At 33.6% G+C, this 125,512-nt stretch overlaps 8 protein-coding genes and 1 long non-coding RNA gene across 18 annotated transcripts in view; 5 read left to right on the top strand and 4 right to left on the bottom strand.

Moving 5' to 3' along the window:
* Positions 1-10,282: 10,282 nt before the first annotated feature.
* Positions 10,283-14,781, bottom strand: LOC119635457. The gene is made up of 3 exons (XM_038030269.1): positions 14,768-14,781; positions 10,477-10,810; positions 10,283-10,412 (listed from the first exon to the last, which is right to left on the bottom strand). The coding sequence occupies exons 1-3, from the start codon at positions 14,779-14,781 to the stop codon at positions 10,404-10,406; spliced, it is 357 nt and encodes a 118-aa protein (XP_037886197.1). The 3' UTR covers positions 10,283-10,403.
* A 1,030-nt stretch (positions 14,782-15,811) lies between these two features.
* LOC119635392 (glyoxylate reductase/hydroxypyruvate reductase-like) lies at positions 15,812-17,769 on the top strand. The gene is made up of 4 exons (XM_038030200.1): positions 15,812-16,433; positions 16,505-16,842; positions 16,918-17,043; positions 17,194-17,769. Exons 1-4 carry the CDS (start codon positions 15,910-15,912, stop codon positions 17,310-17,312), a joined length of 1,107 nt encoding a protein of 368 aa, XP_037886128.1. The 5' UTR covers positions 15,812-15,909; the 3' UTR covers positions 17,313-17,769.
* Positions 17,770-21,608: 3,839 nt separating this feature from the next.
* Positions 21,609-24,832, bottom strand: LOC119635395 (intraflagellar transport protein 80 homolog). The gene is made up of 8 exons (XM_038030202.1): positions 24,609-24,832; positions 24,262-24,539; positions 24,015-24,193; positions 23,705-23,932; positions 23,267-23,646; positions 23,020-23,189; positions 22,558-22,954; positions 21,609-22,498 (listed from the first exon to the last, which is right to left on the bottom strand). The coding sequence occupies exons 1-8, from the start codon at positions 24,800-24,802 to the stop codon at positions 21,919-21,921; spliced, it is 2,406 nt and encodes an 801-aa protein (XP_037886130.1). The 5' UTR covers positions 24,803-24,832; the 3' UTR covers positions 21,609-21,918.
* An 8,106-nt stretch (positions 24,833-32,938) lies between these two features.
* Positions 32,939-59,523, top strand: LOC119635256. Its single transcript, XM_038029945.1, has 3 exons — positions 32,939-33,390; positions 46,555-46,740; positions 59,294-59,523. Exons 1-3 carry the CDS (start codon positions 33,327-33,329, stop codon positions 59,500-59,502), a joined length of 459 nt encoding a protein of 152 aa, XP_037885873.1. The 5' UTR covers positions 32,939-33,326; the 3' UTR covers positions 59,503-59,523.
* Positions 59,524-70,316: 10,793 nt separating this feature from the next.
* On the top strand, positions 70,317-83,918 carry LOC119635486. The gene is made up of 3 exons (XM_038030304.1): positions 70,317-70,678; positions 80,152-80,352; positions 81,810-83,918. The coding sequence occupies exons 1-3, from the start codon at positions 70,612-70,614 to the stop codon at positions 82,022-82,024; spliced, it is 483 nt and encodes a 160-aa protein (XP_037886232.1). The 5' UTR covers positions 70,317-70,611; the 3' UTR covers positions 82,025-83,918.
* LOC119635487 lies at positions 82,182-86,163 on the bottom strand. 2 transcript variants are annotated; one of them, XR_005247056.1, is made up of 2 exons: positions 85,999-86,163; positions 82,182-85,939 (listed from the first exon to the last, which is right to left on the bottom strand). It is a non-coding gene; the product is annotated as an uncharacterized LOC119635487 (long non-coding RNA). The 2 variants fall into 2 exon arrangements; XR_005247057.1 differs by having other exon boundaries at positions 82,182-85,926.
* Positions 86,164-91,811: 5,648 nt separating this feature from the next.
* On the top strand, positions 91,812-95,268 carry LOC119635521. 2 transcript variants are annotated; one of them, XR_005247066.1, is made up of 4 exons: positions 91,812-91,982; positions 92,080-92,256; positions 93,921-94,208; positions 94,878-95,268. XR_005247066.1 is itself a non-coding variant. In XM_038030349.1 (3 exons), the coding sequence occupies exons 1-3, from the start codon at positions 91,925-91,927 to the stop codon at positions 94,127-94,129; spliced, it is 444 nt and encodes a 147-aa protein (XP_037886277.1). In that variant the 5' UTR covers positions 91,812-91,924; the 3' UTR covers positions 94,130-94,487. The 2 variants fall into 2 exon arrangements, 1 of the variants encoding a protein (XP_037886277.1); XM_038030349.1 differs by lacking the exon at positions 94,878-95,268 and having other exon boundaries at positions 93,921-94,487.
* Positions 95,269-96,176: 908 nt separating this feature from the next.
* LOC119635494 lies at positions 96,177-97,831 on the top strand (the record flags this gene model as incomplete). Its single annotated transcript, XM_038030316.1, has 3 exons — positions 96,177-96,261; positions 96,353-96,526; positions 97,653-97,831. Coding segments are annotated over exons 1-3 (435 nt in total), but the record flags the coding sequence as incomplete, so codon positions are not given.
* Positions 97,832-105,792: 7,961 nt separating this feature from the next.
* Positions 105,793-125,512, bottom strand: part of LOC119635299 (GTPase-activating protein skywalker) — a 69,237-nt gene continuing 49,517 nt past the window's right edge. For 2 of the 8 annotated variants that reach the window (XM_038030051.1, XM_038030050.1), the window contains 10 exons: positions 124,547-124,749; positions 124,246-124,450; positions 113,916-114,040; positions 113,514-113,842; positions 112,444-112,615; positions 110,356-110,388; positions 106,749-106,796; positions 106,568-106,678; positions 106,281-106,501; positions 105,793-106,221 (listed from right to left, as the gene is read on the bottom strand). In XM_038030051.1, coding sequence (XP_037885979.1) covers positions 106,080-106,221; positions 106,281-106,501; positions 106,568-106,678; positions 106,749-106,796; positions 110,356-110,388; positions 112,444-112,615; positions 113,514-113,842; positions 113,916-114,040; positions 124,246-124,450; positions 124,547-124,749 — 1,589 coding nt within the window. In that variant the 3' untranslated portion in view covers positions 105,793-106,079. Of the gene's footprint in view, positions 106,222-106,280; positions 106,502-106,567; positions 106,679-106,748; positions 106,797-109,699; positions 109,790-110,355; positions 110,389-110,755; positions 110,765-112,443; positions 112,616-113,513; positions 113,843-113,915; positions 114,041-124,245; positions 124,451-124,546; positions 124,750-125,512 lie in introns of all 8 variants that reach the window. The other 6 variants (XM_038030048.1, XM_038030047.1, XM_038030053.1 and 3 more) reach the window with 4 other exon arrangements.

The following is a 125,512-nucleotide window of genomic DNA, read 5'->3' as shown; positions in this document are numbered from 1 at the left end:
TTGCTGTTGCTATTGCTGTTATTGTTGGAGTTTATATAAATGCATTGCACTGCCCCAATGATACATACATACATACTCACATACACATATGTGTGTGTGTGTGTTGGTTTCAATTTTTCTCTTTTGTTGGCATTTTCGTGTTTACTTTGGTTAGCTCCCTACATTGTGTATTGCGCTTAGAGCAGATATTCAACGTTAACCGCAATAATAGAAAACGTTCGTTCATTGCTTACTGCACGCCTGGTATTAAATATCTCATGGAGGGACCTGCTTAATTTGCGATTTGTGTTGTTTTTGTGTTTCGTATTTTTTATTTTTTTTTTTTTATTCGTTTACGTTTTCACTAGCTCCGAGTGGAGGGAGATAACAATTTTAGGGGAATCTTTATAGAGACTTTGTGTTTACTATTTGTTTGTTTGCTGTAGAAAAACAATTTCACATTTGCTTGTAGGGGAATATTATTTATTAAAAGTGTTTCTCTATACATATATATATATATATATATATTTATATAGCTCATGTATATATATATGCATATATACATGATGTATTACGATATGTGCGGTGTGTATAAAAAGCGAGGCGAGTAAAGTAAAATGTTTTCTCCTCTTCCTTTCTTTCGTTTATTGTAGTAATATTCATGTACTACTGGAAGGAGAAATATTGTCTGGTTGTGATAATTGCATTTTAATTTCAACAGGAAATTACGAAAAAAGTTCTGATTTTCATTTCCATAAAATTGATGTAAAGTCCATAAACGAGCAGGAGACCACCTTTGAATGCATATTACATTAACATTAAAAAATAAAATCTTTAAAAACAAAATAATTATTAATGATGCCAGAAAACGTTTTCGTTTAAGGATTAAATGATTCATGTCGCTTCTAAAATGCAGAAATACGCAATAAATATATGTCATCACACGTATATATATATACATACATAAATATTAAAAATCCAAAGAATTTAAGTGACTTGCGAACATTGCGGGACTGACGCCGGGCATGAGAATGGTGAAAGTCTTGCATCTACATTCTTCGGACTTCTTCCGATATTCAGGCTTCTTCCGCACTGCTAAACTTGTTATTCATCTTTGATTTGTCGGAAGCGAAAGAAGTACCAAAATGCTAAGGCTTAACTCCTAGGAACTCGATTTTTTTTAAGCTGAAACTCATTGCAGCCCAGTCCTTCCACTATCATATACCACTACCTGCGTAAAACTTTTGCCGAATTAAATAAATTATTTATAAACATCTTTTTCACTTGTATTTTATTGCAAGTTATCCTTTGTAATACCTATCTGCTGTCTATACTGACACTAAGGAAGAACATTTTCCATTGCCTATAAAACACCAGCAAGTGATCGTGAGTTAACGCCATGAGCCATGTGACGGCAAAAACCGCTTTAATTGTCTAAACATAAGACAGAAAATGTTTGGCTGCGATCCACTTTGTTCGTTTAGAATGGCAGATCGAATTCGAACTCCGATGTGATACATCCATAGCTGCCACGTATAGCAGGTGCGGTTCTAATCTTCAGTTTAGTAACAGTTTGTTGCAAACACAACTCCAATTGGTTGGCAAACTTGCAATTTGCTTCAAGATAAGTTTTAATGAGAAGGCTTTTGTAATGATTTTTAGTTTTCCTTTGAAAGTAAAACTAATTTTTTCTTGTATATTAAGTTAAGAAGGTAACTATTCGATCGACTATTAACGTTACAGAAACGTATACTACTGGCTCTAGAGAGTAACAGCTCAACATCCTGAGTCAGTTAACCCGTATCTACCTTTCTCTCCATCTGTCATTTGCTTGCCATTCATATGTGGTACAAATCTTTCAATCAGGGTTAAAGAAGATAATGACCAGCTCATAAAAAGTCGACAGTCTTTCAGCGTTCGATACATTTGAACAAATTGAGTTGCACTTGAACTCTTGAAGTAAGTTTTACTTTAAGTTAACCGAGCCGATTATAAGATCCTAATGACATTCGTCCCACCGAATATAGTAAGAATGATTTAACCATTCTACTAATGACTGAAATTTCTAAAGTTTTTGGCACACAATCCTTTGAACCATAACTTACTTTTGGGGATGAGTTTTTTAGAGTTTAGCTTTGCTTTTACTTCGACGACAACCAGACTTATCTGGAAACTTGATCCCAACGCGCGATGGTCCGTAGCTCTTCTGTCGAAATACGAGAAAGTGTTTCTGGTGTTCCACAAAGTCCTCTTTTTGGGATCCGGCTTCTCTAGTATTTCCATAAATGCTTGAGTTACATTTTGCCGTAACTCCTACATACATGTACGCGCTAATGATGCAAAAATCTACCTCGCGCGGGTACGCGAACTGTTCACTTTAGTGAAACAACGAAGACTTAGATCGCTTTAAGCCTTGATGCACTGTTAATAATTTCAAATTCAATACAAATAATCTCAAGCCTATCGTTATATCATCCACTCCATTCAAGATTTCATTTTTCCATCATGCATTAAAACAATGAACGAGAAAATGAAGTTTGCTAATGCGGTCTCCAATGTCAGTTTCAAATTTAACTCTTGTCTAAACGCTGATGATCGCGTTAATTTTATGACAAAGCGTATGTGTTCAAAATATTTTGAGGAAATTGTGGCTCACCACATCGCACGGTTCAACTCCAGCCAAATTGAGATTAATTAAATGTCTAGTTGTGTGTCACTCATATCGCTTGGCGCCAATGCATAAATGATAAACTGCACTAACAACAATAAATTGCCGATCGTTGCCAATAAGCCTGCCAGGTACGTTTTCGACAAGCGAACATATGATACAACATCACAATTTAGACTTTGACGTACTTTAATATTAGAAATTAAAATTTGATAAGTTCATCTGCACTCATATGCCAAGATATTTATATAAGAAAATTGAGTTTATGAGATCCATGTGGACGATGAATTTAGTCCTTCCTTACCACAAGTACTTATCCTACCATCAATCTATCATCATCAGTCTTGTGTAATACTGTAAAGTTACGAAGCTCGTTGCCGTTCGATACGAAGCCAATTATCAGCTCAACTAGATTGAAAGCAACAATTAAGGCTTTTTAGAATATGTAAATAAAACTTAATTATTGCGTTTTCACTTTGCATTCATTGTGTTACATATATATATATAAATTACTTTTACCTGCTTATGCTATTGTTAACTAGTTTTGCAAGAAGAGAAACGATAGCCTTGCCTTGTTGGCAGAACAATTTTATTTATAATTAATAATAAGTATTAACAATAAGTCTTTCTTAGCTATAGAACCTTTCAATACCCTACACCATACGAGGTGCAAGAGTATCTTAAGTTTGTGCGCATGTGCTCAAGACCCAGAAGGACTTGCGGTTAACCCACCTCTTATTATAACGATTATTTTCTGAATCGATCTAAGCTGTCCGTCTGTCCATCTTGTTTTTTCTATTTAACCTTCAGGTCGCAATTTGCTAAATATTTTGATGAAATTCGGTACATTAAAGTGCCCAAGGACGAACGCTATTGAAAATGGTTCGGAGCGGACAACTCTTTCGACCACTTCCCGCATAATGCATTATTTAAAAACTCGTTATATGAATAACGGGTATTAAGCAAAATAGTGTTAGTATGGTGTTAAATGCTGAATCGCTATACGTTTTTATTTGTTATTTTTGTTTTGGTTCTTTCTAATCATGTCAACGGACAACAATACTGTCTATGGCATATTTTTTCACCCACTTTTCAACCACTTTTTCGAGCACTTCCAGTATAATGTTTTATTTTGAAAATTCGATGATGTCTCCTGGAATGTTTTTACACATTACTTAATGAAATATTAAAAATCGTTTGAAAATCCAACTTTTGAAAACGTTATTGTGAAAAAATTGCTACTTGATAGCAATCGAAATATTTACAAAATGTATATTAGTGTGGATTAGTTTCCTCTTCAAGTCTGTTTAATATGTTCCTTGTTTTCACTTTTAATGTGACTCGAAACACTCTTGCTGCTTTCTCTTGGCGAAAGTGTTGCCTTAACATCGATCGTCGATCAATCGTAGAAATCACAAAAGTAAGTGAGCCTCCTTGTGAGTCCGCCCATCTGTAACTAATGTCAAAATACCGATTCGATGAAAAAAAGAAGAAAAAAGTTTTTTCCAGCTTTTCTTTGGTCCTCACATATCTTTCGTTAGGATTAAGATATTTTAAGTTAGCATAAGTAGCAGTAAGCAGAGACCGGCTGATGACGCGAATGTGGCTTTTCAGCTGAAACCAATGTTATCAACTGCTATCAGCCAAGATTGGCAATATTTAACTTTTCTGGAAACAACAAGAGAGTCGATTTCCTATTTCAGAGATCTCTTTCTTTCAGCGACATCTTAATTCCAGTAAATTCATCGGGTCCAAAATAAAACATAAATCAGTGTCTATGCGAAACTTGAAAGCAGAGCCAAGTACGAGCTAAGTGGTAATATGCCGAAAATCATGATATCATTATTGTTCAGCTCGATGACTTTCGATCCCACATGAAATTCGACACTAACGTGTTAGTAGTACTGAAATAGGACGTACGACACTTCCCGCTGTATGTCTTAGGCATCAGCTCTTCTGAGTAACAACAACAGAATTATTATCTTCTCGCGCAGATCTTCCATAACCAAAAAAATAGCCTTCAAATGATCTAACCTAAGGACTTGGCCTTCTGTTAAGGGATTCAAAGAATGTATAGACTTTGGCAAATAATTTGAGTTGTACGACTCGTGCCTTTGTTTTTAATAAACGATAAATTTTAATATTAATGATATAATGGTAATGGAATATTATTATTATTAAACTGGATCGCTCGATACATAATTATTTCTCGCACACTACGAAGAAATTTATTAACAACAATAATCGATTAAAAGCGATTAATTTTTCGAATTATAAACCAAATTATATACTAATCGTTGAACTGGATACGAAGGATAGAGAGGGGAATAATTCGGTATCTTATTTGACATTCGACGATGATAAGTTATAGCGATTTAAGGAGACAAGCAGGCGTACAAAATACCGGACGAGTAGAAAAATGACCATAAACACAAATGACTTAATGACATAAGATAAAGAGGAGACAAAAAGGTGGACAGTACAGTGCGACGACAAGAGAGTAGAGACGACAGAAATTGTTACGAGTCAAAAGAGTTATGGAAAATAGAGTGGAGAGGTACGGAGAAGGATATGTGATATTATTTCCGGCTATTTTAAGTGGAATGACGAAATTTCTGTATTCCACTTTGCTCGCTGGTGGGTATGAGAACATATTATATAATGAGTGAGGTTTTTGTTTATGTGTAGGTTCGGCCAACGTTTTGTTACATTGATGAAAGAAAAAGCAACCGATGGAAGCCATTTTTAAATTTTGCTTACAGACTTACGAGGATAACAGCATCACAGTGTGTAGTAAGTAAGTAAGAATTGCTGAGGACGAGCAAAAATCGTATATATATTTTTTTTCTTCTTCTGTATAAGTACAAGTAAGTACACATCATAGTTGTAATGAGGCATAAGGTTAGAGAACAAACCGCACAAAGCGGGGAGAAGAAGAGGAAATTTGATATGCGAACGAGTGAGATTAAATGTTTGCGTATTGCAACCATTTTTAAACTGTTGGAAAAAGTTACGAAGCTCTCAGGATATAAGGCACTGTGTTGGAAATATAAAATCAAAATGTTAACATTTAGGGGAATTTTTCTTCTTAAATGAAATACAATTTAGGTAAACTTTTAAGAGAACTAATCTTTTCTGCTGAAAAGCATTTAACTTTTAATTAACATCACACCCAGCATCGGTTGATGTAAAAGTCATCATACATCGCATGATGATAAATACCAGTATAACAGCGTTTGAAAGTTGAACACAATATATACTAACTTTCTCTAGTAAGCAAAGCACATACAGCACAAGCGTTTATTTACAAAGCCTATGACTTAAAAACAAGCAAAAAACAAAAAAAAACCAAAAAAGAAGGCAAAGACAAATAGTACAACAAAAAATAACTTTATATGTTTCCTAAGCGTTGCATGCAATGGCTTAACAAAAGTTAAAACTGAAAATCATCGGTTATCGGTTAGAGAAGTAGAAGAGAAAAAAAAAAGTAGCAACGATGAGACGAGGGGAGTATGAAAGTGTCAAGTGTGCATTTAGGCGATTTCAAATACTGAGCACTTGTTCGCCTCAACAAACAAAAGAAAACGGTCGTGCTGATCTTAGGTCAGGGATTTCTGTTACGGATTACATGCACTGTACGGGCATGCATATACCGAAAAAGGAGCGATAACAAGTGACTATGCGGTCTCCTCTTTAAGTCAGAGGAGAGGCAATGTTCATTTTTGTTGTATATTTTGTATATTTTTTGAAGTGAAGTTAGATGGATTTGTAACAGTACAAAAGTCAAGTGTTGCCAACACTTTCTTTATGTCTAACAAATTTTCGTTTTCTTTTTTCTTTCTTCACTTTGACACTTGTTTGCCTTTCGGTGCCATATTGTGTATAAGCATTTGGTGTTTTTCGTTTTCATTTTGCTTCAATTTCATGATTTATTTATTTTAGAGTTGATTGGTTTGGCACGCTCGTGACGACATACAACGCCGGAATGTTTACAGTCAATGACCATAAGACATAATAAAATGTGTTGTACTTTGTTTAACGCCACGCCACCACTGACTGACACCACCGGCTGCTTGCGCTGGCCCTTTCTAATTGTTAATGATATGGAAAAAATAACGTAATAATTACCAACGATTGCCTTAACGACGATTGACATGTGTCTGAATTACGTCAGTCAAAATGACGCATCGTGTTTTGTTAATAGGAGTTCATAAATTTTAGTTCGTTTTCTTGTTCTTCTGCCGTTGTAAAATTTTCTCTTTCGCTTCTTCTTGTTGTTGTTGCCATTGTAAAAATCCTCATTTTACTTTCCCCCATATTACTTAATGTAGTCACCATATCATCCATACATACGTAGGCGCATATGCACACACTTCTACCACGTACTTATATAAAGAATTGCACACATATTTATTTTATATTCAATGCTATTTATGTTCTTTTATTTTCCACAACTTCATGCATTTACAGGCATATTACACAAAAATGGTCGTGTTTGTCGGTCGCTGCTTCCATTTGTGTAAGTGTTGGTGATGGTGTTGTTAGCGCGTATTGTGTGGTTTTTAACATGTACATATGTATGCTCTCTGTGAAAATCGTTTTTATTTTACTTAGCAGTGACAGCACCAACACTTACCGCTTGCTGCTGCAGCTGATACCAGTCTTCCATAAAACGACTATATTTCCTGTTAGTTACCAAACTGTTGATAATTTGTATGAAAATTTTTCAACTTCAAGCCCACATTGTAACAAATTTTCCCTTTTTCCCAATGACTATGACGTTGATTACTCTTTACCATAACGAAATTTTACTGTTGCCTTGATTGTCTTTCTATATCACTTTCCTGTCAAACAGTAAAACATACACATCCAATGTGTCGTTATGCACGTATTTTCGGATATGAATTTTCATGCCGTTGCGTTGAACTCGATGCTTAAATCATATGAAGTTTGACTCTTAGGATGAGTGATAGCAAATAAAATTTATAAAAGCTCTAGTGGGCTTATGATAAAAATGTTTATTTATTTATTTTTTTATCAATATATATTTTTTGTTTGAATTAATTTCTATAAACTTATATAAGAGATGCTGTACTCTTCTTTTGGGGAGATGGTTCAGATTTCCTAGAAAATTTACAACTACGAGATGTCTGCTACCTCTTCTCTCTTCTGGTGCGTTTTCTGACATAGGGTTAAGCGATATATATTATTATTTTGCTCACAAAGACATAATAAAAATTGATTATTGCAATTTTTGATGTTGTGTGCACATATATATTGATGCAGTTATTGTGGTATATATTGAAGGAAGGGAAAGGAAAGAATGAAAGTATTAGAAAAACCTAAATTCGTTGCCTATACTCGTTGTATCCATCAGATTTACATCCATCCATCGTCTCGATAATCTGAATATTTGTTTGTTCAGCTGTCATCCGCCGCTGCTGTGTCGAAAGCTGAGACAAAAAGAGAAATTCGACATATATTCGCAGATGATGATTGCAGATCACTATTTAAAATTTGCGTGATTCTCTCGCAGTAGGCCATCAAATTCATCTGCGTGTTCAAATCGTGTATTGACCTATAAGTTGATAAAAATATTCATAGCAGTCAAATCGAATAATTCTGAGTCCCCAAAATTAAGAAAATAATTGCAATACATATTGGTCCGGTATGAGGCGTTTGAAGAATTCTTTTCAAACCTTTTTGTTTTTCTTTTTAAATCTTCTTCAATGAAGCTTATCGTAAAAAAGAAAAGTGTAGGCGTAGCAACAGCTGCTTTCAAATAACTTTGATTACTGCTTAGCTGGACTTAGACCAAATACCAATTCGATTGCAAATGCTGTTCCCCTATTAAAAACGTTACGAACCAGACACAGACACCTCCGCCTCATATAGCGAAAACGGCGAAAAACTCGGTGTGGGAATCTCGTAAACAAAGGCAATCGAAAGGGTTTAAATTACAAAACTTAACCAAGAACTAAAGTAATTGTTACAAATAAATGCGTGTTTAGAGCTTTAGCCCATAGCTCAGTCAGTAACGCAGTCAGTAATGAGTTTTATATAAAAAGTGTTTCAATCGATCCCACGACTTGATCACAATTTAAAAGACATCGTGTAATACTCACTAATTAATGTTGGGTTGACTTAAGCAAGCTTCAATTCAAAGCATGTGCAACTTGGGCACTTATTCAAATAAATTGATTAGATTGCCTAGCATTTCGCTAACTGCAAAGTGATAGTAATACTTGCAACCCATTTTTGTATATGAAAAAGAATTTACTGAGATGATGCCTTATCGTAGTTCTCATCACAACATTTGCACACCCGCTTATAGCTGCGATTTATAAGTAAAGCTGCAAGGAAAAGGAAAACAATTTTTATGGCAACATAATCTTTTTATACCTTACGCAACTTCTAGTAAAGTTGTATTAAGATGATACGGATATGTCATGAAGGACTAGAAATAGATCTAACTTTTCAGGACGGTTTTCAGAATTTAAGAATGTTTATCAAGCACTACAATAGGGCTCCTAGTGGCATTAAACCATTTCTACGAAACATAACATCTTTTGAATCTTTTTCTTATCTGCCCAACTCCTTGCGATCTTTTTTTAAAGACAAATATTTTTCTTAATTTTTAATGTAGAAATTTGCTCTTATTTTATTATTTATGATATTATTATAAAATAACAGCATTGAACTTTTAATTCCATTATTTTGATTGTAAGATTTTGCGTATCAGGTTGTATCGTGAATGTATCGTTTTCTACTTAAACAAGCTTTTACTTACATGTAAAAACTTAATTATCTTATTACAATATAAGTATGTAAACTATGTAAACTTATGGATTTAAATATTTAAATATTTTTCTTTATATAAATTCTTTCTTCTTCTATAAAACTTTGCCTGCACAAAATCCATACGCTCAAACCTGTTTTTATGCGCTCTTATTTTATGCGTTTATGCGGTCCTCATTCACCGCATAAAAAAAAAAAACATTTTAATTGTGTTGTGAAAATTAGTTTTTATAGCCTCACGCAGACCTGTTTTGTGCGGTGAATAGGGACGACATAAACGCGGCCTTTGTTTGTGCGTTTCACCGCACAAAACCAGGTTTGAGTATAATGTCAATAATGATCAAATCTTTGGCAACATAATTAAAATTGCCAATCCCTCACCTCTTTGCGGTAGCCGGCAGCCCTAGATGCTTTAGTCTTGGAATTTATTTCTCTTACTAAATTAATAATAATAATAATAATCCGCCTGAGTAGCCGAAGGCGAGGAATCTCGACTAGCAATTGATGATCAAATCGAGTTTCGCGAAAGCCATGGACAAGTGTTGCGTGCTAATGCAGAATTGAAACAAAAAATTACGGAAAATGCCCGAAATGAAATAAGTATTGGAGTGAAACTGTTTATGAATAAAAATTCCAAAGAGTGTGTTAAGCATGCGGCAAATGCTCTGATGTCCATATTAAATGTCGATTATGTAGATAATGTGGTGTTGGCATATCATCCAAACCAATATCATACAAAAATTTCGCCTGGTACACCAGATGTCACAGCAGCGACTTTGCAACACCAAAGCGAACTTAAATGGAGCCAAAGCGCTTTGCGGTCAATTTTTAATTAGCTACAGCGTATGTTGCAATGATAACGCAACAACGAATCCCTATTCCCTCGATTTCGCGCCGTTCCATGTCCTGCCGTTCTGTATATGAGCTACGATGATGACTATCGGAATCTGTCGATCTGTTAGTCTATCTACATACAACGGTGATGTCTCATGAGCTGTTCTCTTCTCGCCACTTTCGTCCATTTGCCTTACCGTGTTCTGCTGTCTGTCAAATCGTTCCGGTGTGCAACGATCACCGCTAGAATCATCCAATAATATAACATCGGATTCATTATCTTTAGAAATTCTATTTAAATTATGTTTACTATTTGCAGTGGTGGTATGTTCGTTACGCTTGCTGTATTTGTTGCTTACACTACTTTCAGTACATTTCACAGGTAGAGTATGTTCCATTTCACGCTGCGAACGACTGTCATCACCTTCAGTATCAGACATGTAAGCACCTAATCGAGCTTGAAGAAGAGCTTTCTGTTTCATTAATTCCTCCAAGTTGAGATCATCCTCTATAATAGCTATATCAGCCGGCCTGAAAACATTCGGCTTTTAAATCATCAACTGTCATAAATATGTGGATGATCTTTCTATTTCCCATCCGACCGGCAACGGGCGTCAATTTAGAATTCTACGCTCATCAAGAATACAAACACTATAGAAAATATAATAAGACAAGATGCGAAAAGAAAGCAAATATGAAAATCAAATCTTGAGTGATATATTGAACGTAATGTAAACTACATTAATAATTCGCGCACTTACATATAAAGCTTTAAAAAATGCTTATCAGAATTTAATTCGAATTTAACTAAACTGGATTATGACCACAAGTTAACGAATACAAATCAAAAAGCTCTCTATTAATTCTCTGGTCGTACAACGAATTCTCTGGTCGTACAACAAGCTTTTCTGGTCGTACAACGAATTCTCTGGTCGTACAACAAACTTTTCTGGTCGTACAACGAACCCTTCCTATGTAAGGGTTCCTATGGAAAATCGTTAGATGAATACTTTAACTTGATTTAAACTGAAATATGCCCACAATTCCCACAATTATTCATTTCAATAATACCGTTTACCAGGTAATTCAAAATAGCAATCTATCCTCATTGAGCGCGAAACGCTTGATGGACATCTCACTTTTGAAGCTCCCAAAAATACAATCTACAGTCACATACGATGGTTTTCGAATTAATTTATATATCAGTTGCTTTAGGAAATGATGCAAAAATACTTTTAGAAAAACCATTGTATTCGGTTTTTCGTAGCGCTCGACGCGAATTTTTCCCGAAAGACAGGAGTTTTATTACAAATATTTCCTATACTTGTCTTAGCTAAAATTGTAGATTAATCCTTGCTACAGAACTTGCTATAGAGCTTATTGTATAGAGCCGATAAGTACGGTGAAGTCGTTGTGTATGCTTTGGTCGATAGAGACATTGGCTTATTTCTCTTATTCGTACCACTTATTGCTCGCTATTAAAGAATATTCGAGGCAGACATTGTAACGGTAAAGTTACTATAAAGAACAGTTTTTTTGTGTTAATATATCGACATATTTTAGAGAACCAGTCTTATACCCTAATAATGTGTTATATGCTCAAGTATTCGTCGCGTATATTTGCTGGCTTTAAGATGCTGAAATTCATTGTTTCACTTTCAATCTAGCTCACTATATTATATTCATTAGCAGAGGATGTGGGGTACAGTCATTTTGTCAAAAGGTTCGCAACGCCCAGAAGGAAGCGTCAGATTCTCCACAACATATATATATATATTCGGGATCAACATCAAATTCTAAATTGATTTAAGCATGTTCGTCTGTCCGTGCGTGTGCTTGCTGTAAACATTCTACTGCCCGCAAAAATAAAGTCATCGGCTTCAAATTTAGCAGAGTCATTGGAAGTTCTTGCACGCAGGTTGGTATTGAAAATGAACCAAGTCGGGCGAAAGAGACGCCCACCGCACCACGTAAACTGAGAACATCTCTGTTCTTCAAAAGGAATAAAAAGTTGATTTTTTGCTCATTAATATAGTAGACAAGTGTACCAAATATTCTTGTGCGCATATTCTATGGGCGATGCTGTAGCACCTGCACAAAAATTGAAAAAATTGACCACGTCTATTTCACAACTGTCCAAACTGTCGCGTCATTGTAAGCCCAAAGTTAAATTAACTTTTGAATGTTAAAAATAGAGCAAATTAAAAAATATTTAAAATTCATAAAAAATACAGTAAATTCATTATATTAAATTTAAATATGCAATAAATTATTCATTCAAAAATTGCGGCACTTCTTGGGCAGCACCTTTCAGAATTTCTTTCAATTCCCCAGCAATTTTATAAAAAACATTTTATATCGTTACTTGCCATTAGTCTGTCTCTCTTCTCGAATTTTATATTAAGCACACTGAAAATAATTAATTAATTAATTATTACAAATCTTGCGATATAAACTTTTCACCGAGTGGTGATGCGGTGGACTCACCCTATGCTATAGTGTACCAAAACAATTTATGTTTTCAATACTCTTAAAAGGCGCAGAAACGAGATTCAAAAACCCCATAAAGGAATGCAATGGAAACATGTCGCTCTGTGCGTCTGCGCATCTGTCAGTCTGCGCAACAGTGTTATATATGTGGTAAACATTCCGCGGTTGCAACGTATGCACGCCAAGGGCACGCCTACAACACGCACACGTCTTTGCGACAGAAACTTTTATGTTGAAAACAGAAAAAATCAATCGCACCCAAGCCGTATGCCTATAGAGGATGAAAATTTAGTGCTTTTACTTTTTTTGCCTTTTTTATGATAAAGGTGATGGGTATAAAAGAATCGGTCACGATCGAATATAATTTTCTTACTTGTTTTTTCTCGAGTAGTTAGTTGTCTAACTAGAATGAAAGCTAACCCGCGCAATCGCTACATTGTGTCCGATTTATATTTAATAAAGCTACGCCAGCAACCAGAACGTTGCCATTATCACGCTACGTAAAGAAGAACAAGCAACATAGAATATTTCATCCATACGTTCGCGAAAAAAGCCTCCACAGAATGTTTGTAGTTAAATAAACATTTGTGAGCTTAATGCTCGCTTCGCATACTTTCGTATACTGGGAAAGCATATGACCAATCAGACCATTCATTAAGTTGTGGCAAGTTAAATGAAATGAGCAGAATAGCAAAGCACTCAACACACGCATCGGTTTCGCATTATTTTCAAATGTAAAGGAAGCGATTACTTTTAACGTAAATCTCGTTTCAAAATCAAACCAACTAACTTACTATCTATGGGTTATTATCAAATTTTCAAGTTGAAATTTTCAAGTTTGCTTTCAAGAAACTTAAAAGAGAAAGAAATCTTTTGAGAAGGAAGGTGTTAGCTACATACAGTGCACAGTTAAAGAATCTTTTGGGAAATCTCCAACTGGTATTTTTATTAGGCTCTCATATCATTCAAGTAGAAGACTTTCAAAAAATTCAAGTCAACTGCAGTGAAATGCATTTGCGAGGACGGAAACAATACTTTGTGCGGACTTAAAAATAAGAGGAAGAAAAAAAGCAAAAAAACAATTGCTAAAAATAACAAAATAAAAATAAATTCTCACATTTTTAACTCTGTGTTTTGTATGAAAGTAGGAAATGACAGAAGTCTTATGCAGTCACAAAAAGTAAAACCTTTTGTTTTGTTTTGTTTTCTCAACAGCAGGTTTCTTAGTGAAATGGGAAATGACTTAGGAAGTAATGTTTCATAATTACCAGAGGTGCAAATTGAATTTTGCTTAAATTGTACATTTCACCTAAAACAACATATGAAATTTAAAAATTGCATCTTAAGCAAACCATACTAGTGGCAAACGTTGGCTTTGCAGCTTAAAACTTTTCCGCGACTAATTTAACTAACATTATTAAAAAAATTTTCTCAAAAAACTTTATCTACTCTACGTTTAAAGAATAATAGGACTATCATACGGAAAAAACAAATTGTTCTTTGAGGCTTCCCAGGAAGTCACACGTACATGGGTATCGTTATGAAAATGGAAGAATCTTTCGAGCAAGCAATTCGTTATCTATTGAAAACGTGGCAAGAGGAACAAGGAACGTCGGCTAATAACAGTGCGGAGGTTAGGGTAATAAGATATTTATTGAAACTCCGTTAAACGGGAGAAGTGACGTCTGCTAATAGCAGGATGACAAGTCATCTATTGAAAACGTGTCAAGAGGAACAAGAAACAAGGAACGCCGACTAATAACAGCACGGAGGGCAAGGTAATAAGACGTTTATTGCAACCTTGCTAAACGGAACAAATAACGTTTGCTGAAAACAGCGCACAGGACATTTCAGTTTTGAACTGCGAACATTCTCTGACATAGTTCTGCTATATAGGACCGAATTTTTTAAACTAAAACTCACGGTATTATGATTTTTGGCATATCGCGCTCGGTTTTCGTCGCAATTGCATCGATTATTATTGACAGCACTGCTTACATTGCTGTATTCATTTCGTTTTATTTTATTTCCATCGGGACAAACTATACTACAGCACGTCCAGCTAACCATCCAAATAGGACCGACATAGATATTCAGCTTTATCGTCCATTTTTTTGCGTTCGCGTGCTACCCGTCTGCATGGCATTTAACATTTGGAGAACCATAACGCATTCATTGCTTAGAACTCGTAAGGAATTTACTATTCTACTATTTTATATTCTATTCTAATACTTAACTACTGTTGGCTGAAATTTCAACAGATATATACACCGCCCAGGTCGACTAATAATTCAATAAGTTTTCCTTGGCTTCAAAAGCCTAATAAACTCTGTATAGCGGGTACAAGAAATAATAATTTATTAGCCGTCTGAGTGACCGAAAGCAAAGAATCTCGACAACGAACGAACTCAATGGTCGTGTATTCAAATCTCAAGTGCGGTAGCCGACAGCCCTAGATGCTAATGCTTTAAGACTTTAGTCTTGGAATTTATTTCTCTTACTAAATTAATAATAATAATAATAATAATAATAATATCTGTGTTCGCTCAGTTATAAAGACCTTCGGGACTGACTATCGCTGCATCTATTTTTAGACTTCATTTAGTTTAGATTACTTATAAGCGATTTTACGCTGATACTACTGTAATTATTTTTACTTAATTGCACAAAAAACCTTAGTGCTCACTGTGCTTTAGAGAAGTAAGTAAGTAAGTAAGTAAGAGTACAGCCGTCAGATTTGAAGAGATAACTGCAATTTAAGTCAAAGGCGGCTGATAATGTTGCCTGCAAAACAGCGAATGCTTTCAGTAAACTGTCAACCTCTCGTATTAGCAGAAGTTCGTGCGTGGTTTTCGTATCGGGGGCAAGCGTTGATTTACTTTAAGAGCTTTTTTAGAGAGTAAGTATTTCTGAGAGTAAGACAGATAAAGAGTTCTATGAAATCCCATGTGAAGAAAAATAAAGCAAAATCTGTGTTTTTTTTTTTTAATACCACAAATGTGTTACAATTTAAATAGACCATCGTTTAAAGAACTATTAAACAGTTCTTGTAAAGACACAGAACTTACAAAACTTATTGATTCTGCGGCAATAGTTTTTCGCGAAATTTGGTTTAAAAAGTTGTCTTTGTTTCGCGAAACATGTGTAATCTCAAGTTTTATTTTTTCATTTTTTGTGTTATTCTAAATTTTTATCACAATGGGGCTGCACGTTCGGGACGAAGAGATAAAATGGCCGATATCGAGCAACAAAGCAAAGAAAGGCAAGAAGAACCGAAACAGTCTTATAAAGTCTTAGTTACTCATCCCGAGGTGCCGAAAGAGGCTTTAGATCTTTTGAGCCAGGTAACTGAGGTAATTGTATGCGAAAGTTTGCCGCCAAATCGTACTGAGATCTTGGAAAAAGCTAAAGGCGTACATGCATTCCTATGGGGTTCTCATGAACCTTTAAATGATCAAGTGTTAAAGGCTGCAGGGCCACAATTGAAAGCAATCACTACTATGTCGGCTGGTATTGATTATGTGGATGTGGAACTCTTGAAAAGTCACAAAATTCCTTTGGGTCATACCCCGATAGTACTAAGTGCGGCAGTGGCCGATTTAGCTATGGGTCTTATGCTAGCGGCCGCCAGACGTTTGCAAGAAGGACGCCGCAAGATCGAAACGTGAGTGTAAATTTGCTTCTTTTTTGTTTTTTGTTAATATCAACGAAGGCTAAAGAAACTTCACTTGTTAGGTCTACGTGGGAGAACTATCATATCAATTGGATGTGGGGTCAGGATATACGTAATGCGACCGTGGGTTTCTACGGTTTCGGCAATATCGGGCAAACAATAGCTCAACGTTTACAAGGTTTCGATATTGCTGGCATATTGTATACCACGCGTCATGCTATAGGCGAGGATAAGGAAAAGCAATTCAACGCTAAGAAAGTTCCTTTCACAGAATTAGTAGAGAAAAGCGATATTATATTTATAGCAGCCCCTTTAACGCCCGAGACTCAAGGAGCTTTCAACTCTACCGCCTTCCAGCAAATGAAACCGACGGCAGTATTAGTTAACATTGCCCGAGGGCGTAAGTTCGCTTTTGCGGTTTAATTTTTAAAAAAATCAAATGAAATTTAATTAACTTTTTCTTCTTACTCTTCAGCCATTGTTAACCAAAAGGATTTGTATACAGCTTTAAAGACTCAACAGATATTTGCTGCTGGAATCGATGTTGTGGATTCTGAACCTTTACCTGCCGATGATCCTTTACTCACACTACCCAACATTGGTAAGTAAATCTTTCAATCTTTGCTTTTATCAAGCATTTGTGGTTGACTTTGAAGTTATGGAAATTTTTCTTTTTTTTGTTTTTTTTTTTAAATTATTATTCAAGTAAATGAAATCAAGTTTCTTTCCTTTTTCTTTTATAACATAAAAGTCATTACGCCGCATATTGGTTCAGCTACCAAACGTACGCGCACCGACATGGCCATTGTTGCTGCTCACAACATTTTAAGGGGTCTGGCGGGTGAACCTATGTTCTCGCCAGCTTATTAAAAAGAAAAAAAATATATATTTTTTTTTCAATACAATTATAAGGGGAGATATACATTCATATATATATATATATATATGTAATGAGCTACTTCACAGGAATATAAAAAAAATACAATTGAATTAATGCAGCAAAAATACCGGTTTTCTAAACATTACATCAAACAATCGTTTTTACTAAAGCAATTTACTTGGCTTGAAGAATTTATGATAAATTAGTTGAAATATTGTAATAAAAAACGTGGTTTTCATTGCAAGTTAAACGATTACTAGAGCAGCTTACAATGCTAAAACAAATCAATCATGTCATGGCAAGACACGACAATTTAGATTGACTTGTAACTAAAATAAAAAATTTCTATTCTTCTAAGAGACTGTTATCGAAGTGAAGTAAATGAACTGCAAACAAAAAAAAAAAAAGTATGCAATAAATGTAAATTTTGAACTTTTGAACTAAATGTTTTCGCGTTGATGAAATTGCACCATTGCGCCCGTTGTACATCTTAATAAATATTATCACAACTTCGTCTTCATATTAATAAATTATGGTAAATATAAAGAAACTACCAAATTTGTCCTGCTGCGATTAAATTAAATAGAGACAGGTTTCCATTTCAAAAGAGAGTCGATTTTTATCACCGCCATTACATTGGAATGTTGGAATTAAAAAAAAAAAAAAAAACTCATCCCGCTTGATATACGAGTTTATTACATGAAAACATCAATACAATCAATACTTTACCTCGTGCTGAAAAGACCTAGAAAACTAATGGAATACACGTTGTGAAGATAGAAAAATGTTTGATGTCATATTTTCTCAACTTTTTATTTAGAAATTCATATTTCATTATACTCTTCATCACTTGTGGCACAAGGGTATATTAATTCCGTGCAAATGTATGTAAAATCCTGAAGAAATTGGAATAGATAGTGATTTTATAATACCGATTCTGAGCTCATTTGTCCGTATGTTTAACTATTTTTCTTGTGCAGGCCGGAGATACTTTGATGAAATTTGATGCGTTAATAAGTTTCGTCTTAAGAACGAAACTGTTATTGAAAGTGATTCAGATCGGATCAGTTCCTATATTATGAAAAGTTATCACGCGAACTGGTGTAGGGTATTTAATGGCGAGCTTTGGCTCAAGATTGTGTTTTTACTTTTCGTGTACATGTAAAAGCACAAAGTGCTTTGAATTCTTCCATCTCAGTAAATTTGCATTTACGTGTAAAGACACGTAACTGTTGCATTTGCTGTTAACAAATTGCACCAATAAATAACAATAATATAATACACAATAATAAAATATAATACCTGCATTTGAGGGTTAAAAATTAAGTTAGAAGCAATCGTTCATTGTGAAGTTTGACAATACCTTGCAGAACAATATCTGATATCGTTTCCTGGAAATAGGTCTGAAAATCGGATATTCGATTTTAATTGCATCAGTCAAGCACAATTAATGTACGGAAAAAATAGAAAAAATTATAAATAATTATACTTAAAAAGGTTACATTCCCCTAGCGATGACTCTTACTTCAAGTCACTGTATAAAAATTTTGAAAACAAGTTTCTCTATATATATTTTTGAATAAAACGAAATATTTTATGTTTACTCTAAACATGCTTGCTAGAGGATTAAAGAAGCAAGGAATCAATAGGTAGGACCTTAGGCTGTAACATCTCCGCAAGTATTCATATGGCGCAGGTGGTCCTTTCGGAGGGCTTCGGGAAAAAATCGGAAATTTCAAGGAAAGAATTCTTTTCGCATAATGCATTGTGTTCCCATATTTTAAAAGGGTCTAGGTATCTGTTAAGGGAAAAACTTGACGACTTGCTTACAGCAATGTTACTTCTTAAGAGAATAAGAAAAAGAATATTTTTCTAAAAAATTTAGAGCAGCCTTTGCCCTATACTCAGCGTATTTGTTTCGTAGTTTCATTATTGCATTCATCTGATAAAAGTGATATATAAAGTCTATACAACTTGTTTTTGCCCAGTAAACTATGGTGAACATTGCCGAAAGCATAAGCTTATTGCGAAGCCTGCTCTGGGCTTGCAATTAGTTTTATGGCAAAAAATTGTATTACTCCTTGATAATTTTTCCACTATCAACTAAGATTATTATTCGGTCTTTACCTCGGTATTTTGCTTACTGTAACCATAACATCCCAATAATCTAAATTAGCTGCATCTGGAAATGTTTGCTAGAAAAATGAAAAAAACTTCATACGAAACTTATAGATGAGTATTATTGCTCTGCTTCCTCTTCTTCTTCTCCTTCCTCTTGAATATTCAGCGAGTGAATTGGCGCGTTGTAAGAAAAAGGCTCAATATGAGCACAAAGCTCTTTGCCTGGGACCTTAATATGTGTCCAGCTCGTTGTTTTTTTTTGTTTTTTATTTATAAACTAACTTTATTGCCGAGCAGACTGCTTTTGCGCTAACACAGTTTTCACTGTCTAAGCCGCATTTTAACGAATTCATATGCCAACTTCAGCCTGTCTATCATAATCCGCAAAAGGTTTACCCATAAATAATCCTTAATACTTACTTCGCAAAGAGATGAAAGAAACCGCCATTACAATTCCTAGAACGTTTGTGCAAGTATACAATTATATTGCGAGTTTGTGATGCTGTTGTATTATATATTGAAATAGTGCTAATGGCTCATGGCATCCTATTATGAAATAATAAGACCTATTATAAAATGCCTTGAATCAAAAAATAGGTTAAACAAAGCCGCAGACTTGTATATTTATTTGACTTTTTATTTGTTTTCGCCATGAACCTTCTTTCTCTACTTTGCTTATTTTAATGACTTTAACGGTATTTAGCAGCATCCTTATCATAAAATTGCAAATTAAAATATTAAAATGTTTTTTAGGAATGTTGTTTTAAAGAGACTTAATCAAGTTTTTTTTTCATTTTATTTTCTTATAAGGAAATATTTTATCGGAACTATTTTGCGAAGAAAAAAAAAAAAATTTTAAAAATTATAAGCTAAATATATATTAATTCCCAGAAAATATTCTCAGACTCTTTTGCGTTATAGAAAATTATTTGAAATTTCTTATATTAGTTTTAATATGTGATAAATTTTTTTTTGTTTTTAGTTTCTCTAAGAAACATTCCTAGATGAGTTATTATATAATTTTATAATTAATTATTTATTTTCCACTCATATTATTATACCAGCCTATGATACAATGCTTATTTTAGCTTAAAAATCCTCTTTGGAACAAATAGAAACAAAAATTATTGTTTTTACTTTTTTTACAAATTAATTGTTGAAAAGAGTTCCTGGCCCATGCGGCAGTGGGTGGCACAGGTGAGGTCCAGATTAATTATATCCTACCCGAAAATGCTTCAACATTTCTAGCCGAGACTGGAGCTCTGCCTTAAGCCACAATGCTTGCTTGAAAAGCCTTAGACAGCAGATGATATGTCAATCATAAAAGTAAATCGAATTTCCCTTAAATTCCGCACGGAACACTTTTAGCAAACTAATGAATGCCATTGCTGCTTAGTGACATCAAATTAAAGTTTTTTTGGATGCCGAGTCCCAAGCAAGCAGACTTACCAGCCCGATGCATGGAATACGAAGTCTACTACTCCAATTTGCAATTGCAGTCGTATTCGGAGTATCTGTACCTGGAGAAGTTAACATCACTAAAATGTTTATCTCCATTAGAAACACTAGACCAATCATGTAGTCTATCATTTTTAAAAAGCAAGATGGAGATGTTATTCATTCGATCTCTATATATATATCAAAATGGTGATAATAATAATAAATTACTTGAAAAGCAAGAAAAGGAAGTGTATACAAGTGATGAGTAGTTCGTGATTGTTCATAAGGTTTTGAAAAAATTGACTTTTTACCGCGATGAAAGGCTTCATTGAGTTGCAAAAGTAGATAGAATATATTTTCAAAATTACATGATGTTGAAGTTATACGAAATTTGATTAGATATATTTTGTAAAGTTACTTAGAGAATGAATGATTATCTATAACATGAATGCTGTAATGTTCAAAAACCAAGATAGATGAAATTTTTCAATTAATTATTTTTACTATTTTGAGCTTACATGGAGTAAAAGTCTTTAAAATTTGAATGCTCTAGCAATTACGTCATTTTCGCTCTCGCAATGAAAATGAAATCTGTAACATTTACGACCGGGAATGTTAATAAAACACTTGCAATAACATTCTTAGTGTTGAAAAACTTCTGTCAATAAAAGCTTTTAATTTTAACAGTAAGCGTAAAGCTCTTTTTCGTCGAAAGCTAATCACAAGCTGTTAATATTAAAATGAAGGCATTGCCAAATGAAAATAAATTTAAATTTTATAATTTATTGTTATAACATTATGAAGAAGTATAAATTAGCGAAGTTATGTTAGATCAATTCAAGAACATAATCGAGTCTTTTAATATATAATGAGTGAGATCAGAAAGGCCACTTTCACTCTGCTCACTCTCTGCTCCTTTTGTTGCGCTCACTTGGTTCTTTAATATTGAACAAAAAATTATTATTTAACTACCATGAAGATTTATAAAGTTTATTGAGCACCGAAGAACTATATGCTCACTCTTCTATTCACAGTTCATATCGTTTCGATTTCATTTGTCATTAAATTTAAAAACTGTTTGTCCCATTCGTCCCTGCTTAAAGCTTTTAAATATTTATTCCTTTGATCGAGAACTGTGTGCAGAAGTGTCGTATCATATTTCTGCGATATTTCCAATGCTTTGCGCCAATTATGCATACGCAAGCAAAGAGAGACTGCTTCACGGTATTTTCCGTTATGGATTAATATTGTCTCGGCTTCAAGCAGACGCCCCAGCATTAGAGAATTCTCAGCCATGTAGTCAGGGCTAGAGGGATCCAAAGTCTTAATGTATTGTAAATATGTGACTTTGTCAACTTGCAGAGCTGCTGCATAAGCTTCTTCGCTGATCTGCAATTGATTCTTTCGTGTGGCTGTAGCAGCCAAAGTGCCCCACAGATAGGCATTCTGAGCTGAGCGACAAATACGTAAAGCCTGTTGCCACTGACCTTCCATTAAACATCGATGTAAAATTTCGCAATATATATTGACATTAACGGCAAGCAGAGCTCCCGAACATCTAAAAGTTACTACGGCGTCTTCAAAAGACTCAATAGTAATATGTTTACCAAACTCTCTAAATATAAATGATTTTGTTTACAAAAGTTTACAAAACTCATAAGAACAATGACTTACGTAGTGTCTATAGTCACAGTAGTCAATGCTATTATGGTGGGATCAGCAGAACCCTCTCCTGGACAATACCAGACACTATAACAAGCATCATGAACACCTACCAATATATTTGATTCACTGGCCCATTTTACTGTCGTAACTTGGGTGCCAATTTTATAAATTTCTCCATTAATGTTATCATTAGCTGATCCCATGAGAGCAGAGCGTTCATTACTACTATTCAGATTACGTGTCTCAGTTATGTATAGTTCGCGATTATTGTCAATCAATACAACGAACTGATCATCAACGCTGCCAGCCCGGCAAGCAGCAATTTCGGATATTGGTGTTTTAGCTTTTAAGGTAAAGGGCTCATATTGTCTCGTTGCTCCAGGTATAAGATCAAAAATATGCAAAGCTTTTGAAAATTGAAAATGCACTAAGATTTTTAAACAATTATTTACATTGAATTTTCTTTACTACCTTTATTGTCGGCATTGTCACGTACCACTAATGTATCTAAACCCAAACTCAAATTACGCCAGTTCAGCGTCGATATTTGAGCCTGAGAGCCCGGATAACGGGGATTTACATGCAAACGTCCAGTGTAAGTATAAATCCAAATGGAAGTTGAATCCAAGACCATAAAAAATCTACCAAAACACCCAACAGTGCAAGAAAGTGAACAAGAAGAAAAAAAGAAAAAAATAAAAAAAATTTTGAAACCTACTTTTTACCCACTTCTATAGCCCGAGTATCGGTACGACCATCCACGATTATCGGAGTATTTATATACTTTTCATTATAAATGTGGATTTGATTCGAAGTCGCTACAATCAAATGACCGTAACCTAAAGCAAAATTTATGATCCGTTCGCTGAAGTCCAAGACATCGCTACTGCCATTAGTGATGTCTTCCAAGAGTAACGCTTTGCGGCCTGCAGTAGTGGCTTTTAAATTACGCACAATCAGCTGCTTTTGAACTATATGACCTACAATTAGCTGACCATTTGAGGTACCACAACATACTTGAGTACCATCAGCAGACCAAGAGAGTGAAAGAAATGAACCCACAATAGGTTGATTAAAACGATTTGTGCTATAGGACCACTTAAAAAGAGTAAAAGAAAGCTTCTTCAGATGTAAAATTAAAATTAGATTAGCTTACACCCGCGTTTGAACAAAGCTTTAGCATATTGAAAGATCCGACAAGCAGGAGATCCTTTTCAGGATTAAAAGCAATCGAAGTGATGGCATTCTCTTCTATCGAACTCGTAAATAGATTAGATCCCTGCGTATCCCAGATTTTAAAGCGAAAATCCTCACCACCGGAAGCTATTATTGGCGATTGAGCTGACCAGCTCAATGACAAAATCATGCCTTCATGAGCGCGCCACTGCCAGGTAGACAATAGGAAAATAGGACAATAGGACACACAAAAAACAGAGAAGAAAGAAATTATTTACTGTATTACTTACTTTTAAGAGTTTGCTATTGGCTGCTAAAGGTTTTATAGAAATGTGCAGGCATTGACTAAACGCAATCGAGTTTGAATTGGGTGACCAACAAGCGCATCGTATAGGTTCATCATTTTGGACTACTGTGGAACGTAACATTCCTGAACGTGACCAAATTTTAATAATGCCATCTTCCCCAGCTGCAACGATAACAAATAATTAGACTTTAATTTTTTGAATAGTAGAGTTATGCATTCAAATCTATTACCTGTTAGCAAGCCTGCTCCGTCGGGACTCCAGCGACCTGTACTTATAGCCGCTGCATGAGCCGTTATGCTTCTTTCCACTCGACCACTCTTATTCAATATGACAAAACGTCCATCATTACTGCAAATAAGCAAAGTATCGCTACCCTTGCCACCACCGCTACCCCGTCCGCCTAACAACAGCCAATGCAAATCAGTGGGTATGAAATCGTCTGGCAGTTTGGCCACCTCCACCGACTCGCGAGTTTGACAGCTCCATTTATATATTTGATGATCATCACTATACGAATTTAATATGGACTATGTATGCTACATTTTAATTTACTTTGTCGAGCAGTTCGTCACTTACCTTACAAAATATATTTCATCGTTACTACTCCAATCCACACAACTTAAAGGTAAATTTTGCCATAGCTTTTCATTATCGTTTTTTTGCGGTTTATCAAGAGGTTTTTCTTTGCTTGCACTCGACGTGGGAGTGAAAGCAAATTCACGATTTTCATAAGTGCTCGATTTCTTACAAATATGAGTTTTCAACTTCATTGCAATTGATTTTTTTAAATATTTTATTTAATGTTAACATCGCCATGCAGGATTTTTTAGTAACTTTTTTCGAAATATGTTTTGAATTTTGCCGTTGCCATAGTATTCCGTTAGCTGTTGGTAGGAGCAACTTAGTAGTTTGTTGTTTAGTAACACGCACACACTGTTGCTTTTTTAGCAAAACATTTCATTTATTTCTTACTTCCTATAAGAAAATATAAAAACATAACAAGTACCTCTCCCTCTCTCTGTCTCTTTCTTTCCAATTAACAAAATCAGTGGAACGAAGATAAGTTGTCGGATATTTCGGATATTGCGATAAAAACTAGAAGATAAACAGAGATTTTGCTGTAAAGAAACCTGCCCCGTACGTTTCTTTTATCTTCCTTTAGAAATGGAAAAAAAACTTTACAAGAAAAACTTTTACCGCGACTTGCCAGCTCGTATAAAGAGTTTCTTCAAAGTAAGTTGTTTATCGAAACTAGCATATAGGTCGTCTATATACGCTTAAACACGTTTTCATGAAACGCGATTTTCATTCACTTCATTACACCCTACACCTTTTATGGTACAGGGTTTGGTATTATGTTTGCGCGGGCATTAATAAATCGCAGAAGTGTATAAGACAGACCCACCACCGACCCATTCATTACACCAATCGATTGAGAATCATTTTCTAAATCAATCTAAGCCTGTCAGTCCGTGTGATGTCTGTCTATGTAGATTTATGTTCGAACCACACAGGTCGTAATTTGTGAGATAATTTGGTGAAATTTGGTACAGTGATCGAACGACGGGCGGTATTGGAGATGGTTTGGATCGGACCATTTTTTCGACAACTCATTACTCGCAACTCATTCACAACAACAATTTCATTTGTTTTCGCTCTCACAATGGAGAATACACTTCATTCGACGAGCCTTTGCCAGTAAGCGTCCTCTTTCATGAAACTTCGGTGAGGATTAATTGTTACACGTATTGCTCATCCCGGAGAACACGCAGACTATATGTATTTCTCATTGGCACTGAAAACGGAATTACTTCTATCAAGTCGATATGTCTGTTAGAAGTTTTACCTATTCTTAGTTTATCTGTCCGTTGCTGTTACAAGACAAAATTCTTTTGAACAGAAAAAATCTAAATTTTTTCTTAATAGCCCCTCCTTCTTCTTATTGCGACGTCAAAGCTATGCACTTTTCTAATTAGAGCATCAATAGGAAAATAGGTTAAATCAGCTGATCCGCACTTACCGCACGTACAGGCTTGTGCAAATAAGGTAAGTACCACGAAAATGTTGCTAAATCCTATGAATATATGCTTTGAAGTCAACACGATATTCAGCAGGTACGTTGTGATGTATTTAGTGAAGAGTCTTTCTACCCTACAAACATAATACAAAAAATTTAGCACAAACATCTGCATGAAAATGTGTTTTCAGATGCTAGTGATGTACTAAGTGTAAACAATATTAGCGACATAGTATACTTATAAAGCGTATCAAGCGAAAAGAATTCTTCTCTTCACCAAATATCACATTTCTACATACATTTTGAAGCGTTTGTCTTAATCCATAGGCAATTGAAGAGTATGTACTGCCGTATATGTTGTTTCCATTTCTATTTCAATTTTTTGTAGTAACAAAATCCCATAATCAACCGATGTATAGATAGAAAGATGCTTGCTAAACCAATTGATATTAAGGGTCTTTATGGGTTTGAGCCTCATCTAAAGTTAAAAGTGATATGAATACGGTACTTATATAATCCCGATGAGATAATAGGTTTTATTTATGCCGTCGTTTTAAATTTTTGTGGGCGTTCCTCTTTAAAATTTAAAATTTATTCTAAATTTTCTTTCGCTTGGTGTATTTTTGTTTATTTTTTTTTTTTTAATGAAAATTGATCGGCTGCATTAATCGAAAAATATATTTAATAACAAGCTTTGACAAATTCTTTTTTAATCTTGCGAAAGGCAACAACAGATGAAGTTAGAAGAATGTGGAGACAGAACGGAGAATATTTTATACGATTTATGCATATATGATATGATCTTTAATGCTTATCTATGGGTCTTCCGTAGGAACTTAAAAACGTAACATAGGTCTATCTGCTGGCGGCAAGCACAAAAATATAGAAGTAGGTAAATATTTCTTTCATTATGAGTTCACGAGTCTTGAGTTTCATAAAAAATATTTCTTTAACGTAGTTTTCCTATTTTTCGTACATAACAGTTATCGAAAAATGAAGGTATATTAACCTTGTCATGGCAAGTGTAATATTCGGAAAGGATAACCAAAAGTCTATATATGTTTTTTAGCCATGTGAGTTGAACGGAAATGAATAGGCCGTTGTTTAACCTTTCGTTTAATCTTGTGTAATCCATCTGCCTGCTTTTGGTAACATCTTGAAATTTCAAGATTTAAAATGCAAAGTTAAAACATCCAGCAACTAGTTTTGATTAATTTGCAGTTAAACAACTGCGAAACTTCGTAATATGGAGAATTTCTTTGGGATTATGTCTCACCGAACTTTGTTCCCAAAAAATTAATTGATTGTTTTCCTATATGTGATATATGGCTCGGTCTTGTTGAGACCATATTTCGGTTACAGTTCAACTTGCTTCAAGTTTCTCATGCGTCAAGTCGCAGACAGTAGTAATTCCGCAGAGCGCAGACACGCGGTGCGTGTTGGGATAACTATAATAACGCATGCAAAGTTGGCGCGAAATAAATTGATTTGTTAGAAAAAGTTTGCAAACATGTTCAATCAACGTCAAGTGATATATTTTGGCAAAGAAATTAAAAAAAAAAAAAATTGGAAAATTATATTCGGCTGTACCCGAATTTTTTATTGCCGTTCTCTTAATAGCAAAGAGGACTCGAGTTTTTTCTATGTTTGCACATTTATTTCACTGCACAAGTTAAAAATATATTTTTCTTAGCAATTTTTGCTCGAGTGGTAACGAATTCAACTTCAGAAGAACTGAAAATTCTAGTAAGTGGGATGGCGAGGTAGTTCCGCCAATTCGATTTAATCTATCCGTTCTGAAAATGTGGAAGCTGTTGGGAAAATGTAGAAATGCTTATCAGGTTGTAAGCAAGTTTCCACAAGAAACTTCTGTGCTTGCTGAATCAAGGTAAGTAGAAAGCATTTTAGATTTTAGCCTGAGTAATAACCTAACTATCCGTAGATTGAGGGATTACTGCGTTACTACTTCGACATCCATCTCTGGGAATGGCTTATTTTACTAAAAGTTACTTCTAGCTACAATAACAAAACAGATCCACTACCTACATTAGGAACCAGAATTTGATTGGGCGATATACCTATAGGTTGAGATGCAGACATCTTGAAAATGCTAAATCGGCTTAAGAAAGTCGAAATTAGGTTTCAATCAACATATGTAAAGAGAACTTTTAATGTTTTCGCGTAAGGTATCAAGTGCAAGTTTTCGTGCAAGTGTTGCTCTCCGAGGGTAAGACGGTTTGACATAATAAATTCCATCTTTCGGTGGATGAATACACGAAAAATGCTGCAATTTTAAAAGAAAAGTATGTCAACAAGATGCCGTACGAAAAAACCGCTATGGGTTCCATGTTCTAGAATTATTTTTATTGTAAAAATCGTGCAGATTACCCCAAAAATACTTAATTTGGCGACAAAGCGACAACAACAAATAAAATGCTCTGAATATTTCCAAGATTGGAATGCGGTTTTCTTTATTCTTATTTTTTTCAATTATTTTAATATCCTACGTAACTTGTGATACACAAATATATTAAGTTTGACGCCCAGAAAGACCATGAGATAGGCCCACTTTTTATTACACCGATCAATACAGAGTTACTTTCTGAATCGATCTAAGCTTGTCTGTCCGCCTGTCCATCGGCCCATCATGTATTATCGTTATCCTATTTTGGTTGCAAGTTATCAGATGCTTTGGTACATCGAAGTATTGTGTCCCAAGGGCAAGCACTATTGAAAATGGTTCGAATAGGTACACTTTTTCGACCACTTCCCTCATAATGGCTTATTTTAAAAAAGTTGTTATATGACCAAATATATTAAGCGAATAGGTGTAGGGTATTTAATGGTATGCCACGGCCTACTACAATGTTTTTTCTTGTTTTTTGCTTGTAAATTTTACACAAATTACTTAAATCTATTTGTCGTAAATTCTTCAAAAAGCATTCACGATGCTTTTCTGCTTTTCTACACCCCCACATATGCATATTTCAAGAAATAAATTTTTTGCTTACCAAGTGTACATGTACAATAAATTTGCTCAGTAAAAAGAAAGCATTAAAATTGTCTTTAAAGAAAAGTGAAAAGAAATGTCTTATTTTACGAATAAAGTAAAAATAGAATTTTTTTATTTTTTTTTTTGAGGAAAATCTACAACAAAATAGAAAAAAATACTTTGAATCTATTTTCCTTCAAGTAAGATTGTTTTTATGAAGAAAAGCATATAAACTAATCTATCGCTGAAAAGATACATATGTGCAAAAAAATGAAAAAAAAAAAAAAATGAACAAGACAAAAACAAAATAACATGACAACAACAACATAAAATGCAATAACAGCAAAGATTGCACTAAATAGCAAGTTCAGTGTTCCCTATACATACCATATGAGGACATGATGACGTTTCACTACTGCAGTGAAATAAAATTATACCTCCAGGAGCAATGTTTCTTAAATTGGGCGAACACTTACGCAGACTTATGCTATATTTATGAGAACATATATAGGGTTGACTAGAAAAGATTTCGGAAAGGAATTTAAAAATGTTAAAGTTGATGTTTGCGAAAGAAACAAATATCTATACTTTAGCAATCAATTGCGAGACAAAAATTGAAATCCAAATCTCTTCTTTTTTTTTTTTTGCCCATCTAGTAGTAGTGAATGGGTGAACCTTTATTCTCATAATTTCAGTTTTCCTTTAATTTGTATAAGCGAAATTCCTTTTCTGCTAATCCATCATCATTGCGGCGCGAGTAAACTGAATTTCATTTAACAATTTATTCCTCGAAGAGAAGATTTTTTCATCATCACATCAAGTTAGCCGTGGATTGATTTCAATAAGGAAGATGTTTACAAAGTAGCAAAGCTGTATTCTACGACTTCGAGTGCGAATACATAAATGAAGATTTGCAATTTTTCGTCAGCTAAAGATATGCGAGAAGATTCCGCACAACTGACGTTAACACACTGTTAGTTAGCGAAAACTTTTAGTAAAAATTTTTAGTTAACTGCAGACGCGTGTCACTCATGATTCATGGCCCTGATGCTGGCAAATCTTTCTCTTCAAAAATCTTCACAATGAGATCTTCTACATTTTGGTGAACACACAATTTATTCCGATTGCGAATGCTTTTAAAGTTTTTACTATAAATTGCTTCCATTTTTAGAATGAATCCCGAACGAACAATGAACACATATCGGTGAAGTTTCGATTTTCTATTTTCAACTTTTTTAGAATTTCACAACAATGATGTGCGAAAGGAAAGATAAGTTTGCCTGATAAACATAACGGTTGTTAGTAGAAGAACACAGCGGAGAACATTCGTTCACGCATACATAGAAATATTTATGTTGTAAATTACACTTTGAGCAATATTCAAGTAAAGTCGCACATAAATATTTTACAAAAACTTGGATGTTTTTTTTTCTGATTATTACAACTGCAATAGCTGGCGTGGCAGAGCATCATCTTCCATCGATGATGAGTGCACAACACAAATCGGATCTTTATGAAATTTTTTCACGAATATTGCAATCAACTTGAATTTAAAATTTTTACTAAATATTTGCTTAAATTTAAAAACCCCTCACAATTCACTCAATGCAAAGTTTTTTAGGATCTCTGCTCAAATCTCAATTTTGGAATTATTCTCTATTATAGCTTTTACGCAATTGGTTTAATATTTTCATTTGTTGGCTATTGTCGGCGTTCTTGCCCGGCATGTAAATATGAAATTGGATAGAAAATACACATTTATTGTCTGAAAATGTTAAAAAAATATTTGATTCGACTCATTGCCCATCAATAGATATACATTTTCCCAACCTGTCTCATTGTATCTGGAATTCGGGTTTTAAAAGTCTTCCCCTTTCGGCGCCATCCATCCATCGCATAGCTTTTGTTACATCTTGGTATGAACCAAAGTCCTGGTTAATAGGTACGCAACTCGGTGATCCAAATAGTTGATAGTTGATAATCGAGCCGAAAGTTCTCGAAGCTTATAAGTAAGTTAGCTGCATGGCCTGGCAATTCCCAGTAGACGGTGCCCCGAGCCGGTCTGTTGCAATGAATGCACAGGCGAATGATGTGCGGAAAAAAGTGCCCTCATGTTGGTTTTGTTGACGCTCTTAACTGCTTTTTGAATAACGAACGGTTTGTTTCCTTTTATTTATTTATTTATTTCATTCATCTCCAGCCAAAATAACCCGTTCAGCCATATTAAGCGAAGCTCTTAAGGCTAAAAGCACTTTAAACAACACAATTAGAGAGAAAAGCATTGAAGCACAGCTAAAATTATCAGCTTTTAAGTGTTAAAAGCCAAAGACAAGTTTTTGTTTAGAATGTTTTTAGGCTTAAAGTATCAGCAAAGCGAACTTAAGAGTTAAAAAACCAGGACTTTTTTATATATCAAAGAGAATATCTATCAGAAAAGCAAGCAGCAAAGGTAAAGTAACCAGTGTAAAATATTAGAGGAGGCATTAAAGTATTAAAGGCTATGTGGTAATCACCACCATGTGTTTATATACTTACTATAGTTAAGGTCTTGTCTACTGCACTGATATTCGAGAACCCGCGGCTTGGCAGTCGCAAATTCACCTACTGAACTATGCGGCATCAGATTGATTGGTGTTTAGTAGCGGAGATAAGCAAACCACATCCTACTGATTCCACTAAACGCAGAGTACCGTCTTTTAATAGAGGTGTATGATAGGCGTAGATGTATCCGAGAATTTTTGTCTTTGGCATTTGCAAAAGAAATCGACTTTTTATACCCAGTAACGGGACCATACAAACCCGTCTTATCCTTGCATCGTTGGGGCAAAGAAAAAACTGCCATCAGCGAATATTCTTCCATTGGCACAAAGCCCGACTTTTTTTGTTTTCGTCCTGTATGTGTTGGTATTACGATTGCTTATTGTTGTAAGATGTCCTGGCTACGAAAAAAAAAAAAACAGCTCCAAACATGTACGTCCTTTACACGAGGCGTTAAGCGCTTCTATGGCCAAATTTCGGTTTCACTTCTACATGCCTCATAAATATCAAATTTCGTAGCTCTATTGCAATTTTTGTGATCACGATTGCATTAATAAGGCGAAATGGGGTTTTACTGAGCATTTTCGGTTCATAATGAAAATACAGAGCTCATCAAATTTGCGGAATCTGCTCAGCAAAATGAAGGCATCGCTATGCACTCGTGGTTGGGCGTCAAAAGAGTATACATAGATCTTGACCTGTTACTTGACCTGCTCGGGATCTTGTTCCCTATAGGCATAAGACATTCAATTTTTGTTTCCAAGTGTTGCAAATGCAATGACAAAGTTACTGTCACGCCTTTCTTTGGATGTTGTATATAACGATTATTTGTAATTTTTTTTGAGAAATATTTATTCGTGTACTGATTTATTGTTAGTTTGCTTTTTATTGTTTGGTTTCATTCCTAGAATCGTTGTAATTTTTCATTAGCATAAATAGCCTCTAAAGATTCAAACTTCAACTCGAAAATAATAAACGCAATAAAAAAGTTTTACAATATATACTCACTTATGGATATGCTGTTGTGTGGGTGAATTAACCCCTCATGTGTGTTCATATGTGCATGGATGCATGCATGCATGTAGTAGTAGTAGTTTTACGATCATTTTTCTCTAAACAACACTTTATACTCCATTGTGTGTGTTTAGCTTTAAGCTTGCGGTGACTTAAACTAAACTATCATTGCTTTTTGTGTGTAAGTATTTAAATTCTCTTCGTTATACATAGAAACCAACAACAAAGCCAACTGCACAAGCATACATCGTGCGGATAAATCGTTTATATGGCGTGTCGTTTATGCTTCAAATCATACGTTCCTGCACATATTCACATATCATTGCACTTATGTTATAACGTCGCTTTTCATTTAGTTCATTTTCAGATGCCAAACAAACAAGTGATATCGCGAACTCACTCGTAAATGCTACGAAAAAAAATATTTTTTAAATAAAAATAAAAGATAATAATAACCGAGGGGGAAAAAAAAGCGAAAAAAAAATATTATAGCATTCGGGCTAATAAAAGAAAAGAAATTTGGCGGGCTTGAAATCAGATAAAGCAAAATCGTGTGACAAGAAAGTAAATTGAGAATAAATTTATTTAATTTTTTTTGATTTTTCCAATTGAAAAAACGTGACGTGTATTAAAATCTGTTTTAAAATACAAAAAAAAAAAAACAAATTAAATAAAAGCGCATACGACAATCACGAAGAGGAAAAAAAATTCGGTTAAAAAAAAAAACAAAAACATGTCAAATTCTTGTTTTATATACGCCTTTCTCTTACTAACCGCTTTATGCCTGACGACAACAGGTTAGTGTGTGAAATGCGTTTCTCATTCATGGCCCAGCCAATATGAGAGATGTGTTCTAGTTTCTAATTGCAGGTATTCGTGCATAATGCAAAAAGGGTTTCACGAGTGCGAATCTAAACATTAAGCTTGAATTTCATTCCTACGCTTATCAACTTACCCTTTAAACAAACAAACAGGACATTAAGTGTTAATTGTTTTTTTTTTTTTTCTTTTTTGACAATGTGTGTTCTTAAATACATTTTCTATTTTTTTTTTTTTTTTTTTCAAGTTTTAATAAATTTAATTAAATTGCGGCTTACATTAAAGCAATTTAATTACTTTTTTCGCACATAAATTGCCTAAGTAATGGTCGAGTATATAAGCGAAGAAAAAAAATAATAAATAAATTCATTTGCATTTAAAAATCATTAAATATAACTTTTAATTATATGTTAAAGTGTTTTAATTGGCTAAAAAAGAAGTAAAGTTTTGTAATCGTTGTTTATTTATATATAGACCGACAGATTTGGATAACGTTTAAAAAAATCACTACACTGTCTCTCTTATTACGCATAAATTATTTATGACAATTATTTTCAGAATTAAATTATGGCTTAATGAATAAATTATAACTTAAAGTGTATAAAATTAATAATAAATGCCGAAATACATCAAATTCTCTTATTCTCTAGCTAAACGAAAAAATTGATGTCTTTCAAGTCGTCAACCTTAAGTGTGTGTGAAAAGATGATGTGCAAATAATATTTTGAATGCAGGGCATGGGAAGGGATCCCAACTTCACTAATTATATATTGTAAAATATGTCTTGTAATCATGACAAAAATTTTACCATTGACTTGAGATTTAAAATTACACATCTTTTCGCATCTAAACCACAATTGAAGGAAGAGATAAAGGTCGTCTTGTCAGAGCGTATGCAATACCCCGGAGAAAGCTTCAGCGAACTATAAAATCAAATTTTAATATGTTTTAAGCATGTCTGTCCATCCGTCTGCTGTTTTGTGTAAGGCTTGGGGAAAATACTGTTCTGAGCATAAAAATGAAGCTATCGGTCTCTATTTTGGCAGAAACATTGACAGCAATATTGCATCACATGATGGGGCAAATCGAGCAAAGACACGCCTACCATCCAAGATAGACTAAGAAAATCTTTGTTTTCGTTGCTTGTATTGCTTGTTACTCATATACTACAATCAACGCACAATAGGCATTTCCATGCATATTCTAAAAAAGTGAGAAATATCCCTCGATCCAATAGGAAATTTAGTTTTCTCTTCTTTTTTTTGGTGATAAGCATAAAAAATTCTGCCGTAGGATATTACTATCTTCTAACTTCTTGTATGAAATATTATTTTGGAAGCAAAACCATAAATTTGCAAAGCCCCAACCGAGACTGCTTTGTACACCCAGCAAGGAAAAGCGCTGCAAGTGCAAGCATTAATTAATCATTATTCATTATATCATATCTGCCTTTAAGAAAGAACACTTACTTACTCTCCGCACTTGCATATTTTAAGCAAAATTAAGTAAATTTCAAATTCATGGTGTTATGTGCCTCTATACATAGCAACTCGGCATAAAATTAACAAACACATATTTTCAGTGAACGAAGATTAGGCAAAAGTTTTACGGGAGACATGAATACTAGAAGACAAAGATCATAAAAAGAAATTTCAAAAGTAATTACAAACAAGACTAAATTTTTCCCTTGCGGCAGAATTTTGAACCCAATCAAGCCTACACCAAGATTGGCAATAAAATCCACTCAGTGATTCCAGTGTTAAAATCCCACTTTTTACACTTGTTTTCTATATTTTAGTAGATTTTAAATAATCCGCGCTTATTATGACTAATAGTTTGCATCATTTTGAGCTGCTTCTACAGACGGTCATGTAACTTTCCTGCTCAATGAATATATGTCGATTCCCAAAAGTTTTTTTGTGTCTGTGAGGAAAATTTTAAAATGCTGCTGGTCAGCCACAAACTGTAAAATGTGAAAAATGCATGTCAAGAACTTGGAATCTATTGCGGACAATACAAATTTATAATTAGGTACAAAACATTGTAAAGCTCGGCCTATTCTAGCGCAGACGCAATTAATGAAAAGCACGCACTGTTTATTTACTTGGGGATTATGGTGGATATGGTTTTCTTCTCTGTTATCCTTTAAAAACACGTAGCACAGGTCAATAACATCTTAAATACATTTATATATGTAAGACTTATACATTGTGTTATGTCTATCTTTTGGTTGTACTGCATATAACTCTTTGGCTTTCTTGTGAATAAGTTTTCATCGCGCTATTAACGTATGAAGATAATAAATTTTTTATTCTATTTGTAACACGTGAAAAACCCCTTTCGAAGATTCACTATGTACGTATGTATGTATTGTATTCACATGTTCGGGTTCAGTTTGGGTTTCGCTTTCGTAACGCGAGTTCTATCAAAAATTTTCGAATATCTCATGCAATCAAGGCAATTATGTCGTTAAAATTGCATAGACTTCGACTTTTCAAAGACACTACACTACGGTCAGTTCTATTTACAAGTATAACGGAAGGTATTCAAGAATAATTTCGCTTCACTTCGTTTATTCGAATGCGCGCGTGCACTCATTATTCTTAGAAAATATTATAATGCCCGCAGTATTTGTTCTTTTTACATAAAATATTCTCCTGAGACAGTCGGCACATGTTTTGACTTCATATATATATATATATATATATGTGACTGGTACGTGTAATAAGAATACATTTGTATGCGTTGTCTCAATATAATGAATAGCTGTTTACCGCTAGTATTAACTTACTTGGTCTTTGCTTTTCTTAAACTAATTACATACCAGTAAGAGACATACATGTACGTGCATAAACGCTTATACATGTGTGTATGTGTATTTATGTAGCCGAAACAAATTAGGCCAATTTTAATACGTAGAGTTGAATGACCGGAGTAAAGTGTTGAAACCCATCTCTGTGCCGCTTGTTATAATTGACATAGAGTTTATTTTCATTTTTTTTTCGCAAAAAAAAAAAAAAGCAAGGAAAGGGAAAACAAGTCATTTACTTATAATTTGTTTAGAGCTCTCAAAATGTTGATTATTTTTTTAAAACTATTTTTTATTTATTATGTTTTTCCTATGTTTTCGCTTATGGCGGGCAATAGAGATACGGCACATAAATAAATTATGGCAAAAAAAGAAAAATAAAAAAAAAAAAAAACAATGTTATTGCTTTCCATGGTGGTATCCACTGTAGCACGGCATGATGATGGTGCTTAGTTGAGCTGATTGGTTTAAGGTGTAATGCATGTGCAGCTTGAATTATGAGAAAATATATTTTATTTTATCTTTACATTGTGTGTATTTATTTTTAACTCTGACGTAACTCTGTAAATATGAAAAACAAATTAAATTATTTTAAAGTATTCATACGTCTTATTAAAGGGAAAGTTTTAGCTGATATAATGAGGTTAAAAAAAATCGGGCGTATACGACACAATATTAATTATAATATTCATTTCTCGACCTTAATATTCTCTTTGTTAGTGCATTCCGCTTCAATGTATATATTGAGACTGCTGAAACCAAAGCGAAGCGCGGTCGCTTTCATCATTTTATAAATCGATGGTCTTTGTGTCGTGTAAGATGCTTTGCACCTCCTTGGGGGAAACCCCTTACCGAGATACCCAACGGTTGGATGAGTATTGTCGTATGGTCGTTGGTGTATAGAATCTGCTAGAGCCGATTTATTTTATCTATGGAATTGTGAGTGAAATACTGCAGGTCTCTTGCTATCTTACAAAGGCAGTCGTTTATCAACTTGCTTTTTCTGAGGGACATCTATTTTTGGCATTTCCTTTCTCATAAATCTGTTCAATGAAATTGTCGACTCGTCAGCTTTTCTAAGGTCGGATTTTTCTACCAGAATATCTAGAAACTTTAAATAGCTAAGACTTAGCCATTGCAGCTATGAATTGCTTAACCCATCCAAGGTTTGTTTACTTTGTTATCTTATTGTAATCTTTATTCCATGCATTTCGTGAGTTGTACTCGGCATTCTACTTCTCTCTTGGTTTACTTATCCATTCTGATCCATCGTTGCGCTTAAACTAAGCTTTACAAATTTTCTCATTATCTACATTTCCTTACTCAACTTTTAATGTATGTAGACATGTGTCTTTTACTTTTCATTTCTTTTTATCTAATTTTTGTTCATAATGCCGTAAGCAAGTCTACAATTTTGCAATTATTGCTTAATTAAGTCGAATGTCTCAGTGTATTTAATCTTTATAAACGTGAACATGAAATCAGACTCGATTGAAGTGTTAGGTAAAGAAGTTCTTTTGAAGCTCCACTAGACCAAGCATTTAACATTTTGTTACCGTTTATTTGCGCTTTCCCTTTGTTTTATTTAACATGACTCAGGGGATGGTATCTACTACATGTGCAACACGGTGATGGTTAAAAATAAGTTAGGAAGGAATAAGAGGTACAGAGGTGGCCGCAACTTAATGGATCGACAAGTGTTATGCCTTTACTCACTGAAGCTACGATCAAAGTGGGCGCTGCCGTACTTAAAGGTTTGAATCCTGCAGTACAACAATAGGATTGCATTGAAGTCGCCTGAGTGTAGACTATTAACCTTTGTAATCATCAAATTTCCCTGATGTATCAGAGTGTATCAGAGCACCTACTCTGAGCATATTTAGTGTTTCGGAGTTATTTCACATTTGATAAATTAAAGCAGTTATGTACCAATTTTTATTAAAAATTTTTAGCTTTCGAGATATAAAATTATTTTATGATCATAAATGGCAGTTGCAAGTTTGCCCACCGTGAGGGTATTTGTCGCATTAGATTACTTGCACACGGTACACGTTAAAAACTTTGGCATTCTTTATGATATTAATTATAAAATACCTTTGAGGAAAGGAACATGAAGACGTAGATAATATATTCAAAATTCCTTCTAAAATCTCCTATTTGTGCAAAAGATGCAATATGCCGAGACCGCATCAAAAACTAGTCGCCAAAATAAGAAATATATAATAATATTATAATATAATATTTATATTTACACACACGAAAAGAGAATCTATTACATTTATGTCGTGAATAAATAATAACGGAAAGCATAAATAATAATATAAGATTAACAAGCGAACAAATAAAATGAAAATTTAAAAGGAAAAGTAAAAAAGAAAAATAATAAAAAAAAAAAAAAAAAAAAAAATCAATTAGGAAATAGAAAATTAAATATAGTAGTGCACTATACTCTCGAAAGGAGCATTACGCAGCCATCAAGTAACTAGTCAGTTAACAGATGTAGGCAAAGTATTCAATAAGTTGTATGTGTAAGGGTCAAACAATACTCCCCATCGGGATTGTGGAAAGGAATTTGTAATGCATTAAATCGCGTTAGTTAGAAGGAGACTTTGCTCTTGGCAAGCGTTGACCATTTTATGTTCTACGACATTACGAGAAATTACGCCATCCGTCATTTTGATAGATTTGATAAATTGAACCTAAGGAGGTTGATATTTGTGGACCTTAAACGTTGCTTTTTAATGATACACTGTCTCCTTTTTTTTGTATTTTGCCCATTTTTGCCCATTTTGATGCAAACGGGATCTTTTGTCACTCATCACACTCAACACTAGTTGATTGATTAAGAATATGATTCCGCAAATCGTGAGCGACTTGGTTACAGACATGGCCACAAAGTAGGCGAAACTGGAACAGCCTTTCATATTTTCGTCTACAAGTTTTTATAACGCGAGTATAGTTTTGAAAGACTGCTATCAAATATTCGCCAGAAAGATGTACATGTTAGGTGTACAAAGAGTTCCGATCAGCTTACTAATATATCCACAATTAACGGCCGAGTTTCAATTTATTTACCATTTATTCTAATGCACATTGCATCCGATTTTATCATTAATTGTGGACTGGTTACTGGCCGTTTTGGATTGAACATGAGAACGATCCTAATGAACACCTGGGGTCAGATTATCATTGTTTTTTGAGATTATCTTAGCTTCTTTTGCATTGTGGGCGAGTCTGCGAACAAATTACGGCTATTTTGTAGGCTTATATTCTTAATCGATCAAGAAGTATTTGTGCCAAATTACAACTTCTTATCTTTGTTTCTGCGACTGTGACGATTCACAACATTTACCCCTCAAATTCACTGCTTCCCATAAATCTAATGTTGATATAAATAATGGAACGTTACGTACACATATATATTAGCTGTAAATATGATGTAGATAATAGTAAGCGACCTAGTTTAGGGTAAAGATTTTCTGTTTTTTTGTTTGAGGGGATGTCCCCTATACATGTGAAAATCTTGATGATTAAAAACAAGTGAGGAAAGAGGATTTTCTTTAATACATATAAAGGTTTTTAATAGAATTTTTTAATACGCAAAAATTATTTAGAAAACAGATCTTCTCATCGATCGATTTGCAAACACTTACTAGAAGACTAAGATGTTCATATATTCGCTTTAACGAGCACAGCTTTTTTCGTTTGCTAGTTTATAATATCACAATAATTTATAATATTAGAGAACACTATTAAAATATACTTTGTATTGCACATTTTCTGAGTAATGAAATAATCTCTGAAACTATTTAGCGTGTGAACGCAAACACACCCGTTCGCTTAAAGAATATGCGAAAAAAATGCGGTAGTCGGACAAAGCCGATTATTGAATATCCCGCAATATTGAAGTTCAATTAAATTTAGAAATTTTTTATTACACAAATTCGTATTTTTCAAAGAAATAAAACCCTTGTAGGGCGAGGATCTGCCTTTCTTGAGACATATTCTTCACCTATTTTCGACACAATTCCTAAGCAATATTTTTAATGTTTTATTGGCTTCCTATTGCTACTACTACCAACTATTTTGCCTCATTATCATTTATAAATTATTTGATCACATAAAGAGTTAATTTTCATAAAGGCTCTTATTTGAAGGGGGACTTACATCAAACAAAATTTAGTAAAATTCTTTTTTCTATTTTTTAATCATCAACTACGAAAAGTTAGAATTTCCTTTCCAACTCGACATTAAGTTAGCGAACACTTTGAATTCCGTAGATGACTCCTTGAGAAATTTCAAAAGAAAATGACGCCAGTTTTCTTAAACACTAGAATTTCTCTTCTTTCTGGCAGTAAACAATTACCATTGGTAGTCATGGAGTAGGGTGATTATTTCAGTCGCCTTCTAGTCAAATTATACTTATTCTTATATTAGTGACTCTTCCGTATTTGTAACTTACGCGTTACCACGCAGGATCAGCCGAGTAAGCATAAATCGCGACTACCAAGTCAGTGTTCGTGGGTTAAAGACTCAGTGCGATAGAGTTTACTTTGATCGTATTTATAGAAATGCCCAATCGATTGGGTGCAGAACCGCTAGGCTGCCGCAGTTTTCCCTCATCTCTTTGTCTTTCCTCATTGCTTTCCGACCGTCACCGTATTACACGGACAAGAGACATCCCTTGAGCAAAAGGAAAAGTAATTGGTCTATGTCTTTACGGCTAGAAATTAACAGTTAAAAATAAACAATATGTGTGTTTACGACAGGCCAACGTAATTCAAATTTAGCGCCATTCTAGATCTGCATTCGCTTGGCTGCTCTACCTTGCTGTTAAACCTTTGGTATTATATTTTACTCGGTATTTGTTCACTTGCTTTTGTAAATATATTGGTAGAGAAAGGTCCTGCCCTAAAAAATGGGACCTGTCCATCCAGGTCTTCGAATTCCAAATACAAGTGCAATTTTTCAGGAATTGTTCCAAAGAATTATTAAAAATGGCACCATTTTTTTATATATAAACCATATCAAATTAAAGCTTTATGTGGGCATTAACCTTCAAACTGGTTTGCTCGTGGTCCGATTGCAAAAGCATCTGTCTTGGCCCTGATATTGTTAAGTGTGCAACAAATTTCCATCAAAATATCTCGAACGGATGTTAAGAGTGAGCACAAAATTACAGAGGGATTAGGCAGACGGACGGAGGGACAGATTTAACTCCGTTCAGGAAAAGTTTCTGCGTTCGTACATCTAAAGTACTTTTGGGTGGAGGTAGATATCCCCTTAAGCTCGATTTTTTTTCTTTAATGTTATCCTCCACTTAGAAGCACCCTGATGTTAGGAAAGAAGTAAAGAGAGAAGAACAGATAGGGAGATAGCTAAGGCTGATATGTATTTACCACAAGTTGTGTAGGGTATGAAAATATTATCCCACGTAATTTTTGTTTAATATTTAAATTACTGCTTAACGGGTGCTATGAGTATCCAAAGCATTAAGGAATTTTCTTAGTTATTGGTTTAGAAAATGAAAAGGCAATAAAGCAGCTTAAGTTAATTGTTTATTAGAAAGAGTAAACAAAATAAAATGCATTTTCTTTTTTTCGTTCTGCATTAACATACACACAACAGCACAACATTTAATTATTTAAATATTGAATGTAATCTTTACACGATAATTGAAACTCCATAAACGCCATAGCTGTCAAATCATTACAATAACGAACCGTTATGCATGCCCGCTACATAAACGAACTGATATCCATTAACGTCTACCATGTACACGATCGTGTATGTATTATGATTACGCGTATTTTAGGCAGCTTTTAATTCTTAAGAAAAAAAAATTAAAAATTTACAAAAAAAAGCAAGAAAAAGATAAATAAAAATATTGACAATAAAGATATGTTTCGCTCAATAGCAGTCTTTTATCTGAAAGCAATAACAAAAAAAAAAAAAAAAAAAAAAAAAAAGCATCCAGTTGCTGTTATGCGTTTATGTACAAAACTAGTTCTGCATCGGTAAGTGCGTGCGTGCGTGCGTGCGTTTGCGCCTGCAACCAAATCAAAAATCACTAGATTTAATAGCAACACCGCCATATAACAACCTCCATGCCACAAAGCCAATCACAAAGTCTCGTTTGGAAGTTTTTAAAATGTTGTCGCTGTTGTTAATATTGTTGTCGTTGTTGTTGTTGTTGTTGTTGTTATTGCTATTATTATTATTATTATTATTATTATTGAATGCGATTTCGAATGCGAATGAACGCATAAATCTGTTGTTTACCAGTTGCAAGAGAGCAACGAGACATTTGGTTAATATGCGTAGCAATTTATTTTGCTTTTCGGTGATACTTGAATATTTTTGTTGTTGTTGTTTTTTTTTTTTTTTTCTTTTTTTTTGCTCAAATATATAAACAATTGCTTTTAGTATTATTTTTGTATTGTTCTTATTGTTTGCTTCTCCTTTCAGTTGTCATTGTTCAACGTGTGTATTTTAAATACGCGTCAATTGTGTTTCATTTTTTTTTTTTTTACACTCGGACAATTTGCCTAATCATGGCCCTGCTAACCTCGTGTCTGCACGTTCACATTCTGTGCGTCTATGTATCTGCTTTAAGACGTGTTTAATGTTTGGAAAAGTTGTTTATATGTAAATGGGTTTTTTTTTTTTTTTTGTTCGCATTGTGCTCGAGTTCTTTCAAATGCTATTTGTTCGAGCAAGATCATTATCTAGCCATTGAGACGTAATTTATTGTAAATGCTTTCATATGAGTAACAATTTGTGTGTGTTTGGCTGTGTGTGTGTGTGTGTGTTTGTGTTCGTTTATATATATATATGAACGTTTATTTGCAATTGTCTCAATGTCAAATTTTGTGCGTCTGTTTGCTAAGTAGATTCTCTCCCATTTCCATTATGCTTTCTCATGCAATTAAAGCATAATTTATTTAACTTGATTATAGAAAATTTTAATCTATTTTCTATTTCAAAATTTCCATAGATAAAGGAAAAAATTGCTTTCAAAATTTCTATAAATAACGACAAAATTGCTTTTATCTCAATAATCTTGATTAAGGTTCAATTGTTCAAAAATTACTAACAAAGACACAAATAACATTCAATAATGTCGTAGGATAATATAAAGACGTGGGATGACTGCCGACGAATCTACATGATTTTTAAAAAGTACCAAACATCGGATAACTTCATAACATTGTTATATTGACGCTTTATGCGGATTTCAGATTTTCCCATCCATCCATTGTTGTTTTACGCCATTTGATGGTTCTTGGAATGCTTACAAAGACATATTCCTCCTACTACAATTAACTATGGGCCCAAGCAAATAGCCACGGCCAATAGGAAGCTGCTCTTAAGATTGATGGGAAAATTTCTCTGTGGCTTTTACTATACATGGTTTATAAAAGAACTTCTTGTTAGATGCCACATTTTTTTTTTTGAATTATCATTATAACCAATCACTTAGGAAATGATTCCTGTACCTGTAATGTGGTAACAGTCAGTAATAAATGAGGAAAGAGAAAGAGATAGGCAGATGATCACAGGCAACTGGATATTTGCCCAATCAGTAAATTGTCTCTATCGACTAAGTTCTTATGCATCAAAATTTGAATCCGCGAATCCTGTTTTGCTACTCACTCTTCTTACTTACTCGGCTGGTCTTGCGAAGATGACCTACGACCGCGTCAAAGCAAAAAACGTGCAGATGCGCGTAGAGATAACTAGATCCAACTTAAGCTATTTACACAGGCAGACAGCCAGACAAAGAAAAAAACATGGCCACCAAATTTAATAAAAGAGAAAATGATAAAGCAGAAGAAGAAGTGCAATGACGGAATATTAATAACAAAAAGCTTTCGTGCAGGGCGAAATCCATTCCATGACACAACTCAAGAAAAGTTTTATTTTGGCAAACCCTCGGATGGATTTTGTATGTGTTCTGAAAATTTAGTAAATCCAGTATGGACACCAGTGCTAGATTAGCATAAATTCCGAAGAAATGTCAAAGAAGTTACGCGATTATTCGAGTATACGAGTTCGAATAATTATTTTGTACAAGAAGAAGTCTTTCGCTCACACATATTCTACACACATTCTGCTTAGGGTATATAAGACTTTCTTTTAATTGCTGAATGAATGCCTTATAGAAATAATAATATTTCTAATTGTTTTTCGTTTATCGCATTCATCGCGAAACTTTAATATATTCTCTGTCCTATTCGACATGTTTAGCATTCCATTTTCTCTAATGCTTTAATAGCGAAGAAGAAGCCTCTGCCCACCGTTTATAGATATCGTTTACTGATTGATACTCGTGTTCACATAAATTACAATTTATAGCCTTAAAGGCAGTCATGTTCAAATTGGTCGCGTAATAACCCACACATGCAAATACATGAGTAAATAGAATATGGGCAGTAACAGCAATAAGTATTCATTGCTGATGTTTGTAGTGGAAAACTATACCTTAAGCAATATTCAAAAGTATGAAGAATGTGTTTATTAAACAAATTGAATACTTTTTTTTTTTTTTTGCCTCTTTGTCTAAATTAAACTAAGCAACAACAAACACGCGAAAAACAATGAAATCACACTTAATAACCGACTGAATAATATATGAAAAAATATGCAATAGATGCAATGAAATAAGTCCGAGAACTCTATTCGAATCTTAGACACCCTTAGATACTTAAACTTGAAAAACTCCTTTTTCAATAGGTCGCTAAAAGACGATTTTATTCTTGACCGATATAGACTAAACATTGCTTGTGTCAACAGGCCGACCGTGTACGGTTTTATTCCGGACTAAGTTAGACAGGAGCGTTTCACCTAATTTTATAGGGATATCTTCTGTAAGGAATAGGAAGGCAAGAAAAATATTTGGTTCCTGTGTGTATGCATGGGCTTTTTGCCAAGGGAGCTAGGAGGCAGAAATCTTCAAAGATACTATTAGTCCGTCTCTTTCATGGCGCCTATGTACTATATCTATCCCCCCACACACACACTGACTTCTTCTACCATTCACCCCCACGGGACAACCGCTATGTATTTCATTGCGGTATCTTGTTATTATTAGTTCGCTTCTTTTGGTGGGGCGCTGTCTTTCTATGGGCCTCAGTCCACAGAGAACCTTCGTTATAAAACATCTACAATGCTCCAAACCTCGACACTGCCAATTATGTTAACAAGTAGGTCACTCGGCCTACTTCGAGACTGTCCTCCCTCGAACCTGGTGCAGCGAATTGTTGTGCGTTCCGCATCGTCCTCTACATACAGCTCGGCCATATCGATGAGTTGTTCTGTAAGAATCTGGCGGTTACTGCGGGAAGCAACCAGAGCCGTTGGGATAATAATTTTTTGATGTTTTCTTTCAATTCACTTCTTTCAATCATATATATTTGGGATAAAGTCGAACATCCGCTTGCTTTTTGTCGCGTGCTTTCAGTTTTTAGCATTTTCAAGGGTGTTTGCAAGCGTATGCCCATTCCCACATGCTGAAAGGCTTTACACTCAACAGATAGATAGACATATTTAAGAATTTCAGATCGAGATTCTTCTTAGCCTATATCCGCCCAGCTTGCATAGACACATAAAGTTCCCGTACTCTATATACCCATTCTAGTCCAGTCTTTGAGGACACACAATCTTAGAGAAATGTGTAGTATGCATTATTTTTTTTTTTTTTATTTCATTGTGCTTATCAGGTCAATTAATGGTATCATGAAGCATTCAGAGGATTTTTGGTAAATAGTTGAGAAATATTTTTTTTCGTTTACATTATTCCATTTTTTATGATGGATTGCTTCCCAAGCTTCAAGTTTCTTGATTTATGATCCTGAAATATATGTCTGTCTGTAGTACATTTAATATGACGAAAATATTTTACCTCGATTTACTTAGTGACGAGTGGAAAAATCAGAGCAACAATCGTGACTTTTGAATTAAAACGAATTTTTAATATTCATTAAGAGCAAAGCTTAGTGAAAATATTCGTTATATATATATATATATATAATTATATGATAATTATATGGAAATTATAAAAAAATTAAAAAAAAAAATTGAAAATAGTAACAAAAGAAAAGATGAGTAATGAGCAATGGAACAAAGCTTTAACTTTATATAATATAATGAACGAAATAGCCTTTGGTTTTTTTTTTTTAATTTTTCAATGACACGCCCATTAAATGATCTTTAATTAATCAAAAAACGTTGCAGTCTTGAATATTATTGTTGCTCAACGTTATTCAATTCAATTGAAATTAATTTTCATTTTATTAATTTTCATTTCATTTATTCATTTCCGTATGTGTAGCTCAAGAAATTCTAAGATGCTGGCGTTGTTCGACTGACGTCTCCAATGGTGAATTTTGTAACGATCCTTTCAATCCGAATTCGATATCAGATCAACAGCGCTATTGGAGTTATGTTAATTGCACTTATTCAGCGGGCGTGAAATCCGTGAATGCGCGACCAGTGTGTAAAAAATTAGTACAAGAAGGTAAGTGCAAGTTAATGTTTGTAATAAAGAAATATTTGAAGGCACATATGTAAAATCTCCCTATATACCGCTATTATCGTTATTGTTTCAAAGTTTTGTAATCAAAAAATCGAATCACATCGTAGGTTAATTATCTGGCAATATAATTGTTATGGGTGCGGCAGACTCGCCCTGAAATTAATTATTTGTCAGCATACACATGTAGATATATATGTGAAGACTTCAATGTACTTGCAAAAAGTTTTTGCTTAATAATTATTGCGAATTTGAATAAATTTTTCATATAACTACTTTGATGTCCTCAAATTATTGTTTAGAGAACTTTCGTAAAAAGCGTGTTATCAGCTTTGCCTGAGAGGGCATGACATTGACATAAATTTATCTTCTCACTTCCAAAATTCGAAAATGTGTGTGTATAGGAAACCCGGCATCAGTTTTAAATCTAAAATGTATAGGAAACATTGATGCTTTTGTAAAAATATTGACTGAGACAAATTCTTGCTAACATATTTGATGATGAAATTATGTACCAGCGAGTAAACCCACTACAGTGGACTGCGGTCCGTTATTAAATATCTTAAGCCACTTTGCTATCAAAATTAGGCAGTAATCGGGCAGTGGTCGCCAAAGTTGTCCGAACCAAACTATTTTCAACACCGTTCGTCGTTAGAAGAAAACACGTCATTGCACCAAATTTCATCGAAATAACTCAAAAATTGTTACATGTAGGTTGAACAAAAGGCATACAGACGGACGCACAAGTCGATTTAGAAAATGATTCCGAACCGATACGTATAGTGAACAATGGACCTATCTAATGTTTTTCTGGGTTTAGGGTATAAAAATGCGCTTAGATTGCATAATTGTCCACTTTCTTCAGCTGAACGCGGTCCATAGTACTTCATAAGCCTGATGGCGTTGCGATTATAATTCTTACGCCTACCTTGTTGAAACTTATAAGTCGGGGTTTCCTAAGTTTGTTCTCTCGATGAACATAAGAATATTCTTATTTTACATTCATAGTGTGTACGATTAACAGTCTGAGCCGATGGCCGGAGATTTGCATAAAAAGGTTTAATTATTTTTCGCTCAGTCTAGAAAAATAAATTCCCATGAGCAGTAGTCATGGAAAGGAGTTATTGTCTTCATGTACGTATGCAATAGTCTTAAGTATTCTTGTTGTCTGACATTATTCTTTTTATGCGCTTATCACGATTTGAAAGCATTTGAATATCCATGCAACAATATTTTTTCTTAAAAATCATCGATTTTATCATGCAGTTACGTCAGATACCCTAAAGTTTCATCTCAAGTGATTATGTCGACAAACCATGAAATCTTAACCGTAGGAGAATCGTGAGCTTAGTTCTTCGCAAAGCTGACGGACTTAACGCCATCGGACATGTTGAGCGCAAAAGATCTCACTTCAAGATGGACAAACCAATTAATTAATTTATTACAGTTAATCTACCGAAGGACGAAGTCAACATGTAATACATATGCAGACGTGTGCGGCCTAACAAGTTACTTGCAAAGCGCGGTTTCGATGCAGCACAGTACAAAATTGGCAAAGATTATAGCTTGGTTGCAATGCAATTCAATTTCAAAGGATCGACTGTGTTGTTCTCAATTGATCTTTGCTTTTATTTTTATTTCATCGTCAGTAAGATGAGCTTCAACAGGCTTAGATACAATATTTATATAGATTGGACTGATTTGCATTATTTCAAGGTGCCTTGTAATACGGTCTTATTACAACACGGTGTCCATTTTTGTGATTTACGTTACGTCTGAGTTTAAATTGTCTTATTCAATATTAAACCTCAGTTTAAATAAAAATTTAAAAAAGTTTCATATAACACGGTCTTGATACAATGCAGTACAAATTAACCGTACTATGCGGGGGATGCCTGTATGTGAAGTGTATGTTATCTAAGCTTTTCTTACATAAAATAAAAACCCGCTGCTTAGATAACTAATTGTTGATATTTCTTGAATATATTAATAATGAAATATATATATGTATATATATATAAATTTTAAATAATTCAAAAAAAAAATAAATAAATCGTTGTTTTTATCAATTAAACCTATTTGCACCAATTTTCCATAAATGGATGAAATGACAGCAACAAGCCGTGCGTCGATGCGTGCAATTAATGATTATGAGCGCAAACCTAAATTTGTTTCTCTCAAATTCTTGGTTAATTAAATTAAAATTGTTTTTTGTCGAAGTAGAAGTTGATTTAAATTTTTATTTACAAACGTATACTATATGCTGGACACGTTTATCGATAACCATGTAAAAAAAATATGAACATAAATTTACGAAAATCGTAAATAAAATAACAATAAAAAAAAAGCCAAAACCATAATAAGCTGTAAAAACGCGATAAAAAAAAATTTGGAATCCAAATGTATCTACACCACCATCAGCATTAGAAAAAAAATCCAAATGAAAAATTACATTCGCTTTGAAGCGAATTTTGGATACCTATACTATAAGAAGCGATTATATTGAAGTGATTATCATACAAAAACATTTTGTGAATAAAATCGAAGCGTGGAGTTCAACTTTTTCCATAAAACGACTCTAGATCCATTGTAAAGTTTTGTTATACGGATGCTTGCCTGAGTAGTCAGATAGCGAAGAACCCCAACTACCACGGTGGTGTTCGCGCGATCAAATCTCATGTACAATGGAGGTTTCTTTGGTCGTAGTTAGTTTCCTGTCAATACCTGTTAGGTAGACACCCACTATTCTTCCTACACTTACTAGTTCTTGCCATTTCCTCTCTTTCTTCTGCCAGCCACCGTGTTAGGGTAATAGGGGGTCCCCTGAGAGGTTAGTCATATTAAAGAAAGGAAAAAGAATAAAATAATGATAGGTCTACTGGAAAGCTCTGTTCGCTTTTAGAATACAAGAAAATTTAACTTGTCGAATGTGGTCTGAAAAGATATATTCAGTCAAGTCTTTTCGCAATCTTCCATGTTACCCAAAAGGGATTTTATTGTAACTTGATCAAAGATGATCGCCTGGAACGTGCCTTCATTTCAATAAAAGACAGTTGAGATCATATACGGTTAGCATTTTAGTGTACAGTGCAATGATAATAAAGCCCGAATGTTTATTTGATAACATGTTACTCAATAAGTTCGTAGGATAATGTAAACAGTGTGTGCCGGCTCTATTGACAGATCCTTATTACTTTTAGGTAAAAATGCCTTAGAATTCACATAACATTATTTATAAAGAATCTATAATTGGTGCTGAAAAGTCTTTTACAGAACCAAGAAATGATGATCAAAACTTTTAAGGATTTTGTCCGTTTTTTTGCTTCATGCATAGGCATACAGATGGAGAGATAGACGCAAAAGCCCACAGATAAAAGTAATATAATAGTTATACGATACCAACACAAAGGCAAATTTAGTATACCGCTATAGTTTTGTGATGCGCAACAAAAAAAAACAGTAAAAAAGAGAGAATAGTTGCTTTATCTAGTTATGACCATAAATTGTAACCGGCATAAACCAAAATGACATAAAATTATGGTTATGCTCGCCAGCAGTTGCAGGTTTGCTGTTAAGGCTACCGCGTACGCGTACGTACGCACTTTTCTGTCTATGCATTGACGAGCAACAATAAAACTAGTATTTTAGTTTTTTTTTCATATCGTATCGTAATCATATCTCTGCTAAAATCCACAATATAAAGATTATTCACTCATTCTTTGATTCATTCATTGCGTCTATATATATATATATATATATGTATATATAATTGCCGGCCATAACTATGCTTTGCGCTCCTGCTTAACACACGTACAATATGACTGACAAGCAGACGAAGAAATACACGCAGAGAGACGACATAAGCAGACTTAATCAATCTACTCAATACTAGTTGTGTTGATTATTATTAAGTGTAAGCATTCAAGCTAAACAATTTATAGTTACGTTGAGTTTGCCTGAATGCATGTGTGCGTGTGTGTGCGTGTGTGTGTGTGTATGTGTGTATGTTTGCTATTATAATAATGTTGCTTTAACTTCAACAGCACAATAAGTAGCAACAATCTTAACAACCTGCTTGGCATCTATTTCTGAAAAAAAAACTAATTAATTTAACAGTTAAGTTTGCTAAAACTAAATGAAAATCTAAAAAAAAAAAAAAAAGCAAAAAATTAGCAAAAAAAAAAAGCAATGCAATGCAACATGAATGTCTGACTGCCTTTCGTCAAAAATGTCACGAGAAAAACTTTTTTTAATGTTTTTATTAGAAAAAAATTTAAGACCGTAGAATTGCAACAACTTAATTAATTCCTTTTTGCTCTACAATTCGTTTTAATTAATAATTTAAGAAAATAAATAAAAAAAAAATAAAAAAATATTAACGAAATAGAAAAATATTTTCCCAATTGGTTCCACTGCTGTTGCTACAGTCGAATGGCAGCTTTTAATAAAATATGTCGCTTACAATTTGTTGCTTTAATTGTAATTGTTGCAATTATTCAGTTTTCAGTTTGCAATTTTTTTTTGCTCTTTTTTATTTTTTTTTTATTTCTCTTCTATTTTCCTATTCGTTATTCGTCAAGACAATTTATCTTACGCTTATCACTTGGGAAAATAATGTGAGGTAATCTTAAAGATACCGAGCCCTTAGGAAGTCAATAGTTATACAATTTGTGTTTTTTTTTTTTTATTTTTATATGACCAATCATTCAGGGAATGTCCGCTCTACATGTGACGATCATATTCAGAGAGATTGGGGCGCAGTCTAGTATGTGTGTTATATACTTGGCTACGCGGCAGCTCAATTGATTTCTTATCATTATTTGAATAGCTAAGCCTATCTTTATATTCTTAGTGTCAATATTTCCTGGACCTTATATTACTTATTTGATATGAGAAGGCTTGGTATAAGAATTGTCCACACTTTCGTTATGTTTGGAGGTAACGCAGCCCTATAATGATCAATATATTCCGACTTGATGCAGACATGTCCGTTCAACCATCCGCCCGTTTTCACCTTCTGATTGGACTGACCACGCTCGCAAAAATTGGGAGGAAAAGTTAATATTTAGTAATTACGTTTCTAGTTAATCTGCCTGAGATCATGGTCATAGTCGTCCTGCCGCGTAAATATCAACTCAAAGCAGATATTGGCTTCGAGTTATAACACATTTTATATAGGCCCAACTCAGTTTGACTGCGTTACCTTCGAAGCGAATAATTCGCTTTACTTTGACTTGGAACAATTTCAATATTGTTCCTTAGCGGATGGAAACACCGTATATGGAAGATATAATGGACGGTACCGAATATTGTATGTTTACATGTCAGTGTGCTGGCGAAGAAAACATGAAGCAACTGAATGATTATAACTTAAAGTCTCTTCCGCTTTAAGCTAATGAATAAGACGTATTTTTATACTAATCTAGTGGTCCATAAAAGATGAAGCAATAATTTGATGATAATAATTGAATAATCTTCTCATTTAAAAATAAACTAATGAAGGCATTAAAAATTGGGGCCAAGCGAGACATAATTTTATTTTATTAGAAGAAAATTTAGGCGAAATTGTTTAATAATTCTTCTCGTTTGTTCTTGGCAAGTCGAGTGTAATATTCGTTTTATTTACTATCTATATATTTTTTTTAACAACAACTTAAACTTAATACTAAAAAACTGGTTTTCCCTCCAATATTTTTTTGTCACGTAGGAAAGTCATTTTTCCGCGCGTTATCTTATTTATCTTTCCTTGCCCTGTACCGTTCATATCCGTTATATTATTAACTTTTAGCAATTTTTTTATAATCATTTCTTATACTCATTACCATAGAATGAGAGATATATTCATTGTATCGAAACGTTTGCAACAGTCAGAAGAAAGCTTCAGAAAGCCTATAAAGTATTTATATTCTCAATTAGAAACAAATTGTGAACTGATTTAAGCACGTCCGTCTGTCTCTCCGCCTGTCGATACTATATCTATGATAAACATTCTCGTGCAGTAACCGACTTCATATTTGGCACAAAGATTATAAGTTGCTCCGAGCAGGTTGCTATTGGTATTGAGCCAAATCGATCGCAGCACACGACCCGAGACCACGCTAGTCTTTAAAAAATAAGAAAAATTCAGTTTTTTGTTCATTACTTTAACCGCAACAGATATAACGATAGAAATTTGCATTTATATTCCATGAGTAGCATCCATGAGTAGCATGAGTGCAGCATCTGTACGAAACTGTGAAAAATCGGCCACTCCCACTTAATGTTATAGAATATTGAAATTTCATCCTTTTATTAAGAAGTTTGCAGTACGAAGAAAGAAGCTTCCGGCACCATGCAATGTCTACGATAATTGATCAGTATTAAGCGATAATGAGTCTAAAAAATTCGGTCACAACCGACTATAATTTGCTTACTTGTTTCTACGTTAAATAAAGTTGAACTTTTTTTTCTCACAATTATCATGTATTGTCAAATAAAGGCTAACTATTCCGCTTCACTGAAACTTTTTTAAGACATGCAACACACATAGCTTATGAAAATATACTTCATTACTGCAAATTAAAAAAACTTAGACACAAGCATGCCTACAAAGAAAGAAGGTTCAATATAGACAATTTCATCATCAACATACCTAGGAACTTAAGCAGAGCTTATTCACCAATGTTGTTAAGTAGTACTTAAGTATTGAGTTAAGTAGTATTTAAATATTAAGTAGTACTTAATAACACTTGTATAAATAAGTCTTCGATCAATAACTGAAAATTGCAAAGTGTTCGGATGTGTTTTAGTTAGATGATTAGTACATTTTGAGTAATCTTAGCATATATTTAGATCCAAATGCTTCTTAGAGATCACAAGTTTACGTGTTTGTCTACGCTAGATGTTTGATAAGCGTTTGCATTTAAGTTTGATCAGGTAAATATATATACCCACGTCCCGAGGTAGCTATCAAGCACAACTATGAAATGGATCTTATCAGGATCAAGCTTCAGCAGAATGCATCGTGCTTTAATTACATTTGACGCGTTCTCACACCGACACACCAAACAAGACTATCACCGCTGCCCACGCACAGGTCGTGTCGATGAAGCTACGCCAAAGCACAAACACTTTCTAACGACATCTATTAATACGTTAGAGAACTTACAAGTGACCTTGTAAAACTTTAGGCTCTTCGCAGCAAGAATTTCCTCGTAATGGATAGACTTTTTGAATTATTTGGGAAAGAGCTTGGAATTCCAAAGCAAGGAATTCTTTCATATGATGAAATTTCCACTAATTTTTAAGAGGTTCAAAGCATCTATTATGCAATATAAAAAAAAAAAATTATTTTCAAAAAAATTTCGAGTGGATTTCTCACCGAAGATAGTCAGACTTCCGGCTGCATTCTAAGCAACTTCGTAGAGACGTCACAAGTCCCAAAAGCCAATTGGTTTGCGTGGCTGAGCAACATTGTTCTGGGCCGATCTTGAAGACTCTGACTTTGATAAGAAAACGTATTGTGTTCTTTTTTAATTCGTGACCGCTCGCAGCGCAAGAATATGGCTGGTAATCTTAATTTTTCGTTATGACAATCAAAGAACCGCAAGTTCGAAAATAGGCTAAAGAACTAGAAAAATGCGTCTTCAGTGATTTGTGAACCGTACAAAAATAAGCCTATGATCTGCATACGCGATTGTTAATTTTTGCAATTACCCTCGAGAATGCTCCATGTAGTTGTCAGTAGACTTAAGAAATCTTGTGAAAATCAATCTTGGACTATCAAGCTTTTACCATCGTAAGAATTTAGAGAAGAAGAAGAAGATTTTCGCTTTGTCTTGCAACAAGCTATCGCTCGCTTTGTTATCAAGGATACGATGAGTGATAGTAAACACGATCTATTAACAAATTTTCAAAATTTTGGTGGAAGGTAATGTTCGTAGGCGTAGAAAGTTCGATATGTAAGAAAATTATATAATTTTTTCTTTTACTTTATCTTTCCTATTTTTGTTTTCTTTTTATTATTTAATTATTTACTTATTTATTTATTTATTTTTTGACAGCCATTAGCTTATACGTCCGCTTATCAATTCTTATGTCAATTGAAACTTTTCTATTAGTCGTTAAATTAAATGTTATGCATACAATAAATTATTGAATGAGTGATTTATAATTATTAACATTTCAACAAACCATAAAATAGTGTAACAAATTTTTATTACAATTTGCAGAAAACTCTTTCAATCGAGAAAATGAATTTGTTATAATACATATATATATATATATATATATATATATAAGTAAGTTTTTACTTAATATAAAATAATGTGTGGGCTTGATTTCAGTTTAGCTAAAGTTAGCATTTATTTTTATTTATTTTTATACGATATGACTTGGAAAAAAGCAAAAAAAAAAAAAAAAAAGCAAAAATCAGAGCAAAAAAATCAAAATAGTTTTTAATTTAATACTTTGAAAAATAAAATTAATGTTTAACTAAAGAAAAGCGAACACGACTGATTGCCACTCATACAGTTGCCACTAATGTCAAGTGTATATTAAAATTTATGGTCATATGAGAAGAAAAAGGAACTGTTGTTGCCGTTTGGCTTTTTTTTTCCTTTTTTTTTTTTTTCTTTCATTTCGTAAGAGATTACAAAAAAAACAAAAAAAAATAGTTTTCAACACAAATTACAAGCTTTGCCGTTAGGGTCACACCTCTGACAAGCACAACCACAAATAAGTGCCGTGACACTTGCAGTTTCTCAGTTTCAGGCAGCAATGAAATGTTATATTAAGCCTGTGGCGCTAATTTGTGGCAATTTATTGCATACAACCAAATAAATAAAAGTAAAGTTGAAAAAAGAAAAAGAAAACGAAAAAAAAAAAAAAAAAATAATAGAAAAAAATTATAAAACTAAATACCGAAGAAATAAAATATTTATACCACGCGTGCACGTTAACTCGCAATCTGACTGACTGACAATCTTATATCAAATATTGGGTCACAACTTTATAAGTGGACAAAAGACAAAATTACTGACTAGCTTTTTGACTTCTTAGCTGACTGACTGACTGACTGACTGACTGACTGACTGGCTGACAATCTATTTATGTCTACTTGTTTTGTATGGTAGACATGTTCGCAAACAAACGAGAAAAATTTACATTTGACAAGTTCGTGCCTAACATTTATGTCACTGGCCAACGCCAATCATTCATTCTTTTTTTTTTTTCCTTTTTAGGAACACCCTTTAAGAGTGTATAAGGGTATGCAATGCTTTTCATTTGCTTTGTAACGCTTGATAATATGCGGAGTACCAAGCACATGGCTTATATATATATTTTTGATCAGAAAAACTCGCATCATCAGCTTCTACATCTCGCTTTATATCTTCCGTATTCACGCCAGTTCGAACGTTAACTTATTTATCCATCTATATTCCACGCGCCTGGATCATCTGTCTGAATGTCCGTCTATATGTCTATCCATATGTAAGTCCATTGACGAGTTAGCTTCTTGATTTGTGTACCGTTCGCCTTTGCCTTGAGAATAAGACAGTGACGCCAAAAATGATGCAAGCAACAAGTGGATGCGAAAATAAGAAACATATTTTTAAAGCAGGCCTAAGCAAACCCAATGGCACAAGAGAGTCCAGAAATGCGATGCAATGTAGCGCACACCTTACAAGTACAGGTTCGCAGTTAAAGGATAATGCAAATCGATTTCTAAACACCAAGCGGGATAAAATTTCTCCTTAACAGAACGAGCTTACCAAAGGTCGTTCGATTTTTCGCACGCTTTCTGTTACCGGAACGTTTTGCTAAAAACCAATCTTTTTTAAATTAGGCCTAACCTAGTCCTAACGACTGGAGAAATTTGCGTATTATGAAACAAAATTTGAACTTAAAAGACATAGTGAAGCGTACCTAATTTTATGCAATCGATTGAAAGCTTGTCTTCGACAAGCTTAAATTTCTTGAGAAACTTAAAAAAAGCTAACGAAATGCGATGATGCTTTCTAAACAAGAAATTGCGAACATGCCCATAACCTCTCCTTTCGCTAGTTAGAATGCATGAAAAATATTGTTTAAGAAAATCGAAGTAAAATACGCTATATACAGCATATACGAAGAGTTGTATAAAAGTTAGGTAAGAACGAAGAGTTCGAACCCGTGATTTCACGTAGGCAATGAAAAAATTATCATCTTAAGGACTATGTGTACACTCATACCGGTCTTTTTCAACGCGAGCCCCTAAAAGTCCATCCTTTCCGTCGATGTATCTCTCCGTAAACCAATCCGAAAACCCATCGATACGCTCCCCATTAACAAAACCGTTTTTTATATATCCAAGTCTTTATTTTCATTCGATTTGTCTGTCCATATGTCGCTCTATACGTTTCTCGGTCTGCCGTTTACTTGTCTACTTGATATAAAGATTTTCGCAGACTCATTTAACTGCTTGTCAAACTGAAATAATTTAAAAAATAAAAAATTGCGAATGTTTTCATTAAATATTTGTTACACGGAAAAATTTGACTTGAAATGTTGAACAAATTTTTACCAGATATAAATAAGAATTTTATATAAATATGTTAATTAATTTATTTTTTTTTTTTTAACAAATTTGCTTACAATGGAATCGTGATCGCTGCATGCAGAGCGAATTAATGTCTAAAAATGTATCAGCTTTTGTCTATAGTTGATCTTGTTTTGATTGTGGACTTTATGTAAATCATGCACCTGTTTATTAATGATTTATATGAAAATCTTTGAAGCATTGCGACAATGATCAAAATAATAAAATAAATATACGAAAAAAAAAGAACAATAAAAAGACAAAATTTACGCATAGTGCAATAATGTTAGTTTAAAAAAAAAATCCATAGTCCATAAATAATTCAACAATCTATTGCGACATTTTTCAATTCTGTCGAAAGTAACCGCACGCTTCGAAAATGTGCTTAAATTCGAAAAAAATTCTTTATATTTCGCATAACCAATTCGGTCAAAGAGGATAACAAGACTTGTTAAAAAAACATTCGAGATGCTTACGATAAAACTGCTATGGCAAAATTAACGCAAATGGCTTGGTCTGACCTGCTAATCACTGATACGTTCGGTGAAGTTGTTAAAAAAAATGAGGGAAAACAAGCACATTTCATTTTATGCTATAGCTGAAGACGTAGACATTGATCAAAACAAAATTTCGAACCGTTTGAATACCATTGGGTAAAAAAGGGGGCTTGGTATTTGAGCATCATAATGTCCTTGCAAGGGAAAATTCGATGGATCGAATTTCCAGTTGTGAGCTCTCACTAATGGGAAAGCAACTTGAGTCATACCCTACATCGCTTGTGCTATAAAGGTATATTAAGTTTGTGAGTATGTGATAGAACAGAACCATTCATTATGCCTCTCCGTTTCTCTGTATATTCATCTTATAGAATGCAATTTCTGGGATATTTTGATGAAATTTGGTACATTGACGTGTTTTGGCCCAAAGATGAACTCTTTTGGGAAGCGTTCGGATTCGACCGCTTTTTTGACCCATTTCCCATATAACATTTTGATTTGAAAAGTTATTATATAGATAACTGTTCGGGGATGTAGTGTTTTTACTTTTTTTTTAAGATGAAAATGTGTCACATACGAAAACGATCGTGGTTCAAGAAACTGCACAAGCGAGGTGCAAAGTCCTTATCGACGGCGCATAACGTAAAGCTCTATGTCTGATGAGATTCAAAAAGCGACAAGTATCATTCGCTACTCCAATCCCGGTAGACTATTGATTTCCCCCGCGCTTGTCAACAACTAACGCGATTAAAGGATAAATATGACGTAAAGCTTTCAAGACGTCGTCTTTAAAAACCTCAAGGCTGGATAGCATACATTTTTCATAAATCGGCGAAAATTGTAAAAGCTCGACTGGGAAGTTTCGATGCCTACATAGGAAAGCTTAAAACTTGCCTTGACCGACTGTTATCTGTTTCGCTTTCTGCAAAAGTCTCTTAATTGGCAAGGCGGTCCTCACAAGTAGAAATCATTTCGCTCCGCTTTTCGCCCTCAAATTAAAGAAATTTTTTATACGGGCAATCGCTTAGGAGATGTCTCCTATACGTACATGTATTACCGTGATGGTCAGAACGAAGTGGTGACGAGAGGTATGAGAGGCTGCCTGCTAGGCAAGTGTGATGGCTGCACAAAGAGAGCAGCAAAGAACATCTACAGCACTGAGGACATGCCGACTTGGTAATCACATTTCTTATCTTCTTGACTATGCGGTGTACACCACTGATAGCAAAATTCTTTTACCAGCAAAATGGGAACAGTTTTTGGGGGAAAATTCTCTATATTTGCCGTAACAAAGTTGGAAAAGAATTAATAAAGTAAGAGAAACATGTGCTTGCATGTCTGGTGTAGTAAACGTTTTCTAAGCGCCTTTGATGCTATATCTTTAAAATATTAAATAAAAAAAACTAAAAAAAGTAATTTTTTATAAATCTCTAATAAATGTTTTCTTCATTTTCGAATTCATTCGAATTCTTTTTAATTGCAGTCTATGGGAAACATGTCATTACCCGGTCTTGCTTCTACGAGGACATGGATGATCCGGCTGATAAGTGTGCCCGCGACACCACCTCATCCTACATAAAGACCACATTTTGTGAAACTTGCAATTCGAACGGTTGTAATGGTGTTGGTGATCTAACACCGTACGTGACGTTAATTTTAATATCCGTTCTATTAATGAAGTTCATTAAGTGAATAATTAAGAAAACAAAAATAAAGAAAATAGAAGAAGAAGAAGAAGAAAACTACTAACTAACTAAATAATATAAAAGAAAAGCAAAAATATAATTTGTTGAGTAAACAACAATGTTTTAACTTAATTTGTGTATTGTTTTTTATTTTTTAAGATTATTTTATTTTAAGAAAACGAAACACATAATAATTATACTTAAGTTGTAATGATTTAAACTTTTTTCTACTTATAACTCAGCTTTAATGAATATTTATGTACGTGCATATAAACATACATCACTACAAAAAAAAAAGAAAACAACAACACAACAACAACAAGAACAATGTCTCATTTAGAAATTATTTCTATTTAATATAAATAAATTTATGAAAGAGAAAAACTGAAAAGAAAGAAAATTTAGTTCACGTATATTAAGGGGACAAGAATTGTTAATTGAAATGAACCCCTGAGCCTTAACAATCATTCATTCTGAAGGGCCGAATTTAACGACTAGGTACAAATGCATAAAAGTTACTCATCCGCACATGTAACCGATTAGGCAAGAATCGTAACCACCAAGTGAGTGTTAAATGTCAGTGGGGCAGAGTTTACTTTGGTCGTAACCATAGTGAGTACTCAACCGGTAAAAGTATAACACGTACCACTAGGTTGCGAACACCACCTCACTATTTCTTTCTTTCCTCACTTGTTTCTGATCGTCACCGCCTTATGCGAATAGGGGGACGTCCCTTTAGTGATTTGTAATATGAAAAACATTTACACGGCTCTTTGAAATCTCACGCAACTCCCAGCCTCCTTCCCTTGCAAATCTTTCATCTATAATAAGCATGACAAGGTAAGAACGGCTCCTACCAATCCAGTGTTCGCTCAAATCCCAATGCCATAGAATGTACTTCGGCGTAAGTAAGTGCGCAGTCTGTAAAGGCATAAGGTTCACCTGCGAACCTCCTCCTTATTTCTCTCACTTCTTTCTAACTGTCATCGTATTACGCAAATAGGAAGACATCTCCGCCAAATAAACAGAAACAGTGTTTGTGACCAAATTAAATAGTAAATGAGTGCGTTTTTGTGTCTGTCTTCGAAATGTGCTCAACGTACCTTTTAAAGCGTCATATGTCAACGGAGTAATTGCTTCGAATTTATTTTGTTTATTTAAAAGCCTGTCTATTATTTTATAAGAAATGATATTTTAAAAATGTCCTGAACTAGAAAAGGGCATTTTTAGTTTGTGCGGATGTGCACAACACTTAGAAAGATTCGAATAGCACCACCGAATAGCACCAATGTACCGCCAATATACTAATCCATACGGAATAATTTTCTGAATCGATTTATACTTGTCGGTCCGTCTGTCCGCCTTGTTTTTTGTGTTCAACATACAAGCCGCTACTTTGAAGACATTTTCTTAAAATTTGAAGTATTTTGAAGTTTTTCGATTAATTCTCATACAACGTTATATTTTAAAAACTCATTATATGAACAATTATAGACGGGAACAGGATATTTAATGGTTGGCAGCTATACACTCCTCTTTACACTATAGTATTTTTACACTACGATTCTCCATTGACAATGTCATTGAAACTGAGAGAATCGGTGCTTAGTGAAACACGTTCTAAAAAACGCACCAAAATATATATATATCCCCGATCACGTCAAAACTCGGAGTGGAGTTTATTTCATTCATTCATCAATCCAGCTGATTGTCGCCTGCTCACGATCGCAAACGTACATTATATCACATACATTCCATACATACAACAGATGAAAATGGACTTGATCTATCTAATAGGGGAAGACCTACAACTCACGAGTTTTTAGAAGACTTTGTATACATATCGCGTAAACCATTTAAATATCATTGTAATGAATAAAAAATTTCAGTATAACTTACACACAAAAAAAAATTATATTCTATAGGTTCGCTTAAAAAGACAACGTAAAAATTGTCCCGACTGGTAAACTGACATGTCCATTGTAGTGGTTAAATAAGGTATGAAGAGTTTGCGTTTTATTAAAAGTGTTACTCTTTAAAACTTTGATGTAATAATTATTTTAACATCTTTTATATGTCAAAATACTATCAATCAATCGTTCATTTATTGATTGATTGATCATAAATTTCCTGCTTAATTAAGTTGCAAAGGCTAGAAAGCATTGAATGGACATCGTAGGTCCCTCGTCGTTTCAAGCCTTTGTTTTAACTTAATGTGGTGAGTATGAATGTAAGCCGACGTATGGCGCATATTTTCTGATTTCCTTTTAATTTTTTTTTAATCTAACTTTAGTAACTATGTGTTCATGCTGAGATACTCTTAGGGCTGCAAAAAAGGGCAAATCTTGTAGGTATTGTTTGTTCCGCGCGAATTCCTGTAATATTTCAAAGTGATTGTCTTTTTAAGTTTTATAGCGCCATCTGTTCGCGTGAAAGAATCGATTTTTTAATTACATCATTCCTGCATAATACATGCCTTTCATGACACCAACACATTCATATTTAAATTAACACATACACCACAATCGCAGAAACCTCGATTTAACCTCAAACATTCATTATAATAACAAGTTCTCAACTTTGTTGTTGTTAAGAAATCCATTAACTTTAATGAAAATTTCTTGCCAAAAAAAAAAAAAAACAAAAATTTTTTTTTTTTTTTTATTTTTTTAAATTAAAATGAAAAAAAAATTAAGCTTTTAAGGAAAATAAATTGCCAGACTTTGAATTTTTAACCTCTTAATCGCTTATGGCATTAGAAACATTTTCACACATTCATAAAACTTCATATATCAATAGTTAAAATTTATTTATATTTTTACAATTTGTTTACGCTTTTTTCTCTTTCTGGCTCTGTATCTTTTTGTTTTTTTATTTTTCAATTGCCTCGTTAACCATTTAAGTTAATGCGTACGAGACGTGTTACTCTGATAATATATTAATGTGTGTTGCTGGTTTTTATGTACATATAAATATTATTTGTTTTTGTTTTTTATTTATTTTGTTGTTTTTTTTTTTTTTTGAAAATCTTAAAGATTAATGTCATGATTTGCATACGCAGGCAGCTCAGTGGCAGGTTGTTTGGCAGATATGGAAAAAATAAGAAAAGTGTATTATAATAATCAGCAATAAATGAGTGAGAGAACGCTATAAGCAGTCAAGACCGAATGCATTTAGAAAGTCAGGCTTTTTATACATTACATTACTTGTGGTACAAAGGCATGTTAAGTTGATGCAGATGTTTGCCACACCCAGAAGGGATTCAAATAAAACAATCTTTCTGCTATATAGATCGGTTTGAAAAGAAAATGATTCTGAATCGACCTACTTGCTTGTCTGTTCGTTTGTCCGTCCGTCTACTATTTTTGAGACAGTTTACAGCAGTGAGTTATGTTCTCGAATAAGGGCGAATCCCATTGCAATTGGTTCGGATCGAACCAGCTCTTCACACAAAACAGTTCTCATTAACACCTTAGTTTGAAAAGTCATAGCATACGATACTTTATTTTATGGTGGGGCGCGACTCTCTATAAGCTTACTTGTGTTTTTTTTTGTTTTTTTGGTATTCCTTCAAAGAAATGGAAAGATGTGTCCATGAATATAAAATATGGGTAAACTCTGTGAATATTGTTAGGGAATTTGAAATCTATAAATTCTAATTCTTCGAAATTTCTTTCCCCAGATGTAGGCGAAGAAATTGCTCCTAAAACTTAACATAGGATTGCAGCTTTAAATTAAAAATTTGTATATTTCAAGCTTCTTGTCTCTGCCTCATCTTTTTCAGCTCGAAAAGTCTCGGCCAAAAGGCAAAGACAGATGGACGGGCAAAAGTAAAATGATTCCGGAGCTCTTTCAATTTCTTAATGCAATAAATGCAAAGAATCAGTTCAGCTGTTTCGTTCAACTCCGGGCGCAGAATAATTTACAGAAAGTAACCTAAATCTATAGTTAAACTCTTTTTAATTCAACTGAAAAGTAAAACCGTACGATTTCCTTTCACACGAAGCGTAAGTGTCTTAATTACAAATTCCACATCTCAGCACAGCCACGATTGTTTAAAGAAGCTTATATCTAAGAGCTAATGCTCTTATCACACAATTTGCAAATTAATTACGTGCATAAAAAAAAAAAAAAAAACTGACAGAGACTCTGCAGAGACTTAATTCTTTAGTTAGTAAGTCGAGTACTCTTTTTTAAATGCCGCTACTTTTCAGTTTTTTCTCTTTTTTTCTCATTTATTTCATTGATTTAATTGACAACCACGCAAAATCTTCCTGCTATATACCGTATGAAAATGAAAAAGAAAGTTTTATGGACACATCTATAAGTACACACAGCTCTATGCAAACACATCTGTACACATGCATATCTGCTTATATATACTTTCAGAGCCGTTCGTATTAACTATAACTTAATTCACTTTACGTGTAAACAAACCATGTAACGATGTCGCTTTTTTAAAAAAATGATATCAACTTTCGAGCTTTCTTTCACACTTGTTTCCACAATAACGTGTTAAAATTGTAAAGTATTTTGTAGGTATTTACGCCCCTTTTCAAACATGACCACCTTCGTGGCACGACAATATGGCGTGATGTCAGGCAATTGGCCGACATAAGCTCGTAGCTTTCGCTTATGGTCACAAGCATTCAATTCAATCGTTTGGGCGTCAAGCGCCGCTATAACATAGTAAGCGACCACAGTTCACTTTATTTACACCAAATTTTAAAAGCGCCCTCCAATATTCCTTACAATTTATGTGTTTATATTTACAAGATAACTCATGCCCTGTAGCTGGACACTCCTGCTGTCCATTTTAATATTTTCATGAACTTTGCTAATTCCGTAAAATCGCATCCGTGCGCTTTCACCATTCATTTTTAGATTGCCTTGACTTTGAGAAACTTGTGCGGAACGTGTAGCTCTGCCTTTTAGTTTAACGTAAGTACACGTCCACATATTCCAAGATGCCGGATGAACCAATGGAGTAGGTGACCTTCGTAAAGAAATGCTAGAATAACAATCCAAAAATAACATTGGCCAAATTCTAATGACTCTGATCACTGTTAGGATCTATCTAACACCTTTCACTTTAGGCAATTCTCTTTAGGCGATGTGATTCCCGTGAACAACTGAAACTTGAAGCTGTACATATAAATCCCATCAAAACTGTACACAGCCAAAGTTGCTCTTGTCTTTGGATTTCTCACACACATGGGAAACCTAGGTGACTGGATGGCGGCAGCGTTTTGTCTGGTCTCCAAATCAGAAAACTATTAAAAAAAAGAAAAGATCCTTAGTTCAACGGGGATGATGCATTCCCTTAGGCGATTCAAGAGAAAAACTCATCGTCCGATTATAGTTAGTAAGGTTTACAAGATTCTTAGCCGATAAGTTTTCGTAGGATTACTATAAAGAGTATCTCTTTATGCGGACGGTGGGCACTCTAAAAAAGACAGGGGCGGCTTCGATATGTCTGTACCCGCGGAGAGCAACACAATTACGTAAAACACCTAAATAAAAGTGACAGACATCGCACACTGTCGAGAGGAAGAATGAAGTAAGTCCATTATGTCTATCTTTACCTGCTCACCAAAGCACACAACTTTTTTGGGAGAGCGTTTCCTATCTACAACTGCTTCATGACAAGTGCAATCCTTTCTTTTTTCTCATTGCTTGAATACTGCTTTTAATACAACAATGAACATGATTTTTGAAAAATATAAATTATCTCATTTTTACAATAAGTGGTTCGTAGAGTACACTTGCAATTTTTCCCCTGTATATGCCGTCTGTTTACTACGAATGCTTCATTGTATGTAATTGAAAATATTTGCCTTTTCCTTCATTTTTATAAAAATTCATTGTTAATTTCATAAAACTGCTAACTCTCGTCTGTATTCTGCGTTTAAATGTCTATTTGGACGTACGTGAGTCTGTGTGTGTGTGTGTGTGAATGAATGTAAGTGCACATAAAAATATATAAATCTATCTATGATTTTAATTAAACCGAACAAACACATGACAGTGACTTTTTTAAATAAAGATTAACCAGAACTTTAACCAATCGCCCGACATTCATATAAATTAATATGCACTTGGGATTTTATATGTGAAGCTTAAGGATTATATAAGATTTTCACTTTTTTTTTTTTTTGAATGCTCCTAATTAAAGCCTTGTAAATATTCAACGATTTATTTGGAGAAAAGTTTCGGCCTTCGGCGGGGAAATCAGACCCGTGGCAAGTACTAGCAACTCTTTCTGCGCAAACACAGCTATGGATAACAAGTCGTAACTAAGAGGAGACCAAGTTCTTCAAGAGGAACTGTAAATGAAGTCCGTAAGAAAAATCGACCGAGTGTAGCTGAATGGATTTTGGACCAACGAGAAAGTGGTAGCAGAGAAGTAAAGACGAATTCAATGCGCAGTAACCATAGATTGCTCGTAGAAATCTCTTCAGTTTCTTTGTCGATATCAACGAAATTTCTTTTCCTATAAATAGATTGCATTGTGCCTTACTATCTTGCCGCGCAATCTATCACTCAGATTGTTTGTACATCTCATATCACTTGTGATCAGATCATAACAAGTTTTTACTAAAATATGGAAAATGCAGAATACCTTGGTATAGGCCAAGCCTCCTTATTAATCGATTCATGAAATCATTTTAAACCGATGTAATCATATGCACCCGTCTGCCCCTTCAACAGCTACAGGTTGCAATTCTCGTTACATAAGGTAAGTAACTAAGTTCTCCCAGTCATTCTATGTTTTTGCATACTGTACTACATCGTTCGAGATGAGGATTTTGTTTTTTTTTTAATTTTCGGATAATTAAAATGGAATCCCAAGTTGAGAAAAAATGAATATTTTCATCTACGTCTCCTTGTTTGCTTGCTCGTCATCGCTCAGCCCGTGAACGCAAACCCTAACGCTTTCAGTTTGAACAACAAACAAACCTGACCTCATTTGAACTCCGTCATCCAACACATTACAACAAGTAACTGCAGAACAAGATTCGCCCAGAATAGAATCTAGTTCGGCTTCGACCTTTCCAATGAAAATATTGTATCAAATAACGCTGATTCATGGGTGCTCGTGTCATGCAACATATAAAAATACGTAAGCAAGCATAGACAATTTCGTGTGTTTGATTATGTGCATGTTTTTATAAGCTTTTAAATGACTAAACACATTGAAATTATTAACTGAAAGTTATACTCAAAATCCCAACAAGGCAATGGTACACTATCTACTGTTACTATAAAATACATTTGAACTTTTGGAAAAGAGGTCGCTTGACCCCCCTGTGCTATGAATACATGAAACGTTGGTACGTGCGATGTTAAATTAAGTTACTGCATATGGTGCCGCTTATCAATGACAAGACGTATTCTTACCTTCTTGGTAAAGATTACATATAAAAATCTATAAATCTTTGTGTAAATCTTCGACCACTCGCAAACTGAAAATATTACTTTCGTTCAGTGCAACCTAACTTTGAATTAATAACAATTCGAAAATCCCTTAAGTCGATCCACTTGCCTATCTTAGATTACCAAAGATGTTTTTCTACTTCTTGCTAAACTGCCGACCGATGCAGATTTTAGTTTCGAAGTCTATGTGTCTGCAGTCTCTGTCGTTCGTCATGGTATTTCGGACACACAAAGAATAGGCGTTCAGCGTCTTCGATGCACTTGCAAAATGGGTCCTGCTCTACTGCAAGCCTATGTAAGCGTGTTTTGATACAACAATGGCCGCTTATTAATAATGTTAAATAAAAATCATGCTGCCTATTAAACTAGGGTTGCAAATCTGGTATTAGCCGGTGCGTCCATCTACTCTTGCTCGCCCTATTTCAGCCAATCCTGCCAATCCTCCACCAGTCGGCTTCTTACTCATTGCGTGGCAACATTAGCCAGCAAGCTGTGAAGTTCACCTCTACAAATGCGTTCTTTTGCCCACTGGTAGATTGGTATCATACCAGCGATAACCAATGCCGCATCTTTCGACACCGTACGATGTACGGCACAAATGCTTAGCACACGGACTCGGTATGCTGTTTGGATGCCTCTTGTATACAATATGGTCGCAATTACAACTTCGGCTATCAATTCTCTACGATCTTGCCTGCAAGTTTGGTAGCAAGCGCATCCACGACTTTTCTATGACCGCTACCTTCTCCCTCCCCTTGCCATACTGCAAGCACCGTTTAAAAGATTAAAAGTCGATCATTTTACAGCGACTTGTGATTGCATTCTAACATCTCCCACGTTTATTGGACCTTTTTCAAACTTCTTCCTTAAGGCTATTAATACCGCTTCTGTCTTGTCTTCTGCCAGACTTAAATCGACCGACTGCAGCCACTTTTTAATCATGTTGGTGGTTCTATTTGCTGTAGCGGTGATTTCCTCTAAAGTCTTTGCCACAATCGTTATTGCTACATCGTCAGCGCAACCGACTACTTACAAAGTCTAAAGACAAAAATAGTATACCTTTTACAGATCCTCTTTTTAATTGTCGGCAATTTTTACTTTAGAATCAAAACAAAAGTACACGTACACGTAACTGGCACACACAACAGCAATATTGAGATTCAAGCAAAAAAATACATGACAATTTCGATAAATTAAAATAATTGAATTTAATAGCACCCGCTTCAAAGTTTCAAAAGTATTGCTATTATAAATACATTCAAACAGTTGAAGCGCAATATGGAATGAAACAAAATTGAAAATTACATATCTCTTTTTATTCTTCAGTCTATTCACGAATTCACAATGATTCTCAAACTGGAAGTTTACAAGAAAAAGAATTATACAAAAGCTTTTTATACGCACGTAAAGCAATTGCTGTTAATATACATATGAAAGTTTCGATTTTGAGCTTTCTGTTATTATATTATAGTCATGAATATTAAATTCATCAATTATGTTAATAAGTAAATCTATTTAACTTATTATAAAAGGAAGAATTTAGTGTAAATGACACAGAATTGCGAAAAAGAAATCGGGGAAACCGCGTAATAACGTATGACAAACTAATTTACAGAAATAAATAAACGAATAAACATTCCGAAATGCCAAACTTAACAGAATTGTTGAACTAATTCAAAATGTAACTGATGCTTTCAAACAGTGAAGCTGTTAACTTGACGATGAAGAAGAAATTTTGAAAAATTCTGTTAACAAACACCGGACTTTATCTTCTTCGTCTTCCTTTCCACCCAAAATTTTTTTATAACTTAGTAAATCAAGTAAAATCATAGCGTTGTTAAACTTCCAAGAATTTATTATAAATTATTTAAAATATTAGAATTTTTTTTAATATGAAAAAATCTTCATGAAACAATTCAAATTGGATGTTACAAGAGCGTGTAACGTATATCTAAGAACTTTTAAAAATACAACATAGTAGACTATTAGGTAAATGCATTATCGTCACTGTACATTTAAAATGTTAATTTATCTATGGCTGACTAGAAAGGCTACCGAGTAATGTTATAAACGTAGTTAGAGTGTAATCGTGTAACTATGTAACTATGTAAATGTAACCAACGGAAATCAACGAGTACGCAAGTAGGCGCAAATACGATTTATTGTTCTCAATCAGTCAACTCTTGTAGAGAAAAAGTATTTTCGTTATTCAACAATTATATCGATCTGTCTAAATTAAGTGAGCGCATTGTAGCTATTATTTCTTTTGATCCTATCTTTTTCGTAGTGCTGTTCATCGGGAGAATTCCGAAAATATCTAGTCAAAGTGACGTTCCTTTTCATGTCGTTGCTTGGTCACCTTACTATCAATGTCACATCTAATAGAGTCTGTCCAGGGAAATTTTGTTCCTTTCCTTTGCCCGATCTCTCATGGGATAAATTTGAATTTTTCGCCCCATATGAAAACAGACTATTGCTTAAGGAACCGGAAACGATCGTGTTTCTTTTTATGGTTAAATTGATTCGGTTATGAGTTTCGCCTTTTTACCTATTAAGCTTCGTCGACCTTAATGTTCCGAATCGAGTCCGTTTAACTTGCTACATAGGCGTTGTAATAGCAATATTATCGCTTTGATCAGTTTACTGTTGCAGGCAAAAATCAATTGTTAATGTAAAGCAAATTGACTCCATTTCAGAGGCGTGAATGTGTTAAAAACAAAGAGGAAAGGCATCGCATTTTACATTCCGAGAAGGATTCAAACAAAGAGACAAGAATCTTTAATCTTCTTTTCAACGATAAATTCTACACATCGTGATTGTTGTTGTTGATTATTTGATATTTTTAAAGAATAGATAAATAAATTGTGAAGGCCGTGAGCGAATGTATATATCGTGGGAGTCAAGTTGAAAAAATGAAAGAGAAGCATGATATTGACATAAAAATCGACTTCATTTCGCTCTCTTGAAAAGAAGTGTTCTAAGCATAAGGGAATAAAAGAAGTGTAAAATACTATTATAGTAAAGACAAAGTAAAAACTCTAATACACTAACACATTCACACATATCCATATCAATGGGGACGAACAATTTGACGCCATTTAGACTGAAAATCCTTGAAAGCTTTTTGTACGTACACGAACTAACATATCTATGTGGTTTGGAAGTAAATCCTATTTTATGAAATCAGAAATTTACGTTTACGCATACGTAACATTTCATTGTTAAATAAACAAACGACGTCATACCGCCAACACTACTCAGTAATGTGTTGGGCATGCTGCGTAATATGAGTATGAAATGCATATTGAGAAAATAAAGGAAAAGTGAATTTTCCGCTGAGCTTGTTCGGTGACTAGAACTCACAAAATTATTTAGTTGCCATTCAATTGAGAAAGTATTTACATCGTTGCTTTAAGAATAAAATATTGAGAACGAAGTAAATAAAAAAAAAATAAGCTAAATAAGTCATAACGGAAAAGCAGAGTGAAAAGAATGAAAGTAAATTTATTTGAATAGAAACTTCACTTACTTTGCTAAAATTAAACATAAAATTTCTAACGTCCCAAGCAAAGGAAATACTAAGAAGATTACCATACCAAGTGAAATTATAAAGGATTTCTTTAAAAACAAAAACAAATAAATAAATAAATAAACAAACATTGCAAACAATTTTCTAAAAATGTCAAAATTTGTTAAAGCAGTAATCGTCGCTTCATTCCTTTTAACAATCGTCTGCAAAAGTCCAGGTTAGTTGGTTTGATATCATCATTGATAGAAACCTCAGTTCGTTTATGATTAAAATGGCAATAGGAGGACAAGCAATTGCGTAGAATTATCTCATACATCAAGGATATATAAATCTAAATAGGACATCTTGGTGTACACAAAATATAATCAAAATATAATTGTGTATGTGCGTTTTTGTATGCGTGTGTGTGTGTGCATGTGTGTGTGTGTGTATTTGTGTCTATCATAAGAATGATTTCACGACCCAAATTAAGTGTAGCGCGTGATTTCAAGATAATTCTTGTTCTGCTTAAGAAAGCTTCGCAGCTTCTTAAAGAACACTGAGCATGATGACCGTAAGCCTTTTCGGATAATATATTAAAAAATAGTAAAAGGAAATAACTTTACATAAACATTTCACATGACATTGAAGACAGATACAATATTTTTGATATCCTTAAAAGATATCGACAAAAACGTTGCTTGCCCTTTTCCTAATTGTGATGACTTTGAACTGAAATGTTAATTGAGAAATCTTCTTGGGAAATCTATTGAACTTTAATCAAAGGAAACGAAATTAATTAATGAAGTAAATCGAACCTCACTGGACAAACCTAAAACCACCAGGACTAATTTTTGGCACCGTTCATCATCGTAAAAAGTAGAGAGCTGTCGCATTAAATTATTCTTAACGACCCACATATATAGATTTCTTCACCACACAATTTCATGATTAGTAATATGATTACAATATCATCTTCTGAAAACCACAGCTCGAAGATGTACTCGGTCTAGAGGTCAAAGTCGACAAATTCGCTATGTCACCATCATTGTGCTATGTGCGGTCATCATATTTTATTTGCTTCTTCTACTTCTATATACCACAAGAACATCGAATAGAATTTTCTATAATATAATAATTTTTTCGGCACGAATAGAAAAAAAACACACGCCAGTACGGGGGCGAAGTGAAAAAAATATTCTTATAATTTAGAAGCATCACGGAAGCTGTTATATAATACAACTACTAAAAGTAGTAGAGTTGCGCAAAATCAAAATCAAGAAAATTGAGATAACCTTAGTAGCAACGACCGCTTAACGGTAAGGAGGATTGGGCGTACAGAACATATTCAGTTTAAGGCTTAATATGTGACTTAAGCGGAGAATAGACGACAGCAGTGGCAAAACATGGCTTGATCGACTTCCCAAGAGAATGTATACATATAAAGATACATTTATGTATTTATATACATATGCGAATGCAACACACGCATACATATGTATTTGTGTGCAGGTATTTTGCGGGATCGACAATTTCATGCGGGCAACAACAAAGTAGTAGTGGAGTGGTGGAGCGCAAAAAATTTCCAAATGATTTAAGGGCATCTCTGAACGGAGCTGACAACCACATGCAATAAGGTTTAGATCACCATAACATTGCTTTCGTCCATTAGGAACGAAAAGACTCGTTTCAAAAAGAGAACAAATTTCAAGTTTTCTTAATAAAAACAACAAAATACATGATTTATCGTTTTTCATGCACCGATTTTTCAAAATAAGGCGTTATATGGAAAGTTGTCGAAAAAGCGTTTCGATCCAATCCGTTTTGAATCGTGTACATTTTTGGGCTACGACACATCAGTTTACAAAATTTGATTAAGACATATCCAAAATTGCGGCCTGTATGTTGTGTCTAAAAAACGCAGACGGACAGACGGACAAGCGCGGAAATAAGCTTATTAAAAGGTGGATCTATCTCAAGCACTTCTAAGTATTACACGCGGCCGCGCAAACATAATGTAGCCTTGTACCGCAACCGTCGCCAGGTATAATAATTTTTCGATTGTTAAACTTTTGTCTCCATTGCAATAATATTAACATCCGTGTGAGCAACATCAAAGAGACGTCGTAGGTCACGAGTTATTTTTTTGTTTGCTGTTTTCACTGTGGCACTGCTCGCAAATGGCCAGATCGTTTAATATCAGATATAGATGAAGAAGCTTTGCGCAAACGCAGCGAAATTGACAAAGTTACTCACTACGTTTACTAGCTTTGGATTCACTTCACATCGCTTCACGAATGAAGACGATCCGCGATATCTACAGCGTGTTGTAGCAGAAGATAGAAAACACGCCGGCGAATAAACTTTGTTTGATGTTTGACATTATGCCTGGTTGGGAAAAACTCGTGCGACACCTATTAGCGGCAAAAGAGATGTGGCAAACTATTAGTTTCTACGCAGCGAACATTTACCTTACAGATCCGGAAGAGGAACCATTCTAGGAAGTTCACCGAAAGTCATTAGCCATTGCATTAGTCTATTATGTATTATTCAAAAATTTTTGTATCCATACCAATTACAAAAAGAAGTTTTTATAACATTGGACTTCCTAGCAACTAATACTCAAATCGATTTAATATTTTAAATTTTCAAAACCGCCATCGAAAGATTGACATGTACTAAATCGATCACCGAGTTCGTAATTATCACAAATGGCAAGCAAAGAATTCTTAATGATAGATAAGACAGCCAGGATGGCCATGTTGACTTTCTGCACGTATAGTATTCCAATTTGGTGCACATTGATTTAACAAACAAATAATTCAAAAAATATCTCTTCTCAGCTTCGGTTTACATGCAATATTTGCAAAAGAATAAGGTCCGCCGATGGATAGCCGTTTAAAAAGCCTAAGCAAACGAAAATTTCATCATTTCATCTTGTTCACAACTATAAGTCCAGTGTCGACCATCAAATGCCCTATAAGACTCGGAAAGTGCTTCTAAATTGATATTTATATTAAAGAGTTGGTCTATCCAAGTCGCTTTTTGTTTATGACATACATCCGCATAAAGTTAATATAGAAAGTTGTGTAGGGTGCATATGATATAATTAGAACGTTTCGATAGATTTTCCATTCGATATCTATAAACAAGTATCGTACAATTAACATACACAGAAAGGTAATCAACAAGATATTGGCCTTGATCTCGAATACAATTGAATTTAGAACAAAAATAACACAATAAAAATTTTTAATTCTCCAATATATGCAAAAGTGTAATATATAAAGCAGACGAACATTTTTATTTTGTTGAAATATTGACATGAAACATATTGATATATGACCAAAAAATTACTTTCATAGTCACCAACGAAAGATGTGTGTATATTCATCTCTTCACAACATTTGCAACACCCTGAAGAGAGTTTCCGAGACCCTTTAAAGTATATATGTCCACCGTATGTGTATAGTCTGTAGTAAACATACGCCTTGGCGCATACACCTGAAGCTATCGCTACAGGCAAAGGCTTTGGAAAATCGTGCATGCTGTTCGGTATTCAAAATGAGCCAAATTGATTTAAGGACACATCTACAGCGAAAGATAAACTGAGAAGACCACGGGTTTTTGGGCTTCCTGCTCATGACTGTATGTACCACATTAAATACACGACAAAACTCTCCACATTTTACCCAAATCCATCCAATACTACAGAATATGAAAGTTTAATTCTTTCGTATTTTCTAATTTTTCTTAAGATGAAGAAAAGTCTTGGGTATAAAAAATTCGTTCACAGCCGAATTCAATTTTCTAACATATTATATACGCTTAAGGTTAAGTGGCATTCACACTAAGCGCGTGATACATAGATATCGTATGAAAAATATTTCAGAGGAATGAACAAATTTACTCTTTACTTTAACCAACAACAAACTAAATCAACAAATTTAAAGAAAAGTCCTACTAAGCACTTCTTTGTATTGGATATTCCATAAACTATAACCTTGACAACAATATCGACTCTACTGTAGGCCTCTGTTTGTTTACTTATTGAAAACATGTTAGTTAATATATTTTTCTATTTGCATTGGGTAAGTAAGGACATCAGGCTCAAAATTACAGCAACTCTATTACTCATAACTACTAAGAAATTGATCATTTAACCTGAGCAAGCTATAGGCTTTTCCAACTTTATTTTTTCAAATTTCTCAAAGCTCGTAGCCGATTCATAGGCTTTATACCCGTCTTGAACACTACTCGGACATAGAAGATAATGATCGATCAATCTGCGGCCACTCCTTATTTCTCATTGGAAACGCTTTTAAATAAACACAAACACTTTCTACAAACACTAAGTTAGGGGGCTTGATACACATTGTCTGTTCGCAGCGACGCAGTAACTGCATAGAATTTCAAGTAAAAATTTATTATCTTCTTTACCTTTCCTCCTTACATATCCAAGGCCATTCATTTAGGGCACTGTAGATGAGAAGGAAGTTTTCCTCCCAGGTAATGATTTTTTTCTTATCTATTCTAGAAGCACAAAGCTTCCCTTGAACCAATACGAAAATAGATTTAAAAAAAAAAAATTTAAAACGAAAATCTGTTTATCACTCTACGCCCTTCTTTCAATTAGCAAGCAAGCCGGAACTTAATTCGGTCTCTAACTTCAGTTTCTCACCCTTATTCTCCCCTCTCTCTTTTTTTTTTTTAAATTTATTTATTCATTCAACAGGTTATAAAAACTAACGATTATCATAAGTTTGTAAAACTATTTAAGTTAATTGTATGACGAGCGTAGAGAAAAAAAAGAAGAAAAATTAAACTAAATGATATTTAAACACGGCAGGCTAGTTGTATTAATAAAGAAAATATATCATGCGGCGTAAATAAATACTGTAAGCAATTTGTTAAGAAAAAGACGCATGCGATACCACCCGACCACCATCGATATTTTGTTTTTTTTTATTTTTTATACATGAAAGAACATTTTCAATTTATTGATAATTTAAATAAAATAAATTGAACGCATACATGGGCAAGCGGGAATAATTCTAATTTACTTTTCTTTCTATATCCAATTAAACCGCACCTTTCTCTTAAGATAAATGAAAAAGCAATTATAAATCAAAGATATGCATGTGCCGTTGCATACGTGAACAACTTTGGGGAATAAATGGATAGATACCTTAGACATTATATGCGCTTTCTTTAAATTCAAACGTCTACGTACATGTTTGTAATTGTTTGATCTATTTGCGCTCATCCAATACCTTGACAATTAAGGCGTGTCTTGTCATATTTTGTGTTGGCACTACATCGTGACAAGTAATCTATAGTATAGTAGCGTACGCGCCAGCCAAACATTATTGTAATGTAAATTTGCTTTTACTTTACATTGACATAATGACCTGAATTATTTTCTTATGAAATTTTGCATTCACTTTAAACAAACAATCGTAAAAATTGCATAATATTTTTCTTCTTCTTATAAAAATTGCCTTTAATAAGAAGAACTATCAAGGGTTGCCCTTTGTTGCGTTCCTTTAAATTTATCATTTTTCTACTTAAAATACATTCATATAAATGACATTAAGTGTAAAAAGTTTGACATTCGCATTCGAAGGAATTTTTGTTTGTATTCCCCAATAATCTCTCTTTGAAGGCCAAAGTCATCACTACATTTACGTTTGTTTATTTCTATATATATATCCCAAGTGTCAACCATGTTCGCGGAGTGAGGGCTTGCAAATTAACATATCAGATCTCTGAATGGACTGAGTTAATTCAAAACATTGCAGAGATCAACATGATATCAAGTTAAGCCTTTCAAGTTTTCTTCTATGGATTGCAGACAAATGTCATCTACATAGAGGTCATAATACGACTAAGGCCTTATTTTATTGACCTTTAGATTGTTATTGTTGTGTTTCCCTCCAACTATCTTGAAATGAATGTGTTCGTATCTTCTTAAAAAACAGTCGAGAGTATTATCTAAGTCGTTTGCGGTTTTCTCTGATGCTCCTCAACCACCTGGAGCCGATATTATATACATATATCAACAGCGTACTGTCTGCGATTGAACCATCCCATGCCTTTGTGTATGCGGATGATGTTAAACTGTTTATTTACATCAATGCTGAATGTGTTTCCTTTAAGCTTCAAACAGGTTTAATTAACTTGCCTAAAGGGTTTTCTTATTGACATTTTAGCATTAATTTAAGTTTAAATATATGTAAAAAATTTTCATTTTTAACCATAAGTTTACAAAGAACATAATATTTCATTGAGCCACATACACTAGAGAAGTCTTGACCTTGACGAGTTCTTTGGTAATAAGTCTTTTATCAGCTAGGTCTGCAGTTGGCTTTATTAAACGCTGATCGTATGATTTTCGATATTAATATATCGCAAATAAATGTGTTTAAATGTGTATTGGAATATATTCCTCTGTCATGTCACACGACAAGAATTCTTACCATTTGCATACGCGTTATAAACGAATGAAAACCGATTACTCTTAATAGCGTTACCTTCACTTGAGGAAGGTATACATATTAGCTTTTTGAATGAAATTGACAGATGCCGCTACTGATTCGCAAGCCTTATTGAATGAAATTGATGGTAACGTCTGTGTACGCCTATCGAGTTGTTGTTGTCGACTTGTAAAACTTAGTCAATGCACATCTAATTATGTATAATAATCCAATTGGGTTTTTACGTCAAAATTTCTATCACTCTTTTATCCCAATCTCCCTATTGGAATTTATCTGTATGTAGCATAAAAAACAAAAACTCTTTGTAACGCTCGAGCGTTGCTGATGAACTAAGCAATGTACAATCAACTGATTAGTCAACTGAAAGATGTTACCAACCAGCAGCTTGTTTATAGCAACTAAACGCTTTATTCGCACCTTTACCTCCATTTTTGGTAACAATTTCAAGGTTATACTTGAATATGCTTTTTATTCTTTCCTTCCTTCCTTTAGTAACTTTCATTGAAATAAATAAATTAAAGCTCATACGCCCTGTAATGCCTTTGCATAAAATTTAAATGAAATTTTCCACTTAAAAGTAACGAAACCATACGTAGACTGCATAGTGCGTTGGTCAGGATTCCAGTATAGCACACAGATTTAATTCTCCGTAAGGCGGAATGTAAATTATGCACTTTACTACACATACCTTTTAACCGTTACACACGAATATAGCTTCAGCAAATAACTTACGCACTTTTTCAAAATATTTTTATTATTACACTTGTGAGTTCTATTCCACACCACCTGGTGTATAGCAGATGTATGCAACACCTCGAACGGCTTAGGATAGTGTCGCCTTTTATTATAACGATTCGGAATCATTTCTGAATCGACGTAATATCATCTTCCCGTCTGTCCTTCTACTTGTCTAGCATTTGTGTTCTTTTGTCTGCCCGTCTAACACCTGCCCATCTATTTCTGTGTTCAACCAACAGGACACAACTTTTTTGTCTGCACGTGTGTGCATCTGTCCGCTTGATATCTGCCCATGCAATTTTTGAAACATTTCTATGAAATTTGGTATGCCCACGCATTTCGGTGTAGAGATGACCGATACTAAATGGCTCGCAACGAACGTTTCTTTGACCCCTTTTCACATAAGGCCTAATTTTGAAAAGTTGTTATGTGAACAATAGGGTTGTGTAGGGTATCTAGTGGTATTTAATGGTGGACCAAGGCCCACTATAGTGTTCTTACGTAAATATAAGTTTAAAAACTTCCTTGAATAGCATTGTTTTATTACCTTTCCTCCCTATCCAAAAAAATGTTGTCCCAGTGATGTTCCCCCCAATGGGGAAACATTTTTCCTAGTTTGTCATTTTCGAATTGCTCGCTTCGTATAAGCTACTCTTTACAGCCGATTGTCGTAATTAGAAGCTAAAGTGTTCATTTAAATTTACAATCGGTATGAAAATGAGTTTCGTTTTCCTAACGAATATTCAAAGCATAACTGTATAATGAACGGTATTTTTACCTCATTATCATTATTTTTTTCTAAAGTACAACAGTAAATAATTGCAATATAATTAAAGAGCAGCTACTCTGTGTAAAATGATACTTCCGTCTCATACTTCCACCTCAACACCTTAATTAGAAGCTTTTATTATGCATAGAAGTTAGAGAGAGAGAAAGAGAGATAACGAGTAAGTTTAAAGGAACTAAGTTATAATTTAAAGTTTAAAAATCTCTTGCAATTTTCAATAATAATAAGTCAACATTTTTAGTATAGTTTTGTCAAAGTTTCAACTTTTTAAGGTAGTAGGTTAGTATTGGATAGAAATCGAAATATCGCTAACGTTAAGATATGTTTGACTCAGGCACGTCCCCTTGTCTACGTACTTACGCTATTTGTCAAAGAGTTACACTATAGCATTGTTGAATGTTATGTCCTCGTATCGCAGAAAACAACAACAGTCGTAAAGTATTGAAAGCATTACATCATCGAATAACAATTAAAAGCATTTCGCCTATAATATCTACATAACTTAATTTTGTGCGGTTTCCGAAATTATCATTACGTCCTTTACACTCTACCAGAATTTTCTTGTATTTTTTCGCGCCTAACCATTACATCACTAACATCACGTTTCTGTGATTCCTGTCATCATCGTCGTCATCAATTTATAGACATTGCTTGTAATTTGGCGCCATGCAGACGTCGCTTAGACGAAGTCAGAGAAAATATAAGAGAAAAAAAAAAAAAACATCAACAACACATGTATTAACAATAATGACAAAAATCAGTTCACTTTGTGCGATTATATTACGTTCATAGACATAACATGCGACGAGACAGTTAGTTATGAGGGTGAGAGAGGAGTTTTGCGTATGTCACTTCAATGTCATTATATTTAGCTTGTGTCCTTCTTTTAATTTTGCACATATCGCCTATGCCCGCCTTTCCTTGTAATTTGAATGCAATTAGTTGTCAGCGGGACGCTTTAATAGATGTATGCAGACAGGAAATTTTTTATTCGATTATAGGTAACGCATTGAAGTTAGTAATTGCGGATATGATGAAAAATACAGCAACGGCGTAAAAAGACTACATTTTAAATCATCGATAGCTGGTATGTTCAAAAGATAAAGGGCGTGTTTTACATTAAAACTACGCCCGATTTGTCAATCCTTCTTGGTTAGGTTGATCAAGCTCTCAGAGAAGTTTATTGTCATTCCGTTTGCTAATTTATAATTTAGAAAATCTTTTATTGATCATTGGAAATTCTTGTCGGCAAATTTTCAAAATGAATGAAGAGACTGAAATTGTGCGTAATTCTGCTTAAATAATGAAATTCTTCTCCTATCAAGGAAGAACTAAGATTAGTTATGTGTTAGCGCGAAAAACGACAAACAAATCCAGCGACTAATGAATAAATTTCATGGTTATGAAGATGTTTCACAATCGCTGGATCTGATTATTTGATATTTTAAGTTGTTATGACTGTGAGGTCATGTGAAGGCGAAACTAAACAAGTCGGAATGTTTGCGGCGATCTAAAAATACCATAATTATTCTTAGATTATAAATAACGTGAATGATATATAGTTTTAAGTAATCTTCAGTCGGAGAAAACAAATGATTTATTAAACAAAGACATGACACCCACACGCCAGCCTATTTCATATGCGATGAATGATGAATGCGATTAATTAGAGAATTTTATATTTTTTAGGAGCAGGCTACAAGCACCTACAATGTTGGCATTGTAGTTCCGACACTAATGGAGCCGAGGATTTCTGCGATACTGAATTCAAAGAGAGTAATATACCTACAGATTTGCTAGCTGAGCGCAATCTAAGTGTGATACGTGTTTGCAATAGCACCATTCATTCAGAACACGAGCGAGCGGTTTGCCGTAAGACTATAGAAGAAAGTAAGTTGTTGAAAAAGTAAGAAGAAAGCGTCTATTTTCCGGATTAACAAGAAACGTACGTTCAATGTAGAGAACTTTTTATATGCAACTCCATCGAAAACATCGAAAATAATAGTAATCGCAATATTGAATATGTTTCAATTACTGATTCCAACACAATATTAAGATGAACTGTCCATATTTTTCGCGGTAATATACCAGAAGATCTGCATCAATATTAAATCAAACTACGTTCATGATTATTGAAAAGTGATCTTATCCGTTTAAAGTCCAGTTCGGGCACTAACTGAAATCATTTACAAACTTCTGCAAGGACTGTATCAAATAATAACCTCACGACACAAACTTCCCTTGAATCATTGGTCACTGCTTACAAATCATTATAGCTATAAGCGATTATTCACAATCAGGGAAATTTATTCTTCACGACCTCAGAGATGGGTGCAGTGACTTTAGATAAACGTTTACTTTTTTAAGCATTTTTGCTGTTCATTCCTTCAATAGTTGCAACCGCGTAAGGCCTAGGATCGCCCGTATTTTTAAAACAACTAATAATATTATGGTAGCGCGAGGACGATCTTTGAACATTACGCATCACTTTGCTTTTTTTCATTTATTTTCATGATAGAAAAACAAACGTTGCATTTGGTTTCCATGTAGAAGCGCCCTTTTCATAAGAATCCTTATACGGAAAAGTTTCAAAAAAGTGATCTGAAGTCCTTCGACTTTAGCAAAACTAATTTTCTTCTCAAAGTGCTTGTTCTTCTTCACCTATTTTCATTTTAAAATGCTAAAAATTATACACCTTATCAGAGCTCTTTTCCTATCAGGAGATCAAAGAAAAAGACTGACCTGATCGAAATTTGATGGAATTAATTTTGATGTGAAAATACTATCACGAAGAAGACTTCATCATAAAGTACGTTTTTGCTAAATAGAGATTGCAGTTTTCATGAAGACTCTTATATGTGGTTGCATGCAAAATATATACCTACCAGATCCAAATTTAGTAAAGTTAATTTTTATGTCAAGTTACGATTACCAACGAATTTTCACTATGAAATATTGAAACTTAGATCTCTTTACCATATGAAGGTTTAGCTTTCGGAAAAAGGATTCAAAAACTTGCCTCATCCGAGCCACATGACTTAGAATACGGTAATGCTCCTACTCAGCAATTTTTGTCGCAAATAAGGGTTACCCAAAATTAGTTGTTGTACGAGGAATAATCGTGAACATTGTCCGGTCGAGGCCATTTTCACTACGGATTATCCTTGGACTTCACCAAAATATCTCAAAAATTGTGACTTGTGGTACGTTGAACACAAAAGTACAAGGACAAAATGCAGACGGGCAGACTAGCTTAAGTCATCCGGTATATGTAAAGAAATACTGTACGAATCGGAGCATAGATATGCAATTTCATTGATATTTTTTTCTCTTTTCCTTTCTTTCAGTGAATGGTAAAACGGTCACTAAACGTTTCTGTTACTACACGAACAAGTCGGATCCTTTGGATCATTGCAATACTGAAATTATTGAAAAGAATGTGCGTCGAATATTTTGTCAGGATTGCTTAAGCGATAAATGCAACGCTGCCCACAAACATGATCTCAACAAAATGGCTGCCACTTCCATTACTTTAATCATTGCTAAAATATTTTTAGCTTAAATTATTTTTATTTTTTTGTGTAAAGTAAAATGTTTTTTTTGTTGAATATTTTCATAGGTATAATTAACTATATAGTTTATTTAAGAAATTCATATGTGATACAATTTTTTGTTTCCTATTTTATTTATTATTACTAATAGTTTGTTTTACATGTGTATATATAAATAGAATCTATTTACTCTATGTGCACAATTCGTTCTAAGACTTCAGCAAGATGAACACTTCAATTTGAAACTTCACCTTTTATCGTTTTTAATTAGGGCAAGGCACGAATAAGCGCAAAAAAATATCTATTTCCTTTCTTATGTACTTTTTCTCTTCTCTAATTTCTTCTTTCCCCCCAAACTATGTAAAAAAATTTTAACGCGAAAAACTTCTGAGAAGTTTTACTTTAATTGAGTTGAATTTTATAATTCTTGTAACTAAAGCATTGAGCACAATGAATACATTTGCATCTCGCATCTTGTAGTTAAAGTGTGATTCGATTGTATGTGTTTATATGTAAGTGAACATACGATTTACACTTGCTTTGTTGGAGTAAAAAACTTAGGTAATAAAATATCTCGAAAAGTACCAACTGTAGCTTAAACGCAAGGAACCATAACAGACAGACAAGCTTCAGATTCACGAAAGTGATTCGGAATCCCTCGGCACAATAAAAGATGGATTTATCTCAAGTTCCTCTGGGTGTCGTATACGGGTGGCGCTATAACCCGATAACCCGTTCGTTCGACTTATCACCTTTACCAAGTATTTTTCCTATCGTACTTTTATAAATTTCTCAACATCTCCTGGGCAGTTGTACAAAAAAGAAAAACTCGTCTTATCTCAGCACTGGAGAGTATGTGTATATTCGTTTTGTTCCAGAAGAGAGCTTCAGAGATCCTACTCGATCAGCATAAAATTCTTAATCAGTGTCCGTCCCTTTGTCCGTCTGCGTAATGTCTGTGCAAAATTTAGTTTGTGGTAAACTTTCCTCTGGCCGTGCATATGACAACACCGGTTTCCAATTTACATAACACTATTGCAAGATTTTACTCGCAAATTGATGCTGGAAAAAGGCGAAAGAGCACATGTAGAGCACAACATCCCTTTTTTGCGAAAACCAAAAATCGGAGCTTGTGCTTGTGTGCATAAAAAAGGATACAAGAGCAATGATCTTCAAGTATACGGGATGGGTAACCGCGGAGTGCAGTGTCTGTGGAAAAACGGGAAAAGTCCGCCAGGCTCACCTAAAATTTCAGGCTGTTGAAGCTTGATTTTTTAGGACCTTTTTTAAGCACTGGCCGTAGAAAAGATTCAACTACAATTTTCTTACTTTCTTTGGTTATTACAATGTTTTGAAAAAAGAAAAGTGAACATGTTGTCACGAAATTTCAACGAACGTTTCATCTCAATACACTTAAACAAAACTCAATCGCATGGGGAGATACTTTCGAAATATGTAACAGTAGAATAGATAGATAACAATAAAATTGAATTTCACATGACTGGACTTGTTTGACTAAAGCATTTATGTAACTCATTTTAATTTCTTTTTTTTTTTTATCAAAGCATTAAATTTAGCATTTCAAAACATTAAGTAAGTAAATATATGTTACATCAAATAAGTAAACAGCATATAGATATGTCATGCTGCTTCATTTACCATAACTATACAAAATATTTATGTAACTGTATTTACAAGTATTAAAACAACTGTCCAATAACTTTAAGTCACAAAATAAAATCTACGAATTGTTGCATTTGCACTTTAAATCCACACACTTTGTCGAATAATAAGCTATAATCCCATGAGGTAATGCGTTGTTTCATAACAAAAACTGAGGTTATACTAAACTTGAGGCGAATTTTTACACACCCATCACTTATGGATTACGTTTTCGAAAAACTTTTGGAAGCCAACAAAAAAGCTTTGATTTTTCTTAAAAGTTCAAAATATATACAAAAATAATTTATTATATAATAAATCTGCGAGCGATTTACCAGTCAGATGAGGTTCGCTGTGATAGCAAAACTCTGAGTTCATATCGATATTGAAATATTGAGATGAGCCCACTGTTCATTTTCGACAATAATCTCCGTAAGGAAATATGTACAGTTCCGTATTTGTGTTTATATCCTTCAAGATTGAAGGCTTCGTTTCTTCGTCAGCAAGCCTATAGTGAAACTTAGTATTAAGTCTACAAAAAGATTCTCGATATTTTTTGATCGTGTTCAAATTAATTGAAAACACACTTATTAGGCGAGTTAATAATCGAAGTAGCCACCTTCATTATCTATGGTCTTCTGCAGCTTATCGAATACTTTACGAACATCCTCGCGGAAAACTTGTCAGTTTCGAGGCGAAATTATCATCAAGCTGTCAACTTTTGTGAACCATTGATCTGCTAAATGCGTCTGCATCGATCTGAGCAAGTGGTAATTTGAAGGGACCAGGTCTGGAGAATAGATTGAATGCGGTAGAAATTCTCAGTTCAAGATAAAGATCACTTCCTGGATTGCTTACGCGGGACGTGCACGAATTGCATAATTTTCAAGACGAGGATTTCTTGTCCAAAATCCAGTTCTAACTGTTTCATAACATACCATTGTATTTTCACTCCCAGCCAACTTAATCATTTCCGTAGCTTTAGCTGCATTTTCTTCCAATTTAATCCAGTTTAAAGTAGAAAAAACGCAACGCCATCAATCACTGACAGCTCTTTACATTTGCACGCGCTGAAAGAAAGCCTTTAAACAAGTGAAGCTTATACGCTACAAACGTCAATATTTAAATTATCAAAATCCAAAATTTCGAGATAATCAAATGCACAGGTAGATTTCATACACCGGCAAATGGAGAATTCATTTGTGGACATGTTGAAAAACGCTCGTAGGTATGTAAGATGTCTCGATTCCACTTACAACATTTCGAGTTATGCAGGAGAGGCATGTAAAATATTATATATATAATAAATCTCTACGCCCCGTCAAAAACATTGTTTTTCGACATATTTATCCAGAGCATAAGCAGTTGTCACCATTAAATCACAGTCCAAGCTGTTGTTTCATAAGTAAATTGTGCTTTTCTTTTCTCTTTGAGTGTATCAATTAATTTTCTCACTGTTTAGAATAACAAAAAAAAAAAATAAATTTAGAATTTATTTTATTATTCTTCATCGTTCCTAGTAGTACAAAAATGGACTAAACTGAAATATTTTTACTTCACCCATATTTATATCTTATTATCTATTAAAACAAAAATGAGGAGCAAACATTTTCGTGTGGGAAGCAAAAACACATTTTGACACCTTAGTTTCGCGTAACGGACAAAACACAATCCAGACAATGGATTGGTTGACAAAAAAATATGCATTTTGACAGCTAAGTTTTAGGTAGAGCGGGCTGTATTCGCACTTCTAGTGGGAAAGGATTCGAATTTCTAATTGAAATTTCTGCATCTTATTAACAACCTTTAAATATTTCTATTATTAACTCATATATTGTGGGGATGAGTTTAATCAAAATAGCAAAACATAATAGAAATGATCATCAAATAACAAAATCTTAGAGATTATATCCTAGCTTGAGTTCTGCAATTCAAAGTCCAAAAATGGAAATTCTTTCATACGGTTGATTGTCAAGCTCACTATCATGTGCGATAAAAACTGTTGCATTTCCCATAAAATACTTGTGTAATATGCAGCCGGCTTATTAGCCACGATATCGAAACAGCTCACTATAGTTGAGGATTATGGATTCGTTACGGCGAGCTGTCGATAAAATATATGTTTGTCTTACTCTTGGATGAAAAATCTTTCGGACGTAAAATTTCTGGCGAGTAACACAATCAAATTACGATCGAGCTTACTCGATATTTAGGCACATAAATCAGCCGCTAGGTAGGAGTTCATTTTACCCTGAAAAAGAAGTCTTCATTGAACGCTAAATAATTCGTAGTAGGATAGGGAAGTACAGTGCTGCTTACTCACATAGTTGCAATGTTTCTCATACTGCGTACTACACATTTTACAATAATTTTGATCAGTTTGAGATTCCCGACCGATTTAGGCGAAGAATATCGTTTCTCTATTATTATCAAGGCCCTCTGAAACTCAATTGGGAAAATGTCTAAATTGATGCGAAAAAAACATGATGACATTGGCAATATTTCTATACGATTAAGATGGTGGGTGTTCAAGATGCGCTTTAAGCGGCAAGTTATAAACGACAGTTTTTTTTTTGAACATATAGCCATAGTATTAAGTTATTAAAGTCTTTGATTTAATAAATAAAAAACATTTACTCTCACATTCTAATAAATGTTCTTTTTTAATATAATACCATTTACTTAAGTAATTTCATCAAATAAATATTAATGAATGATGTGTAAAATTGAGAAAATTAAAACAAAAAAAAAAACAACTAAAACCTCCGACATCTTAAATAAAAATTCGAAATAAATGTTCTTTAAAAGTATTTGTTTAAATTATTATTTAAAGTAATTTAAGGATTTTCACAAGTTAACGAATGCAAAAAAGTGCACGCCAAAGTGTGTGCTTTTATATCATGCATGGTCAAGGTTAGTATATATATATAAAAAGGTTAAGTACAGCGCGGGAAGTAATTCATAAAACTCTTTGCAAGAATTGCGGTGAATATATAATTAACTTACGGCGAAGAAAGTGCAAAGTGCGTAAATAAACATATTAATTTTATTTATTAAATATATTACTCATAACGGTTGCTTACAAAAGAAACGATGAATGAAATGATATGTCGTAATCGTACACAATTTTTCAACGATACGTTAATAAATCGGAATTTTTCTGTTGAATACTTTTCAGATAAAGAGTAAAGAGAGCCAAACACCAAAGCTGCGTCAACAAAGCGTCACTTCTTACTCATTGCTTCTTTATCCATACGACAAAACATACTTGACTTGACAATGACTTGTCATTAATCACAATATCTCAACTTAGTTCACGTCGGTATGCGTAGAGGGACATAATCTTTCGCAAGTGCATTCAGTTTTTCTTTTTGCAATGAATTTTTTTGTTATTAGATGATTTAAACAGTTTCCACACTAGCGACGACTTCATCTGAATTAATCTTTCACAATATGCCCACTCGTCAGTTTATCAAGCTTAACCCTTTTTTTGCCGCCAATTCCAGCTTGTTGGATCCATTCCTGAACTAATGATCGGAAGGTTTTTCAAAGTGTATGAAAGATCACCTGGCGTAGTTTATTCTACATAATAAACCGACTTATGGAGCCCACTTCCCATTACTTTGAAACAATATAATCTTGGAAAAGTTTTGTTATGTACCAAACTGAACAAAGGGCAGCGTTTGTTTTGTCAACTGCTTGAAGTAATTTATTCATTTGTAAAGACATTACATATTAATCTATACGAAGAACATATGATCTCAACAATTTTAGTCATCGGTCTTGGAAATTGAATTCAGTCTCTGAATTTCTACGCGGCCTGAAAATGACTGAGTATTTTAATTTTTATCGCAGTAATTTTTTATACGCAGCACTAAAGGATGGAGTTATGTTCACTTTGCCAAAGCATTTCCAACAAGCAGAATGAAGCATCAACGACTCCTAATCAATATCAAATTCTGATATGATATAAGCAAATCTGTAGATCTATGTCTATAGCAAACATTTTCCAGTTATAGAAACTTGCAAGAAAATTGGCTGCGTAGTCTAGTTAATAAGAAGCACAACATTCGAATCGGTTTACGCGAACCCAATTAATAGTCCGACAGACCATATTTTAATTAGAGTTGCCGTTGACCGCAGATGCAGTAAGAGATGGGTCGGTGAAGACACAACTCTCTCTCTTTTTCTCTCTATCTGTCTGCACTATATTCTACTTAAACGTCACTGCATTCATATAAATACAAAGAATATCCTTTGAGGGACTGGTTATATTTAAAAAAAAGGCGTTGACCGTGAAATTGCCGCATAACCAACTAACTATTGGTCGCGACTATCAAGTTAATGTTCGCGAGCTTAAATCTCAGTACGGTTTGGCCATACTTGGGCATGGCTACAATGAATGCTCAGCCATTAATTTAGATACCCAGTGGAACGTAGCCAGTCCGCATCTACTTTTCTCCCCGACCATTACCGCGGCTTACGTACAGGGGACAAGGACAGAGAACATCCCCGGCCTTAGTGGTCATATTTAAACGAAAAAAAAGACGGACTTATTTTGTTCATTACTCACAGCTGGTAAAACGATGATTCTACAGTAAAGCAGCAGGCGTACAGAAACGGGCAACCGGTATTATACGATAATGAAACTTCATTTTTTTTTTCAGTTTTTTTAAGCTGAAGCTGGTGTGCGGGTATAGAGTATTCGCCCGCAGCCAAACGTAATTTTCTTGCCCGCTTTCCACTGCGTGTAGAAGAGGGAACAGTGTCATAACGCACTTTATTTAGAGAAACATCGCGATCAGTGTTTATGTACAAATTTGTGTAGTTTTTCAGATATCGAATAACGGACTTACCTAAAAAACGGACTTGTAATGATTCTTTTTTGCAATTTATTTATTGAATGCATTAGTTTAGATAATTGGAACGAGTCGTAAAAATCGCAAATTTTTTCAATGTTTCAATACAACTCATCGCTATGTCATGTATATAATTGTAGTTTGTAAAAACATAAAATGAATTTAATTATTTAATGGTTGCAACTAATGCATTGTAAAAATTTAGTAGTTTGCTCACTTAATATAATTTTTGTAATAAAAGCTCGTAACTATAGGACAAGTAATTAAAACTCAAACTCAATGCTCTCCATATTTTACGCAAGAATGTTGAAAATAACCGCTTAATACATTAAAATACTGAACAGATGCCACCGTAAGCTTAGTCTATTGAGCTGACATCATTTCCAAATTAATGCTTGCTTTTCTGATATGTACCAACAGGACGGTACACTGACCATCTCAAGCTCTTTGTAATGCTCTGAAATACGCATAGAAATGATGACCTGACTAACTTTTAATCGAAATCTTGATGGTCCTAGCCTGCCACTGCCACTAGACGACGGTAATCCATGACTGTGCCAATGGTTGTCACTTGTTATGGTAATAATTTCTTTATTGACATGGGCTTAATGACTGCTGAAAAACTACTTGTGAGACTTAATTTGGCCAAAAAAAAAAAAAAACTCAAGATATCAGCGCCCATGAAATTCGACATTATACTGTAGCTACAAAAACAAAATTTAACGTATTATATAACGAAGAAATAAAATACCTTCCATCCACATATCGGTTGATCATCAAATAAGAAAGCTTTGCTTTATTTTTATATGAAGTGTGTCCAAGATTCGCCATAGGGCTCTCTGTTTTGTGACTTGTTAAAATATATATTTGCAAATGTACAAAAAAAAAAAAAAAACAAGTAAGAAAACTGTATTCGATTGTGGCCGAATTGTTTACATCCACCACAAAAAAATAGCAAAAAGAAAGATTTGATTCCGTTACTCTATAATAATAGGCAGCTAAGGCAGCGAGGCCGTTTTTCTTTTTGCAATTTTTCCTTCTTTTTGCCCAGTTTAATATGTAATGTGTGCATATCCTTTAATGTATGCATATCCTTTAATGGACCTGACCTGTTATCTATGTCAATTTGCGCTCAAGTATTTTCAATATTTTTACTAAATTCGAGAACGATATTTGAATTTTTGCTGTCAGGAGAAGTTTTATCACAGGCGGACGAACGGACGGACCTGCTTTTGCCGATTCAGATTTTGACACTGATCAAGAATAAAGACACTTGGGAGAGTATTTGAACTTTCCTTCCAGATGTTGCAGATGTTGTGAGAAAATGGGTATACCTCCTTTCGTCAATGATGGGTATAAAAAGTAACGAAGCATATCTCTCGGTGAAATATGTAAAAAACCAAAGCATGTACTGTTAGCAAATTAGTGAATAAGATGTCTCATCGTTTCGCATACAAGATCTAAACGTTTGTTAGTAGTGTTCGTTGAAAATTAACGCGTATCCATTAGGAAATTTGCACTCAAAGCCCCACCAGTTGACAGAAATATCAACCATACTATATTTGAAGAAGGCATATAAGGAACATAGGTTAATAGGTATAGAGAAATTCATTAGAGGAGCAGACGTATACTAGGTTTGCGTTCCACATAACGGCCGCTGTAGAAGACATGAAGGCGCCATGATCCGAATCCAATGCAAGCATTCAAGTACCTGCTGCACTTCTGTCTTATTCTGGCATCCTGGCAACGAGACAACTTAGGTTCCCCAGTGGAGTGTACTGTGATAATCTTAAAGGCTTTCGCAGTAGAAAGATTACGATTTCATGCGTATGTCGAGTTTATACGCAAAACCAAATGTGAAGTAACTTACTTTCGTCGCATATGATATAAAATAATCTTAATAAACACATTAATGAAAATTTTTTTAATAAACAATTTCTATAGAAAAATGTATCTAAAATTTATAAAACTTTTCATGAAAAACTTTTAATCCCATTATTATCATATTATTATCATTATAATAATTATCATATTATAATTTACTTACCCTAAAGCAATAAACTCTTGAATGGAAAGGGAAGATGATTAAAATTACCAATTAAGGCCATCAGCTCTTAGAATATTTGAACTTTTGGTCAGTTTGTGTATCCTATTAATTAATTAATGTTCATCTTCGAGCTCCACAATACCTTACCCTGAAACCTGGCAGTGGTATACTATTTTCTTAATATTTTTCCAACTCGGCTTATGTGCTTATGAAGTGGGGTGATTTCCTCCCTTTTATAAAGCCCAGAAATACGCCGAAGAGACCCCATGACGCATACACATTTGGGTCAATCAAATTATATTTCCATGTCCATCGGTCTGTCGTCTGCTATTGATCCACTCATCCTCGCAAAATTTAAAATGGAATAGTGGAACTTCTGAAATGCACACTTACATTACTTACTGATAGCTGAAGGCCTTGAAATCTTTTATATTCATGTGACAATGTAAAATCGCTTTTATTCTATGAATTATGAGATATTTAAGGAAATCGAAAAGATTGTAATTTTCCTATTGGGTTCATTGCTGTATCTACCACCACCACCAAATGCGAGGGTATTAGATTCTTTTTTCCGTTCGTAGTACAAAGAAACACACATTAGAGACATCACCATGTATATACATTCTTCGCCAGCTCAATTGGGAGTGTTCAGCCACCAACCTGTCTGCCGCCTGTTTTTGAATCTCTAAACATCTTAAAAAATCTAAATAGAGAGCTAAAGCTTGACGTATATAAAGGTTGAACTGGTCACTATCTGGTCCCACATCTTTCTAGTTATCATCGTGCTACACATAGAGGGCACGCGCCTTGACTAATAGGTCACATTAAAGAAAAAGAAAGTAAAAACAACTTCACCCACATTAGAAGAAACCTATGAGTTACAATTCATGGATCTCGGTGCAAATATACATAAACAACACGACCGCAGTCCAATAAACTGTAAGAAAACCTACAGAGGACGTTGATTTAAAAGTTGGTATAAGACTTTCCTTACTATATGAGCTGATTAGACAGACAACACGCCTACATCTCAAATAATCTTACAATTTTCAACTATTGAAGGTATCGAAAATTCGCCGAAACGAATTGTATGTGAAAACAAACTCAAGTAGAAAAATAACTCAAAAGCACTCTCTCTCCTAGAGCGTATGGTCATCAATAAAAAGAGAACGCACAAATTTTCTCTTATTGAGTTTAAAGCAGTTTATATCGAATAGCATTCATTAACAACTCTACAGTTAACAAATTCAAGCAACAAAAAATCAGTTTAGTTTTAAACAAAAGTTAGACGAGATAAATTGTTGAGATCTAAAATTTAAAAATTTTGCAAAAAAAAATTAATTATGGCTAATATTAAATATATATTCGCTTTGACCGTCATCGCCGTATTAGCTGGCACAAGTATAATACAAAAAAAAAATTTTTTTCATCACAATATTTACATATATATATATATGTATGTAATGTATATTAAATAAATTACTTTTTTAAATCGTAGCCTTTGCAATTCATTGCTATCAATGTGAATCAATTTCGAATACAAAATGTGGTGAACACTTTGAAGCGGATGATGTTATGAAATATGATTGTTCTCGAGTAGCACCGCCTAGATTTTTGCAATCAATCTTTCCAATACGCAATGCCACTGGTTGCATGAAGAAAACTTTAGAAGCCGGTAAGTACAATATATATGATATTATGTTTATATACAGATATAAATATATACATATATATATATATGTATATATATATATATATACATATATTTATATATATGGATGAGTGGTTGGCATTGAAATGATGTCATTTTTGTTTTCAAATTTCAATTTCACAATGTTTGGGATAAATATAACTCAAAAAACAAAGTTATTAAACAATTTTCTTCTTTCTTTTTGCATTTATTTGACTTGGGCTCAATTTTCTTGAACTTTCCATACGCTTCCATAATTCATAAACTCGTTAACTGGGGCAACTAAGCCAACTGAATTTAATTATATTGTTCGCAAGTTTTCCTAAGGCTCAATTAAAATAATCTTTTAATTAATTCAATTAAGTTAAAAAAAAACAAATAACATGATTAGCATATACCAGGTTTCCCCAAACCCTAATGAGCAAGGTTACGATTATTATAATCGCAAGCGGCTGACAGCGGTTTTAATTTGAAAATCATATCACGAAAATGCTTAGTATTTGCATGTTTTCGCATTAGAGTAAGCAAATTGTGCGACTTCGCGCGATATAAACAAGTTATCTTAGCGCTTGGTACGCACGTATACTTTAACTTGCATGAATATCGTGAGAATAAATTGTGTTTTGAATACTTTTATCACGTCATCTCCCCCAATGGATACGTTCGGTACGGGCAAGGTGTATGACAAACAGTTGAAGTGTATGAAATATTACGAATACTGGTGGATCGAGCAAAATGCAGTGTTTAGGTAACGTAAGATATCTTCGAAAGTTTAACATCGTAGTGCGTAGTGCGGTGCTCAAGTTGGTTAGACGAAACTCAATTGGTTCATAAGTTGAATGCAAGCGATAACTTGACCCCCCCGCCCTCCCCTCGCCACCCAACACTCCTCGCCCGGTCGCCCCCTCTCCAATCTGCCCGCTAATCCTGCATTTGAGAGGATCTACACTAAAGCTGGAATACTAACTATAAAAACATCTAAGGCCTTTGAACCTAGTAAATCAAACAGGTTCCTAATTCCACTCGCGAAGGTCATTCCTTTCATTCTGTACCTGAAAGCCACCTGATCTCTGTTATTTTCATAATCTGAAAGAGAATGCCTTCAAAGTTTTGAATAGAATTTTGTAGAAATTCTGATAGATGTCTAGCCATTGGCAATCTACTGAAACTAAACTGAGCTAAGGCTCTTTGAGATTGATTTTTAAAATGAGAAGATAGTTTTAATAAAATCAATTTGAAACCTGAGATTGATCGACCTAACGGTTTTTCTGCGTCGCACAAATTATGCCAAAGCCATCACACCTGGCCCTTTAGCGGCAAATACAAAGCGCTAATAGCTAGTAATTGCCGCTTACCTGTTGTTAGCATTGTTTGAAGTCATCGCAAAACTATGAATGATGCGCAATTGTATTTCTTGACATTCATATACATACATATACGCCTACTGAAGTTATTGTTCTCAAACCTGTGAAATTTTTTTTTTGCAATGTGTACAATGTACCCAAAGTCGTTTATATAAATTTTTTTTTTTTGCAAACATACAAACTAACTTATTAATTATAGGGGGCAGTATTTTCAATATTTAAATTGTATCCAGAATGCAAAGCGATACGAGTTAATTATTTTATACTTTGAATTTTTTTTCTCAGTTAACGGTCATCCACAGATAATACGTTCCTGTTATTTCGGTGAGATTTCCAATACTCAAACGGGCTGCCAAGCGGATCCATCGTTGCCTTTTGTCAAACAGCTGTCCTGTGATGTTTGCGCGGATAATCTTTGCAATAGTTCCAATGCTGCGGGTCCCATGGCATTGGCCATTGTAGCGTTTTTCACTCTGGCACGTTTGCTATCTTAGATGCTTGAATATCCATTAGATTAAGAAACTTTTCACAAAATCTTCACAACAATCTCTTTTTTGGTTACAATCCAAAACAGTGAGTAAGCAATTTCATAAGTAATTAAAAGCATTTGTATATCGAATAAAGTCAGAGCCTCTTAAAGGCTTTTCAAATTAAAAAAAAAAAAATCGAATATTATTTAATTATGTGAGAAGAGGTGATTGCAATGAAACGTGATTTGAAAGAAATCAAATAAATTTTGCCAAAAATTTTTAAAAAAAGTCTTCTTAAATGGTTAAGGATACAATCAATATGATCTCATGGTATGGTAGCGCACATACAAACCAATTATAACCTTCTTATTTGTTTTATTAATTATTGGGTTTAAATCAATTTAAAACAAATTTTCAATAAAATTCAACAAATGTAGAAGCGAAAAAGCTCTTCCAGAAATATAAAAGAAACAAGAACAGTATAGTCGAGCAAGGCCAGATACTAGACTAGACTTCGATTAATACAGTTATTCAATCGTTTTGGTAATAATACATCAAAAAGTAAACATTATCCTTATGCAAAGGCATACTTTTCATGAAAGCCCTTACATGGGAGGAATCCTTAAATACCTGGTGGTATGCAAAAAATAGATCTAGGTGGGCCACACTCGGTACGATTGATTTCTTTGTCACTTTACTATTATGAAATAATTTTTGCCATGAATTATTAAAAATTATACCTCTTTACTATATAACGCATCCGTTGTCACAGGAACCTTTATATGAGCGGAGCGGAGGGGAGGGATTCCAAAAATTGGCCCAGCCGAATCTGTCAATGCAATTCGAATGTCCAAATATTACCCCCATATATTATCCCATAAAACCACTTCTCAAAATAAAGTATTGTACGTGGAGTCGTGGAAAGGGTGGACCGATCCAAAACATTTTCAATAGCTTTCGTCCTTGCAACATATTTCATAAAAATATTGATTGAACACAAGAAAATAAGGCAATGGACCGAAACGAACCAGAAAGCAATTCTAAACCAGCAGCTATAATAAAAGGTGGATCCATCATAAACTCTTCTGAGTGTTGCGTACATCTGAACAAACTTGATATCCCTTGGTGATCCTGATCTTTCTGTCATCTTTCCGGAAATTGAGGCACGTTCTTTCTGTTCTGAGTGGCATTCCGTTACTGCATTTACTTCACACACACACTCTAATAAAAAATTTCCTTTTTTACCTTTTTTCAGGTCGTAATTCATTTATTGTTGGATGCATTTTTTATTAACAAATCATCAAAGACGATCTTTAGACATTTTCACAAGTTCGCGTTTACGTGATTTCTTTTCACTTTTAATAAAAATAAATAAAATATTGAAAAGAGAATTAAATCGACGATCAGAGCGAAAACAGAAGATATTAGGCGCCTATAAGTTTTCTCTTAGAGAAGTCCACCGGCACTTTGCCAACTACAGGGAAAAATTGAAAAAAATATCTTTCTGATGATTGAGAATCTTCGAGAGATGCAATGCGAGTAGGGGCACTTTTCAAAATGAGTACGAAATGAGATAAGAAACGAGAGGTAATCTGCAGAGTGAGCTCCAAAATATAAAAAATTTCTGAAAAATTCTTTTAAAAAAATTTGGAAAATGAAAATTTAGTGTAAATTAGAATGCTCAATAAAGCACAGCACTTACATTTTTATAAACAAAAAAAATTCATTTAAAATAAAATAAACAAAAAGGAAAGAGTATTAACCCCGCGCCTATATCGGCTAAAAGCGTGAAGCAAGAAAGTATCGGTTTTATCATGTTTTGAAAATATTCCGTAATAAGTTTTTATTTATATATATATATAAATGTACATATTTTTGAATATGTGATGAGATGAGATGTACAGAAAAATATATATATATATATCTATATATATATATATACTTTACACCGTATAAATAATGTCTGACGCGACTTAATGTCTTTTTTTTTTCATTGCGTGCGTTAATAAAAAACAAAAAAAATAAAAATAAACAACGGTATTGCATAAAAGGATTTCCTTTTTTTTATTTATGAATGAAAATAAAAAGATTTTTTAATGTTAACAAAATGCACAACTTGCTAATGGTATTGGCTACAATTTCTCTGGTGGCAACAGGTTCGTTCAAAACTTGACTTATCTAAGTAAATATTTGGTTTAAAAATTTCCTGATTTTTTTTTTTTTATTTTTGTTTAATTATCGGTCAAGTTTCTGCGATTAAATGTTACTCATGCGAATCGGTATACGAGATCAATTGTGGTGAAGATTTTGAAGCCGAACTTTATTTCAAATTGGATTGCGACCATATAGCGCCGCCCCGTTACCTGCAAATTGATAAAGAATTTCATAATGCCACGGCATGTGTGAAAAAACTATACACAGGTAACTAACAATAAAATGAATAGTGAATTTTCGATGTCCATCGCGATAAAAATGCGAAAAATTGAAATTAGTCTTGCCTCGAACCTCGCCAATGAAATGTAGTTTGTGTTAAATTTTTTTTTTTTTTTGGAAAATTGTTTTATGACACTTTGAAGAATTGCTCTGCTTGGCATATTATACTTTATTACACGTTACAAGGTAATGTTTATAAGGTCACAATGACCGTCGTGACTGCGTAAAAATAAAGCTAGTATTGCGTATATTATTGCACCCTACACAACTTGTGCTGCATGGGTGCGGCTATATGCAAAAAGCAAAAGTACTTGAGGTATACCAAACTTTTATAATACCGATCAATTCAAGGTCACTTTCTGTATCGATCTAAGCTTGTCCGACCGTCTGTCCTTCTTGTTTCCTTGTGTTCAACAGGACGCAATTTTGGAAATATTTCTGCCAAACTCGATAAACTGAACTACTTTTGCACTTCTTCGACTACATCGAGTAAAAGGCCTTCTGTTGAAAAGTCGTTATATAAATAACTGTGTTGGGTGAAGTGGAGTAGGCTATTGAATGATGGGCCATGACCGTGTTTTTAATTATTAACATTAAGTAAATACGTGCAGTTAGAAATTGCAGGCGTGTCAGTCTGTCTGAAATGTTTTTTTAGAATACCTCGATCAGTGCTAGCACGAAATGTTTCACAAACTTTGAGTTATTATAAAGCCATTTCAAGGCTGTTTATTACTTGTCAATATTATTAGTAATTCCAGGCGAACTGCGCTAACTTTCCTTAACTTTTCTTCGACAAACTTAAACTAAGAATTATAAGCTACGGATTTCAATATTAATTTTTTTGGCTACAAAAGTTCCAACAGTACGCAATAAAATGAGTATCTATGTCTAGGTGGGCTCTTATACTCTATAGATAACTTAAATTTTAACGACTTGTATGTTTTTACTGAGCCACTAAAGCGTATATTTAAACGAGACAAACGTCACGAGAAAACTGATGCTTGCAGAGGCTTTTCGAGGCTAAACTTTGTTCATTATTCATTGCAAATATCCATCAGCAATAGAGTAATAAATTAAAAAATCAATTTCATTTTTTTTTTTTTCTTTTTCAAAGAAAGGGGTATACAGAAAATTATGCGTCATTGTTTCTTTGGCAACATTAACGATACTGAAGCCGGATGCCGTACAGATCCCTCGTTGATGTCTATACAGGAATTGGGCTGTTATGTATGTGACGATGATAATTATTGCAACAAAGCCAATAATCGATATGATTTTAAAAATAATTGGCAAAAATATTTTACGTTAATCTTTGCATTAATATTGGGAAAATTCATAAATTTATGAAATGATAAAAATAATGAATAAATGAATTTTACATACATTTTTAACATTAATATTTATTTCACTTAACTTTAATTAATAATTAGAGAATTCTGCAAAAAAATGAAGCGTAAAGATTTTTGAAACCGTACTCTGCACTACTAATCTATGGAGAATTTTTCGTCAAAGACGCTTTTCATCGAATTTTTTTTGCCAATAACGCGGCTCTTTCGTCAGTTACATAACACATTGCACCAACTTAAGGAAATTACATGTCAGAGACAATCGAGTCATTCAATTTTTATCAAAGAGATGCCTCATAGTTTCTCATAATACCTAAATTCAGGCCGTTAAAAAAAATCTTACGTACCGTCGTTCCACTAACTCTTTGCCTTTTGCTTCGTTCTCGTTTTTCTTCGTTATCTACCACTCCTTCCTTAACTCGTTAGTTAATAATTTCAAATAATATATCTCGACGCAGAAGATGATGAAAAAAATGCAATGTCAACATAGCAAAGCAGAAAATTAATTCTGCCTACCTCTTAAATACTTTATCACGCATTAGGTAGCAGACACATTTTTGTAGAAAACTTTTATTCCCTTATCATCACAATATTCGACGATTACAAATTGGAGTCTGATGAAAGCAGAAAGACATCACGGCATATGGCAAGACTTTAATTGATTAATTAATGTTTTATATCGATTTAATTTTCAAAATAAGTAGTACACAGATGTTTTATCAGTCCCTTCAGTCTCCAGTTATTTTCAATAACATACAAATATTTTTATTTACAATTACTTAATCGTAAGGTATTTCCTAATAAATTTATTCAAGAAATTTATTGGAATGAAGCAAAAATTCTGCTCGATTATCCAATGAAACTGAGAAGTAAATAAGAAGAAGAATTATTAACTAAGCAAAAATTTCGTCCACATTCCTTTCCACAGCTTAAAAGCATATAGAATTGAATGAAGCTAAGCTTTTCTCCTGATTGTACTGTGTTTTTCCCCATACGATTTCTTCCTAAGCAGAAAATAATATGCTATGTTATTCCGTATATATATATATATATATATATATATATAGTCACTACTTTTAGGTAGTTGCATAGAATCGAATAATAAATTCAGTGCAGGTGTGAAAAATTATTTTTAAATTGCTGTTGTATAATGCACTAACAGACTGACTATAATTATTAGCAAGTTTAACTAATTACAAGTCGGGCTGTGCAAAAACAAATGTATATGTCGTCTTGCCTTCTAAAGCTTTCCATGTATTTAGGCTTTAATATCTATATCATCCATATATTCTCGAAATTTTCATATCTTGCACCACTTGTCGCGTAAGCACGTGTTGAATTTGCGCACACACATGCAGCACAGAGAAGGACTTGAGATAAACTCACCTCTTACTACGCCTACTAATTCAGAGCCTCTTTCTGAGTTGATCTGAGCTTGTCTGTCCGTCTGTTCGTCATGGCGTCTTGTGTTCAATTTATAGATTGCAATTCGTGAGATATTTTTATGAAATTTATCAGTACCCTGGGGTGTTTTGGCTCTAGGACGAACACTGTTTGGAATGGTCCCGTTTGCGCCAATGCTTCGACCACTTCCCATTGATCGCCCTTTTCCGAAAACTCGTTACATGAATAACTGCGGAGTGGTGTAGAGCATAATGGAGGACCAGACCAACTACAGTGTTCTTACAAAGCGACACTTTTGCACGTAATATAAATTTCAATGATTTTGAAATATGTTATAATAAGTTATTCAGAAACGAATCAAGGCCTTTTTCAAAGGCAATATATATCAAGTTTTAAAAATAAAAACACAGATAGGTATAGATATATATAAAGCAAAGTCGAATCGGCTTATCTTCTACTTACTACAAATTGTATTTTGCTAATGCGTAAAATATTAGCGCAAAAATCGTATAATTTTGAAAAACGGAATTTATTCAAAAGTAATAATATCACATGCACGCAAAATGAGGTGTGAAGCCTTCTCCTTATGTAACAGTACCAGTATATTGTCATTTCATCATATGTAAAGATATACCTTATGGCATCTTGATGCTGCATAGACATAAGATGAATGCGACTCAAGAACTGGCTCAGGTGAAACAATATTTCAACGCATGGCGAATCATACCGGAGAATCCGGCGATTTTCGTAAAAAAAACTTTCTGTCAAAGTTCACGTATTTTTCAAACTGGCAATGCGAAGGTTTACATACAATGTAATGGTGTTGTGGAAATGTTATGTTTTCTTCTTCTTCTATTAGCGAAACAGGTGGAATTATAAAAGGCGATGATGGCCACTACAGCAAACCAGTGATAGTATCGAGTTATTCAAAGCAGTCCAGTGGGGATAATAAATGCTGTTCTGTATACGACGTGAGAAGAATTTTGAACTCCGCGAGTTCAAACAGTTCTTTTAAATTTCAATGCTTTACTCAACCTAATCAGAATCATTTTCTCTTCTTGAACTAATAAGCAAATTAAATATATATATGTTCATTATTTACTTTAGCTGTACTTACATCATAATGCCCCAATGAATGTTTACTTAAATCTATGTTTTGATTAATGCAACTTTGAGCTTACCCATGAGATATGACGGAAGTGTAAATTGAATGAAAACCTTGCGATCCTGATATATTCAACTTTTCAGTCTTTCGAAAGTTTTGATATCTGTTTCTAGAATAATGTGATGAAGTTATGCGGAGTGTATAGAATGAGAAAATCAAATCGAAAGTAAATATAAACTTTTCACTTTTTCACAAGTCGCGAAATGTGATAAACAGACATTCTTTGCTCATATTTGAATTATGAATATTTCAGGCAGAAATGCGTAAATGCATTAATAAAATGTTATTAGCAAAATGCAATAATTATAATATAAGCAAATTTTTGTTAATTTTTTATTAAAGTTCTTTTCTCCCCTTTTTCTTTTTACTTTTTTTTTGTTTTTATGTTTTATTTTGCTTTCTATCAAAAAAAATTGTAAACAACATTTATATATTTTTTATGATTATAAATATTATTATAATTTTTATAAATATCTATAATTATACTCTGCTTTTTCTCTATATGTTTCCTTTTCTTATTAAATAATTTTTTATTCCAATAAATTATTTTTGAAATCTAACGAATTTAATTGAAAATGATAGCATTTTTATTATTAAACGGAAATGATCGGATATTAAATACCTTACACTTCAAGAGAATATGAAATCGAGTCTTATTAACTAAGAAAATATTTGAGAAAAACAAAAGTTTTGATCGAGCTTTGATTAAAACATTTGCTTCAGTTTTAATGATCTAAGCCTTAGATTTTAAGCGAATACGTATAATGTTCGGGTCTACATTCAACGAAACTAGCAATATATAAACGGTATATAAAAGAAATGATTACATTGCATCTGAAAGGGAAAAATTGTAACTGTTTAGCAACCGAAACAGTAAACTCTAGCAGACAACGCTCAGTATCACTACCAAAAATGATGAGTTTATATTTGTACTCTTCCTCTTTTGGTGAAAGCAGAAGGGCGACGTATCAGGAACTTCTCAAGCATAACAAAAATCTTCTTTAGAATATTACTAAGAAAAAGAAATGTACTTGCGTACTAAGGAAAGTAGGTTTGCATTATATCAAACGGCCTTTATCATGCCTTATCGAACTTATCGGTCACTTGTCGCTACGATCGCGCACAGCATTATGTCTAAAAACCTGTCCAAAAAAGCTTAAAAGCCCTGTCTTGTTTTAGAACATCGGAGTTTATTTTTTACTTTCACGCTTTCCTCCATCAATAGCTCGTGAATTATAGGGAAACTTGATACGAGTGCAAACCTCCAAACATCTAATATTTCTTAGTGTGTGAAGTAAGAAGATTTCAATTATCATTTCTGTAAAAAAAAAGAAAAGTCCCTTCCTACTGCATGATTTGAAACAGAAAAAAGCTTAGAGCCAAACATTTTTAGAAAATGTACATGATCAACTTCCTTTATTCGTTTATTCTGTAAAAAAAATTTTGCACAAAACCCTTCAAAGTTTTAACCAGCACCTGAAAGGAAATTTTTTTAAAACAATTTAGTGGGGAACTTTATAAAGGTAATTAATTCCAAAGAACTTATTAATATAAGTGCAATCAAAGGGACGTAACCATCTCTTTCTTGGCTTAATTGCTTCATATTCGCAGCATTTTGCTTTAGTAATTTTCAAGCGAAAAGTATAATTAGGAAAATAATTGGATTTTTAAATTTTCAACTTAGTTTAAAAAATTTATTGAAATTTCCTAAAAAAATCCTTTTGGGGCATACGATTTTGTTAGCCCACCTTCTAGCGAATCTTCTTCGAAGAAATCAATTATTCCCTTAAGTTTTCGTTGTAGAGTTCATTAATTTTATTTATATTTGCTTTTTTCCCATACATGTATATATATACATAAATTGTATATATATATATATATATATATAAACATAGAAGTTGCATAGCATTATTATATTTGAGAGAACATTTTCAAGTAAATTTATATTTATTGTTCAAGTAAAATATGATTAATGAAGTTTTGTGCAAATTAAAATAAAGGAAAAATTATAGAGAAATAATGAGCTTTAGTGACTAGATTTTATTTAATTTCATTTTATGATTACAAAGATCTAAAGAAATATGAAACCGCTCTGAAGCGTATTTTCAGCATCCACCACCTCGGTCAGCTAAGTAAAACTTTTTAAAAATTATTACTGGATGATGTTGTTGTGTTAAGTGAAAATAAATAAATTTTTTGCGTCTATCAAAATATATCTGAGCTAATAAGAATTGAGAGCAACTTTTGTCTTGACGAATTTTTCAATTTTTTTATAAACTTTCTGAAAGACAACAAAGAAAGATGAGGAGATATGCCTTAAGAAGATGAATATTGAAATGAAAAACCCAATCACGGATGTCACTCTTAAATTTACATTACATCGATTAGTATTTTACAAATTTTCTTGAGTCGTTCTCAAGCCTTAGCAGAAAACATCATAAAGTTTCAGATATGATTTTCTTCACATTTATGCAAATCTGACAATTCCAATAATATGAAACCGGACGGATTGAACTCAAATGACCCAGAATCTCACTCAAAAGATCGGATAAATCTCAAGCCAGGAACAATTATTTTGCCTATGTGCACTTTTTTCCGTTGTGATGGACGTAAAAACTTGGAATGAAAAAAACTTTTCTTATTTATTTACGAAGAAAATAATTTAAATATAGTAAAGCCTATAAGAGAATGATGGTCAAGTGTTTAAAATTGACTCTTTTTTCCTTGCCCTTCGTAAGGGAAGCACAGTGAAAAGTTTCTACTTTAAAACGGAAATGTTTTTCTAGTCTTTTATCCGCGCAGTGAATTGAAAGGAAGTGAAGAATATAACAGCCAATCTCTCTATGATGTGATTAATATAAACACTTCGAATTGTATTGCGTTACTTTACAAGCGATAATACGCACCAGATATCGATTAATGGTTCTCAATATCGAGTAAGTTCCGCAGCTGTGGATTATGGCCTCGCTGTAACGAGAGGGAAGAGGATGAAGTATGGCTTTATCTTACTATCGAATAAAAAAGGCCGCTGTCAAGTGACGTTTCCAAATATACGATCGAGATTATTCGGTGTCGAGAATCATAAGACAGCAACAGTATAATTTCTATTTTTGTAGGTAGCGCTGTATCAATAAAAAAGTGGAGAGTATTTCCATAAATTAAAAAACTTTAAAAAGTATTTATTTTCAACAATGCTAACCCTTTTACTTCATAACCGCATTCCTTCGTTGTCATTGTTTTATCTATCTCGAAATTGTAGCAGTAGCAAAGAAAAGTTTTGGGTCTGCCATCACGTGTATATTTTCTAGAATGCTACTAAGTTCTCAAATGACCAAGGCTTGTCTGTCTGTTTGTCCGGTCGCTTATTATAAAAAGTTTGCCGGTTGTAAAAACTATTTCTTGCAGGTAAGTGAGTATTGAAAATGGGCTAAATTGATCGAAGGGCCCGCCTGTACTCCCAACATTAAGTGGTAACAGCTGTGTTTAGCTTTGTTTTTGCTCATTGGCGATAAACTACAACAGATATAACAAATGCATTGTGATCATTACAGCAACTACATAAAAGAGTAGGTATTTCACTACACTTACGAATTATTTTTATTATTATGCAGATGTATGCAACGCACAAACGAACTTGACTACTGTCCGTCCGTTTTTCTGTGATCAATCCACATGCCGCAATTGTTAAGATATTGTGATGAAATTTCGTACGTCGACGTGTTTTGGGCTAAGTGTGGTCGCTACTGTAATTAGTCTAGATCAGGCCATTTTTTTGACCTCTTCCTATGTAACACGTTATTTGAAAAAGCCGTTATAGGACTAATTGTAGGATAGTGTAAGGCATGTAAATGTGAACTGTGTCCCACTATGAGGTATTTGCTTGTTTTAACTTTCTACGCTTTACTTTCTTTGATGTCTAATTATCCTTTGTTCAATATTTAATATAGTGAAAGGAATATAATTTCCCAAATCAATTCATTTGCATAAACAACTTTTACAGATCTATTGATCTCTACGAGCGTGGTATTTGTCATCGATATAGAAACAATTTAATGTCGGTAATAAGACCGGGGGGGGATTCAAAGTATATATAACCGCATTGGAGACCACAATTAATAAAGATCCAAATTATTAATAATTGTTTTCATAATAATCTCTTTTTGCTTTAACTTCTACGATAAGCCCATCGAGCATGTTTTTTAAAATAATATTGAGTATAAAATTGCTATTTAAAGAAGACGAAGAAGAAGAACACGTAAATGAAGTAAAAAAAAAAAAAAAAAAAAAAATGTTTTTACATTTGATTCTGTTCAGGTATGAATTTACTTTGAGGTTTTATTTTAAATTATTTGCTTAACAAATTCGAATGAATTTGTTTTGTTCTAAGTTAATAAATATATACAGAAATGAGATCGATTTTATAATTTACAAAAACAAGAGAGGAAAAATTATGAGAAAAAAAAAATTTGATGTGAAACTTCATTAATCCTTTTCAAGGCTTCCACGAATTCAGAATTTAACAATAAATATAAATTTAATCGTTTTTCTCCTTTTTTTTTTTTTTTTTTTTTTTTTTTTTAAATGTACAATCAAACAGCTATTAATATTATAAAACAACATTGAAAAGAGCAAAAAAAAATTACATTCAATTATTTGTAAGAAAACTTTTAAAGTTAATTATACAATTATTTCTACAATATTTTTAGTAAACTCTAGAAGTATTCTCTTTTGTCACATTTATACACATTTAGAAGATTAAATTAAAAAAATTACATTTACTTCTTTATTGAATTAATTCATATGATGTTTGCTTTTCCCTTTTTAAATGATCTATTATATATATATATATGTTAATAAAAATCGTTTCTCACGCAATACCTATATAAATTGCTCCAAAAATTGAGCTTTTTTTTATTCAAAAATTAAACATAAATAATCTTTTGTATTCCTTATCAGTATTATAATTTCTCTTTTTCTTTTAGTTTTTTCTTAAGGAAAAACTATAAAAAAAAAAAAAAAAAAAAAAAAAAAAAAAAAACAACTTTCCACTTTAAATTATTTAAATCAGTCCCTTTTTCAATTGAATAAAAAAAAAAATTTTATATCTAGATGATAGATAATAAACAAAGAAAGCAATAACAAGAAAAATTGAGAACAAAAAAAAAAATGAAATCAAATAAAAGTTAAAATTAAAAGAAAACGTTTGATTTTATACCGTATAACATGAAAACTTCTTACCGTTATATATATTTTAATATATATAATATATTTTTTAATATGCATATCATAATAATTTCATTTTTGTTTTCATATTTTTCTCTCGTTTAAATGTTTGATGATTTTTTTTTTTCTTGTCTGCTCTTTTCGCATTTTAAACGCATAGAGTATTTTTTCCTTTCTTGAATGTATTGAAAGCCTGATGACTGCTTTCCGAATTTTTTTTCATTCCACTAATTTTTTTTTATTTTGAATATGACTTTCCAAGTCAAAGCCTTTTTGGGGAAATTTTTTTTTTTTTGCAATTAATACAACGGTAGACATCGACATTTTTATTCCATTTGTGGATTATTCTTCCTCTTCTCTTCTTTAATAAAAACCAAAACTGTTGATTTTCAGTTGTTTTGTCTTAGGCACCGACAAAGCCATACACTTCTAAAACGCGTATCTCAAAATCTCCGGAAGGACACAAAGGCGGATTGTTAAAAGTCTTGCAGCTATCCGTTTTACCGAAACGTATATTCTCATCCATCCATATTGCTTGCCCTTCACTGAAATGGGACAAAAATTTGAACAAAATATCTAAGAGAAGCAAATTGAATTATCTTACCCTCCTCCTATGGTTATCATTTTAGCATCTGCCGCCATAAATAGCTCAGAAGAATGTCCCAAATCTTTATCGGCTGCTATGCCCACCCAAGGGTATTTAGCCCGCTCTGGATATAAGGAGAATAAAAATGTCTCACCGGTACCGAAATAAGCTTGACGTTGTCCCTTATCGTCTTTGATATTACGCTCAAACCAACGTGAAGAACAATAAGCTCCAAATACCTTCAATTTCATCATAGTTTACATAAATTTTCATTTTATTGCAATAAAATTTCATTAAAGCTTTACCTCATTATTGCACGTTTTAATCATCATCAACGTTGGCTCATGTTGTTCAACCCTTACATAGAAAGTTGTCAATGAGCAACCATGTTCTTCGGTTGTATACAATAAAACTGGCTAAAAATCAAAGATTCATTTAATCATCCATTTGAAAAGTATAGTGTTTGTGGCTTGAGTAGCTTATTACCTGGTACATAGTAATACGAACAGGTAGCCAAGACCATAAAGTAAAGAGCTGTTAAGAATTTAAGACTTTTTTATTTCAAAATTTATTGCAAACAGTTTATGATATTAATCAAAAATTAAAAAAATAAAGCAACTCAAAAAACGTTTGCAAACATCTTTTCAAACTTAAAATAAAATTATCAAACATGCGAATTTAGAAAGAAGAAAAATTTTAAAAAATTTATTAAGGTTTTATCGCTGCGAACTTAAAATGGAGCAACGTTGTTGTTATCCATATATGCCTGTGAGGGAGGGTACTACTTAAAATCCAAACTTTGTTAAATGACCAGAACAAAACTAGAATGGTGTTGTGTTTTCTCTGAAGCATATACCAGGTATGTAAACGTGAAACCGGAATTTACCTTTTATGCCATGTGTAGAGGACATACAATTATTTTTTCTTAAAACAATAAGCGAACATTAGAGCAGCATATATCGCAACGATGCCCTTCATTTGGCAAAAAACTGGAAATTTTTGTTATTCGAGCGCAAAAACGCCTCGTGGCTGAGAATGAGATTGAAAGATGGAAAGGCGTATGGAATCTCAAACGTAAAATATCTTGGATAGATCCAGGCGTACTTTCCATACCGAACTGTCAATGTCAAGCATTTCGGCAGGACGACAGGCTTGTTCGGCTGCTAAAGACTGGTTAATACCAAATGCTACCAACAAAGCCTAGTAGATTGAAATAATGTGTTGTTCAAAGACCGAGCGAAAGATCGCAAAGGGAAACTTAAAAAAAAGAAGATTTTTTACATAACGTCCGTTCATTCATCCATAGCGATAGAAAGCACTTCAGTGGAAAGCACTAGCCGCCTACTCATCAAACCCAAGCCCTTTCGATTACAACTTGTTTGCATAGATGGAACACGCACTCAGTGAGCAGGGCTTTAATTTTTAAGAGAATGTACAAAAATTGCTCGATTGCAACAGTGTCTTTGGCGTGGCACCCACGATTTGTCAGACAAGTAGGCACAATCTATAGCTAGCGAAGGGCAATACTTTGAATAGAATATTTTTTATCATTTTCACACAAAAAATTCCGGCTTCATATGTACGTGCCTGGTGAACTAAATGCTCCTCGGAGAGAGTTAATTTTGAGTTGATATAGTTATTAATCTTTCAATAGATTTATCTCCTTTTCTTTAACCGATAATAGAAAAATTTTTAAATGCAAATTTAAATGTATATTTCACTTTACTCGTCTACGGTTAAAGAATGGTTCAAACATCTATCTATACAATCGCACGAGCTTCTGACTTAAAGACCAGTTTAAAAAAATGCTGTCTAAGAATGCTGCGAAATAAAACCAACCTATGACAAACAATATCAGCCGCACGTCTCAGTCATAGATCTAGATTAGTCTAAAGGCCGTGTAATTACTAAAGTTGCAAAATATTAAAACACAAAACGAACATCACTTTCATTAAATTTGCTCTCAAGAGATAATTTATTTATTAACTTTCAGTAGTCAATGTCAACGAATTAATCGTTCTTGAGTTTGATAAATTACGTGAGAGTTTGATTTAATTAATTGCATAAGTTTTTATAAGGGCAGGTATGAAAAACAATGGCAACTAATGTAGCTATGGATTTCGAATTAAATTCATTATCGCAAATTTTTGCTAAAATATTGCAAAAAAAAAAAAATTCCAAAGGATATTTTGGATAATCACGGAAAGGCAAATACTTTTTTATATACAGCAAGAATCTAGGCCATGCTAATATAATTAAGCTTAAGGAACCTAACTAAAAATGGCCACTGTTCGATATTTTACAATCATTGCAAAGAATTGCTTACATATGCTAGAGTACTTTATAAACTTCACATTTAGGGAACTTGCCGGCTCATAAGAAATGATTGTTTCATTTACACATCACTAAATCACAAGGAGGGCAGATAGCTTTGAAGGTTCATCGATTCAGCAAATTCGATTTTGATGAGAGTAAAGGCCTATTAATAAGATTAGAATAAAACTGGTTTTGTATGAATATTATTATAATCCTGAATTGCAAAAGTTTCGACCAATTTCACAAAAGCCAAGACGAACAGTTTTCTTTCGAAAAAAACTTGGTTAATTTTTTTTTTGGAAGGGTGGAAAGAATTACTTGAAAGCAAAGTGAGAAATTATTATACAAAAATTGAAGTAATTTCCACTATCGAAAAAATTTATGGGACACGTATATTCAAAAGTTAATTAGCAAGCTACATATAAGCCTCACTTTATTTTCGTTAATTATTATACCCTATAAAATTTGTGATACCAAGCCATACTAAGTGTTTGCGGATGTTCTGCAACACACACGAGGACTTGAGATAGACCCACCTTTTATTATACCGACTTAAATGTGTCTGTCCATCTGTCCACCTTGTTTCCTTCAATCAAGAAGATGCAACTTTTCAGATATTGTGGCGAAATTTGACACACTGACATGTTCTGGCCCAAGGACGAGTGTACTTTTTCGACCACCTCCCATATGACGCCCCATTTTGAGAAGTCATGATATAAATAACTATAGGATGTTATAGGATATTTTTTGATGGGCCATGGAGCATAATAGCGATTTTACTCGTTTTAAATCTATAATAGACATTGTGGCTTATGTATCTGCTATTGTACCCTTAGAGTTGACAGTGAAAAGTGAGGTTATGCTCGCACTAGAACGAAAGCAGTAATTCCCCTCCTTCCTCCGATATTTACAATAAAATCATGAGAAGTAAATGAAGTTGGAAAAAGCGTTCAATCTAGCAAAACAAAAAGGGGTGAAAATTCTGAAAATTAATGATAAATTAAACGAAAAGCGAGTTATATCTATAGTGAAACAAAAACCAAAACTCTGCGAAAATAAATGTTTATGTTCTTTGCGTATTCTACGTTGGCAGGAAGAAACATCTTATAGAAGGCACTTACTGATTCTTCGCAAGAACAAATTTGACTTTTCAAATTATGTATTGGATAAGAGCCCATAGCTATAGCACGGGGCCCTGGTGATTTTTGCCCCTAACAATAATAACATAATAAACGATTTCAATAGTGAATTAAACAAAAAAAAAAAAAAAAAAACAAAAAAAATTGTTTACAGATGTATAAATAAATAAACGAAATGAAAGTAAACAAAAAGAAAAAATATATATATATTTATTAACAAAAAAAAGCAGTTTTTAAGTAACAATTTAGAAAAGCAATATTTTGCATATTAGGTATCATTTTTGTTTTTATAATAGAAGGAAAGCAAAGGCAGCATTTTTGAAAGGGGAGAAAAAAGAGAAAGAAATTTATATATTTGTAAGTAAGTACATTAGAATTTCATTTATAGTATTTATCATATTATTATTAATGTTATATATACACATATATACATATGCATTAAATATAATGTAAGTATAAAAAAATCAAACACAACAATTTCGAATTAAAAAAGTGGGAAAATTAGTAAATGTTAACTTTTAAGGTCAATTAAAAGAAAAATTCAAATAACTAAAAGCAATTTATTATTTTTTTTTTTTTATTGTTTTAATTTTGTTATTAAAAACATTAGTAATAACAATAGCAACAACGTCTCATACCATATTCCGACAGGTCTCAGTATGCATCACTCTCTAAATGTTTGTGTTGTTGTACATAATGATTATATGAAAATACATACGCACACACGCACAGAGAATATATATATATATATATGTATATATATAACCGCATATAAACACGTACACACACGCATACATACATAGATGTGAACATGAATATACCAAGAAAACATAATTACAGAAAAATATCGAAAAGAAACAAGATAAAGAAAAAAAAAAAAGTCAACTGTGAGTTCTTCTTCTTAAATACAATACCATAACAGAAGTGAAAATGACTACATACATAAAATAATAAATTTAGAAAAACTATTTTAAGAGAAATATATGTACGATTGTATTAGTTACTAAACAACTACTAGACAACCAACAGCTAACTTACATAGAAAAGCTAAGAAATATATATAAAAAAAAAAAAAAAATCAATAAAATAGATTAAAAGAAAAACTTGTTTTAAAACATAAATAAAAAGCAAAATAAACATATAATATAAAAAAATAAATAAAAATGAAAGCAGAATTGCTTCAGGGGAATCTTAGGCGCCTATCACCCAAGTAAATTGGATGAAAGAACCGTATTTTTAATAGTTCATAGCTCTGTTGCATTACTTAACCCTTTAACGACCGGCCGCAAATGTTTCCTGGCATCGCCTTTATTTTGATTAAACTATACGATTTTAGGAAGTATTTGAAAATGGCGGGAGCTTACAGAACAAACTAGTCACTAGTTGGACGTACCTCAATCCTAAATAAAATATGAAGGCTTACAGCCATGACAGCCGATTAATGGATTGTGGATATGTAAATGTCGACAACAAAAGGCCGATTAATAGGCTTGCGGCTGGTAAACTGTTAGCTTATATTTGGCTCTAAGTTGGATTAGGTTAATGAAATGCACCTCAGTATGTAATAAATGCAAGGCTATATTTTACGCCAGTGGCATAGCCAAGACCTTTAAATGGATATTCTATCAGGATCATCGTTGGGTCATTAGATTGGATTACTTATCTGGGTTTAGAAAATTGTAGAATACGATGGGTTTAGTGCTAACCAACGATGATCGTTACTCGCTCTTTTTTAGGTTTCGCTAGATGAAATATATGGCCGTACCTGACAATGTTTCAGGCAAAATTCTACATTGTTACCTGTGCATTCTAAAAAAATATTTTCCAAAACACTACCATCAACTAGAAAATTTATACTACGTAGCAAGGTTGAAAGGATTATTTGCTCTATTTCTATATGGCTTGGAACTGGAATATTTCTGAAATGTAACTATAGTGTAACAATAGAACAAAATGCACTTTTCCACGTTTCCGGCTTTTGGCTGCTTCTTATCTACTGGCTATTGTGGATGATTCAACATTAAAAGCTAGGATATTGAAATTCATTTAAAGATTCATGTAATAAAACGAAAGTTATATTCTTTTCCTACTCTTACGATAACAGATAGATAACAGGTAGACTAACTAACAGGCTTATATAGGGGGCTAGAAATCTATAAGAAATACTTTACATTCATTAATATTTCCTATTTCATGTATATGTGGGATGTACTATGCTTGCATATAATCGCCAGCTTTACCTCTCATTGGCAAATGAACATATACTTAAATGCCGGCCTGGCATGGCAAGGAAAAAGCTGAAAGAAGACCTTATGGACTGAAAAAATTTTGAAAGTTTCGGATAATGACCGATGAATCATACCCGACCTGGTAACAAGAATATCTTGCCTTAATTGTAATTAATTCAAGTACTTCTGTGCATTAAAATTGTTTGGAAAATTGATTATGAGAGAGTATCATAAAACTACGAAAAATAATAAATAAAATAGTAAAAGAGAAAAGAACTAATCAAGCTTTTAGCATTACGTACAAGAAATTTGGGGAAAACATCTGCTTTTCTGCTTAAAAAAATCTCTAAAAATGCAACATACGCTAAATTTTTATCTTAACTAAACAATCAATTGAAACTACTTAGGCTTTTCAAAATTCAAAGCTTTCAAATTTTTCTTATACTATTTGATAAATCCTTTCTAACCATATTTATTATTACTATTTGGAAAACTTACCTCTCGTATGGTTAAAGTGTGTGACATCATTTGTATATTAACCTGCGATTGACTTGTTGGTAGATTGTCGCTGGAACGCGATTTAACTAATTGCTTGTTACCGCTATTTAAAACGGAACGGCTTTTTAATAACATTTCAGTCTTTATGAATATTCTAGAAATATATGTGGAACTGAAAGTAAATCAAGAGAAAGAAAAAGAGACAACATTTTATTATAAAAACTTAAAACACATGCTCGACAAAGAAGCGTTTTCAGGCCAAACTTGAATTTTCAACACTCTAATGAACGCTCTTTGCACCCGTCGCCGATTTTTATGATAAGGCTTGGGCTCAATATGAAAGCAAAGTAAGCAGCTCTGTGCTTTGATTCCACAAATTCGAGAAAACTTGAGACCTACGGATTCTAAAGCTACAGAAAAGTCCCAACACACATAAAATATAAATACAGCCTACGTCACTTATAGCACAAGAGTATATTAAGCTTATATGGATGCATCTAACAACAAGAAGGACTTGGGGTACATGTACCTTTTATTATGTGGATTGATTCAGAAGATCATTTTAAGCTTGTCTGCCCGTCTGTCCTTGTTGTTTCCTTGTGTTCACTCTGCAGGCTCCAATTTTTTAAATATTTTAATAAAATTTGGTACATGGTCGCTTTTTCGACCACTTCCGATATAAAGCTTTTATTTGAAAACGGTTATATAACCAACTGGATGGTGGCGTTACTTGTTTTTTTTTTTTTTTTTTTAATGCTTGAAATCCATAAAGCAATCATTAACGGATCGATTTTGTTGAAAAAAGTGTGAATCATTAAAGGAGTATATCATAAATGAGTACCTATAGGGATACAAAACCTAACTTGGTCGAATGTTATGTCATATGTTATAGGCAGAGTATCTGCTACGAAAGATTGATTTATAAGAAATTAATCCCAAATGTCCTAAACTCACTTCAAGCAAACTAGCTAGGCGAGTAAATTTAACAAAAAATATACTTTAAAAAAAAATTAAAAGAAATACGAGTCAGCTGTCACTCTTTTTTAAATGAAAAAGTTGAAATAATTTACCTCAATCCTCTAATACTAAAAGCGGCATGTAATAGTTTAGCCGGTGATACTGGTATCTTTTTACAAAACTTAATTAATGCATTGGCGATGTCATTTTTAATATTATCGGGATTCCATTCATTGTTCGATTGGCATTCTTTATGAAATAAATTAATAATGACCAAAGCGATGCGATATAAAACTTTAATGCCCTCATGAAAATAGCAATCCATTATGCGAACCAAATGCTGAAATGGTAAGCCCGCCAATATCCACCAGCACCAATCCATGAAAACACGCTCCAATTTTACACCCGGACACAAACGTTGAAAATATGAAACCGAGCTTTTCTGCAAAATGAAAATCGAATTTAATAAAATCGCAAAAATCATAAGCAATTGAATGCTTTAGTAGTTAGTTTACCTGATGTTTTTTGGCTATTTGCATAACTGTCTTCCAGGTAACTTCATGCAATAATTTGGTTTGATTTATAAATACTTTCTCCTTACTGCCCACCAAAGCCGCCAAGCAATGATAGGCTTCTTCTTCTAAAATGAGAGAAGCAAAAAATTAATTTAATAAATGGATATTAAAGTTAACAATTTTATATAACTAAGCGGAGAATCATGACAGGCTTAAATATATGGTTGACAACTGCATAATATATCGACGGTCCTAAAAAAACAAACAACAATTTCCTATGATATTCAAAATGTCAACTTTTGACATATAGCAGAGCAAAAAATACGGAGTGTGCGTAACTGGTGTACTGTGCTTATATTGTGACCACAAATAGTTTATAGCCGTTTTTTTAGTCATTTAGATATGCTCGACTTCCAGAAAAGGTTATATTTTGGGTCTTTGGCGGTCCTAGGCGTCCCAAGACCCACCTTAGCAGACTATTTAATACATCTCGTACATTCCCCACAGGGGGTTTGTACAAACGGGAGGCCATGTCCTGCACACTGGACAGGGACATCAGTATTTAATGCCCCGTGATTTTCGAATGATCAAATACTAACGTCGAGACTCCGTTTTCAACTGTCAGAGGACGACAAGCAGAGCGGTAAAAAGAGCCTACAGATTCTTGAAGGTTGTGTAAAGTGAATTGTAACACATTAAGGAGCTCATTGGATTGTTTGGATTTCCATCCCATCCAGGATCAGCAAGTGTTGCTGTCTTCCCCTGTAACTGCTCAGATATTTTGGTTCCGTCTAGTGTCGAACTCTCAGTCCCTTTCTTTATTTTAAATCTACAGTAATTTATTGATGATAAGAAGGCTCCATGGAAAAACGATTACATGAAAAACCTGTGTTCTTGAAAAAATAAGAAACTTTTTCCCTAATTTCTTTACGGGAAACGATAGTTCCTTTTGCATTGCTTTCTTTGCAATTCTTCCGACCTTAACTCTGAACAATGATGAATGAATCTCATCCAATCGGTACCTACGAGATCAAAAAGCTGTGAGAGAAGAACTACGAGAGAGGAACTACTGGTCGTTCAACATCATGGACCTTATGTACAACTGAACACGGAGGAGCGATTTAAATTTAAATTTAAAATCTCTTGTTCTAAGTAATTCCTATCGATGCAAAAAAAGACTGCTATGGCTAAATCAATTCCGCCTAAAATTTCACACAATCGCTGCAGTGGGTATGTGTAAAGTAAAATATTCGCGCAATGAACATGAAATTCTGATGCACTTGAAGGACTAAATAAATTGGTACGTATTTGATATGTCAGAGAACATTTTCGTTGTTATTACGTACAAATTTCAAGCTGCATTTTTTTTTTTGCATTTTTTTATTTTGTTTTTTGTTTCCTCTGCGCATATACACGTCATGCCATAATCGTACCTAATTTATATTATTAGAGAAGACAGTACACACAACAAACGATATAAAATAGAAAAAATCTTGATGATATATTCGATGCATTTGAAAACGTCATTCTCTATGCCTTATAATTGTCTATCACTCGCCTCAACTTCGATCACATCAGTTTGCATATTTTACATTTTCTCTGGGAACAGGCGTTGTTTTCGTTCTTTGTTGCAAACAATTCCCCGTACGTATGCTAAATGGCGACCATAAAGCCATTTACGCGATACGATCGTATTTATTTGACCTCCAATCTTTTAAGAATGTTTGGCTAAGTGTTTTTTTTTTTTGCCAGATTTCTACTGTTTCTATAGGTTGTTGTGCATCAAGAAAAAAACACTTTTTAGTGTTCACATTAGAATAATTTCTGATTTGAACTTGACTACTAAGAAGGCTATAAACCATGATATGTTTCAAATGTTTCATTTGGCCACAGAGCCTATCAGCTGTCATTACAGGATTAACCCGTCGACGTAAATGACGTCTACGGACGTTTATTGTGCGTGCTAAAGCAGTCCTATATTCTTATAGTATTGCAGAAGAAAAATTGCATTTTTGGAAGACTTCACTGATTTTACAACGAGCATCAACCTGTCTTTAGGTCAAAGTGCGTTAATGGCATCATTGTAATAGCTCTCAATGCAGCACATTCAGCCAAGTGAAATGAATGACTCGGATGCTAAATTGCTTTCTTCTTGTGCATCGAGCTATTATTTCGGAATTATCTAAAGCGTTAAAAAAGTGAAATCAAACTATTTTATACACTCGCACGAAATTATTTTCACATCCAAACTTGACCATAAATTTGTAAGAAGGTCGCCTGCTGCCAAACACTATTTTGTTGTTTGTTTGATCTTCATTTAGATAAATAGGAATATTTTGGCAAACAGTTCACAACAGCTTTACGCAATCTTTAGTTGCAAACAAATTCATTATGATCGTCATAATCAAGTTTTAGGCGTAAAAACATTTTGTCAAAATCATTAATGCGAGTTTATTTCGATTTTCTTTAATTAGTTTGTCAATATTATTGCTATTTATTATGGAAGGAGTTCGTTTAATGCATGTACAAATAAGTGTTGCCACTTGAAGTTGGTTACTCCATGAAACGTATATGAAGGGTTCAATTTTTCCGAAATTTTGGGTATAAGTAATTTGGATAGTGCCGCAGGTACAATGTAAGTTTCAGTTGTTTATAAGCTATGTACTAAAGTGTAAAGTGATGAATGTTATATACGGCTCTGCATGTCTTCAAATTAAAGTGGAAAAAATGCAGCTGATGCTGCCTTGGAATTAAAACACAGTAAGCTATGAAATAAGTAGAAAATGATTTGCGAGATTTGGGGTAAAAAATTTTTGCCTTGAATATGATGATAATCCTCACAGGTCTGTTCGTCTCAAGCGAAAGCAGCTTAGGCAGTAATCTTCTACTTGGGGACACCTATATCCTCCTGCTAATATTTCGCAAATTAACAGGTCTGCAATGTTAAAGATGGGCGAAAATGATAACTATTCATAACTATTTCATAACTATTTCATCATCAGAAAACTACCCAATAAAAGGCAAAGGGCCGTAGATGATGATCATGAGTATGTCGGTTATCAAACTTTACAAGGTTACATTTTATCCAAAATGTGAGAGAACTTTAATAAAAATATGCAGGCATAACTGAGTCGATTTCGTCTTTCGAATTTGTTGTAAATATATTGAAATGCTGTGGGTGTACTATGTGATACTGAAAAAAGCGATAACTTCTAAATCTGAAAGTACTATCCTCTTGTTTTACACAGCTCTACACGGTGTCGCTCCTAGAAGCTAGAGCTTTAGTTCTCTGGACCTTTGAACTTCTGGTGTCAAAAAAGCCATTAATGCTAATGGAAACGTACTAAAGGGCAGCGACGTTGAATTCCGATGGGTAATGATGGCATTGGATGGGTAATGATGGCATTGGATGGGTAATGAAAACCATTGATGTCGACGAAAAAGCAGAATGGCCGCTTGGCGCCTCTCTTTGTAATGGTCAGCTAGGTGAGATGCCTAATAAGCAGCGATTATCAAACGAAGGCGTCACCAACAAAAATCGATCGAATTTTGAACCGAAAAACGGGCACAGCATGACAGCAATCATGAGTCATGAGTAACACATTTTAATGAAATATAAGTAGCCCTGCACTTCTTCTACGCCTTCCGTTTAAAACTGGATGAATGGCTTATTCCTTCGATAACGGTTCTCAACAAAAATAATTTAAACCTCCTTTCTGTATCAATAACACAACTTTTAAGATTTTATGCCAGAGATAGGTGAAGATGAACAGAGCGAGAGAGCGAGAGTGTGTGATATATAACGGTTTCGTTTGTTTGAAGTACTAGTTCTAGTTACAAACTGATAATTGGCACATTTTTTCCTCTATTGTAAGGAATTGTTTTCGTTTTGATCTTACTTCTGCTACTTTATGAAATTTATTTCTTAGGTTATGCATCCGTTCGTGTTTATTGTTGCCCTTAAACTAAACTTAACTTATCTTAGCTGTTATTTACCTATCCTTACTTATACTTAGTGTAATATCTGCACGGTTGCCGCACTATTAATCAATAAACAACTTCATACAAAAAAAAAAAAAAAAAAATGTGGGAAAAATTTTAATTTTTTTGGCTGGTTATGGTGTTTCCTCTTAAGATCAAATTTATAAATACGTTAAGGCATTTTCAGTAATTATCCTCAATAGACATTGATTTCATACTTGATGGGATAGTGCTCCTTTGCCGATATTCATAAATCAAATTTCGCAGCCTTCTCGTGTAGCGAATCTTTGCTTGCTTGTATCATAGAAGAATTTAAGGTGAGTGAACTTTCACCGACCATTGGTATTTGAACTCAAATAATATAGTGAGCCGTAAGCAATAACATATTGTACAATTTCAAAGACATATATGAATTCTATCGATTGTTGGCGTAAGGACTTTAAGAAGATCGTTAGTAATCTATAAAAATGCATTGACTTTCTTGAACTTAAACGCTACAATGAAACTTGAGAAAAAAACATAAATTAAATTAATACAGAGAGAGATAAGAGAAGAAGTTAATTATTTGCATAAAGTAAATAAATGAAAATGACGATTAAGAGTTCTGAGGTTAAAGTAATCTTTAACCGTAAAAATTAATCGACCATAAGCGAGAATGCAGTCTAGCATAACATTGAGGATCTAACAGAAATTTGTTTAAATTTAAATGAATCTGAAAAGTTTTATATAATTCTAAATTACAAATTCTCGGAATTTTTTTTTTTTTTTTTTTTTTTTTTTTGCAAATTAATTACGATCGATTAATATTAATGACTAAACAAGCTTCAGTTATTCTATTCATCTAACTTCTAACTAATATATTAAGTTATAAAGTCGTGCAATGTTCATTTAGTTTTTTTTTTTTAATTTGAAGATTAAGAGAGCAAAGCGATTTAAGGGGAGAGAAAAAGGGGTAGAGCTATACGATTTCAATACAATAATGTATTTAACTAAAATTAAATTCTATTTATAAAAATGCGTAGAAATCACTTGCGATTTCTTAAATATTTTATGCATGCAATGATGACAGTTGAGCTTTTGTAAAGGCAATGGTAAACGGTTCCGTTATTGAAACTATTTTCTAAGTTAATCATTAATAATGCAGATTACAAACCTCTCCGATTAGCATAACACTTTGTATGAAAAGGGTTAAGAAGGAAAAGTTTTTTTTTTTTTTTTTTATTATTCTAATGAGTTAACACATTCCCCTCCCTTCATTCAAGGGGTGATAAATAAACAAACATATTATTAATGAATAATAATTAAAACATTTCAAGTTCATGGAATATAACTAGAATAACGTATACGAGGGGAAAGAAATTTCCATCTCTCTTGAACTTGCGTTAAACTCTTTCCCATCTTTTATTCATAAGTTTCGTTTTCTAAACATCTATGATAACTAAAGTATAATTAAAAATCCGCATATAAATGCTAATAACGAAATGTAAATAAATACTTTATTGCGATGTAACCAATGAATAGTAAATAAAAAACAAATTTATAGAACAAGAGGAACTTAAAAAAAGTAAACAAGAATAAACCTATTGGGGAAAAACCGAAATACTTGCTTCATCAAACAGATCAATTAAAATTGTAATAATTGCTCTCCGCGCCCAATATTCCAATGAGCTTAAATTTACATGCCAATGATTCCAGTAATCCTGCATGCTGTACGTGACACAATCGGAAGATGAGCTGTCCAGTACCAGCGACCCATAGAACCTGCAGGGCATTGGGCGGCGGACAAAGTTGATTGCAGTCTAACGGCTCGTCTAACAAGAACTCGACCGGTAATAGATCATTATTGAATTGCACATTTCAGTCCGAACGAATAGAGAGCCAAGAATTTAGAAATTTAGATTTTCGATAAAGCATTTGAAAGCTTGACTACCACTAGATTTCAATGCTTTAAATGTGTGACTGCGTTTTGACAACAAACTACGTCCTTCCTCTAGCCAACGCAATGTAAATTTTGAAATATTTTTTAATATTTAAGGAGCGGGTTTTGCTCTGAGCTTTTGAATCGGTTCCGATAAATATTTTTGTTGGGTTTTATAGCGCTTTATATTCGTAACGTTTAACTCTCATCAACGACAATCAATACGATTTTTTCCATAAGTTGAGAGCAGGTGTCTGTCAGTCAACTATTTTTGCAGTGAGATTTCAGATTGGTTTCCTACAAAAACTCTCTTTCACCTATCTTTTCCCAATTATTAGATGTCTCATCATTGAAGGCAGGCTTCAATTTACTTATAGGCCTTATTGTCCCTGAAGCAAAAGGTCTGCAGACATTAAACTGTGATCGAAGCCATTCGATGGCGTTTACGCGAAATAAAGATTATTCAAGACGTTGGTCAGACCTCTTCTTGAATATATTCCATTTGGTTAGTCTTCTTGAACGTGTTCGCAAGAAGACTTTACAATTTGCGCTGTGCAATCTTGATTTAAATCCCAACGCAACGACCATACGAAGCTTACCCTGGCTGCGATATAACTTGTATGTGTGATCGGCTCAACTATAGAGTTTTCAGTTTTACTAAACGAAGTTAACTCATTAATTTCGGTTAAATCGATTGCAGCAGTGCAAACTCCATTATGTCAAATATTTCAGTTTCTTTGCAGTTGTTGGCGTTCACACTTGTATTTGCGAACAATACTAGCAAAGAGCACCCACCTACCTACCTATCCCTCTCATTACTTAACTTTCCAAATAATTTGGTTTTTTCCACTAATCCCATATACTCCGTTGTCGCCCTATGCGTACGTAGTTTTACGATTATTATGTATGGTGAACGTGCGCTTATTTATAAGTTTTTCCCCCTTTATTTACTTTTGTTTATTTTAATGTTTTTCTTTTTCTATTTTTAACTTAGTTTAAAGAACTTTTATTATAAGATTTATATACGCACTCGTAGATTAGTTTGAACTCGACTGATAGCGATTTATGCCAAGTTTTTTTCTTTCTAATAAATAAGTAAATAAAAAATATTTATACTTTCTTATGAGGACTTATGGATTGCAGAGGCGGATATTGAAAATAAAACCATTCTATATATATATAGCTATTAATCAGTTATTGGCGAAAGCACTTTAGAAAATTGGCTTTGTATGCGAACACGGACAAGAACAATAATCTTATGTATTTATTTGAGGTTAGGGTCATCAAACATTCGCCTTGTTTTTAACACCTCGTTTAGTTTGTTGTAATTTCGCATGTACGATTGATTGATTGTACTTGGGGATTGTTATTGGTAATCTTTCTATGTCAACTTTTATACAAATTTCTTGAGCAACATTACACTTAAGCTTGCAGAAGTTACATCTCTTAATGAACTGACATATATACGTATGTAAGTATATACATATATATCCACTTCTGGCGAATAAAACGAGTTTCAGACATCACGCTGCCCCCTTCTACGTTGAGTCGAACTCAATAGTATAGTAGTCTTATCACCTTTTCTAGGGGTTAGTTGATTTTCAATTATTGGATTGAAATTTCAGATATAAAATAAATAATAATAAAAAGTGTCGTTATCAAAAAAATGCCCTCGACAAGCATAACGTAAATAAAAAGCATTTGAGGATAGACGAATCTTTTATACCCACAAATCTTTATCGCAACAATGTGTAAAAAACCAAAAATGGTAAATTTTCATTCTTTATAACATTAAGTGGGCGTGGCGGACTTTTCTAATTTTTGTGGAAATTTGTGTGTGCTATTGTATTTTATGAATAAAAGTTTACAAGTAAAAAGCAAACACGCTTAAGCCAGCCTGCGGGCGCGCTCCTTCACGAAGCTTACCAGTTTCAATATCAAATTGCGCGTAAGAACTCCTTAAGGCTTGAAGAAGCCGACAGCTTCATTTTTGCGACCAGGCATATGTTTATTAAGGACATACACCGGCGGACGGATAGACGGACATGCTTAAACCGACCCAGAAATCCTTGGCGATCAATAATATGTTATAATCAGGAGTAGATTTACCACAGACGGACGAACGAACGAACATACTTAGATCGATTCAGATTTTGACACTGATTAAGGAGGTAGATACTTTGAAAAGTCTCTGAAGCTTCTTTCTTAGTGTTCCAAAAGTTTTAGCAAAATGAATATACCGCCATCCTTCGAAGGTGGATACAATAAACAAGCAAGAAAAATTTATAAAATTATAAAACTGATAAAGCTACGGTCGTCTTAAACTTTACTTTAGAAATACACCATCTGGTATAGCTATACTTTAAAGAGCATATTTTAATTTCTTTTTCTTTTTACCTCTTGTGTGTCATTCCTACTTTGAAATTCAAGCAAGAAAGCACATATACAAATACATTTTGGGTATCTCGGAAGTGCCAGCAATATGGTTAAATCAGTACAAATATTGACCAAAATTTTTTTTTGGATAACATCTATAGCTGAGCTTGGTTTCGTAATAATGGATGAATCAAGTCTTTTCAGTCATAGACAAAACGTTTACCTCCCTCTTCGATTTTCATTTTATGATATGATAGGACTTTGACCATTTCAACATTGTAAAGGAAACTAGAATAAATGTGCAGGATATGATATCAACTTTAACAGGTACCTTCAAATCTCTCTCTTTCTCTCTTTATATATGCACTGTTGGGTGCTGCAAGCAATGTGAAAAAATTAGTATACCGTTTTTGCTCGGCTTTTCTGAAGTTTTTATTTATTGCTTTATTTTATTTTCTTATTAAGGTTTTGCTGATAATTTTAATTTTTGATTTGAACAAACCAAAGCGTACAATCAACACCGCTTAACGTATATAATAACAAATAACAAATATTTGTTTAATAAAACACATATTAAGCTATATTTTGAAATTTGCATTGGATATACCAAAATTGGACATAACATCATCAATTACATAAAATCGAATTAACTTTGATTGCAACTGAAAGCTAGGCTTGTTTGGAAAATTTTCCTTCCGCCTTTCATATTTTAGTTTTCCTTTTAATGCAGCAATTTGTCACCGTCCATCATCTAATAATCAAACAGTACGCCTATGCAAAATATACGCATGTTATGCAAAGATTCCATTAAATATTGTCCTACAAATAGTACCACAGCACAATATGCCAAACTTATGGAGCTAACGAAAATTTATTTCCTTGAACACTGTCCAAAATGAAAATTCTATTGAGAAAGCCTTTTTCTGGTCTCTATTGTCAATACATTTTATACACTTTGTTTGAATTTATTATAGAATTCTGATACAACCCTTGAAGCAGAATAAAAAAACAAACGGAAAAAAGCATTTTTGTTGGCGGTTTCAGCTCACCATTAAATACTCTACACCACTTCGTTTATTAAAGCCAGTTATATAACGACTTTTCAAAGAAAGGCGTTATATGGAAAGTGATCGCAAGAGTGGCACGATTCTTACCGTTTTCAATAGCGTCCGTTCTTCGGGCAGGACATGTCAGTGTAACATATTTGGTACACTTGGTTTGGCTGGTGGGCAAATTGAACACAAGAATACAAGAGGACAGACGTACATATAAGCTTAAATTGGTTCAGAAAGTGATTCTGAGTCAATCGGCATATTGCAAGGCGCGTCTATCTGAAGCCCTTCTGATTGTTATATACATCAGCACAAACCTAATATACCTTTGTACGATAAATAGAGTATAAAAAGAGAAAAGTTGTATTTGGCTTAGAAACAATTGTTTAATATCCGCCATCGTTACCCACATAACTGTCTGTGGAAAGAATAAATGTTTAATAAATTAGGGTACATATGGCTGCAAATATTTTCGTATGCATATACATTTATGTATTTACAAGTTATTGCTTGAAGAGCGAAGATTAATTCGTAGATGATATCATATATGATGTAAAAATATATTGTATTTGAAATGATATGCCTACATAAATTTAACTCGCTATAAGCTATAATTGTTATAAGAAACATATTACGACGTACTAAGTTAGTGCAAATGGATGCCACACCCGGAAGAATTTGAAATAAATCCACCTTTTATTAAACCGATCGTTTCAGAATAACTTTCAGAACAGCTTCCTGTATCGATATAAGCTTGTCTGTCCCTCTGTCTGTCTGCAGGCCTCAATTTTTGACATATTTTGATAAAATTTGATGCACTGACATGTTTTGGCCTACGGACGAATGCTGTTGAAAATGTTTTTCGATCTGACACTTTCCATATAAGAGCTTATTTTGAAAAGCCATTACATAAATAACTATATTAAGCGAAGAGATGTGGAATATTTAACGGTGGGCTATGTTCCACAATAACGATTTTACATTGAGTATTGAATTCACTTACCCGACATAAAATGCAACAGAATCGATGTAATGGGATACAATACTGGACTGTACGTAATATCGGGGCAATCATAAGCCAATACATTAACAATACGATCTGCCACCGAACGGCCGGTACGAGTTAAATGATACGGTAGGCAATGAGCTGCATCAACAAAGGCGGGTAACATGATTGGTTTCTCAGATAACTCAGTAGTGCCAAAAACCTTTAAGACAATTTTCAAGAAAATTTTATTAATTGCTTTACAGCAAAGAAAATGAACAAAAAAAAATTATAAAAAAATACATTGAAATTCGCTCACCTGATGGACCATTTCCCAGTAGAAACCATCAACCATTTGTGGTTTACTTTGATGTTGGGCGCATAGAGTGGGCCATAGCTGTGATCTTATAGGTGAATTGATGGGCCAAGAATTTTCGCGTAATATATTTTTCACTTCACGTTTTTTACCTTGATCCAATAATTGTTTGATTTCAGTAAAAGTACGCAGAGCTGGTTCTTTGCCTGAAACAGAAAATCTTATTAAATACATGTTTCGAATGCTTTTCAATATGTTTTTTTTTTTTTGTTTTTTCTTTTCAAGCCATTCATTATTGTTTTATTTTCAATTCCTGGGAAATTGTGTTGTCTAAGCGAGCACATGATATCAATTTAATTAAACGTTTGTCTTAAAATTGTATGCGTGCCCGTTATCATCAATGACCGCTATCAGCGTGATTGTTGTACGAGTCTTTTTTTTTTTTTTTAATCTGTGCTACATTCTTTTCTTTTTCCATTTTTTAAATAATTGTTCGTCAAGTGGCAGTGAACGAAATCCCCATGGAAAGCATTCATTACTTTGTCATTTTTAATTCTATTTATTTAGCTTACTGTGAAATTTTATTTCTTTACTGTGAAAAAAAATTTGAAGAGCATTCTATAAACTTCGTGACAGACTATGAAAATTACTTTCTTGAGATTCTTGATTGTGAAAAAAACTTATATGAAGTACATGTATTAGCAATGTATTTTTTTTTTTAAACTTCCAAGTCATAATTAATAATGAATCGTTAAAAACGTTTCCCTTTTGAAAATTAGGTGTTCATAAATTTTACTAATGAGCGTCTAACCTTTAGTTAGTTAGTAAGACTTAATATTAATTTTAGAGAGAACTTGAGATTGAATTTTTTGCAAACATTAAAGCTTAAAAGCGTCGGCGTCGAACACTAGCCATAACTTAAACCCTAAAGAGGAAAAATCAAATCTATAAATAGCAAATAAGAAAATC

The sequence above is a fragment of the Glossina fuscipes genome, unplaced genomic scaffold, assembly GCF_014805625.2.
Source record: "Glossina fuscipes isolate IAEA_lab_2018 unplaced genomic scaffold, Yale_Gfus_2 26, whole genome shotgun sequence".
NCBI classification, from domain to species: Eukaryota; Metazoa; Arthropoda; class Insecta; order Diptera; family Glossinidae; genus Glossina; species Glossina fuscipes.
Note: the sequence above shows the minus strand (reverse complement) of the source record. Positions and strands in the feature narration are given on the sequence as shown.

Coding starts and splice junctions, on each gene's coding strand:
- LOC119635392 (XM_038030200.1), top strand. CDS start 15,910: ATGTGTAATCTCAAGTTTTATTTTTTCATTTTTTGTGTTATTCTAAAT. Junction 16,843..16,917: donor AGTTAACATTGCCCGAGGGC/GTAAGTTCGCTT, acceptor CTTACTCTTCAG/CCATTGTTAACCAAAAGGAT. Junction 17,044..17,193: donor ACTCACACTACCCAACATTG/GTAAGTAAATCT, acceptor ATAACATAAAAG/TCATTACGCCGCATATTGGT.
- LOC119635395 (XM_038030202.1), bottom strand. CDS start 24,802: ATGAAGTTGAAAACTCATATTTGTAAGAAATCGAGCACTTATGAAAAT. Junction 24,194..24,261: donor CGGAGCAGGCTTGCTAACAG/GTAATAGATTTG, acceptor TTATCGTTGCAG/CTGGGGAAGATGGCATTATT. Junction 23,647..23,704: donor AGCTTTGTTCAAACGCGGGT/GTAAGCTAATCT, acceptor ACTCTTTTTAAG/TGGTCCTATAGCACAAATCG.
- LOC119635256 (XM_038029945.1), top strand. CDS start 33,327: ATGTCAAATTCTTGTTTTATATACGCCTTTCTCTTACTAACCGCTTTA. Junction 33,391..46,554: donor TTTATGCCTGACGACAACAG/GTTAGTGTGTGA, acceptor CCGTATGTGTAG/CTCAAGAAATTCTAAGATGC. Junction 46,741..59,293: donor TAAAAAATTAGTACAAGAAG/GTAAGTGCAAGT, acceptor TTTTAATTGCAG/TCTATGGGAAACATGTCATT.
- LOC119635486 (XM_038030304.1), top strand. CDS start 70,612: ATGTCAAAATTTGTTAAAGCAGTAATCGTCGCTTCATTCCTTTTAACA. Junction 70,679..80,151: donor AATCGTCTGCAAAAGTCCAG/GTTAGTTGGTTT, acceptor TATATTTTTTAG/GAGCAGGCTACAAGCACCTA. Junction 80,353..81,809: donor CCGTAAGACTATAGAAGAAA/GTAAGTTGTTGA, acceptor CCTTTCTTTCAG/TGAATGGTAAAACGGTCACT.
- LOC119635521 (XM_038030349.1), top strand. CDS start 91,925: ATGGCTAATATTAAATATATATTCGCTTTGACCGTCATCGCCGTATTA. Junction 91,983..92,079: donor CGCCGTATTAGCTGGCACAA/GTATAATACAAA, acceptor TTTAAATCGTAG/CCTTTGCAATTCATTGCTAT. Junction 92,257..93,920: donor GAAGAAAACTTTAGAAGCCG/GTAAGTACAATA, acceptor TTTTTTTCTCAG/TTAACGGTCATCCACAGATA.